The sequence below is a fragment of the Dendrobates tinctorius genome, unplaced genomic scaffold (assembly GCF_039654945.1).
Source record: "Dendrobates tinctorius isolate UK_male_01 unplaced genomic scaffold, ASM3965494v1 ptg000129l, whole genome shotgun sequence".
NCBI classification, from domain to species: domain Eukaryota; kingdom Metazoa; phylum Chordata; class Amphibia; order Anura; family Dendrobatidae; genus Dendrobates; species Dendrobates tinctorius.
Window position 1 is genome coordinate 14,937,489 of NW_027361797.1, and position 144,179 is coordinate 15,081,667.

Sequence of the window (144,179 nt, forward strand, 5' to 3'; positions counted from 1 at the left end):
ACATAAGAAAGACATTGTGATATCCAGTCCGATTTACAGTCACATGGTTCAGCAGAAAACTATGTTTTCTCTGAACGCTGGAGCATTTCTCTGGAGATTGGGTCCCTTGGGTCCCTTTCAGTCTAATGTTCTATTTAGAAGTTATAATAACCTGTAAATGTTAACAATAATCTTAATCACATAGAATCTTGCATTTTATTAAATCTAATTTCAATATTTTGTGTTACAGGAGAATTTGACATTTCCTGTCCTTCTGGCGACATTACAATGCCACACAAGGCCGGTATATTGGAGGTGAAAGAGTCGAAGATTGATCCAGACTTAAATGATTATACATATGATTCTAAGTCCTCACAACCTGGACATCAAACGAGATATTTACGATTCAAACAAGGCCTTAAAAGAAGTGAGTGATTTTCATATGTCAGCTCAAAGTTTATCAAAAGACCATCTTTAATTTCTTACAAAAGTGCTTAGGGCCCCGATTATCAAAACTTTTACATCAGTATTGTTACGGATCAAGCTTTGAAACGTCACAACATTTTGGCGAATTTCCAGGCTGATGCCAAGCGGGGAGTATTCTGCCCATTCATGTGCAGCAAGCTAAAATTCATAGTGTATTACCAGTTACAGCCTTTAGAAGTTATTTTAAACTCATTTATCTTGTTTCTGTGTACAAGAGAGAATTCTCCTTTAAGGAATAGTGTGTTATGCATAGAATGCCTCCTTAGTTTTCCCAGGTAGAAAGAGAAATGTACACATCTTTCCTGGGCTTTTCTTAGTGATACACTAGTATCCTGGCTGTCTCGCTTCACTTTAAACTCCCTACAAAGCATTGTTTCTGACCAGCGGATTCCGGTGAGACTAGAATTCATTTATGTGTTTGTGTTAAACAGCCTCTGTGTAGTCTGTATCTCTTAGTTTAGTTAATGCTTTACACTGATTACAGATAGGTTGCATTTCTGAATAGAGCAAGATAGTGTTAGAGCATGAACGTTGCCATAGCTGTGTTGTAATGTTACTGTGCAGCCTCTTTTATGTTAGTTACTGATGTAATTGCACTCTGTATCATGCTGTTGTCTCTGTTATCTGCCACTACTGATACGCTGTTTATTCCCTTGTAGTTTTCACCCGTTCTCCACTATATCGTCCGTCACAAGATCAGCCACAAAATCGACCACATCGTCGATTATGGTCTGTGATTGCCCACCGTCATCATTCACATGATCACCTTCCTAAATACAGTCGTAAGCATAGATACAGTCTGTTTACGGGGGAAGTGGATAAGGATTAGCTGTATGTTGAAATCCACACAGTACCATACGTGGCAGAAGTCAGAATAGCAAACAGACTGAGAAAAGAACTCAAGGTATCTAGCAGGAGACGATGACTCCACTACAAATCCCTTACATGGTGGCTACCATGTGAGGATCAGGCAACCCGAGATTAAGCAAAAAGAGACAGATTCCGGGCTCGGTCTCTGCTCTCACCCATGGATATGAAACTTAAAGGACTTTCCGCAGTCAGACGTGTTCACAGACAAGTGACTTACCTGCTGCATAAAGAGGCAGATTCCAGGCTTGGACTGCTCTCACCTATGGATATGACACTTACCGGACTTTCCGCAGTCAGACGTGTTCACAGACAAGTGACTTACCTGCTGCATGAAGAGGCAGATTCCAGGCTTGGACTGCTCTCACCTATGGATATGACATTTACTAGACTTTCAGCAGCCAAGTGTACTCACGACACAGGTGAGGTACAGGCTGTAAGAAGAGGCAGATTCCGGGCTCGGTCTCTGCTCTCACCTATTCGCAGCCCAAGGGAAGGGCACTCCTTTAACCATGGTTCCCTAGAGGTTTCCTCCACTGGGGGTTTTTCCTCTCCTGTTAAAGGATGACTCTTCATGAGTCAAGGGCCCATCATCATCAGGGCCACATTTAAGACTATTGTCCTGACTTTTAATGGAAACTTTCACATTATCCAACTTGAATAAAGTTATTAATGAAGTCAGGGTATATCATGTGTATCTGCGCTTTATTTTATGGATCTTTATAATACAGAAGAATATACATAGCACTTGACTACTTTGTATAATCATTACCTTGGTCAAAATTGAAGGACAGATGAATGAAGCACATTATCAGCAAATTTGTAATAATCTGTCCGGAAGCTGCGCATGGGACGTACTTGGACATTCTAACATGACAAGGATCTAAAACACAAGGCCAAGTTGACCTGTCATAGGCTACAGCAGACCACAGTGAAGGTGTCACAATATGTGACTGGCCCTGCGTGACACGACCTGACGATCGGTCCATCACCATAACAACTGGACAAACAAGGGGACACCAGGGAGACAATTACAATGGTGGGCCTGTCATAGGGAATGGGGAAAAGGACACCTCCTGCACTCTCCTGAGCATGTGCCCTGCTCTTACTAGCGTCCCTATACAGGGTCTTTCAACCTGTCGCCGAGCAGGATACCTTGTCCCTCACTTACCCTGCACCTGTCCCTCACTAGGGAATTGGTAAGTGCAGACACTGGTCCCACCACTGCACTAATAAACACCAAGGGGAGATACAAAAGGCAGGGTTAAACAAAACAACACTTATCTTTCTCTACTACCAATGCTTCAAGCAACAAAGTAAGGCTCCTGAACTCAGCTTTCAGCAGTATCACCACTGCTCCAGATAAGCTGAACCACCACTGCACTAGGTAGTTCCAGTCTTCACCACAGTTGGTATCCCTAAAGGACCTGTCATAACCAAGTCAGCCAATGTACCAGGTAACCTTATATAGGAAGGTGGAAGTGGTCACCACCAGCAAACGCAGACTAACTAAACATGTAGTAACACCAGCGGCCACCGGGGAGAAAAACTAACATTAACCCCCGATGGCATGAAAGGAAAAAAAGTTTATATGGGAGCAGCCCAAACTAGCACACCTCATCGGAAAACCACTTACAGAGAGGACTCCTAAATCCAGCAGAGTTCACCTCAGCAACCACCTGACTCTCAGGTTCATGACAAACGTGAGCTGATGGAGGTGACAACGTATGCTCTGGAGGCACCGCAAATCTCCCGAGCACCAACCTGGGGAATGAGTTGAGTATGGGCATTACTGGGGGTAACTCCAGTTGCTAAGTCCCCTGGCCAAGGATGGCTGACACCTGATATGGCCTGATCACCCGAGAACTCCAGACTCCAGCAGCACACTTCCACTGGATGTTTTTGGTGGACACCCATACATACTCATTTACACACAAGTCCGGACCGGAACGTTTATTACCATGCACACGTTTTCCACAAGAAGGTAAACTCTTTAAGGAACTGACAACAGAGGTGTCCTCCTGTGTCACAACACTCACACCCCCACAATTCTGAGAGGGAACCACCACCCTCCTCCGACCCCTCCTCCTTGAGGACTCTGCCTCTCAGGGTTGGCTAATGGTGAGAGTTGAGACATTCCCCTACTCCCTGGCAGCACTGCTGCTGCCCCCACTGGAGAAGAAAGGGACGGTTATAGAAAGGCGGCAGAGATAGTAGCCCCCGGGCAACAGCCCTCACATGACTGATCCCAGCTGACTACTTCCCTAGACCGCCAATCTATTACCAGGTTGTGTCTTTCCAGCCAAGGGAGGCCTAAAATGATAGGTGGTGGCATAGCCCCCAAGACGTAGCATGACAGGGACTCTTCATGATGAGTCCCTATATGCAGATGTATATTTTCTACGACTTGGGTCAGCCTCCCCTGGCTCAGTGGGACAGAGTCAATGGCCTGGACACTTAGGGGTTTGGCCAGCATCCTATACCTCAGGCCATGGGTCTGGACAAAGTGAGCGTCCACCAGATTGACTCCCACTCCACTGTCCACAAACACCAGTATGCCCTCAGGTACCCTGCCAACAACCACTTCTGCTGATATAGTACATTGAGAGAATAAAATGGAGGAAATATACACTCCCTGGTCGCCTCCCTCCACACCATCAGGGGAATGTGGCTTCTTTGGTGATACAGAAGTTTTGGCGCGAGCCGGGCAGACCATAAAAAAATGACCAGTCTGCCCACAGCAAAAACATGCCCCCAAACCACGACGAACCGCAGGCAACACCGCTGGTGAACCAACTCCTCCCAACTGCCTGGGCTTGTCCGCCTACAACAGTGTGTCCTCCTCCCTAGCAAGAACTACATGGGTCATATTAGCCAAAGCCGCAAAAAACTCGTCCACCGACCGTAGAGTTGGTGAATCGGATGGCAGGGAGAAGGCCCAGGATTGGGGATCACCCTTAAGAATGGATATGATGAATCCCACCCGCTGTTCCACACTCCCTGAAGAACGAGGGGGAGCCTGAAGTTTAGCTTGCAGGCCTCCTGAAAAACCAGAAAATTATCTCTCCCCCCCAGAAAATCTGTCTGGGAGAGATAACTTGGGTTCTGGTTGAGCCTGAACCTGAGCTGAGGCCCCGAACCCCACCAACTGCTGCAGCTGCTACTCCACCACACCACGCAGCACCCCGCTCTCCTCAGTGAGGGTCTGAAGCAATTGGACAAAGGTCTGCATTTGGGCCATGGCTCACCAGAAAAAATGGGCGTTTGGATATAATGTCACGATATGTGACTGGCCCTGCGTGACGCGACCCAAAGATCGGTCAGTCACCAAAACAACTGGACAAACAAGGGGACACTGGGGAAACAATTACAATGGTGGGCCCTGCGATACGAAATGGGGAAATTGACACCTCCTGCAATCTCCTGAGCATGTGCCCTGCTCTTACTAGCATCCCTATACAGGTTCTTTTAACCTGTCGCCAAGCAGGATACCTTGTCCCTCACTTAACCTGCACCTATCCCTCACTAAGGAATTGGTAAGTGCAGACACTGGTCCCACCACTGCACTAATAAACACCAAGGGGAGATACAGACAGGGCTAAAAAAAAACACTTAGCTTTCTCTGCTGCCAATGCTCCAAGCAGCAGAGTAAGGCTCCTGAACTCAGCTTTCAGCAGTATCACCAATGCTCCAGATAAGCTGAACCACCACTGCACCAGGTAGTTCCAGTCTTCACCACGGTTGGTATCCCTAAAGGACCTGTCATAACCAACAGTCAGCTGATGCACCAGGTGACCTTATATAGGAAGATATAGGAAGGTGGGATTGGTCACCACCAGCACACACAGACTAACTAAACATGTAGTAACACCAGTGGCCACCGGGGGAAAAAATAATATTAACCCCCAATGGCCTGAAAGGAAAAAAGTTTTTATGTGGGCAGCCCAAACCGACACAGATCCAAAAATGGATCGTGATAGAAGGTTCTAGAGTGGCCTTCTCAGTTTCCTGACCTAAGTATCAATTGAGCCACTCTGGGAAGATCTCAAGCACGCAGTTCATGCTAGACAGCCCAGGAATTTACAGGAACTGGAGGCTTTTTGCTAAGAGTGGACAGCTTTACCATCTGAGAAAATAAAGAACCTTGTCCACAACTACCACAAAAGACTTCAAGCTGTCATTGATGTTAGAGGGGGCAATACACGGTATTAAGGAATGGGGTATGTAAACTTTTGAACAGGGTCATTTGTATGTCTTGGGTTGTCATTATGATTTTAAAAGAGAAAACACAGAAGTTTGACAATAAATGGCATCACCTATCCACTAACCATGGGTGGAGAAAAAGTTTTGGTCTTAACATTCATATTCTCTGAAAAAAGGACAAGAAAGCAAAAATTCTGCTGGGGTATGTAAACTTTTGAGTACAATTGTAGGTGTATCTGCAGAAATATAAAAAAATGGAGTCCAGCAAATTACACCACAAAGCAAACTTTTTCTAAGTTCTTTTAAAAGCATAAATTCAAAAATAAAATCATTAAAAACAAGTCCATACAGTTGTCATCACAAAACAATCAAATCAAATCAAATTCAATCAAATTTATTTATTATCGCCAAGTACATATTACATATATACAAGGAATTCTTTGTGGCAAAGAGGCAACATAATATATAGCAACAGATAAACAAGTAACATCTAACAAGACAGATACAGTATATAGTCTACACATGACGATTTAATTGTTGAACAGAGAGTGGATAGAAGCTGTTCATATGGCGGTTGGTGCTGCATTTGGGGACTCTGAAGCGACGTCCTGAAGGGAGTAGTTGGAATGAGGAGTGTCCCGGGTGAGAGGGATCGGATGACATTTTCAATGCGTGGGATCGAATACTCTTATCATAAAGATCCTGGATTTTAGGCAGGGGGGAACCTATAATTCTCTCTGCTGTTCTGAAAGTCCTTTGTAAGCGGAGTTTGTCATGCGCAGTGGCTCCCCCATACCAGACTATCAGAGAGGAACAAATCACAGATCTGATGACAGCATTAAAGAATAAGATCAGCAAATTCTTAGACAAACCATATCTTTTCAGCTGACACAGGAAGAACATCCTCTGTTGTGCTTTTCTTAAAACAGCATCCACGTTTTTCCCCCATTTAAGATCATGAGACATGATAACACCAAGGAATTTGGTCTCTGTGACCCTAAGAACCACTTCGTCATGGATGTAGATTGGAAGTATCTCATGTTGATCTTTCCTAAAATTCACAACCATCTCAGCAGTTTTTTTAGTGTTGAGTACAAGATTATTGGCTTTACACCAGTCACATATTCTTTCCACCTCTCTCCGATACAAGTCTTCAGCATTTCCCCTGATGAAACCAATCAGTGTCATATCATTGGCAAATTTCAAGATTTTTACTGAGTCTGCTGAAGAGATGCAATCATTCGTATAGAGAGAAAACAGTAACGGTGACAAAACACACCCCTGAGGTGCCCCGATGTTTGTGACCAAGGTGTCCGAAGTGAATGGTCCAACTTTTACACTCTGTATCCTGGCTGTCAGGAAGTTATAAATCCACAAGCATAAGTTGAGAGGGACTCCAAGAGCTACCATTTTCTTATGAAGTAAATTCGGATCAATGGTATTGAACGCTGAGCTAAAGTCCATGAAAAACAGCTGTGCAACAACTCTTTAAACCAATGAAGGCTAAAAAAAGCTAATAAATACCAGTGGATCCCATGGATTATTAAGTTAGGATCCTGTGACACACAGTTTATTCATCGCTTTTTCAGTGCTTTTAGGATACAACTTTTCCTCCTCATTGATCACTTTAGTCGTAACAGTGCCGGCTCTAGGTTTTCGTGGGCCCAGCACGACAGAGTCTCAGTGGGCCCCTTAAACCTATACTATAATGCATGATGTACAGATACGTCAAAGAAATATAGGTATAGTACAATGCCAAAGATTTCACTTCTTTTATTACATGACTGATATATATTGTAAATTCTACAATAGCTCTGAAATCGGACAGTATAGTCATCCATACAATATTATGGCCACGACGTAGTGCTCCATACAGTATAATGAGCTCCATATATTTCTCCATACAGTATTAAGGACACCACACAGTACTTCAGACAGAATAATGAGCCCCATATATTCCTCCTTACAGTACCATGGGCACCACATAGTGCTCAATATAGAATAATGAGCCCCTCATATTGCTCCATACAGCAAACTTTTTCTAAGTTATTTTAAAAGCATAAATTAAAAAATAAAATAATTAAAAACAAGTCCATACAATTGTCATCACAAAACAGCTGTACAACAACTCTTTAAACCAATAAAGGCTAAAAAAGCAAATAAATACCAGTGGATCCCATGGATTATTAAGTTAGGATCCTGTCACACACAGTTTATTCATTGCTTTTTCAGCCTTCTTAGGATAACAACATTTCCTCCTCATTGATCACTGATAGTCGTAACAGTTCCGGCTCTAGGTTTTCCTGGGCCCAGGGCGACAGAATCTCAGTGTGCCTCTTAACTAGTGTTGAGCGATACCACCTGATACTGAAAAATATCGGATCGGAATGGATCGGCCGATCTAAAAAAAGTATAGCGTATCGCCGATTCCGATCCCGGAAGTCCCATTCAAGTCAATGGAACAGAAATATCGGAATAAAAAAACCCTTTTTTTCCCTGTAGGTTAATTCTACATGAAGAAAAACAACTAATAATAATGTAGAATGTATTGTGGGAGGTGTAGGAGATATTAAAGCCATAGAGGTTTAGCCCAATCAAATGGAATAGCAGTAATTTTTTTTTTTTTTAAAGACGTTCGTAGTTACAAAGATATTGACTATGTTAAAGTCTTTAATATTTTGTCAGATATGTATGTTTCACTACTTCCATGCTCTTCACCTTCTTTTTTACTTCTCCCACACTTTCTCCTTCATCATCCTCAGCAGCATCTTTTTCATCAACTTCTTCTTCACCTTATTCATCTTCTTCTTCTTCTTCTTCACCTTCTTCCTATTTTTTTTTTTTTACATTCTTCATATTCTTCTTATTCAACTATTATTCTTCTTCATATTCTACTTCTTCATCTTCTTCCTATTCTTCTTCATCATATTCTTATTTGTGTCAGGCATTCCTGTAGTTATAATCTATAAAAGTTTGAAGATTACACCTTCCGTTCAACCTGTCACAAAAGATTTACAACAGGATTTGTCCGCGTTCAGTTTGGCCTGCAGCAGCAGGCCTTTTCCAGGGGCAAAACGAGGAGGAACGGACTCACCCCCATACACTGCTTAGTCTTCTTCTGCTTATAAATTAGATATCATTTGCTCAGATTTTTAATCTTATGCTTAATGTTCTTCTGCTTTTGGTTTTTATGCTTCTTGTTCTTCTCTCTCTTGTTGTTCTGCATCTTGGTGGTTGTCTTCAAGTTCTTTGTCCTCTTGGTCATCTTCTTCAGGGTCATCTTTTCGGTATTCTTCTGTGTGGTCTTCAGAGTCATCGTCTTCAGGGTCATTGTCAGGGAGAACCAGAGTGAGAATCAAAAACCATTTCCAAAAGCTTGAACTTGGAAAAGTAGCAGAAGGTACAAGAAGGCTGAGGAACTGCCGAGAACCAGCTGACGGTACTGGAACCCGGATGGGTAGCAGAAGGAACAATAGCAAATGAAACTAGCGAGGACCAGTTGACAGTGCTGGAACCCGGAGGGGCAGAAGAAGGAACAAGAGCCAATGGCACAACTGTGGACCAGCTGACGGTGCTGGAACACGGTTACTAAGCAGGAGTTACCTGTGCTACAAAGCACTACCAAGGACCAGCAGACGTTGCTGGAACTCGGATACCAAGAAGGAGGCACCTAGGCCAAAGGCTCTGCCGAGAACCAGCTGACGGTGCTGGAACCCGGATGGGTAGCAGAAGGTACCCATAATCAACAAAGTTGCAAGGCCGCGAGCAGGATGCAGTTACCGAATCCCACAGTCCAACAGGGGGTGCTTGTCCTATTGGCACTACGGAACCAGCCTTTAGTACCAGAACTCGCAGCCCACAAAGGAAGCACCGAAACTGCAGGCACCATAGACTCGGCTAACCCAACTGCAACACGACAGGACAACGTATTGGTGGCAAAGTGACATTGACACTACCCAGAAACAGCAGGCGTGCTGGAACCAGGCTGGGCAGGAGGGAGTACCCGTGCCAAAGACACTGCCGAGAACCAGCTGGCGGTGCTGGAACCCGGATGGGTAGCAGAAGGAACAAGAGCCAATGGCACAACTGTGGACCAGCTGACGGTGCTGGAACACGGTTTCTAAGCAGGAGGTACCAGTGCGTTAAAGCACTACCAAGAACCAGCAGACGTTGCTGGAACTCGGACACCGAGAAGGAGGCACCTCGGCCAAAGGCTCTGCCGAGAAACAGCTGACGGTGCTGGAACCCGGCTGGGCAGGAGGGAGTACCCATGCCAAAGACATTGCCGAGAACCAGCTGATGGTGCTGGAACCCGGATGGGTAGCAGAAGGTACCCATAATCAACAAAGTTGCTGTGACGGACTCAGCTCCAGCTGAGCCCATTTTTTGAGTGGACCCTCTGGGTCGTGGCACCCACCCACCGAGAGCGAGCTGACCTTGTGAGAATCCACCCCCTATACAGGGAGTGTCAGGGGCAAGACCAAGGGGGTGAGCCACCACGACTGCTGGGACCAGACGGCCAGCTCAGGGGACACTAGACTAGTGTCTGACGACAAGGACGAGCAGGAAGCAAGACGAGACTAGACGTAGGTGCAAGGTATCTTCATTAGAATAACACAGGATCACATACAGAGTAAACAAGCAAAACGTGCAAGGTGCGTGCGTGGGCTCGCCAAGGTCCATAACATGGTACGTGCCAGGTGGCACGCCTAGGCACAGGTAATGGCATGATGGCATCGGACTCCGGACTGCTGGCAAACCGACAGGGTCCAGGAATCAGGCTGCGGACGTCAGCTCCGGACATCAGGCCGTAGTCATCTGGTTCCGGACCTCTGGCAACGGTCGGCAGGTTCCGGGCATCCGGCAGGCAAACCAGTGTTCAGGCAAGGAGGCACGACAGATATCCAAGCAGGGTGCGTGTTTAGGGAACACGCCAAGGTCCAAGGCTAGGTGCGTGTATAGGGGACACGCCAGGGTTCAAGGCTAAGTGCGTGTGTAGGGGACACGCCAGGGTTCAAGGCTAGGTGCAAGGCAAGGTGCGTGTGTAGGGGACACGCCAGGGTTCAAAGCGAGGTGCGTGTGTAGGGGACACGCCAAGGTTCAAAAACGAGACAGGGTGCGTGTGTAGAGCCACACCAAAGCATAGGATAAGAAAGAGTGCGTGTAGAGACACGCCAAGGCACAAGGTACAAGACAGAGTGCGTGTAGAGACACGCCAAGGCACAAGACAGGGTGCGTGTGTAGAGCCACGCCAGGGTCCAAGGTACAAGACAGAGTGCGTGTAGAGACATGCCAAGGTTCAAGGCAGGGTGCGTGCTAAGAGCCACGCCAGGGTTCAAGGCAGGGCTGCGTGCTAGGAGCCACGCAGAGACGCACACCTCACTGGCCAATGCACACGGCTGTAACGCCAGCACGAGGCATGACTAAGGCACAGGAGGCGGGCAAAGGAACCTTCGTGCTAGGAACCACGCCAGGTTCAGGGCAGGGTGCGTGCTAGGAGCCACGCCAGGGTTCAAGGCAGGGTGCGTGCTAGGAGCCACGCCAGGGCACAAGGAAGGGCTGTGTGCTAGGAGCCACGCAGGGGGCAAGCCACACTGGCCAGTGCACACGGCTGTACACAAACACGTGGCACTTACCACGGCACAGGAGACGGCCAAGGGGAACCCATACCGGGGTTCAATGCAAGGACAAGGCAGGGAGCAAGGCAAGGAACACAAGCAGAAACAGAGCCAGGTCAGAGCGAGGACAGAGTCTAGCAGCGGAGCGTAGGCAGAAGCCCAAAGCCGGGCCAAGGGAAGACCTTGGGACTAGACATAGAAACGAGCACTAAGGAGAGGAGAAATGGTGCGTGTGCCAGGGAGCACTACAGAGCACCATAGGAGAGAGCGAAGCAGAGCAAGCAAAGACTGAGACCATAGGGAGGAACACAAAGCAAGGAATAGCAAGGAAGAGAACACAGGGAGGACTACAAGTCAAAGCATAGCAAAAGCAAGACATGGCAAAACAGGCGAGGCAGAGAACACAGGAAGGACTACAAGTCAAAGCATAGCTAAGGCGAGACATAGCAAAACAGACTAAGACAAAGAACAGCAGAAGGACTACAAGGCAAAGCAAGGCAAAGCCAAACATGGCACGAGAGACAACACAAGACAAGAGGCGGAATACGAGCACGGAGCGTGTGCAGAGACGCACTACAGAGCAAAGTGCAAGGGCACAGAATAGAGGGAGCAACCCCACAGACCCAGAGCCTTGCAGGGAAGCAACACAATAATCAGGCCCTGAGCATAGGAAGAGGCGGCCTGATATAGGGCATAGCACCTCCTCCTCCAGGTCAGGACCAGGGGAGCACTTCCGGGATTCTAGACAAGACGAGACGATAGCAGAACCAGACAGTGCAGGATCTTAGGAAACATCACATGATCAGGGTTTCAGACATGACGAGATGATCACCGAACCAACCAGTGCAGGATCCTAGGAAGAACACATGATCCGGGATTCTAGACATGACGAGATGATTGCAGAACCAGACAGTGCAGGATCTTAAGAAACGTCACATGATCAAGGACTCCAGACATGACGAGAAGATCACAGAAGGCAGAGCAGAAACGCAGGCATCCTGCAGCTCAGACATGAGGTGAGTCTGCACACTGCTCTAGGGAACATGCAGGACAGCAGACAAAACATGCGCATGCACATTGCTCCGGGAGTTCTTGAGACAAACATACATGGCGGACGTGACAGTTGCAAGGCCGCGAGCAGGACGCAGTTACCGAATCCCATAGTCCAACAGGGGGTGCTAGTCCTATTACCAGAACCCGCAGCCCACATAGGAAGCACCGAATCTACAGGCACCATAGACTCGGCTAACCCGACCGCAACACGACAGGACAACGTATCGGTGGCAAAGTGACGTTGACACTACCCGGAAACAGCAGGCGTGCTGGAAACAGGCTGGGCAGGAGGGAGTACCCGTGCCAAAGACACTTCAGAGCAGCAACTGGCGATGTTGGAGCCCAGGGGTCAATCATGCAGCAGGGTGAGGCATACTTGGAGCGAGTTTTATATTGGTTGTACACAACTACTGATTGTAACCGTGCTCCACTTCGGCCTTTGGCTCTACTGTCTCTAGTATTTCCCCTGGCCTCCAACCCCGGCAGTTGCTGCTCTGAAGTGTCATCTGCACAATCCACACTTGTTCCTGGGTTACAGGGGTTCAGTCACGTCAGTTGATTCCATGATGTGTGTCCGGCAAGGTCTCCTGCTCTGTCCACATTCCCACTACTAGTAATGGGAATGGGGACAGAGCAGGAGACATTGCTGGACACAAATCAGGGGATCAACTGACGTGACTGAGCCCCAGTAACACAGGAACAACTGTGGATTGTGCAGACGACACTTCAGAGCAGCGACTGGCGGGGTTGAAGGCCAGGGGAAATACTAGAGACAGTAGAGCAAGAGGCCGAAGTGGACCACGGTTAAAAATCAGCAGTAGTGTGACGGTGTAGGCAGCAGGAGACTTTGCCATTCACACAGCGGGGGAGCAGCTGGCGTTACTGAACCCCACAGACACTGGAGCGAGTGTTTCTATCTGTGCGGACGGCACTTCCAAGCTACAACTGGCTGTGTTGGAGCCCAGGATCAATGCTCCGAGCAGGCTGAGGCCTACTTGGAGCAAGTAGAAAATAAGATGTTGCGTGATTTTGGAGGCAGCAGGAGACTTTGCCATCCGCACAGCAGGGGAACAGCTGGCGTTACTGAACCCCACAGACACAGGAGTGAGTGTTTCTATCTGTGCAGACGACACTTCCAAGCTACAACTGGCTGTGTTGGAGCCCAGGATGAAGCATGCAGCAGGCAGAGGCCAACTTGCAGCTGGTTTTATAGAGGTTGTAGACTACTACTGATTGTAACCTTGCTCCACTATGGCCTCTGGCTCCACTGTCTCTAGTATTTCCCCTGGCCTCAAACCCCGCCAGTTACAGCTCTGAAGTGGCGTCTGCACAATCCACACTTGCTTTTGTGTTACTGTGGCTCAGTCACGTCAGTTGATCCCCTGATGTGTGTCTGGCAAGGTTTCCTGCTCAGTCCTCATTCACACTACTAGTAATGGGAATATGGACAGAGCAGGAGACCTTGCCAGAAACACATCAGGGGATCAACTGACGTGACTGAGCTCCAGTAACTCAGGAACAAGTGTGGATTGTGCAGGCGCCACTTCAGAGCAGCAACTGGCGGGGTTGGAGGCCGGGGGAAAAACTAGAGACAGTGGAGCCAGAGGCCTAAGTGGAGCATGGTTAAAAATCAATAGTAGTTTGAATGTGGATGGAGCAGGAGACTTTGCCGTCTACACACCAGGGGACCAGCTGGCGTTACTGAACCCCACTAACACAGGAGCTAGTGTGTTTTTCTCTGGGAAGACGGCACTTCTCCAAAGACATACTGATAGGGAATTTAGATTGTGAGCCCCATCGGGGACAGTGATGAAATGTGTGCAAACTGTAAAGCGCTGCGGAATATGTTAGCGCTATATAAAAATAAAGATTATTATAATTATTATTACTTCTGAACACCAACTGGCGTTGTTGGAGCCCAGGATGAGGCATGGAGCAGGTTGAGGCCTGATGTTGTTGGCATGTGGAGGCAGCAAGAGACTTTGCCGTCTACACAGCAGGGGAACAGCTGGCATTACTGAACCCCACTAACACAGGAGCTAGTGTGTTTTTCTCTGTGAAGACGGCACTTCTGAACACCAACTGGCGTTGTTGGAGCCCAGGTTGAGGCAGGGAGCAGGCTGAGGCCTGATGTTTTGGGCATGTGGAGTCAGCAGGAGACATTGCCGTCTACACAGCAGGGGAGCAGCTGGCGTTACTGAACCCCACTAACACAGGAGCTAGTGTGTTTTTCTCTGGGAAGACGGCACTTCTGAACACCAACTGGCGTTGTTGGAGCCCAGGATGAGGCATCGAGCAGGCTGAGGCCTGATGTTGTTGGCATGTGGAGGCAGCAAGAGACATTGCCGTCTACACAGCAGGGGAACAGCTGGCATTACTGAACCCCACTTACACAGGAGCTAATGTGTTTTTCTCTGTGAAGATGGCACTTCTGAACACCAACTGGCGTTGTTGGAGCCCAGTATGAGGCATGGAGCAGGCTGAGGCCTGATGTTGTTGGCATGTGGAGGCAGCAGGAGACTTTGCCGTCTACACAGCAGGGGAACAGCTGGCATTACTGAACCCCACTAACACAGGAACTAATGTGTTTTTCTCTGTGAAGACGGCACTTCTGAACACCAACTGGCGTTGTTGGAGCCCAGGATGAATCATGGAGCAGGCTGAGGCCTGATGTTGTTGGCATGTGGAGGCAGCAGGAGACTTTGCCGTCTACACAGCAGGGGAACAGCTGGCATTACTGAACCCCACTAACACAGGAGCTAGTGTGTTTTTCTCTGGGAAGACGACACTTCTGAATGCCAACTGGCGTTGTTGGAGCCCAGGATGAATCATGGAGCAGGCTGAGGCCTGATGTTGTTGGCATGTGGAGGCAGCAGGAGACTTTGCCGTCTACACAGCAGGGGAACAGCTGGCATTACTGAACCCCACTAACACAGGAGCTAGTGTGTTTTTCTCTGTGAAGACTGCACTTCTGAACACCAACTGGCGTTGTTGGAGCCCAGGATGAGGCATGGAGCAGGCTGAGGCCTGATGTTGTTGGCATGTGGAGGCAGCAGGAGACTTTGCCGTCTACACAGCAGGGGAACAGCTGGCATTACTGAACCCCACTAACACAGGAGCTAGTGTGTTTTTCTCTGTGAAGACGGCACTTCTGAACACCAACTGGCGTTGTTGGAGCCCAGGATGAATCATGGAGCAGGCTGAGGCCTGATGTTGTTGGCATGTGAAGGCAGCAGGAGACTTTGCCGTCTACACAGCAGGGGAACAGCTGGCATTACTGAACCCCACTAACACAGGAGCTAGTGTGTTTTTCTCTGGGAAGATGACACTTCTGAACACCAACTGGCGTTGTTGGGGCCCAGGATGAATCATGGAGCAGGCTGAGGCCTGATGTTGGCATGTGGAGTCAGCAGGAGACTTTGCCATCTACACAGCAGGGGAACAGCTGGCATTACTGAACCCCACTTACACAGGAGCTAGTGTGTTGTTCTCTGTGAAGATGGCACTTCTGAACACCAACTGGCGTTGTTGGAGCCCTGTATGAGACATGGAGCAGGCTGAGGCCTGATGTTGTTGGCATGTGGAGGCAGCAGGAGACTTTTCCGTCTACACAGCAGGGGAACAGCTGGTGTTACTGAACCCCACTAACACAGGAGCTAGTGTGTTTTTCTCTGGGAAGATGACACTTCTGAACACCAACTGGCGTTGTTGGGGCCCAGGTTGAGGCAGGGAGCAGGCTGAGGCCTGATGTTTTGGGCATGTGGAGTCAGCATGAGTCATTGCCATCTACACAGCAGGGGAGCAGCTGGCGTTACTGAAGCCCACTAACACAGGAGCTAGTGTGTTTTTCTCTGGGAAGACGGCACTTCTGAACACCAACTGGCGTTATTGGAGCCCAGGATGAGGCATGGAGCAGGCTGAGGCCTGATGTTGTTGGCATGTGGAGGCAACAGGAGACATTGCCGTCTACACAGCAGGGGAACAGCTGGCATTACTGAACCCCACTTACACAGGAGCTAGTGTGTTGTTCTCTGTGAAGATGGCACTTCTGAACACCAACAGGCGTTGTTGGAGCCCAGTATGAGACATGGAGCAGGCTGAGGCCTGATGTTGTTGGCATGTGGAGGCAGCAGGAGACTTTGCCGTCTACACAGCAGGGGAACAGCTGGCATTACTGAACCCCACTAACACAGGAGCTAGTGTGTTTTTCTCTGGGAAGACGACACTTCTGAACACCAACTGGCGTTGCTGAAGCCCAGTTTGAGGCATGGAGCAGGCTGAGGCCTGATGTTTTGGGCATGTGGAGTCAGCAGGAGACATTGCCGTCTACACAGCAGGGGAACAGCTGGTGTTACTGAACCCCACTAACACAGGAGCTAGTGTGTTTTTCTCTGGGAAGATGACACTTCTGAACACCAACTGGCGTTGTTGGGGCCCAGGTTGAGGCAGGGAGCAGGCTGAGGCCTGATTTTTTGGGCATGTGGAGTCAGCATGAGACATTTCCGTCTACACAGCAAGGGAGCAGCTGGCGTTACTAAACCCCACTAACACAGGAGCTAGTGTGTTTTTCTCTGGGAAGACGGCACTTCTGAACACCAACTGGCGTTGTTGGAGCCCAGGATGAATCATGGAGCAGGCTGAGGCCTGATGTTGTTGGCATGTGGAGGCAGCAGGAGACTTTGCCGTCTACACAGCAGGGGAACAGCTGACATTACTGAACCCCACTAAGACAGGAGCTAGTGTGTTTTTCTCTGTGAAGACGACACTTCTGAACACCAACTGGCGTTGCTGAAGCCCAGGTTGAGGCATGGAGCAGGCTGAGGTCTGATGTTTTAGGCATGTGGAGTCAGCAGGAGACATTGCCGTCTACACAGCAGGGGAACAGCTGGCGTTACTGAACCCCACTATCACAGGAGCTAGTGTGTTTTTCTCTGTGAAGACTGCACTTCTGAACACCAACTGGCGTTGTTGGAGCCCAGGATGAGGCATGGAGCAGGCTGAGGCCTGATGTTGTTGGCATGTGGAGGCAGCAGGAGACTTTGCCGTCTACACAGCAGGGGAGCATCTGGCGTTACTGAACCCCACTAACACAGGAGCTAGTGTGTTTTTCTCTGGGAAGACGGCACTTCTGAACACCAACTGACGTTGTTGGAGCCCAGGATGAGGCATGGAGCAGGCTGAGGCCTGATGTTGTTGGCATGTGGAGGCAACAGGAGACATTGCCGTCTACACAGCAGGGGAACAGCTGGCATTACTGAACCCCACTAACACAGGAGCTAGTGTGTTGTTCTCTGTGAAGATGGCACTTCTGAACACCAACTGGCGTTGTTGGAGCCCAGTATGAGACATGGAGCAGGCTGAGGCCTGATGTTGTTGGCATGTGGAGGCAGCAGGAGACTTTGCCGTCTACACAGCAGGGGAACAGCTGGCATTACTGAACCCCACTAACACAGGAGCTAGTGTGTTTTTCTCTGTGAAGACGGCACTTCTGAACACCAACTGGCGTTATTGGAGCCCAGGATGAATCATGGAGCAGGCTGAGGCCTGATGTTGTTGGCATGTGGAGGCAGCAGGAGACTTTGCCGTCTACACAGCAGGGGAACAGCTGGCATTACTGAACCCCACTAAGACAGGAGCTAGTGTGTTTTTCTCTGGGAAGACGACACTTCTGAACACCAACTGGCGTTGCTGAAGCCCAAGTTGAAGCATGGAGCAGCCTGAGGCCTGATGTTTTGGGCATGTGGAGTCAGCAGGAGACATTGCCGTCTACACAGCAGGGGAACAGCTGGTGTTACTGAACCCCACTAACACAGGAGCTAGTGTGTTTTTCTCTGGGAAGATGACACTTCTGAACACCAACTGGCGTTGTTGGGGCCCAGGTTGAGGCAGGGAGCAGGCTGAGGCCTGATGTTTTGGGCATGTGGAGTCAGCATGAGACATTTCCGTCTACACAGCAGGGGAGCAGCTGGCGTTACTGAACCCCACTAACACATGAGCTACTGTGTTTTTCTCTGTGAAGACGGTACTTCTGAACACGAACTGGCGTTGTTGGAGCCCAGGATGAGGCATGGAGCAGGCTGAGGCCTGATGTTGTTGGCATGTGGAGGCAGCAGGAGACATTGCCGTCTACACAGCAGGGGAACAGCTGGCATTACTGAACCCCACTAACACAGGAGCTAGTGTGTTTTTCTCTGTGAAGATGGCACTTCTGAACACCAACAGGCGTTGTTGGAGCTCAGCATGAGGCATCCAGCAGGCGGAGGCCAACTTGCAGCTGGTTTTCTAGAGGTTGTAGGCTACAACTGATTGTAACCGTGCTCCACTTAGACCTCTGGCTCCACTGTCTCTAGTATGTCCCCTGGCCTCCAACCCCGCCAGTTACAGCTCTGAAGTGGCGTCAGCACAATCCACACTTGTTCCTGTGTTACTGGGGCTCAGTCCCGTCAGATGATTCCCTGATGTGTGTCTGGCAAGGTCTCCTGCTCTGTCCTCATTTACACTACTAGTGGGAATGTGGACAGAGCAGAAGACCTTGCCGGACACACATCAGGGGATCAACTGACGTGACTGAGCCCAAGTAACACAGGAACAAGTGTGGATTGTGCAGACGCCACTTCAGAGCTGTAACAGGTGGGGTTGGAGGCCAGGGGAAATACTAGAGACAGTGGAGCCAGAGGCCTAAGTGGAGCACGGTTAAAAATCAGTAGGAGTTTTAATGTGGATGGAGCAGAAGACTTTGCTGTCCACACAGCAGGGGAGCAGCTGTCGTTACTGAACCCCACTAACACAGGAGCTAGTGTGTTTTTTCTCTGTGCAGACGATACATCTGAGCGACAACTGGCTGTGTTGAAGCCCAGGGATTATAGTTCAGGTGGTAGAAACATGAACAAACCAGGAGACCTGGATAAAGTTGCCAACCAATTATTTAGTCGGGAAGAGGACTGGCAAATTCTGGAGAGATCCAGGCCTTGTTCATTTTCAGAAAAGTAAGCCGGTCGACGTTATCAGAAGATAGTCGCGTGCGACGGTGTTATGAATGAGTCACTGGAGGAGGAAAAACAAAAATACAAGCTAATTCCAGAAAACCGGAGAGGTTGGTAGCTAGCGGATTGCAGACCCCTGATCCTATTCACAACAACTAACAGTAGCCATGGGGTGTTCCTACGGTGGACCTAGACACCTCGTTCACAGCCGGAGAACTAAATAAACCTAAAGAAAGAAAGAGGAAATCTAAACTGCCCCAGAGCAGACCCCAAAGCAATAGACAGCCCCCAACATGTATTGACGGTGAAAACAGATGAAAACACAAACACAGACAGAAAGACAGGCTGAGCAAACGATGGGGCCTTCACTAACTAGATAGGACAGGAAAGAATAGCAACTGTCTGCAATCACGCAAAAACCCTGCCAAAAATAATGTCCAACACGTCTGATAGAAAAGGCCCTGAAGTCACTAGACTTCAAAATCACTATATCAGCACTCAGGTATATTCTGAAAACAGAGCAAAGAGATCAACTGATCAGAAATAAAAAATGGAGTTCAGCCAGTCCCAACCAGGGCTGGCTGAACACAAACACTAAGTAAACCAGACAAAATCTCATGGAACAATAGCAGAGCAAAAACTTAGCTTTAGTAGACAGGACTAAACTGGAGGCCAGAGCTCAGAGCAGAGAGGATCACCAGCAACCCAGCAGGGCGTCGGCGGCCTTATATCCACTCAGAGATTCCGGATGTCCAATCACACTCCACCTGTTCAGATGACAGGTTTTTCCTATCCAAATCAATTTCACTACCTCTTTTCACCAGCAGAGGGAGTTCATCGAACATTAAAGGTGAAGGAGAAATTGAGCTCATAACAGTACCTCCCCCTTGAGGAGGGGTCACCGAACCCTCATCCACGCCACCAGGGCGATCTGGATGGGCCCGATGAAAAGCACGAACCAATCTTTCGGCATGAATATCGGATGCAGAGACCCAAGAATTATCCTCCTGGCCATAACCCTTCCACTTAACCAAATACTGGAGTCTCCGTCTAGCCAGACGAGAATCCAGTATCTTCTCAACCTCATATTCCACATTACCTTCAACCAATACAGGGTCAGGAGGTGCCACCACAGGAACTACTGGCTCAACAAACCTCTTCAACAGAGACTTATGAAACACATTATGGATTTTGAAAGTAACAGGAAGAGCCAATCGAAAAGAGACCGGATTAAGAATCTCCAAAATCTTGTAAGGTCCAATAAATCTAGGTTTAAACTTTGGAGAAGCCACCTTCATAGAGATATTCTTTGATGACAACCAAACCATATCACCCACCTTAAACCGGGGACCAATGGTCCTATGCCGGTTGGAAAACTGCTGGGCCATTTCCTGAGAGAGAGACAACTTATCCACCACTTGGTCCCAAATCTGGTGCATTCTTTCCACCACAGTCTCAACACCTGGGCAGGCAGAAGACTCCACCTGCCCTGAAGAGAATCGAGGATGAAACCCAAAGTTACAAAAAAAAGGTGACATCAAAGTGGCAGAACTAGCTCTATTATTTAAAGCAAATTTGGCCAATGGCAAAAATGAAACCCAATCATCCTGATCAGCAGAAATAAAACATCTCAAATAAGACTCCAAAGTCTGGTTTGTTCTCTCCGTCTGCCCATTGGTCTGAGGGTGAAACGCAGAGGAGAAGGACAACTGAATTCCCAGCTTGGAACAAAAAGTCCTCCAAAATCTAGAAACAAACTGAACTTCTCTGTCAGACACAATGTTCTCAGGAATCCCATGAAAGCGAACCACCTGTTGCAAAAACAAGGGCACCAACTCTGAGGAAGATAGCAACTTAGTGAGTGGTACAAGATGGACCATCTTAGAGAATCTATCACAAATCACCCAAATAACAGTCATTCTCTGAGAGACAGGCATATCAGAAATAAAATCCATTGAAATATGGGTCCATGGCCTCCTGCGCACCGGCAAAGGCATCATAACCCAATAGAGCGAGAACAAGGTTTAGACCGGGAGCAAGTCCCACAGGACTACACAAAATTCCAGACATCACGAGACAAGGCGGGCCACCAAAAAGACCGACTCCCCAAATCTCTAGTACCAAAAATACCTGGATGACCAGCCAATGCGGAGCAATGAACTTCAGACATTACTCTCTTCCTCCACTGGTCAGGAACATACAAATTTTCCAATGGGACAACGCTCAGGTTTGTCCTCCTGTAACTCTTCCAGAGCACGTCTCAAATCGGGCGAGATGGCAGAAAGAACTACCCCCTCACCTAAGATGGTAGCAGGCTTGGTCACAATAGGAGAATCAGCAAAGAAACTCCTAGAGAGGGCGTCTGCCTTGACATTCTTAGTGCCCGGAAGAAAAGAGACCACAAAATCAAAACGTGTGAAAAACAAGGCCCACCTAGCCTGTCTAGGATTCAAGCGTTTGGCCGACTCAAGTTAAATCAAATTCTTGTGGTCAGTAAGGACCACGACTTGATGTTTAGCTCCCTCCAACCAATGTCTCCACTCCTCAAATGCCCATTTCATGGCTAACAGTTCCCGATTCCCCACATCATAGTTGCCTTCGGATGGGGAGAACAATCGGGAAAAGAAAGCACAGGAATTCATTTTAGATGTTACCGGATCTTTTTGGGACAAAACAGCTCCAGCACCAATCTGAGAAGCGTCCACCTCTACCTGAAACGGGAGTGAGACATCAGGTTGCCGCAAAACCGGAGCAGAAGTGAACCTCCGCTTAAGCTCCTGAAAGGAAGAAACAGCCTCTGGAGACCAATTCAGCACATCAGCACCCTTCTTAGTCAAATCAGTCAATGGTTTGGCAATCCCAGAAAAATTAGCTATAAATTTACGATAAAAATTAGCAAAACCCAAAAACTTCTGGAGGGCCTTCAAAGAAGTGGGCTGAACCCAATCATAAATGGCCTGTACCTTGGCCGGGTCCATTTCAATAGTTGACGGAGACAAAATAAATCATAAAAATGAAATACTCTGTACACCAAAAAGGCATTTCGATCCCTTAACATACAGGGAATTCTCCCTCAAAATCCGGAACACAGTCCAAACATGTTCCACATGAGAGTCCCAATCCCTGGAAAAGATCAAAATATCATCCAGATAGATGATCAAAAATTTATCCACAAAGTCTCGGAAAATATCATTCATGAAGCACTGGAAGACAGAAGGGGCATTAGTGAACCCAAAAGGCATCATCAGGTACTCAAAATATCCCTCCGGAGTATTAAACGCCGTCTTCCATTCATCCCCATGCTTAATGCGAATAAGATTATACGCCCCCCTGAGGTCAAGCTTGGTAAACCAGCAAGCACCTTTAACTCTGGAGAATAGATCAGAAATCAGGGGTAACGGATACTGATATTTAACAGTAATTTTGTTGAGTGAACGATAGTCAATACAAGGCCTTAATGAACCATCTTTCTTGGCCACGAAAAAAAAAACAGCACCCAAGGGTGAAGAGGATGGTCTAATATGACCCTTCTCCAATGACTCCTTAATATAAGATTGCATAGCCTCATGCTCGGGTACAGATAAATTGAAAAGTCGACCCTTGGGAAATTTACACCCAGGGCTCAGCTCAATTGCACAGTTATAACTCCTATGAGGAGGCAAAGACGCAGACTTATTCCCACTAAATACATCATAAAAATCAGCCAAATAGTCAGGAACATCATGCGACTGGGGAGAGGTGGAGAAAACAGGAGCATCACCAAGAGCACACCGATAACCCCAACTCACCACAGACACAGATTTCCAATCCAAAACTGGATTATGAATTTGCAACCAGGGAAATCCCAGAACAATGGTATCATGCAAATTATGCAACACCAAAAATCTGCAATTTTCTTCATGGTCTGGGGCGACCCGCATTACCACCTGGGTCCAAAACTGAGGTTTATTCTTCTCCAAAGGAGTATCATCAATACCCCTCAAAGGGATAGGCGTCCGCAGAGGTGTCATAGGAAACCCACAATGTTTAGCAAAATCCAAGTCCATCAGGTTCAGAGCCGCTCCTGAATCCACAAAAGCCTTAGCGGAAAATGTGGACAGGGAGCAGATCAGAGTAATTGCCAGAAGAAACTTAGGTTGTACACCACCCACAGCAAATGTGTGTGCAAAACGTTTCTCTCGTTTAGGGCAGACAGAAACAATATGAGAGGCATCTCCACAGAAAAAACACAGCTTATTACTCCATCTGAACTCCTGACGTTGCGCCCTAGACAAAACTCTATCACATTGCATAGGTTCAGACATTTGTTCAACAGGTGGCAACATGTCTCGTGTACTTTTACGTTCACATAAACGCCGATCGACCTGAATGGCTAATGACATAGAATCGTCAAGACCAGAGGGAACAGGAAATCCCACCATAGTATCTTTTACGGTTTCTGACAAACCATTCCGAAAGAGAGCTGTCAAGGCACCATCATTCCAGGTGGTAAGGACCGCCCACTTTCGGAATTTTTGACAGTATAACTCTGCAGAATCCTGACCCTGGCTCAATGCCAACAGGGCTTTCTCAGCTTGATCAATACCATTAGGTTCATCATACAACAACCCCAAGGCTTGAAAAAATGCATCCACATTAGTTAGAATAGGATCATCAGGTGTCAAAGAAAACGCCCAATCCAGGGGATCGCCGCGCAGCAAAGAGATGACAATTTTAACCTGCTGCGCAGAGCTCCCCGATGAGTTAGGCTTCAAGGCAAGAAATAATTTACAATTATTCTTAAAATTCAAAAATTTAGACCGATCCTCAAAAAACACATCAGGAGTAGGAATCTTTGGTTCAGCAGCATGTGAATGAGCAAGATACGTGGAAATTCCCCGCACTTCAGCAGCCAGCTGCTCCACACGATCAGACAATTGCTTAATCTCCATTAAGAAAAAATTCTTCCTACGGCCCCAGAGAAAAAGAGGAAAAAATATACATTGAAAAAAAAAATTCTGACACTTTTTTTTTTTTTAAATTCTTTCCTGCTATTGAGTACCCTAGAATCTGCGGTATGGCTGGTGATTCTGTTATGAATGAGTCACCGGAGGAGGAAAAAACAAAAATACAAGCTAAGTCCAGAAAACCGGAGAGGTTGGTAGCTAGCGGATTGCAGACCCCTGATCCTATTCACAACAACTAACAGTAGCCGTGGGGTGTTCCTATTGTGGTCCTAGACACCTCGTTCACAGCCGGAGAACTAAATAAACCTAAAGAAAGAAAGGGGAATCTAAACTGCCCCAGAGCAGACCCCAAAGCAATAGACAGCCCCCAACATGTATTGACGGTGAAAACAGATGAAAACACAAACACAGACAGAAAGACAGGCTGAGCAAATGATGGGGCCCTCACTAACTAGATAGGACAGGAAAGAAAGGCAACTGTCTGCAATCACGCAAAAACCCTGCCAAAAATAATGTCCAACACATCTGATAGAAAAGGCCCTGAAGTCACTAGACTTCAAAATCACTATATCAACATTCAGGTATATTCTGAAAACAGAGCAAAGAGATCAACTGATCAGAAACAAAAAATGGAGATCAGCCAGTCCCAACCAGGGCTGGCTGAACACAAAAACTAAGTAAACCAGACAAAATCTCATGGAACGATAGCAGAGCACAAATTTAGCTTTAGTAAACAGGACTAAACTGGAGGCCAGAGCTCAGAGCAGAGAGGATCACCAGCAACCCAGCAGGGCGTCGGCGGCCTTATATCCACTCAGAGATTCCGGATGTCCAATCACACTCCACCTGTTCAGATGACAGGTTTTTCCCATCCAAATCAATTTCACTACCTCCTTTCACCAGCAGAGGGAGTTCATCGGACATCAAAGGTGAAGGAGAAATTGAGCTCATAACACAACAGTCTGTTAGTACACCACCTACGGCACTAAAGACGCGTTCCGATAATACACTGGCAGCAGGGCAAGCCAGCACCTCCAATGCATACTGGCTAAGCTCTGGCCATGTATCCAGCTTAGAGACCCAAAACTTGAAGGGGGAAGAGCCATCTGGGAGTACACTGACAGGGCAAGACATGTAATCTGTCACCATCTGACAGAAACGTTGCCTCCTGCTGACTGGAGCCGTCTGTGATGGTGTAGACAATTGTGGCGGACACACAAAACTTTGCCACATTTGGGCCATGGTGGTGTTGCCTTGTGCTGAGGCGCTGCCTCTGCTCCCTCTTTGTGCCGTGTTTCCTCCACTGCCTCGACACACAGAGCTGCTTTGTAAAGCACTAGCACCACTGCTGTCGGGTGGAATGTAAAACATGATGGACTGCATCAGTGTGTCTTGGTACTCCCGCAGTTTACGCTCCCGGTTCAACGTTGGTATGAGGCTTTGTAAGTTGTCCCGGTAGCGAGGATCTAGGAGGGTGTACACCCAATAATCAGCCATGTAGAGAATGTGGACGATGCGTCGGTCGTTTCTCAGGCACTGCAGCATGAAATTAACCATGTGCTGCAGACTCCCAACTGCCAAAGAACCGCTGTCCCCTGCTTGAGGCGTGATCTCTGCCTGCTCTGCATCACCCCACCCTCGCTGTACATACTGACTAGAGCTTTGTGTACCTCCCTCCTCTGGAGAGATGTCTTCCTCCTCCATCGACTCCTCCTCATCCTCCTCACAAAGTGTCCCCTGCCTAGGCCTTTGTGAGGAACCACGTTGCGCAGACTGTCCAGAAGCAGATGGCATTTGGGACTCCTCATCCTCCACCTCTTCCAAAACCTCCTCCCTTAGTGCTTGCAGTGTTTTTTGAAGCAGGCAGATAAGGGGGACAGTCATGCTGACTAGTGCATCATCTGCACTCGCCATCTGCGTGGAATCATCGAAGGCACGTAAATCGAGGCAGATGTCCTTCATAGAGGCCCACTCAGTGGTGCTGAAGTGTGACCGGCGCAGTGCGACTTGTTTGCGCCTGATGCAGCTGGTACTCCATGACTGCTGCCTGCTGCTCACACAACCGCTCCAACCTATGTAACGTTGAATTCCACCTGGTGGGTAGGTCACATATGATGCGATGTTCCGGAAGGCGGAATCGGCGCTGCAGAGCAGCAAGGCGCGATCTTGCCGTGCTGGAACGCCGCAAGTGAGCGCACTCTATGCGGACCTTGTGCAGCAGTGCATCAAGATCCGGATAGTCCCTCAGAAAGCTCTGCACGACCAAGTTCAGCACATGTGCCAGACATGGGATGTGAGTGAGGTTGCCTAGGCCAAGAGCTGCCACCAGATTTCGGCCATTGTCACACACTACCAAGCCCGGCTGGAGATTCGCTGGCACAAACCACACGTCGCTCTCCTGCTTGATGGCATTCCAGAGCTCCTGCGCTGTGTGGCTTCTATTCCCCAAAGAAATTAATTTGAGTATGGCCTGTTGACGTTTGGCCACGGCTGTGCTCATATCGGTCATAACAGGCTCCTGCTGCGCTGTTTCTGAGGAACTTGAGTAGGAGGAGGAGTCTATGTGTACAGACTGGATTCCTGCAATCCGTGGAGTTGGCAGAACACGTTCAGCGCCACTCTCCAGATCTGTACCCGGCTCCACAACATTGACCCAATGGACAGTGAGGGAAAGGTATCGTCCCTGTCCATGGTTACTGGTCCACGCATCAGTGGTCAGGTGGACATTGCTACTAACGGCGTTTAGTAGCGCATGTTTTATTTTTCCCTCCACATGTTTCTGCAGGGCAGGGACGGCTCGCCTGCTGAAATAAAAGTGGCTGAGCATGGTGTATTGTGGGACTGCCAATGCCATGAAGTCCCGGAAGGTGTCAGTCTCCACCAGCCTGAATGAGAGCATTTCAAGTGCCAGTAGTTTGGCAATGCCAGCATTCAGAAGCTGCGCTCGGGGATGGTTTGCCGAGTATGGCCGCCTTTTATACCATGCCTGTGCTACCGATGGCTGTCGAGTGGCCTGGGAGTGTGAGGATGACTGGAAACGTGGTGCTGTGGGTGGAATGTCACAGGGTCTCCGGACAACAGTGCCAGAGGTTCTTCCTTGGCGATCCTGTGAGGAAGCCGAACCAGCTGTGTGTAAGCTGGAGGAAGAGGCCCCAACACGAGCTGAAGAGGTGGTAGGTGGTGCTGTACGTTGGCCTACGTCTTCAGTGTGTCTGTGTAACTCCACCTCATGCTTGGTCCGCACATGTTTCCACATATTAGTGGTATTGAGGTTGCTGACATTTTTCCCTCTTTTGACTCTCTGATGACACAGCTTGCATTTGACAAAGCAAATGTCATCTGCAACTGTGTCAAAAAAGGACCACTGTTGTGAGTTCACTTTCCCCTTCACCATTGAGGTCTGATGAACTCCCTCTTCTGGTGAAGGAAGGTAGTGAGGCTGATTACAAAGCATCTGAGCAGAATGATGATGACTGGGTGACTGGAATTGCTGACTGGATATAAGGCAGCCCACGCCCTTCTGCCTTGCGGGTGATTTCTCTGAGGGATTCTTGGAGACCAGTCTGATTCCTGCTCCTCAAAAGCTAAGTTTTCTTCTCTGCTTTTTGCATTTGTGCTTAGGTTTTGTTTTGCCTTGTTTTTCTGGATTTCTTCCTTTCCCTGCTGGGTGAGCTGAATTCCTTTTTGCTCTGTCTTCAGAAAATACCTGAGTACTGATATAGTCTTTTGAAGCCTAGCGTCTTCAGGGCTTTTTTCCCTATCAGTCTGTTGGCTCTTGCTTTGAGAGGGTTTTGGCGGATTGCAGACAGCAGCTTTTCTATCCTGTCCTATTTAGTTAGCTTGGGCCCCATCATTTGCTCAGCCTATCTTTCTATCTGTATGAGTGTTTTTTCATCTTGCTTCACCGTCATTATATGATGGGGGCTGCCTATTGCTTTGGGGTCTGCTCTGGGACAGTTTAGATTTCACTTTCTGTCTTTAGGCTATGTAGTTCTCCGGCTGTGATCGAGGGGTCTAGGGCACCGTAGGAACCCCCCACGGCTACTGCTAGTTGTTGTTGTTAGGTTCAGTGGTCTGCAATCCGATAGCTGCCAACTTCTCTGGTTTTCTGGACTTAGCTAGCAATTCTGTTTTTGCCTCCTACGGTGACTCATTCATAACAGACCACGCACTGCAAGTCTTGGGAGCGCCCGTTTTGGCTTTTGAAAGAGGAATGCTCCTAACGGGTGCTGAAGTGGAGGCTACAGTCAACCAAGTCTGCCCCCTCCCTCTCCCTCCTGTTTTGGCCGTTCGGGGAATCTCTTCCTCAGAGCCGCTCCCACCACCTTCCTGTTCCTCACGCCATGATGGGTCAAGGACCTCATCATCTACGCTCCCCTCTTCAAACACCTGCTTCTCCTGGGTTGTCTCGCCAGCACCGTACGCACCAGAAAGTGGCACCTGTGTCTCGTCATCATCTGATGCGTACTGTGGTGTGCTGACCATAGGCACTGGCCCACCCGCCTCTTCAGATTCAGAGGGACAAAGAAGTTGCGCATCACTGCATACTCCCTCTTCTTCACATTCTGGAATGCTGCTTGGCTGGCCCCCTCTTTCCAAGCCAACAGATTCAGAGAACAGAAGTAGAGACTGTGATGGCTCCTGTCCAGGGCTCTCTGACTGCCTGGGCACTTTGGCAGGTGGTGAAGAGACAGATGGTTGCTCTTCGGTGCTCTGGCCCTGAGAGGATGTGGAAGTCATTGAAGTCGATGCGTTAGCTGCCATCCATCCGACAACGGCCTCAATTTGTTCCTCCCGCAGCAGTGGGGTATGGCGAGGTCCTACAAAGCTGCGCATAAAGGACTGTTGCCTGCTAAAACTGGGGGATGCTGACTCACTGGTGCCTGCAGCAGGCACAGAATCCCCACTTCCTCTCCCTGCAGAATCCCCACGTCCTCTCCCTGCAGAATCCCCACGTCCTCTCCCTGCTGAAACTCCACGCCCACGCCCACGTGCCTTACTCCCTGCCTTCTTCATCTTGCTAGACTGATAAAGATAGGCAGAAAAGTACAAAGGGGGGGGCTTAGTGTGCTTATTCCTGAACAGCTGGTTACAGGTAGAAGAAACACTAATTTTATGAAGTGTGTGTGTGGACTACACTTTAATAGGAGCTAATGTGGCCTACACAACTTTCAAATGTAGTGTTTGGTGAACTTTATTGGGTTTTTTTTTTAAAAAAAACTAAAAGGATGTGACCAAAGATTTGAAAGTGATAGTATCACCAACTTTTTGGAGCTATTACAATGCAGGCAGGAAACCTACAATGCAAAAGATGAGGCTCCAAAAAAATTGGGTAATACTAATCTGGCTGCAGATGAAGGGCACAAGCCAGAAAAAAGGCTCCTCTATCTACTCCTATATAGTATTTGCAACCAACCAATGTAGATGGATACGGATGGATGCACACTAATAGGAGAAGAAAAAATGAGCTGCAATTAAAGAAAAATATGTGTGAGGCAGTGAAGCACGCTGAGCAGCCTACAACCAGACGTAGCTGCAGGACACACTACTCAGCGTGAGCTGCACTCACACACAGTCAGAGACCTCTCAGACAGCCGTGAACAGTGCAGCTAAGTGGGCACTAGCACTGAAAGGCTGCAGAAAGGCTCCGCTGTCTACTACTAGTGTTTGCAACCAACGTATATGGATACGGATGGAAGCACACTAGATAGAATTTTTGAAAAATAAGCAGCTCAAGAAGAAAAATATGTATGAGGCAGCAGTGAGGCACGCTGGGCGGCCTAAACCAGATGTAGCTACAGGACCCACTCCACAGCGTGAGCTGCACTCACACAGCCCTTGCAGACAGCTGTGAACACTGCTGCTAGGGAAAAGAAAGCTACAGTGGTGGTTTATGTAGCCTGGTTAAAGCACAATATGTTTTGTAGAATCACTATTTCTAACTGTCCCTCACAGTCTTCAACAGCAGCTTGTCCCTAACTGAATTCACAGCAGAGTGACCAGAAATGGCGGCAGCAGTGGCTTTTATAGTGCATCATCACATCATTTCAGCAGCCAATCACAGCCATGCCAATAGTTAACATGCCTACATGCCTAACAGGATGTGCCCACACTTCTGAGGATTCCCATTGGCTGAATCAAAGCGAGCAGGCTCATAGCATTATGGGAACTTCCGATTCCGTTATCCGATATGAAAAAAGTATCGCAAGTCAGTATCAGAATTCCGATACAGCTAATATTGGCCGATACCCGATACTTGCGGTATCGGAATGCTCAACACTACTCTTAACCCTTTTACCCCCAAAGGTGGTTTGCACGTTCATGATCGGGCCAATTTATACAATTCTGCCACTGTCCCTTTATGAGGTAATAACTCTGGTACGCTTCCAGGGATCCCAGTGATTCTGACACTGTTTTCTCGTGACATATTGTACTTCATGTTAGTGGTAAAATTTCATTGATACAACTTGCGTTTATTTGTGAACAAAATGGAAATTTGGCAAAAATTTTGAAAATTTGGCAATTTTCCAACTTTGAATTTTTATGGCCTAAAATCACAGAGATATGGCACACAAAAAACTTTATAAATAACATTTCCCATATGTTTCCTTTATATCAGCACAATTTTGGAACCAAAATTTTTTTTTGTTAGGAAGTTATAAGGGTTAAAAATTGACCAGCGATTTCTCATTTCTGCAACACCATTTTATTTTTAAGGACGGCATCACATTTGAAGTCACTTTGAGGGGTCTATATGATAGAAAATACCCCAAAGTGATACCATTCTAAAAACTGCACCCCTCAAGGTGCTCAAAACCACATTCAAGAAGTTTATTAACCCTTCAGGTGCTTCACAGGAATTTTTTGAATGCTTAAAAAAATGAACATTTAACTTTTTTTCACAAAAAAATTACTTCAGGTCCAATTTTTTTTATTTTACCAAGGGTAACAGGAGAAATTGGACTGCAAAAGGTATTGTGCAATTGGTACTGAGTACGGTGATACCTGATATGTGGGAGAGAACCACTGTTTCGGCGCATAGCAGAGCTCAGAAGGGAAGGAGCACCATTTGACTTTTTCAGTGCAAAATTGGCTGGAATTCAGATCGGACGCCATGTCACGTTTGGAGAGACCCAAGATGTACCTAAACAGTGGAAACACCCCACAAATGACCCCATTTTGGAAACTAGACCCCCCAAGGAACCTTTCTAGATATGTAGTGAGAACTTTTAACCCCTAAGGGCTAATCAGAAGTTTATAACACCGGGAATATAAAAAAAACACAAAATCACAAACATGATCTTTTAGTCCCCATTTTTTATTTTGCCAAGGGTAACAGAAGAAATTGGACCCAAAAGTTGTTGTCCAATTGGTCCTGAGTACACTGATACCCCATATGTGGGAGAAAACTACTGTATGGGCACACGTTGGGGCTTGGAATGGAAGTAGTGACGTTTTGGAATGCAGGTTTTGATGGAATGGTCTGCGGGTGTCATGCTGCATTTGGAGAGCCTCTGATGTGCCTAAACTGTTGAAACCCCACACAAGTGACCCCATTTTGGAAACTAGACCCCCAAAGGAACTTATCTAGATGTGTGGTGAGCACTTTGAACCCCCAAGGGCTTCACAGAAGTTTATAACGCCAGGGTGTGAAAATAAAAAATCATATTTTTTCCACAAAAATGATATTTTTGCCCCCATTTTTTGTTTTCCTAAGGTTAACAGGAGAAATTGGACTCCAAAAGTTGTTTTGCAATTTGTCCTGAGTAGGCTGATACCCCATATGTGAGGGTAAAACACTGTTTGGGCGCATGGCAGAGCTTGGAAGGGAAGGAGCACCGTTTGACTTTTTCAACTCAGAATTGGCTGGAATTGAGATCAGACGCCATGTTGCATTTGGAGAGCACCTTATGTGCCTAAACAGTGGAAACCCCCCAATTCTAACTCCAACCCTAACCCCAACACACCCCTAACCCTAATCTCATCCCTAACTCTAGCCCTAACCCTAGCCCTAATTGGAAAATGGAAATCTTTTAGTCCCCAATTTTTTTATTTTCCCAAGGGTAAAAGGAGAAATTGGACAACAAAAGTTGTTGTCCAATTTTTACTGAGCACGCTGATACCCCATATGTGGGAGAAAACTACTGTATGGGCACATGTCGTGGCTCTGAAGGGAAGTAGTGACATTTTGGAATGCAGACTTTGATGGAATTGTCTGCGGGTGTCATGTCGCGTTTGGAGAACCTCTGATGTGCCTAAACTGTTGAAACTCCCCAATTCTAACTCCAACCCTAACCCCAACACACCCCTAACCCTAATCTCAGCCCTAACCCTAGCCCTAAAGCTAGCCCTAATGGGAAAATGGAAATAAATACATTTTTTTAATTTTATTATTTTTCCCTAACTAAGGGGGTAATAAAGGGGAGTTTGATTTACTATTTATGGTGGGTTTTTATGTTTGGCAGCTGTCACAAGCTAATAGATGCTTTATATTGTAAAAATAGTTTTTGCATCACCACATTTTGAGAGCTATACTTTTTCCATATTTTGACCCACCGACTCATGTGAGGTCTTATTTTTTGCAGGATGAGTTGATGTTTTCATTGGTACCAATTTCGGTCACGTGACATTTTTTGATCGCTTTTTATTTCGATTTTTGGGACGCAGAATGAACAAAAACCATCAATTCATGAATTTCTTTTGGGGGGTGAGTTTACAACATTCCGCATCCAGTAAAAGTGGTTTTATTCTTCGGGTCAGTATGATTACACCGATACCTCATTTATGTCTTTTTCTATGTTTTGGCGCTTTTATGCGATGAAACAATTTTATATACAAAATAATTATTTTTGCATCGCTTTATTCTTCGAGCTATAACTTTTTATTTTTTCACTGATGATGCTGTATGGCGGCTCATTTTTGCGGGACAAGATGACGTTTTCAGCGGTACCATGGTTATTTATATCCGTCTTTTTGATCGTGCGTTATTGCACTTTTTGTTCGGCGGTATGATAATAAAGCATTGTTTTTGCTTTGTTTCTTATTTTTATTTTTTAAGGGGTTCGCTAAAGGGGTTAACTAATCGTACAGTTTTATAGGGCGGGTCATTACGGACGCGGCAATACTAAATATGTGTACTTTTATTGTTTGTTTTTTTTATTTCCAAAAAATGAATTTATTAGGGAATATTTTTTTTATATTTAAAGATTTTTTATAAATTATTTTTACACTATTTTTTTCTTTTTTTACTTTATTACATTGTGCCGGGGCGGACATCACTGTTATATGTCAGATTGCTGATCTGACACATCACACAGCGCTGTGACAAATCAGCCATGTGACAGGCAGCGCAGGAGGATTCCTCATGCCTGCTCTCTGCAGGCAATGAGGAAGCCGCCTCCCTGCTGGCCCTTGAAGGTCCCCGCCACCATATTGTATCCGGGGACCTGCAGGGAAGGAGGCCCTCAGCGCAGCGCAGCACATCGTGCTGTGCTGGGGGTCTCAGAGAAGCACGGAGGGAGCCCCCTCCCTGACGATGCTTCTCTAAACCCCTGGTACACTGCCATCATGTTTGATGGCAATGTGCCAGGGGTTAACATGTCGGGGATGGTCCATGACTACCCCTGACACATAGTGCCGGGTGTCAGCTGTGATAATCAGCTGACACCCGACCGCGATCAGCGGCGCCCCCCCGGAGATGAAATTGAGATGAAATTTTGTTTCTGACCTAATACTTATTTTCCACCATAATATGCAAATAAAATGAAACAAAAACAGACAATGTGATTTTCTGGATTTTTTTTTCTCAGTTTGTCTCCCATAGTTGAGGTCTACCTATGATGTAAATTACAGACGCCTCTCATCTTTTTAAGTGGTGGAACTTGCACTATTGCTGACTGACTAAATACTTTTTTGCCCCACTGTAGTGTTCCATACAGAATAATGGAAACCATATAATGCTCCATATAGAATAATGGGCCCAATATAATGCTCCATACAGGATAATGGCCCCATATAATGCTCCATACAGGATAATGGGCCCCATATAATGCTTCATACAGGATAATGGGCCCCATATAATGCTCCATACAGGATAATGGGCCCCATATAATGCTTCATACAGGATAATGGGCCCCATATAATGCTTCATACAGGATAATGGGCCCCATATAATGCTTCATACAGGATAATGGGCCCCATATAATGCTTCATACAGGATAATGGGCCCCATATAATGCTTCATACAGGATAATGGGCCCCATATAATGCTCCATACAGGATAATGGGCCCCATATAATGCTTCATACAGGATAATGGGCCCCATATAATGCTTCATACAGGATAATGGGCCCCATATAATGCTTCATACAGGATAATGGGCCCCATATAATGCTCCATACAGGATAATGGCCCCATTAGGAGTGGCATCCAAATTCAAGACCTTAATGAGCGGTAACATGTTGGTCGCATGCTCTCACACACAGTAAAAAAAGATAGTGGTCAGTATGAGCGGATATATAAATAAAAAAAAAAAAAAAAAAAAACTTGTTCAGATGCCGAGTGGGCCCCCCCCGTCTCGCCAGTGCCCAGGCACTTGCCCGGGTACGCCGGGTGCTGACGCCGGCCCTAGCTGTATGGGATCAGTCTGCAGACATAATATAGACTATGTCCGCATGCTGCTCTGTCATACAGTGATCTTTCCTGCCTCACTAGAAAGGCTTGTGCCCTGTGCTGTGGTAATGATAATTAAATGTATTGGGAGCATGTATGGGGGTCCTGGTTAGGGGCTGCATGAGTGGGGCTGCGTTCACACTAGTGCAGGGGCGGACATAGACTGTAGTGGGCCCCTGTGCAAGAAATTTTTCGGGCCCGCCCTTCATAGGGCAACAAAGTTATTTGTTATCTAATATTGAGTCTATGAATAATCAGCTGCACACAAGCTGGGAGCAGGAGCACGGCGCTGACAGAATAAGGCAGATCCCTCCGCACCCTCTGTCACTCCTATGACTCACCGCTCAGTACAAGCGTAGAATGGGGCTAAATGAAAGCACTCTTGCCCTTTCAGAGGGCCCGGCGGGCGGGGGACTTCCCAGAGAAGCTTACAATTCTTCCTTTTTATGTGTAAGGAGAAACCGCCGTAAACTAGTAATTAGTGTCCTTCCGCCCAGCGAAAATAGTGCAGCTAATGAGATGCAGATTCCTCCACCTCTGTTGTTAGCTGCAGCACCGCTCAGTAATGGAGAGGAGTGAGGCTAAATGCAGGAACACGGCAACTAATGATAGCCCCGGTACAGGTGGGGGGTCCCTCCAGAATTAATTAAAGACCTTTAATTAAGCAACAAGTAAGTCCGTCACTAGGATGAGCTCAACTTTGGCACTATTTTGTGTCCTTCCGCCGTGCGGCTATGACAGGCTGACGGCCAATATTCCACACAGCTTGGGGGAGTAGAGTCTTCCGCCCCGTTCTATTTCCCACAGCGCCGCACAATTCACAGCAGTAGGGCTGAATGCTAGCGCCCAGCGACCCACAAGGGGCCCGGTACAGGTGGGGACCAACCAGGAAAAATGACAATTCTTTTTTAGGCGGTAGGCGGGCCCAACGCAAGTAAGAGTGTACAACTTTAGGATTATTTTGTGTCCTTCCGCCTCACGTCTCCTAGATGCAGGGAAGGTAGCGCTCAAGAGAGAGTACGCTGAGGAGCTTTAGATCCCTCCGCCTTCGTTCTAACCCCCGCGGCACCACACAGAACCGGGGATTGTGCCTAAATGCAGGCACACTGGCACTTTTGGAGGGCACAATCGTAGATTTGGAGGATGCCTCCTCAGAGCTCCTGAGCTGTGCTTGCTACTCCATAGCCAGCTCAAGCCACGCCCCCTTGCGGTTTCCATTTTCCATTCATTATAAGGCCATGTCCACACGCTGCGGATTCACCCGCGGGTTTGTATCTGCGGATCCACAGATAAATCCACAGCTCAAATGACCTGCGGATTGGCCTGTGCTTTTCCCCTGCGGTTTGCCACCTGGACGATGGAATAGATGGCAAACCGCAGCGGAATCCGCAGAAAGATTTGACGTCAATTCTGCGGATTCAAAACCGCAGCTTTTCTACAGTTAAAAATCCGCTGCGTGGGCACCGCGGAGTGTAAGTCACATAGACTTACCTTGTACTGTACACTGCAGAACTGCTGCGGATCCGCAGAGGCCAAATCTGCAGCGTGTGTACATAGCCTAATGGTGCTGTACAACGCAGCAGATTCTGCTGTGGAGCCGCAGGGCCAAATCTGCAGCGTGTGTACATAGCCTAATGGTGCTGTACAACGCAGCGGATTCTGCTGGGGAGCCGCAGGGCCAAATCCGCAGAGTGTGTACATAGCCTAATGGTGCTGTACAACGCAGCGGATTCTGCTGGGGAGCCGCACGGCCAAATCTGCAGCGTGTGTACATAGCCTAATGGTGCTGTACAATGCAGCGGATTCTGCTGGGGAGCCGCAGGGCCAAATCTGCAGCGTGTGTACATAGCCTAATGGTGCTGTACAATGCAGCGGATTCTGCTGGGGAGCCGCAGGGCCAAATCCGCAGCAGAATCCGCAGCTTGTGCACGCACCCTTAGGATCCACACATGTTTGGGTATGATAAAAAAAAAAGCCACCTATCCAAAAAGAGCCAATAACACAATTACAATATTGAAATCAATATAAATACTTTTATTAAGGACACCATAGGACACATTAAAATCCCAACACAAAAAGACAATAAAAAAGCAAAAAGAGGGGGAAGTGAAGCAGCACATATATTCCATATAGTAGCAATCCAATTTAATAAATTATAATCAAAAGTATTGACCAAAAAATACATCTAAATAAAGTGCAGTGCATATATAAAGTGATTTCTAGCCAAAAAAGTACATATCAGTAAAAAATAAATCCCATAATAAATTTAAATATTAAAGAACAATTCCCTGAGGAAGCAACGTGTGAAACGCGCGTTGGGGTGTGGGGTGTGGGATTTATTTTTTACTGATATGTACTTTTTTGACTAGAAATCGCTTTATATATGCACTGCACTTTATTTAGATGTATTTTTTGGTCAATACTTTTGATTATAATATAATCGCCTGCAGTGCTCCACGGTCACAGCCTGCCGCGCTCCACAGCCACCGCCTGCCGCGCTCCACAGCCACCGCCTGCCACGCTCCACAGCCACCGCCTGCCGCGCTCCACAGCCACCGCCTGCCGCGCTCCACGGCCACTGCCTGCCGCGCTCCACAGCCACTGCCTGCCGCGCTCCACAGACACCGCCTGCCGCGCTACACGGCCACCGCCTGCCGCGCTCCACGGTTATCGCCTGCCATGCTCCACAGCCACTGCCTGCCGCGCTTCACGGCCACCGCCTGCCGCACTCCACATCCACCTCCTGCCGCTCTCCACAGATACCGCCTGCCGCTCTCCACAGATACCGCCTGCCGCGCTCCACAGACACCGCCTGCCGCGCTCCACGGCCACCGCCTGCCGCGCTCCATGGCCACCGCCTGCCGCGCTCCACAGCCACCGCCTGCCGCACTCCACAGCCACCGCTTGCCGCGCTCCACGGTTATCGCCTGCCACGCTCCACAGCCACTGCCTGCCGCGCTTCACTGCCTGCCGCGCTCCACATCCACTGCCTGCCGCACTCCACGGCCACCGCCTGCCGCGCAGACAGCAATCTCTCTCTTCATGAATATAATATAGTATATTCTGTCAAGATGTTAAAACTGTGACTGGAAAGGGACGATACACTTCACAGTTTAGTCACAGCTTGGTGCCCTCCGTTTGGCTGGCGATGCCCCATTCTCTGAGGCCAGTGTTGCTTTCCTCCCATATGCAAAATGGTTGCAAAATTGGCTTGAGAAGTGCATCAATAAGTCTAAGCCACCTCCCTTACCATCCTTGTTACATGGAATAGGAATAGCAGGGGTGACTTAGAGCGATTACTTCACTCCTTATGCCACTGAGGCGGCCATCTTGGAAGGAAAGGAATGCTGGCCTCAGAGAAAGAGGCATCGGGAAGCAAACAGAGGGCACTAGGATGGTGACTATACATGTGAAGTGAATATTTCTCAGTCCCAGAGTGGAAAGTTGCTTTAAAGGGTTATTTTCAACATTTCAAATGGTATCAGCTATCCAGCCGCTGGGATCCCAACAGATCCGGCGATCAGGCTTGTGAAATGTCACAAGGGGCGTCTGCTCTATTCATTCTCTATGGCACTGCCAGAGACAGCGGTGTATAGTGGGTAGAGCTCAGAGCTGCACGAATCCACAAGTTATCACCTTGCCTGTGGTAACCTGAAATGTTGGAATGACTTTATGAGACCTGATTTAGAGAAGCATCCATGCTGCTGGCAAGCAACTGGGCAGAAGTCAATCACTGTCACTGTGGAAGGCAGAGCCCGGATGGGACTTGTAGTCCCATCGGACGATGCCTGCACGCACACACACATACACGCATACCCCCCGTCACACAGGCACACACACACAGCCCGCACACACCATACAGGCACAGTGTCAGCACATGCACAGTTAAAAAAAAATGGAATCCGTTGCCGGATTCCATCATTTGTCGGACAAATGCGTCGCCCATAGGCTTCCATTCTAGCAAATACCGGACAGCTGTCCCATTTTTCGACGGTGACAAAAAATCTTCCTATGTTCGTTGTCTCCGGCCGACGGACAAAGAATTTTCGACAGATCCGTTGAACGACGGATGAAACGTGTGGCCATCTGTCGCTAATACAAATCTATGAGAAAAAACAGATCCAGCGGCATCAGTCACCAGATCCGTTTTTTTCAAAATTCGACGGATTGTGACTGATGACAAAAAACTCATATGTGGAAGAGGCCTAAGTGCGCACGACAGCATCTACTGGTCACTACTGAGCAAGTGTCCGTCAAGGATTAGCGGCCTAGAGTCACTACTGCTGGCTGACCAAGGATTTATTGTTCTTTCAGCCAGACTCAATAAAATTCATTCCATAACCACAACATATGGCAGCGAGAGCCCTAAAGAGCGTACCACAGACAGCGTCCGGACCACGATGCACGGACTGACCGCATGGACCGGCCGCGGGTCTCCTGACCTGAACACATCATATACTCCTAGGAGGATGTCAGGTTCTGGTCAGTCCTTATATTGCGCATCACATAGGTCTGAACTCACCAGTGAAGGTCAGATTCAGTGGGGGGCAATATACAGCAACACTGAGGGGACAGATTACAGACGGCAGGACATGGCGGCTGTATTTTGCTTCCTCATCGTTGCCCAGATTTACTCCTGAATCCTTCTTGTGACAGGTAAAGATCCTCCTACAATAGTCAGATGGACACATTCTAGAAGCCAAGTTCATTTTTGGATTTATTTCTACAGTAAGTGACATAAAAAAAACAGTATTTTGATTCTCCTGGTAATAAAGGGGTTTTTTGGTACTCAGATATAACAATTGTCCTGTGGGTAGGTCATCAATATGAGATCGGTGGTGATCTGAAAGCCGACACTCCCCACCAATCAGCTGTAAACAGCGTGCAGAGGCAGAACAGCACAGCGCCTCACACTGTGTAGTGGCCGTTCTCAGGTACTGCAGATCAGCTCCTATTCACTTCAGTAAAGCGGAGCTGCTCTATACAGTGCGCGGCATTGTGCGGTTTCCGATCTGTACACTTTTTACATCCGATACTCTAGGTGAAAAGTCTGCTGGGTGTAACAGTAACAAAGTGGATGTGATTGTACCAAATCTCTCCCACTCGCTGCAAAAAAATTCCACACAGAATCTAAACACAAATTGCCCTCCAGAACAGAGTCTCACGCAGATTTTGCAGCAGATTAGTCGCAGATTTTCTACATTTGTTTTACTCCCTGTGCTGATCAACCATAAAGTGGCTTCTACTGATGAGCGAGCGTGCTCAGGTAAGGTGGTATCCGAGTGTCCTCGGCGTGCCCGATTAGTATGTTCAGTCCCCGCGGCTGCAGGTCTCTCGGCTGTTAGACAGCAGCAACACATGTGGGGATTCCTGTTTGTTAGGCAATATCCCAGATGTGTTGTGACTGTCTAACATGCAGCCGCAGGGACTGAACATACTATTGGAGCACACAGGACATAGGCTGCTTTTACACTTGCCGCTTTTTTGCAGCCCGTTATTGCTGCCCTTTTCGCCGCATTTTTTGTGGTCTGCCGCAATAATGGACTGCAAAAAAGTTTGTGATCGCTGTTTTTCAATTTTCCAATACTATGGAAATAGTATTGGGGGAAAAAAAACGTGTTCTGCAAAACCCGAAGTCACAGAGCGCCATACAAAAAACCTTCCGTTTGTTTTTGTGGCCCCATTGGTTACAATGGGGGCCGTGTCCGTACGCCATATAAAAGAATTGAGCAAGCTCGATCTTTTATCACAGCCGCTAAAAAGGCCATCACAGCCTTACGGCACACAGTGGACTTTTTTTCCGGCCCGATTTTGCGGCCCCATAGAAATCTACTGAGGCCGCAAAATCGGCCCACAAGAACAAGGTAAATGTAAAACCAGCCATACTCTGATAATGGGTCGCCCTCCCAGGGCTGTGGGGTACTCGGTACCGGGCCGGTCACTCAGGGGGAAGGTGTCACAGCAGCGGTGACCCGGTCCGTGGCCCTGGGCGCCCAAGTAAAAGGGAGATTGAATGGTGGAATGTAGTTGATTAAATGAATAGTTTGTGACGCCACCTGTGGTGTTCGGCAAGGAAGGTGTTAAGCCGACGCTGCATGCAGATCCTCTGGGACTGATGGTATGGTGCAGCAAAGATGTAAAAGCTCCGCACAGGTGAAGCTGTAGTCCCAGGGCAGTGTAGATGTGTTGGCACAGGAATAAGTGGAGGACACCAGGGCATGTTGTTCCAAAGCTTTACTCACAGTCTGTTGTGCAAACAGGTGCCTGCCTCTGTGCCGTGTCCTCCGGGTCAGGGACTCAGTCAACCTCCAGGCCAGGTGGAACACTCCTTTCCAACACTCCGCCAACATGTGCCTTTCTGAACGTCTCCTCTTATAGCGCCTATAAATGAAGTACTCCCAGTAATGAGTTACACTGGAGTTCCTCCTGTCCAATGTTCTTATGAACTTTCCTTGTATGGCAGACAGCTGTAGCCTGCTTCGGGGACTCCTTGCTTCCTAGTCCCGGCTCACTATCAATGTTGCTGTTGTGCCCCCAAGTCTGATGTGGGAATAAAGTATGGTTAACTTCTATTCCCTCTGGTGTCTGCTGCAGGACCATTAGTATCCATACAACCTCGGGGACCGGGCCCCGGCCTTGTGCTTAGAACTCCTAGGCAGGGTTGTCCTCTAACCCACGTCCTCTGTTCTCTCTTTTACTCCTCACGTTCCGTACTAATCCTTTCTCTCTATGGAAAAATCAGGTTTCCTTTCTATGTCTCTTTCCTGTGCCAGCAGACCCAGGTCACTGTGGCCTGCTGCAGCACTTCCTTCATCCATCCCTCTCACGGGGATCTTCTCTGTCTCACTCTCTGTCCTTCTGCATCCTCACTCACTCTCAGTGGCTGACTGAAAGACTGAATGACTGAATCACTCCTAAACTCTTCCCGCTCTTTTAATGTAAACTCAACTCCACCCACCTCCCAGAACGTTTCGTGTTCCAAGCAGGGAGCCACCAATGGGTGCTTTGCTATACTCCAAGCATGGAGCCGCCGAAGGTGCTTTGCTACACTACTTTGTCGTGTGGGGTGCAGGTGTTGGAGCGTGGTCAGGAGCTTCCCACCTTACCTGGATGGTGGGGCACCACACCTCAGGAGGAGGTGCAGTACCTCTCTGGCGACTGAGCCTAAGGGACGCCACAATAACACCTGAGAACGCTCATTCGTCACTAGTGGCTTCAAACCTGTGCTCATTCCAAGCAAGGTTCACCAATTTTCAATAAATTGACCACTCCTCTGTGCACGCACCGAAAATACCATCCAGCAAACCATAGGGAAGCATGACCAGGCTCCGGATATGCCCCCCTGCCAAACACAACATGGTGCCAAGTTTCCAATTCCTAATTCACTGCCAAGAACTAAGTACAGATGGGTGGGGTGCTTACAGGGTCCGGCCTGGTGCTGTCATGCTCCAGAGAAGGGGGTCTCACTGGCACAGAAGACAGAGAACCTGTAAAATGGCAAATGCAAGTGGGCGCCATGTACACATCATACCAGGCACCACAGACACATGGCGTTATCTAGATTTCCCAGGTGCCAGAGAAAACGTATAAGGCTGGTTTCACATTAGCGCTTTTTAAGCGCACGCACGGCCGGGGGTAGCTCCGCCCCCGAGCCGGCTCTCTGCCCGGCGTGCCCGCCCCTTGCTTGTAGCGCCGCCTCCTAGCGCACAGCGGCGCCTGCGATCGGCGCACCCTATCTTTAGCATAGGGTGCGCAGATCGTGCGCAGGCCGTGCGCTAGTTGCGCTTTGACCTGCGCTGCGCACTTTTGACGGTGCGCCGTGCGCGCCAAAATCCGAAAAGTTTGATTTTGGCGTGCACGGCGCACCGTCAAAAGTGCGCAGCGCAGGTCAAAGTGCAACTAGCGCACGGCCGGCGCACGATCTGCGCACCCTATGCTAAAGATAGGGTGCGCCGATCGCAGGCGCCGCTGTGCGCTAGAAGGCGGCGCTACAAGCAAGGGGCGGGCACGCCGGGCAGAGAGCCGGCTCGGGGGCGGAGCTACCCCCGGCCGTGCGTGCGCTTAAAAAGCGCTAATGTGAAACCAGCCTCATGGTGCTAAGCGCCTGTCTTCTCACACGGTCATGGAATAAAAGATCCACAACAGTCATCACCACACTGTACTGGGCTCTGTACACCAGTCATCATCATCACCACCACACTGTATTGGGCTCTATGCACCAGTCATCATCATCACCACCACCAACACCACGCTGGGGACTGGGCTCTGTGCACCAGTCATCATCATCACCACCACCACCATCACCACACTGTACTGGGCTCTGTGCACCAGTCAATATCTCCACCACCATCACCACACTGTACTGGGCTCTGTGCACCAGTCATTATCATCACCACCACCATCACCACACTGTACTGGACTCTGTGCACCAGTCATTATCATTACCACCACCATCACTACACTGGACTGGGCTCTGTGCACCAGTCATCATCATCATCACCACCACCACCATCATCACCACACTGGACTGGGCTCTGTGCACCAGTCATCATCATCACCACCACCATCACCATACTGTACTGGGCTCTGTGCACCAATAATTATCATCAGCACAATCACCACACTGGACTGGACTCTGTGCACCAGTCATCATCATCACCACCATCACCACACTGTACTGGGCTCTGTGCACCAGTCATTATCATCACCACCCCCATCACCACACTGTACTGGACTCTGTGCACCAATCATTATCATCACCACCATCATCACCATACTGTACTGGGCTCTGTGCACCAGTCATTATCATCACCACCACCATCACCATACTGTACTGGACTCTGTGCACCAGTCATTATCATCACCACCATCATCACACACTGTACTGGGCTCTGTGCACCAGTCATCATCATCACCACACTGTACTGGGATCTGTGCACCAGTCATCATCATCACCATCACCACACTGTACTGGACTCTGTGCACCAATCATTATCATCACCACCATCACCACACTGGACTGGGCTCTGTGCACCAGTCATCATCATCACCGTCACCACACTGTACTGGGCTCTGTGCACCAGTCATCATCTCCACCACCACACTGTACTTGGCTCTATGCACCAGTCATTATCATCACCACCACCATCACCACACTGTATGGGGCTCTGTGCACCAGTCATTATCATCATCACCATCACCACACTGTACGGGGCTCTGTGCACCAATCATTATCATCACCACCATCACCACACTGGACTGGGCTCTGTGCACCAGTCATCATCATCACCATCACCACACTGTACTGGGCTCTGTGCACCAGTCATTATCATCACCACCACCATCACCACACTGTACTGGACTCTGTGCACCAGTCATTATCATCACCACACTGTACTGGGCTCTGTGCACCAATCATTATCATCACCACCATCACCACACTGGACTGGGCTCTGTGCACCAGTCATCATCATCACCATCACCACACTATACTGGGCTCTGTGCACCATTCATTATCATCATCACCACCATCACCACACTGGACTGGGCTCTGTGCACCAGTCATCATCATCGCCACCACCATCATCACCATACTGTACTGGGCTCTGTGCGCCAATCATTATCATCACCACCATCACCACACTGGACTGGGTTCTGTGCACCAGTCATCAACCATCACCACACTGTACTGGGCTCTGTGCACCAGTCATCTCCATCATCACCACCACCACACTGACTGGGTTCTGTGCCCCAGTCATCATCATCATCATCACCACACTGGACTGGGCTCTGTACACCTGTCTTCGTCACCATCCTGGAATGGGTTATTTGCACTAGTCAGATTCATTATTATCATTACACTGTACTGGGTTCTGTACACCAGAGATCAGCAAATTGGATGGGACCTAGGTACTGTGACTATCTTCCAGTAAGACTGGGTTCCGCGCAGTCGTCATCATTAGAGTTGAGCGACTTTTGGTTTTTTATGGTCGAGTTTCGTTTCGTGAAACCCGACTTTTCCAAAAGTCGGGTCGAGCAAGATCGGCCGATTATAGGGAAAAGTCGGGGTCGTCCCGAAACACGAAACCCAATGTAAGTCAATGGGGAATAAAAGTCGACAGTGAGAGGAGGACAGGAAACACACCTACAGTGCTCATTTGAATGCCAAAAGCATCAATTCTTCTTACTTAAGCTGGTCAACCTTAATTAACTTCATAATACAAGTTACGCACTGAAAAATGGGGGTTATTTGGCTAAAGTTGTGGGGGGGTAGGGCTGGCTCCAGGTTTTCATGTGCCCTGGGCGAAAGAGCACCCCTTTAACACATAATACCACAACTCATCATGCTCCGATACGACAGAGAAATAGCGGTATAGTACAATGAAAAGTACTTCACTTTTTACATCTCATGACGAGGCCCATCTATTTCTCCATACAGAATCATTGGTCCCATATAATGTTTGAAACAGTATATGATGAGCTCCACATAATGCTACAGTATATGTTGGTCCCCATGGATGAAGCTCCACTGTCTTATGGGCCCAAATAATGCTCCAAACATAATGGGCCCCATTTCTAATGCTCTAGTGTATAATGGGCCCTGTAAATGCTGCTCCAGTGTCTGATGTCCACCTTTGGAATGTTCCAGTGTATGGAGGGCCCCGTCTATCATTCTCCAGAGTATAGTGCTCCCCAAAAATTGCTGTCCCAACATTGAAAACAATCAAATAAGTCTCCTCGCTAGGGAATCCCTGTACTAGTCTGGACTCCTCGTCGTCCCCATCTTCCATCTCACTGCACAGTAGTTCAGCCTTGCAAGTGCTGTGATCCTGAGCAAGGAGGGGGGGCCCACTCGTTGGCGACGGCACTGGCACAGGGCCCCTGATAGTACGGTGGTGTGTCTGATGGCGGGTGGGCCGAACCTGCACTTTCATCTGCAGCTTCCTCTTTGTCACCGTGTAAGATGGAACTGTATATGGGAAGGGTAACCTGAGTTTCATCAGGGTCAGATTCAGGCCGGGTAGCGTGCGAGGGGAATGTAGTGGTCTGGGTCAATGTACCAGCAGATTCATCGAGCAGTGGCTGGGCATCAGTGCACTTGTGTCGCCCCCAGGAGTACGGTCCCCACAGTGGCATTACCTTCCTCCTAGGGAGTGTGATGTCATGCTTGGGAGCAACGAAGGATCTCTCTAGCAGGTTAACTGATTGGGCGGCGTTATTCCCACGAGTCATGACCCTCCAAACAGCGTTCATGAAGGCAAAGTGTTTGTTTTACGTGGGCAGTATGGTTGCAAAGCTGAACCTTAAAGGAATGTCCAGAAGGGCACCACCACCAGGAGTGGAGCCTACGGCGTAATTTGAATCAACACGGGCAACTTCAACCATGTCAGCTACAGAACAGATGCACACATTGCAAGCTTAATTCCGTTAACGAACGAGACTCCGTCATGCCCCACGGTCTGAGTCTGGCTTACTAGAGGGAAACGTGAGGCTCTGGCACATGAGATTGGCCAATAACTGGTGTGTCATGCCCTTACATGTCCGTGGCTGCATGTGCGCTACACTGAAAAGGCCAGCGTTTGTCGCTTACAGGTGTAGATAACCCGCTGAACAACGATAGTGATGGGGATCATTGATTACAATTATTACTCGCGAACGATGATTTCCCAGTAAGTGCAGGTCAACCGCAGTTCCGGAATTAGGCCTAACCGTCATTCCTGAAAAAAATGAAAAACTTACGTGTGCAAACCACAGGTGCTGTAGCTTGCTTAACAGCTCGCCAGTCGTTCTCACGACCAGAATGGGTTACACGTGATTGCACAAAGGTGAGAAAGGGTACCGTATCCCCGGATAACATGTATGGATAGCGTACACATTCAAAAGATATGTCTATATATCAGGAGGCAGGCTCAGACGGTGTCAGGCACAGTATGGCTTGCAAGTGATTGCACAAAGGTGAGAAAGGGTACCGTATCCCCGGATAACATGTATGGATAGCATACACATTCAAAATATATGTCTATACATCAGGAGGCAGGCTCAGATGGTGTAAGGCCCAGTATGGCTTGCAAGTGATTGCACAAAGGTGAGAAAGGGTACCGTATCCCCGGATAACATGTATGGATAGCGTACACATTCAAAATATATGTCTATACATCAGGAGGCAGGCTCAGACGGTGTTAGGCCCAGTATGGCTTGCACGTGATTGCACAAAGGTGAGAAAGGGTACCGTATCCCCGGATAACATGTATGGATAGCGTACACATTCAAAAGATATGTCTATACATCAGGAGGCAGGATCAGACGGTGTCAGACACAGTATGGCTTGCAAGTGATTGCACAAAGGTGAGAAAGGGTACCGTATCCCCGGATAACATGTATGGATAGCGTACACATTCAAAAGATATGTCTATACATCAGGAGGCAGGCTCAGACGGTGTTAGGCCCAGTATGGATTGCACGTGATTGCACAAAGGTGAGAAAGGGTACCGTATCCCCGGATAACATGTATGGATAGCGTACACATTCAAAATATATGTCTATACATCAGGAGGCAGGCTCAGACGGTGTAAGGCCCAGTATGGCTTGCAAGTGATTGCACAAAGGTGAGAAAGGGTACCGTATCCCCGGATAACATGTATGGATAGCGTACACATTCAAAATATATGTCTATACATCAGGAGGCAGGCTCAGACGGTGTTAGGCCCAGTATGGCTTGCACGTGATTGCACAAAGGTGAGAAAGGGTACCGTATCCCCGGATAACATGTATGGATAGCGTACACATTCAAAAGATATGTCTATACATCAGGAGGCAGGATCAGACGGTGTCAGACACAGTATGGCTTGCAAGTGATTGCACAAAGGTGAGAAAGGGTACCGTATCCCCGGATAACATGTATGGATAGCGTACACATTCAAAAGATATGTCTATACATCAGGAGGCAGGCTCAGACGGTGTTAGGCCCAGTATGGATTGCACGTGATTGCACAAAGGTGAGAAAGGGTACCGTATCCCCGGATAACATGTATGGATAGCGTACACATTCAAAATATATGTCAATACACCAGGAGGCAGGCTCAGACGGTGTCAGGCACAGTATCGATTTGACGGCCCAGACTACACAGCGGAGGAGCAGGGAGAGGTAAAGATTGCAATTGCTGGGGCCCTGCCCAAGCAAGGGGGGCCCACTCATGGGCGTCGGTACTGGCACTGGGCCCCTCATAGTACGGCGGTGTGTCTGACGGCGGGTGTGCACCACCACCGTCAGAGACACTTGATTGCACTATGAGGGACCCTGTGCCAGTGCCCGCGCCCAAGAGTCGGCCTACCCACCTGTCCAGGGCAACGGCACTCGCACGGTGTCGTGCGCTAGGTGGTGACCCCGGCCATGGGGGGGGAGGCAGCACAGTTAGGGAGTTTTAGAAAGTGGCATATGCTGATGTTGGACATTTAGCTGATGCAAAAGGCGAAATAGGTCAAGTCCCAGGAAGAGGTGGACCAAAGCAAGCCATTTTTCTGTCACCCTATGTGTCATCAGGGGAAGGTGGGACAAAATCTTTGGAAACCCATGCATGGTTCATTTTAATGAAGGTTAGATCATCCACATTTTGGGTTGACAGACGGGTCCTTTTTTCTGTCAGGATTGATGCAGCTGCACTGAAGACTCATTCCGATAGCACACTTGCAGCTGGGCAAGCGAGCTCCTGTAAGGCATATTGTGCCAATTCAGGCCAGGTGTCCAGTTTAGCAGCCCAATAGTCAAAGGGGAATGACCTGTGTGGGAGAACATCGATATGGGAGGAAAAGTAGTTTGTAACCATAGTTGACAACTGCTGTCTCCTGTCACTTTCCATCGATGCTGTATTACCAGTTGTGTGAGCGGTACTTGAAAAATCAGTCCACAACATTGTCATGAAACCCCTGTCTCCAACGCCACTTCTGCTGTGTGCACCATGAACACCTCTGCCAAGCTGCGCCCGGCCCGAACGGCTCGTGTGAGAACCATCACCGCTGCTGTGTGCTGGGAATGCCTCAAGCAACCGATTTACCAGAGTTGCTTGTTTATTAGCCAATATTAGGTCAAGGTTCTCCTGTGGCATGATGTTTTGTAATTTGCCTTTATAGCGTGGATCCAGGATGCTGGCCAACCAGTAGTCGTCATCGTTCATCATTTTGGCAATGCGGGGGTCCCTTTTTAGGATCCGCAAGGCATAATCTGACATGTGGGCCAATGTTCCCGGTGTCAATGATGCACTGCGAGTGCTGGTTGGAGGAGCACTTTCTGGCAAATCCACATCCCTCCAGTCACGCACAAACCCTGTACCAGACCTTGCCACGCCAACATTTTCACTTTCCCCACGAGATGCATCCTCCTCCCCTAAGTAATCATCCCCATCATCATCCTCCTCTTCTTCCTCCAACTCGTCCAGGAGAGGTCCCTGAGCAGACAATGGCTGAATGTCATCAAGGATTCCCTCCACCTCTTCCTCCTCGTCAACATTGGCTGCAGACGCCTGCTCCTTACGGTGCGTCAATGTTTGCATGAGCAGACGCATAAGTGGGATGCTCATGCTTAGGATGGCGTCGTCTGCGCTTACCAGCCGTGTGCATTCCTCGGTACAAAATCCGCAGCATGCTACTTCTTTTGCGCGGTTTTCCATCTCCCCTGTCACCAAATCCGCAGGGGGAAAACCGCGATGGAAAACCGCACAAAAAACGCATGAAAACCGCATGAAAAATGGAAGAAATCCGCAAGAAAAATGCAGGTCATTTGACCTGCGGATTTCTTCCATTCTGCGCGGAAAAATCCGCAGGGCCAAAAAGTCCGTCTGCACACAGCCTAAATCTTAGTGGCTATGCAGTAATGACACAAACCATAAAGAGACCAACACATGAATGGAAAACCCCAGAACTCTGACGTACGTTTCGCTAGGTAGCTTTCTCAGAGAGATCATATGATAAGAGGTCCGAGCACGCAGCTCATTACCCATGGGGATAGAAAAATTCCTAAAACTGATTGTGGTGTAATATTGCAGTGCTGAGGCACATAGAAAATGGGAGTAGTAGTCACAGTCAGTGAATAATCCAAAGATTCCAGTGATGGGAAGGTGCTGAAGTCATATTTCTCATTATTTATTCTTCTACCCGTTAAACCAAGGCTTGTGTGTCAGAGAAAGTAGTATTAAACACGTCACCAATTTTCTAAGCTAATATATTTTTAAAAGTGCTATTGACATGAAATTCTCAATAAATATCAGCAACAATCCATCCAATCCACAAAGGAAGGGATAATGTGTATATCACTTTAAGGTATACACATTGAATGTGATGTGTAATTTCTCACCGAAATATATGTACACCCCAAAGAAATGTATTCAAAAGACGGCAAATTATCAACTTTATTAGTAAGGACAACATGAAACAAGAGACATTATTAAAATATATATATAAAAACGGGAGGGGAAAGGGACGTGTCCTACTGGAATCAGATCTGGGTATTGCATGATAAGCTTTGAGAAATAAATATGTATAAATGCAGGCAATATATAAACATAAATGTGTGATAACAAATTAATAAAAAAAAAATCAGAATATCTGTTGACAAAAAATAGACAATAAATATATAAATTTTAAGGGAACAAAAAGATAAATTCCAAGTGACAACAAGGATATATATAAATATATAAGATGACATATGTGTGTTATATCCTACAGCCTAGAAAAAATACAAAAAGAAAATTATTTTATTATAATTGATAACACGCCATCCAGACAAATAAAAATGGCAAAAAGTAAGTATTCACTGCCAGAAAAAGTATTTACATTATATGTAAAATTGGGAAAGAAAAGACATAAGAGCCAAGGATAAATATCTGACCTGTATATAGTAACAGACACGAGATCAATATTTTATAGGAAACTCCCAAAGCCCCATTGTTCATTGAACCCCTTGGCTTCATGCATTTAATGGTGTGATCCATTTGCTTTCTAATTGGGCCAATTTCTGGGTCATGTCACCTCGTCTATTACCTGGATAAAGACAATCAATTCCCCACAAGCAGAGTAAGTGCCACTGATGGAAGTCTCAAAAATATTAGGCTAAAGGGTTAAATTTTACATTCGCACCCAAGTCTTCCTGTGGCATCTTTTCTGCCGCCTTAATATCCTTCATGTGTTCAAGGATCCGGATTCTCAATTCCTACGTTTTTATGTGAGCATAAATCAGACCACAAGGGCAAGTTGCAAGATAAATGACTAAGGTCGTCCTGCAGCTCATACAATGTAATATCTTGATATCGTGCTCTCTTGCTGAATCTGAGAAGGTTTCTGTATTGTCAGTTTATTTGCTCACCTGTGGATGAGCGCCAATTGTGACATCACTCATGTGTAGCCCCGCCCCCATGATGTCACTCATGTGTAGCCCCGCCTCCCGTGATGTCACAATTAGGTTCCAATTGTGATGTCACGGAATCCTTGGCTATAACCAGCGATTTTGCAGTGAGATCCTTTGTCTGGAGAAGCTGATTGTGCCGTACACAGTAAGCGATGTTCCTCCAGGCTCCAATACTGTTTAGACTACTTCTAGTTCTCAGCGTGCTATTAGCACCTGCAGAGGGTGCTCCTATCTTTATGCTCAACCATCTATCAAGACGAGCGCAGGACAGGATCTATGCAGGTAAGGGCATTATCACATATACACTGACTATGGAGTTAACCCCTTCCCGCCTCAGCGAATTTTAATTTTTGGGCTTTTTCCTCCTCTACTTCTTCCAAAAGCTATAACTTTTTCCCTTCATATGGCCGTATGAGGATTGTTTATCTTTTTGCGGGACGAGTTGTAGTTTTGAATGACACCATTCATTTTACCATTCAATGTGAAATTGGGGAAAGATGCAGTTTGGGTTCCAGTGTCCAATCTAATAACCCATAGAGGAGACACCGAGCATTAATACTGCTCTCTCCTTGCTGGATGCACTGACTCCTACATGTAGCAGAAGGCGCCCACAAGAGACAGGCGATAAGCAGCTCAGAAATCAGATATGTCCTTCACATGTAACATTTCACCTCCGGCCCCAGAAACTATTAGGATCCATTATTAGGGCCCAGTTTATGAGCGTCTTCTCCGTGTCATTAGGGGTTCTGTAACTTCTCTTCTGTGACTGGGGATTTATATGACGTCACATAATACGAGTGGAATGGAGGATTTTTCATGTGTTACTTGTAATTTCAGGTGACATCTCCCATCATGTGGATATAAAAGAACAGATCTCTGTATTGTCCATTATATATTGACATGACGGAAAAATAATCCATCATTTTTCCAAACTAAATTCCCCTCTTTTAATAGTCATACTTGGTTCCTCAGTCCGCCCAGTCCATGTATTTGGTTTCCACTTCTGAACACATTCCAGCTCTGGTCACCTGATCACTTATGTTCTTTCGCTTTTTAGAGAATGTCACCGTGCCTCCAAAAACATCTGAGGATCCAGTCTGTAGGATTGTTATACCTGCTGCCGTCACTGTCTTCGTCCTCGCAGTAATCATTGGCGCCATTGCTATCTTCTATTGGTAAGTATAGTAAGTCATGATTTATGGGCTACACAGGAGTCTGTAGAGGAAATGTCACATCTTCAGGTTACTCCAGTAATGGGAATATTTTATGTAGGCCTCTTGTGGTTCACACACTCGTCACCCCTAGGGCTGTGCCCTGTGGGTAACTGATGGGTACATATTAGACTTTGTAGGGATTCACGCTCTCAGGCAGGGATTACGCAGCGTTCACACAGTCAATGAGGTTTGGTCCAGACCGGTGCAGCTTTATTCCTTTCATAAAACTCCAGCTCACAAGCTCCATCCAGCAGACTGAAACATCTGGTGAACACAGGCCCTGGTTTCAGCAAAAAGTTATAGGGGCTTCTTATCAAATCCTGCAAAGCTCGGACTTAACCCTTTCCTACCTGGCTCTGCTACAACTTGTATATACTTTACTAAACTAAATTGCTGATTGTCAAAGACATCAAAATGACTGCCTGGTGATCTCTCTACAGATAGGACTAGATAAAATGTTTCATTCTCGCATTCTGCAGAATACAGATGTTTTACTTTGTGATTTACAATGTGACTTTTATTTTTGCAATTCTTATAGTTGTCTGAAAAAGAAAAAGCCAATGCAAGATGCTGAAAGCCAATATTGTGCCGACGACTTTACAGAGAGCAACACCAAACTAAATGGTAACTACAGCCGGATAAATCTGACATCACAGAAGCTCTCCAGCTCCATATGTATTGTCTAACCCCTCCTAGATATATCAGTAGTGTAGTGTACATGCGGTAAAATACTTACCATTTGCCATCTTCTCTGGTTTCCAGAGCCATTCTGGTCGTCTTCTGAACCATGTGACCACGATTCAGCTTTGTCGGCTCACACGGCGTCTTATGTGTGGTAACTGATAATAACCTAGGTGCACCGTTCTTAATTTTAACTTTACTTTGTTTCCCAACGTCATTAATAAAATAAATTTATTTTAAATGTATCTGTACTGTAATGTAGCCACTGCCTTTATCTAAGGTGAAATTGGCCCCTAGATTATTATCAATTACTTCATTAATTTTCGGGAGTGCGCACCTATTATTATAGGAGAGTTACACCAACAAGGACTTTACATTAATATGTCTTATGTGTGGTGCGGTAGCGCTTTCCCCAATGTCAGCCTATGAGAATCAGGGCGAGGTTCCATATACTTATAATGAGAAAGCAACTTCCAGTCTTCACATAAGAAAGACATTGTGATATCCAGTCCGATTTACAGTCACATGGTTCAGCAGAAAACTATGTTTTCTCTGAACGCTGGAGCATTTCTCTGGAGATTGGGTCCCTTGGGTCCCTTTCAGTCTAATGTTCTATTTAGAAGTTATAATAACCTGTAAATGTTAACAATAATCTTAATCACATAGAATCTTGCATTTTATTAAATCTAATTTCAATATTTTGTGTTACAGGAGAATTTGACATTTCCTGTCCTTCTGGCGACATTACAATGCCACACAAGGCCGGTATATTGGAGGTGAAAGAGTCGAAGATTGATCCAGACTTAAATGATTATACATATGATTCTAAGTCCTCACAACCTGGACATCAAACGAGATATTTACGATTCAAACAAGGCCTTAAAAGAAGTGAGTGATTTTCATATGTCAGCTCAAAGTTTATCAAAAGACCATCTTTAATTTCTTACAAAAGTGCTTAGGGCCCCGATTATCAAAACTTTTACATCAGTATTGTTACGGATCAAGCTTTGAAACGTCACAACACTTTGGCGAATTTCCAGGCTGATGCCAAGCGGGGAGTATTCTGCCCATTCATGTGCAGCAAGCTAAAATTCATAGTGTATTACCAGTTACAGCCTTTAGAAGTTATTTTAAACTCATTTATCTTGTTTCTGTGTACAAGAGAGAATTCTCCTTTAAGGAATAGTGTGTTATGCATAGAATGCCTCCTTAGTTTTCCCAGGTAGAAAGAGAAATGTACACATCTTTCCTGGGCTTTTCTTAGTGATACACTAGTATCCTGGCTGTCTCGCTTCACTTTAAACTCCCTACAAAGCATTGTTTCTGACCAGCGGATTCCGGTGAGACTAGAATTCATTTATGTGTTTGTGTTAAACAGCCTCTGTGTAGTCTGTATCTCTTAGTTTAGTTAATGCTTTACACTGATTACAGATAGGTTGCATTTCTGAATAGAGCAAGATAGTGTTAGAGCATGAACGTTGCCATAGCTGTGTTGTAATGTTACTGTGCAGCCTCTTTTATGTTAGTTACTGATGTAATTGCACTCTGTATCATGCTGTTGTCTCTGTTATCTGCCACTACTGATACGCTGTTTATTCCCTTGTAGTTTTCACCCGTTCTCCACTATATCGTCCGTCACAAGATCAGCCACAAAATCGACCACATCGTCGATTATGGTCTGTGATTGCCCACCGTCATCATTCACATGATCACCTTCCTAAATACAGTCGTAAGCATAGATACAGTCTGTTTACGGGGGAAGTGGATAAGGATTAGCTGTATGCTGAAATCCACACAGTACCATACGTGGCAGAAGTCAGAATAGCAAACAGACTGAGAAAAGAACTCAAGGTATCTAGCAGGAGACGATGACTCCACTACAAATCCCTTACATGGTGGCTACCATGTGAGGATCAGGCAACCCGAGATTAAGCAAAAAGAGACAGATTCCGGGCTCGGTCTCTGCTCTCACCCATGGATATGAAACTTAACGGACTTTCCGCAGTCAGACGTGTTCACAGACAAGTGACTTACCTGCTGCATAAAGAGGCAGATTCCAGGCTTGGACTGCTCTCACCTATGGATATGACACTTACCGGACTTTCCGCAGTCAGACGTGTTCACAGACAAGTGACTTACCTGCTGCATGAAGAGGCAGATTCCAGGCTTGGACTGCTCTCACCTATGGATATGACACTTACCGGACTTTCCGCAGTCAGATGTGTTCACAGACAAGTGACTTACCTGCTGCATAAAGAGGCAGATTCCAGGCTTGGACTGCTCTCACCTATGGATATGACACTTACCGGACTTTCCGCAGTCAGACGTGTTCACAGACAAGTGACTTACCTGCTGCATGAAGAGGCAGATTCCAGGCTTGGACTGCTCTCACCTATGGATATGACATTTACTAGACTTTCAGCAGCCAAGTGTACTCACGACACAGGTGAGGTACAGGCTGTAAGAAGAGGCAGATTCCGGGCTCGGTCTCTGCTCTCACCTATTCGCAGCCCAAGGGAAGGGCACTCCTTTAACCATGGTTCCCTAGAGGTTTCCTCCACTGGGGGTTTTTCCTCTCCTGTTAAAGGATGACTCTTCATGAGTCAAGGGCCCATCATCATCAGGGCCACATTTAAGACTATTGTCCTGACTTTTAATGGAAACTTTCACATTATCCAACTTGAATAAAGTTATTAATGAAGTCAGGGTATATCATGTGTATCTGCGCTTTATTTTATGGATCTTTATAATACAGAAGAATATACATAGCACTTGACTACTTTGTATAATCATTACCTTGGTCAAAATTGAAGGACAGATGAATGAAGCACATTATCAGCAAATTTGTAATAATCTGTCCGGAAGCTGCGCATGGGACGTACTTGGACATTCTAACATGACAAGGATCTAAAACACAAGGCCAAGTTGACCTGTCATAGGCTACAGCAGACCACAGTGAAGGTGTCACAATATGTGACTGGCCCTGCGTGACACGACCTGACGATCGGTCCATCACCATAACAACTGGACAAACAAGGGGACACCAGGGAGACAATTACAATGGTGGGCCTGTCATAGGGAATGGGGAAAAGGACACCTCCTGCACTCTCCTGAGCATGTGCCCTGCTCTTACTAGCGTCCCTATACAGGGTCTTTCAACCTGTCGCCGAGCAGGATACCTTGTCCCTCACTTACCCTGCACCTGTCCCTCACTAGGGAATTGGTAAGTGCAGACACTGGTCCCACCACTGCACTAATAAACACCAAGGGGAGATACAAAAGGCAGGGTTAAACAAAACAACACTTATCTTTCTCTACTACCAATGCTTCAAGCAACAAAGTAAGGCTCCTGAACTCAGCTTTCAGCAGTATCACCACTGCTCCAGATAAGCTGAACCACCACTGCACTAGGTAGTTCCAGTCTTCACCACAGTTGGTATCCCTAAAGGACCTGTCATAACCAAGTCAGCCAATGTACCAGGTAACCTTATATAGGAAGGTGGAAGTGGTCACCACCAGCAAACGCAGACTAACTAAACATGTAGTAACACCAGCGGCCACCGGGGAGAAAAACTAACATTAACCCCCGATGGCATGAAAGGAAAAAAAGTTTATATGGGAGCAGCCCAAACTAGCACACCTCATCGGAAAACCACTTACAGAGAGGACTCCTAAATCCAGCAGAGTTCACCTCAGCAACCACCTGACTCTCAGGTTCATGACAAACGTGAGCTGATGGAGGTGACAACGTATGCTCTGGAGGCACCGCAAATCTCCCGAGCACCAACCTGGGGAATGAGTTGAGTATGGGCATTACTGGGGGTAACTCCAGTTGCTAAGTCCCCTGGCCAAGGATGGCTGACACCTGATATGGCCTGATCACCCGAGAACTCCAGACTCCAGCAGCACACTTCCACTGGATGTTTTTGGTGGACACCCATACATACTCATTTACACACAAGTCCGGACCGGAACGTTTATTACCATGCACACGTTTTCCACAAGAAGGTAAACTCTTTAAGGAACTGACAACAGAGGTGTCCTCCTGTGTCACAACACTCACACCCCCACAATTCTGAGAGGGAACCACCACCCTCCTCCGACCCCTCCTCCTTGAGGACTCTGCCTCTCAGGGTTGGCTAATGGTGAGAGTTGAGACATTCCCCTACTCCCTGGCAGCACTGCTGCTGCCCCCACTGGAGAAGAAAGGGACGGTTATAGAAAGGCGGCAGAGATAGTAGCCCCCGGGCAACAGCCCTCACATGACTGATCCCAGCTGACTACTTCCCTAGACCGCCAATCTATTACCAGGTTGTGTCTTTCCAGCCAAGGGAGGCCTAAAATGATAGGTGGTGGCATAGCCCCCAAGACGTAGCATGACAGGGACTCTTCATGATGAGTCCCTATATGCAGATGTATATTTTCTACGACTTGGGTCAGCCTCCCCTGGCTCAGTGGGACAGAGTCAATGGCCTGGACACTTAGGGGTTTGGCCAGCATCCTATACCTCAGGCCATGGGTCTGGACAAAGTGAGCGTCCACCAGATTGACTCCCACTCCACTGTCCACAAACACCAGTATGCCCTCAGGTACCCTGCCAACAACCACTTCTGCTGATATAGTACATTGAGAGAATAAAATGGAGGAAATATACACTCCCTGGTCGCCTCCCTCCACACCATCAGGGGAACGTGGCTTCTTTGGTGATACAGAAGTTTTGGCGCGAGCCGGGCAGACCATAAAAAAATGACCAGTCTGCCCACAGCAAAAACATGCCCCCAAACCACGACGAACCGCAGGCAACACCGCTGGTGAACCAACTCCTCCCAACTGCCTGGGCTTGTCCGCCTACAACAGTGTGTCCTCCTCCCTAGCAAGAACTACATGGGTCATATTAGCCAAAGCCGCAAAAAACTCGTCCACCGACCGTAGAGTTGGTGAATCGGATGGCAGGGAGAAGGCCCAGGATTGGGGATCACCCTTAAGAATGGATATGATGAATCCCACCCGCTGTTCCACACTCCCTGAAGAACGAGGGGGAGCCTGAAGTTTAGCTTGCAGGCCTCCTGAAAAACCAGAAAATTATCTCTCCCCCCCAGAAAATCTGTCTGGGAGAGATAACTTGGGTTCTGGTTGAGCCTGAACCTGAGCTGAGGCCCCGAACCCCACCAACTGCTGCAGCTGCTACTCCACCACACCACGCAGCACCCCGCTCTCCTCAGTGAGGGTCTGAAGCAATTGGACAAAGGTCTGCATTTGGGCCATGGCTCACCAGAAAAAATGGGCGTTTGGATATAATGTCACGATATGTGACTGGCCCTGCGTGACGCGACCCAAAGATCGGTCAGTCACCAAAGCAACTGGACAAACAAGGGGACACTGGGGAAACAATTACAATGGTGGGCCCTGCGATACGAAATGGGGAAATTGACACCTCCTGCAATCTCCTGAGCATGTGCCCTGCTCTTACTAGCATCCCTATACAGGTTCTTTTAACCTGTCGCCAAGCAGGATACCTTGTCCCTCACTTAACCTGCACCTATCCCTCACTAAGGAATTGGTAAGTGCAGACACTGGTCCCACCACTGCACTAATAAACACCAAGGGGAGATACAGACAGGGCTAAAAAAAAACACTTAGCTTTCTCTGCTGCCAATGCTCCAAGCAGCAGAGTAAGGCTCCTGAACTCAGCTTTCAGCAGTATCACCAATGCTCCAGATAAGCTGAACCACCACTGCACCAGGTAGTTCCAGTCTTCACCACGGTTGGTATCCCTAAAGGACCTGTCATAACCAACAGTCAGCTGATGCACCAGGTGACCTTATATAGGAAGATATAGGAAGGTGGGATTGGTCACCACCAGCACACACAGACTAACTAAACATGTAGTAACACCAGTGGCCACCGGGGGAAAAAATAATATTAACCCCCAATGGCCTGAAAGGAAAAAAGTTTTTATGTGGGCAGCCCAAACCGACACAGATCCAAAAATGGATCGTGATAGAAGGTTCTGGAGTGGCCTTCTCAGTTTCCTGACCTAAGTATCAATTGAGCCACTCTGGGAAGATCTCAAGCACGCAGTTCATGCTAGACAGCCCAGGAATTTACAGGAACTGGAGGCTTTTTGCTAAGAAGAGTGGACAGCTTTACCATCTGAGAAAATAAAGAACCTTGTCCACAACTACCACAAAAGACTTCAAGCTGTCATTGATGTTAGAGGGGGCAATACACGGTATTAAGGAATGGGGTATGTAAACTTTTGAACAGGGTCATTTGTATGTCTTGGGTTGTCATTATGATTTTAAAAGAGAAAACACAGAAGTTTGACAATAAATGGCATCACCTATCCACTAACCATGGGTGGAGAAAAAGTTTTGGTCTTAACATTCATATTCTCTGAAAAAAGGACAAGAAAGCAAAAATTCTGCTGGGGTATGTAAACTTTTGAGTACAATTGTAGGTGTATCTGCAGAAATATAAAAAAATGGAGTCCAGCAAATTACACCACAAAGCAAACTTTTTCTAAGTTCTTTTAAAAGCATAAAATCAAAAATAAAATCATTAAAAACAAGTCCATACAGTTGTCATCACAAAACAATCAAATCAAATCAAATTCAATCAAATTTATTTATTATCGCCAAGTACATATTACATATATACAAGGAATTCTTTGTGGCAAAGAGGCAACATAATATATAGCAACAGATAAACAAGTAACATCTAACAAGACAGATACAGTATATAGTCTACACATGACGATTTAATTGTTGAACAGAGAGTGGATAGAAGCTGTTCATATGGCGGTTGGTGCTGCATTTGGGGACTCTGAAGCGACGTCCTGAAGGGAGTAGTTGGAATGAGGAGTGTCCCGGGTGAGAGGGATCGGATGACATTTTCAATGCGTGGGATCGAATACTCTTATCATAAAGATCCTGGATTTTAGGCAGGGGGGAACCTATAATTCTCTCTGCTGTTCTGAAAGTCCTTTGTAAGCGGAGTTTGTCATGCGCAGTGGCTCCCCCATACCAGACTATCAGAGAGGAACAAATCACAGATCTGATGACAGCATTAAAGAATAAGATCAGCAAATTCTTAGACAAACCATATCTTTTCAGCTGACACAGGAAGAACATCCTCTGTTGTGCTTTTCTTAAAACAGCATCCACGTTTTTCCCCCATTTAAGATCATGAGACATGATAACACCAAGGAATTTGGTCTCTGTGACCCTAAGAACCACTTCGTCATGGATGTAGATTGGAAGTATCTCATGTTGATCTTTCCTAAAATTCACAACCATCTCAGCAGTTTTTTTAGTGTTGAGTACAAGATTATTGGCTTTACACCAGTCACATATTCTTTCCACCTCTCTCCGATACAAGTCTTTAGCATTTCCCCTGATGAAACCAATCAGTGTCATATCATTGGCAAATTTCAAGATTTTTACTGAGTCTGCTGAAGAGATGCAATCATTCGTATAGAGAGAAAACAGTAACGGTGACAAAACACACCCCTGAGGTGCCCCGATGTTTGTGACCAAAGTGTCCGAAGTGAATGGTCCAACTTTTACACTGTATCCTGGCTGTCAGGAAGTTATAAATCCACAAGCATAAGTTGAGAGGGACTCCAAGAGCTACCATTTTCTTATGAAGTAAATTCGGATCAATGGTATTGAACGCTGAGCTAAAGTCCATGAAAAACAGCTGTGCAACAACTCTTTAAACCAATGAAGGCTAAAAAAAGCTAATAAATACCAGTGGATCCCATGGATTATTAAGTTAGGATCCTGTGACACACAGTTTATTCATCGCTTTTTCAGTGCTTTTAGGATACAACTTTTCCTCCTCATTGATCACTTTAGTCGTAACAGTGCCGGCTCTAGGTTTTCGTGGGCCCAGCACGACAGAGTCTCAGTGGGCCCCTTAAACCTATACTATAATGCATGATGTACAGATACGTCAAAGAAATATAGGTATAGTACAATGCCAAAGATTTCACTTCTTTTATTACATGACTGATATATATTGTAAATTCTACAATAGCTCTGAAATCGGACAGTATAGTCATCCATACAATATTATGGCCACGACGTAGTGCTCCATACAGTATAATGAGCTCCATATATTTCTCCATACAGTATTAAGGACACCACACAGTACTTCAGACAGAATAATGAGCCCCATATATTCCTCCTTACAGTACCATGGGCACCACATAGTGCTCAATATAGAATAATGAGCCCCTCATATTGCTCCATACAGCAAACTTTTTCTAAGTTATTTTAAAAGCATAAATTAAAAAATAAAATAATTAAAAACAAGTCCATACAATTGTCATCACAAAACAGCTGTACAACAACTCTTTAAACCAATAAAGGCTAAAAAAGCAAATAAATACCAGTGGATCCCATGGATTATTAAGTTAGGATCCTGTCACACACAGTTTATTCATTGCTTTTTCAGCCTTCTTAGGATAACAACATTTCCTCCTCATTGATCACTGATAGTCGTAACAGTGCCGGCTCTAGGTTTTCCTGGGCCCAGGGCGACAGAATCTCAGTGTGCCTCTTAACTAGTGTTGAGCGATACCACCTGATACTGAAAAATATCGGATCGGAATGGATCGGCCGATCTAAAAAAAGTATAGCGTATCGCCGATTCCGATCCCGGAAGTCCCATTCAAGTCAATGGAACAGAAATATCGGAATAAAAAAACCCTTTTTTTCCCTGTAGGTTAATTCTACATGAAGAAAAACAACTAATAATAATGTAGAATGTATTGTGGGAGGTGTAGGAGATATTAAAGCCATAGAGGTTTAGCCCAATCAAATGGAATAGCAGTAATTTTTTTTTTTTTTAAAGACGTTCGTAGTTACAAAGATATTGACTATGTTAAAGTCTTTAATATTTTGTCAGATATGCATGTTTCACTACTTCCATGCTCTTCACCTTCTTTTTTACTTCTCCCACACTTTCTCCTTCATCATCCTCAGCAGCATCTTTTTCATCAACTTCTTCTTCACCTTATTCATCTTCTTCTTCTTCTTCTTCACCTTCTTCCTATTTTTTTTTTTTTACATTCTTCATATTCTTCTTATTCAACTATTATTCTTCTTCATATTCTACTTCTTCATCTTCTTCCTATTCTTCTTCATCATATTCTTATTTGTGTCAGGCATTCCTGTAGTTATAATCTATAAAAGTTTGAAGATTACACCTTCCGTTCAACCTGTCACAAAAGATTTACAACAGGATTTGTCCGCGTTCAGTTTGGCCTGCAGCAGCAGGCCTTTTCCAGGGGCAAAACGAGGAGGAACGGACTCACCCCCTACACTGCTTAGTCTTCTTCTGCTTATAAATTAGATATCATTTGCTCAGATTTTTAATCTTATGCTTAATGTTCTTCTGCTTTTGGTTTTTATGCTTCTTGTTCTTCTGTCTCTTGTTGTTCTGCATCTTGGTGGTTGTCTTCAAGTTCTTTGTCCTCTTGGTCATCTTCTTCAGGGTCATCTTTTCGGTATTCTTCTGTGTGGTCTTCAGGGTCATCGTCTTCAGGGTCATTGTCAGGGAGAACCAGAGTGAGAATCAAAAACCATTTCCAAAAGCTTGAACTTGGAAAAGTAGCAGAAGGTACAAGAAGGCTGAGGAACTGCCGAGAACCAGCTGATGGTACTGGAACCCGGATGGGTAGCAGAAGGAACAATAGCAAATGAAACTAGCGAGGACCAGTTGACAGTGCTGGAACCCGGAGGGGCAGAAGAAGGAACAAGAGCCAATGGCACAACTGTGGACCAGCTGACGGTGCTGGAACACGGTTACTAAGCAGGAGTTACCTGTGCTACAAAGCACTACCAAGGACCAGCAGACGTTGCTGGAACTCGGATACCAAGAAGGAGGCACCTAGGCCAAAGGCTCTGCCGAGAACCAGCTGACAGTGCTGGAAAACGGATGGGTAGCAGAAGGTACCCATAATCAACAAAGTTGCAAGGCCGCGAGCAGGATGCAGTTACCGAATCCCACAGTCCAACAGGGGGTGCTTGTCCTATTGGCACTACGGAACCAGCCTTTAGTACCAGAACTCGCAGCCCACAAAGGAAGCACCGAAACTGCAGGCACCATAGACTCGGCTAACCCAACTGCAACACGACAGGACAACGTATTGGTGGCAAAGTGACATTGACACTACCCAGAAACAGCAGGCGTGCTGGAACCAGGCTGGGCAGGAGGGAGTACCCGTGCCAAAGACACTGCCGAGAACCAGCTGGCGGTGCTGGAACCCGGATGGGTAGCAGAAGGAACAAGAGCCAATGGCACAACTGTGGACCAGCTGACGGTGCTGGAACACGGTTTCTAAGCAGGAGGTACCAGTGCGTTAAAGCACTACCAAGAACCAGCAGACGTTGCTGGAACTCGGACACCGAGAAGGAGGCACCTCGGCCAAAGGCTCTGCCGAGAAACAGCTGACGGTGCTGGAACCCGGCTGGGCAGGAGGGAGTACCCATGCCAAAGACATTGCCGAGAACCAGCTGATGGTGCTGGAACCCGGATGGGTAGCAGAAGGTACCCATAATCAACAAAGTTGCTGTGACGGACTCAGCTCCAGCTGAGCCCATTTTTTGAGTGGACCCTCTGGGTCGTGGCACCCACCCACCGAGAGCGAGCTGACCTTGTGAGAATCCACCCCCTATACAGGGAGTGTCAGGGGCAAGACCAAGGGGGTGAGCCACCACGACTGCTGGGACCAGACGGCCAGCTCAGGGGACACTAGACTAGTGTCTGACGACAAGGACGAGCAGGAAGCAAGACGAGACTAGACGTAGGTGCAAGGTATCTTCATTAGAATAACACAGGATCACATACAGAGTAAACAAGCAAAACGTGCAAGGTGCGCGCGTGGGCTCGCCAAGGTCCATAACATGGTACGTGCCAGGTGGCACGCCTAGGCACAGGTAATGGCATGATGGCATCGGACTCCGGACTGCTGGCAAACCGACAGGGTCCAGGAATCAGGCTGCGGACGTCAGCTCCGGACATCAGGCCGCAGTCATCTGGTTCCGGACCTCTGGCAACGGTCGGCAGGTTCCGGGCATCCGGCAGGCAAACCAGTGTTCAGGCAAGGAGGCACGACAGATATCCAAGCAGGGTGCGTGTTTAGGGAACACGCCAAGGTCCAAGGCTAGGTGCGTGTGTAGGGGACACGCCAGGGTTCAAGGCTAAGTGCGTGTGTAGGGGACACGCCAGGGTTCAAGGCTAGGTGCAAGGCAAGGTGCGTGTGTAGGGGACACGCCAGGGTTCAAAGCGAGGTGCGTGTGTAGGGGACACGCCAAGGTTCAAAAACGAGACAGGGTGCGTGTGTAGAGCCACACCAAAGCATAGGATAAGAAAGAGTGCGTGTAGAGACACGCCAAGGCACAAGGTACAAGACAGAGTGCGTGTAGAGACACGCCAAGGCACAAGACAGGGTGCGTGTGTAGAGCCACGCCAGGGTCCAAGGTACAAGACAGAGTGCGTGTAGAGACATGCCAAGGTTCAAGGCAGGGTGCGTGCTAAGAGCCACGCCAGGGTTCAAGGCAGGGCTGCGTGCTAGGAGCCACGCAGAGACGCACACCTCACTGGCCAATGCACATGGCTGTAACGCCAGCACGAGGCATGACTAAGGCACAGGAGGCGGGCAAAGGAACCTTCGTGCTAGGAACCACGCCAGGTTCAGGGCAGGGTGCGTGCTAGGAGCCACGCCAGGGTTCAAGGCAGGGTGCGTGCTAGGAGCCACGCCAGGGCACAAGGAAGGGCTGCGTGCTAGGAGCCACGCAGGGGGCAAGCCACACTGGCCATTGCACACGGCTGTACACAAACACGTAGCACTTACCACGGCACAGGATACGGCCAAGGGGAACCCATACCGGGGTTCAATGCAAGGACAAGGCAGGGAGCAAGGCAAGGAACACAAGCAGAAACAGAGCCAGGTCAGAGCGAGGACAGAGTCTAGCAGCGGAGCGTAGGCAGAAGCCCAAAGCCGGGCCAAGGGAAGACCTTGGGACTAGACATAGAAACGAGCACTAAGGAGAGGAGAAATGGTGCGTGTGCCAGGGAGCACTACAGAGCACCATAGGAGAGAGCGAAGCAGAGCAAGCAAAGACTGAGACCATAGGGAGGAACACAAAGCAAGGAATAGCAAGGAAGAGAACACAGGGAGGACTACAAGTCAAAGCATAGCAAAAGCAAGACATGGCAAAACAGGCGAGGCAGAGAACACAGGAAGGACTACAAGTCAAAGCATAGCTAAGGCGAGACATAGCAAAACAGACTAAGACAAAGAACAGCAGAAGGACTACAAGGCAAAGCAAGGCAAAGACAAACATGGCACGAGAGACAACACAAGACAAGAGGCGGAATACGAGCACGGAGCGTGTGCAGAGACGCACTACAGAGCAAAGTGCAAGGGCACAGAATAGAGGGAGCAACCCCACAGACCCAGAGCCTTGCAGGGAAGCAACACAATAATCAGGCCCTGAGCATAGGAAGAGGCGGCCTGATATAGGGCATAGCACCTCCTCCTCCAGGTCAGGACCAGGGGAGCACTTCCAGGATTCTAGACATGACGAGACGATAGCAGAACCAGACAGTGCAGGATCTTAGGAAACATCACATGATCAGGGTTTCAGACATGACGAGATGATCACCGAACCAACCAGTGCAGGATCCTAGGAAGAACACATGATCCGGGATTCTAGACATGACGAGATGATTGCAGAACCAGACAGTGCAGGATCTTAAGAAACGTCACATGATCAAGGACTCCAGACATGACGAGAAGATCACAGAAGGCAGAGCAGAAACGCAGGCATCCTGCAGCTCAGACATGAGGTGAGTCTGCACACTGCTCTAGGGAACATGCAGGACAGCAGACAAAACATGCGCATGCACATCGCTCCAGGAGTTCTTGAGACAAACAGACATGGCGGACGTGACAGTTGCAAGGCCGCGAGCAGGACGCAGTTACCGAATCCCATAGTCCAACAGGGGGTGCTTGTCCTATTACCAGAACCCGCAGCCCACATAGGAAGCACCGAATCTACAGGCACCATAGACTCGGCTAACCCGACCGCAACACGACAGGACAACGTATCGGTGGCAAAGTGACGTTGACACTACCCGGAAACAGCAGGCGTGCTGGAAACAGGCTGGGCAGGAGGGAGTACCCGTGCCAAAGACACTTCAGAGCAGCAACTGGCGATGTTGGAGCCCAGGGGTCAATCATGCAGCAGGGTGAGGCATACTTGGAGCGAGTTTTATATTGGTTGTACACAACTACTGATTGTAACCGTGCTCCACTTCGGCCTTTGGCTCTACTGTCTCTAGTATTTCCCCTGGCCTCCAAACCCGGCAGTTGCTGCTCTGAAGTGTCATCTGCACAATCCACACTTGTTCCTGGGTTACAGGGGTTCAGTCACGTCAGTTGATTCCATGATGTGTGTCCGGCAAGGTCTCCTGCTCTGTCCACATTCCCACTACTAGTAATGGGAATGGGGACAGAGCAGGAGACATTGCTGGACACAAATCAGGGGATCAACTGACGTGACTGAGCCCCAGTAACACAGGAACAACTGTGGATTGTGCAGACGACACTTCAGAGCAGCGACTGGCGGGGTTGAAGGCCAGGGGAAATACTAGAGACAGTAGAGCAAGAGGCCGAAGTGGACCACGGTTAAAAATCAGCAGTAGTGTGACGGTGTAGGCAGCAGGAGACTTTGCCATTCACACAGCAGGGGAGCAGCTGGCGTTACTGAACCCCACAGACACTGGAGCGAGTGTTTCTATCTGTGCGGACGGCACTTCCAAGCTACAACTGGCTGTGTTGGAGCCCAGGATCAATGCTCCGAGCAGGCTGAGGCCTACTTGGAGCAAGTAGAAAATAAGATGTTGCGTGATTTTGGAGGCAGCAGGAGACTTTGCCATCCGCACAGCAGGGGAACAGCTGGCGTTACTGAACCCCACAGACACAGGAGTGAGTGTTTCTATCTGTGCAGACGACACTTCCAAGCTACAACTGGCTGTGTTGGAGCCCAGGATGAAGCATGCAGCAGGCAGAGGCCAACTTGCAGCTGGTTTTATAGAGGTTGTAGACTACTACTGATTGTAACCTTGCTCCACTATGGCCTCTGGCTCCACTGTCTCTAGTATTTCCCCTGGCCTCAAACCCCGCCAGTTACAGCTCTGAAGTGGCGTCTGCACAATCCACACTTGCTTTTGTGTTACTGTGGCTCAGTCACGTCAGTTGATCCCCTGATGTGTGTCTGGCAAGGTTTCCTGCTCAGTCCTCATTCACACTACTAGTAATGGGAATATGGACAGAGCAGGAGACCTTGCCAGAAACACATCAGGGGATCAACTGACGTGACTGAGCTCCAGTAACTCAGGAACAAGTGTGGATTGTGCAGGCGCCACTTCAGAGCAGCAACTGGCGGGGTTGGAGGCCGGGGGAAAAACTAGAGACAGTGGAGCCAGAGGCCTAAGTGGAGCATGGTTAAAAATCAATAGTAGTTTGAATGTGGATGGAGCAGGAGACTTTGCCGTCTACACACCAGGGGACCAGCTGGCGTTACTGAACCCCACTAACACAGGAGCTAGTGTGTTTTTCTCTGGGAAGACGGCACTTCTCCAAAGACATACTGATAGGGAATTTAGATTGTGAGCCCCATCGGGGACAGTGATGAAATGTGTGCAAACTGTAAAGCGCTGCGGAGTATGTTAGCGCTATATAAAAATAAAGATTATTATAATTATTATTACTTCTGAACACCAACTGGCGTTGTTGGAGCCCAGGATGAGGCATGGAGCAGGTTGAGGCCTGATGTTGTTGGCATGTGGAGGCAGCAAGAGACTTTGCCGTCTACACAGCAGGGGAACAGCTGGCATTACTGAACCCCACTAACACAGGAGCTAGTGTGTTTTTCTCTGTGAAGACGGCACTTCTGAACACCAACTGGCGTTGTTGGAGCCCAGGTTGAGGCAGGGAGCAGGCTGAGGCCTGATGTTTTGGGCATGTGGAGTCAGCAGGAGACATTGCCGTCTACACAGCAGGGGAGCAGCTGGCGTTACTGAACCCCACTAACACAGGAGCTAGTGTGTTTTTCTCTGGGAAGACGGCACTTCTGAACACCAACTGGCGTTGTTGGAGCCCAGGATGAGGCATCGAGCAGGCTGAGGCCTGATGTTGTTGGCATGTGGAGGCAGCAAGAGACATTGCCGTCTACACAGCAGGGGAACAGCTGGCATTACTGAACCCCACTTACACAGGAGCTAATGTGTTTTTCTCTGTGAAGATGGCACTTCTGAACACCAACTGGCGTTGTTGGAGCCCAGTATGAGGCATGGAGCAGGCTGAGGCCTGATGTTGTTGGCATGTGGAGGCAGCAGGAGACTTTGCCGTCTACACAGCAGGGGAACAGCTGGCATTACTGAACCCCACTAACACAGGAACTAATGTGTTTTTCTCTGTGAAGACGGCACTTCTGAACACCAACTGGCGTTGTTGGAGCCCAGGATGAATCATGGAGCAGGCTGAGGCCTGATGTTGTTGGCATGTGGAGGCAGCAGGAGACTTTGCCGTCTACACAGCAGGGGAACAGCTGGCATTACTGAACCCCACTAACACAGGAGCTAGTGTGTTTTTCTCTGGGAAGACGACACTTCTGAATGCCAACTGGCGTTGTTGGAGCCCAGGATGAATCATGGAGCAGGCTGAGGCCTGATGTTGTTGGCATGTGGAGGCAGCAGGAGACTTTGCCTTCTACACAGCAGGGGAACAGCTGGCATTACTGAACCCCACTAACACAGGAGCTAGTGTGTTTTTCTCTGTGAAGACTGCACTTCTGAACACCAACTGGCGTTGTTGGAGCCCAGGATGAGGCATGGAGCAGGCTGAGGCCTGATGTTGTTGGCCTGTGGAGGCAGCAGGAGACTTTGCCGTCTACACAGCAGGGGAACAGCTGGCATTACTGAACCCCACTAACACAGGAGCTAGTGTGTTTTTCTCTGTGAAGACGGCACTTCTGAACACCAACTGGCGTTGTTGGAGCCCAGGATGAATCATGGAGCAGGCTGAGGCCTGATGTTGGCATGTGAAGGCAGCAGGAGACTTTGCCGTCTACACAGCAGGTGAACAGCTGGCATTACTGAACCCCACTAACACAGGAGCTAGTGTGTTTTTCTCTGGGAAGATGACACTTCTGAACACCAACTGGCGTTGATGGGGCCCAGGATGAATCATGGAGCAGGCTGAGGCCTGATGTTGGCATGTGGAGTCAGCAGGAGACTTTGCCGTCTACACAGCAGGGGAACAGCTGGCATTACTGAACCCCACTTACACAGGAGCTAGTGTGTTGTTCTCTGTGAAGATGGCACTTCTGAACACCAACTGGCGTTGTTGGAGCCCAGTATGAGACATGGAGCAGGCTGAGGCCTGATGTTGTTGGCATGTGGAGGCAGCAGGAGACTTTTCCGTCTACACAGCAGGGGAACAGCTGGTGTTACTGAACCCCACTAACACAGGAGCTAGTGTGTTTTTCTCTGGGAAGATGACACTTCTGAACACCAACTGGCGTTGTTGGGGCCCAGGTTGAGGCAGGGAGCAGGCTGAGGCCTGATGTTTTGGGCATGTGGAGTCAGCATGAGACATTGCCATCTACACAGCAGGGGAGCAGCTGGCGTTACTGAACCCCACTAACACAGGAGCTAGTGTGTTTTTCTCTGGGAAGACGGCACTTCTGAACACCAACTGGCGTTATTGGAGCCCAGGATGAGGCATGGAGCAGGCTGAGGCCTGATGTTGTTGGCATGTGGAGGCAACAGGAGACATTGCCGTCTACACAGCAGGGGAACAGCTGGCATTACTGAACCCCACTTACACAGGAGCTAGTGTGTTGTTCTCTGTGAAGATGGCACTTCTGAACACCAACAGGCGTTGTTGGAGCCCAGTATGAGACATGGAGCAGGCTGAGGCCTGATGTTGTTGGCATGTGGAGGCAGCAGGAGACTTTGCCGTCTACACAGCAGGGGAACAGCTGGCATTACTGAACCCCACTAACACAGGAGCTAGTGTGTTTTTCTCTGGGAAGACGACACTTCTGAACACCAACTGGCGTTGCTGAAGCCCAGGTTGAGGCATGGAGCAGGCTGAGGCCTGATGTTTTGGGCATGTGGAGTCAGCAGGAGACATTGCTGTCTACACAGCAGGGGAACAGCTGGTGTTACTGAACCCCACTAACACAGGAGCTAGTGTGTTTTTCTCTGGGAAGATGACACTTCTGAACACCAACTGGCGTTGTTGGGGCCCAGGTTGAGGCAGGGAGCAGGCTGAGGCCTGATTTTTTGGGCATGTGGAGTCAGCATGAGACATTTCCGTCTACACAGCAGGGGAGCAGCTGGCGTTACTAAACCCCACTAACACAGGAGCTAGTGTGTTTTTCTCTGGGAAGACGGCACTTCTGAACACCAACTGGCGTTGTTGGAGCCCAGGATGAATCATGGAGCAGGCTGAGGCCTGATGTTGTTGGCATGTGGAGGCAGCAGGAGACTTTGCCGTCTACACAGCAGGGGAACAGCTGACAATACTGAACCCCACTAAGACAGGAGCTAGTGTGTTTTTCTCTGTGAAGACGACACTTCTGAACACCTACTGGCGTTGCTGAAGCCCAGGTTGAGGCATGGAGCAGGCTGAGGTCTGATGTTTTAGGCATGTGGAGTCAGCAGGAGACATTGCCGTCTACACAGCAGGGGAACAGCTGGCGTTACTGAACCCCACTAACACAGGAGCTAGTGTGTTTTTCTCTGTGAAGACTGCACTTCTGAACACCAACTGGCGTTGTTGGAACCCAGGATGAGGCATGGAGCAGGCTGAGGCCTGATGTTGTTGGCATGTGGAGGCAGCAGGAGACTTTGCCGTCTACACAGCAGGGGAGCATCTGGCGTTACTGAACCCCACTAACACAGGAGCTAGTGTGTTTTTCTCTGGGAAGACGGCACTTCTGAACACCAACTGACGTTGTTGGAGCCCAGGATGAGGCATGGAGCAGGCTGAGGCCTGATGTTGTTGGCATGTGGAGGCAACAGGAGACATTGCCGTCTACACAGCAGGGGAACAGCTGGCATTACTGAACCCCACTAACACAGGAGCTAGTGTGTTGTTCTCTGTGAAGATGGCACTTCTGAACACCAACTGGCGTTGTTGGAGCCCAGTATGAGACATGGAGCAGGCTGAGGCCTGATGTTGTTGGCATGTGGAGGCAGCAGGAGACTTTGCCGTCTACACAGCAGGGGAACAGCTGGCATTACTGAACCCCACTAACACAGGAGCTAGTGTGTTTTTCTCTGTGAAGACGGCACTTCTGAACACCAACTGGCGTTGTTGGAGCCCAGGATGAATCATGGAGCAGGCTGAGGCCTGATGTTGTTGGCATGTGGAGGCAGCAGGAGACTTTGCCGTCTACACAGCAGGGGAACAGCTGGCATTACTGAACCCCACTAAGACAGGAGCTAGTGTGTTTTTCTCTGGGAAGACGACACTTCTGAACACCAACTGGCGTTGCTGAAGCCCAAGTTGAAGCATGGAGCAGCCTGAGGCCTGATGTTTTGGGCATGTGGAGTCAGCAGGAGACATTGCCGTCTACACAGCAGGGGAACAGCTGGTGTTACTGAACCCCACTAACACAGGAGCTAGTGTGTTTTTCTCTGGGAAGATGACACTTCTGAACACCAACTGGCGTTGTTGGGGCCCAGGTTGAGGCAGGGAGCAGGCTGAGGCCTGATGTTTTGGGCATGTGGAGTCAGCATGAGACATTGCCATCTACACAGCAGGGGAGCAGCTGGCGTTACTGAACCCCACTAACACATGAGCTACTGTGTTTTTCTCTGTGAAGACGGCACTTCTGAACACGAACTGGCGTTGTTGGAGCCCAGGATGAGGCATGGAGCAGGCTGAGGCCTGATGTTGTTGGCATGTGGAGGCAGCAGGAGACATTGCCGTCTACACAGCAGGGGAACAGCTGGCATTACTGAACCCCACTAACACAGGAGCTAGTGTGTTTTTCTCTGTGAAGATGGCACTTCTGAACACCAACAGGCGTTGTTGGAGTTCAGCATGAGGCATCCAGCATGCGGAGGCCAACTTGCAGCTGGTTTTCTAGAGGTTGTAGGCTACAACTGATTGTAACCGTGCTCCACTTAGACCTCTGGCTCCACTGTCTCTAGTATTTCCCCTGGCCTCCAACCCCGCCAGTTACAGCTCTGAAGTGGCGTCAGCACAATCCACACTTGTTCCTGTGTTACTGGGGCTCAGTCCCGTCAGATGATTCCCTGATGTGTGTCTGGCAAGGTCTCCTGCTCTGTCCTCATTTACACTACTAGTGGGAATGTGGACAGAGCAGAAGACCTTGCCGGACACACATCAGGGGATCAACTGACGTGACTGAGCCCAAGTAACACAGGAACAAGTGTGGATTGTGCAGACGCCACTTCAGAGCTGTAACAGGTGGGGTTGGAGGCCAGGGGAAATACTAGAGTCAGTGGAGCCAGAGGCCTAAGTGGAGCACGGTTAAAAATCAGTAGGAGTTTTAATGTGGATGGAGCAGAAGACTTTGCTGTCCACACAGCAGGGGAGCAGCTGTCGTTACTGAACCCCACTAACACAGGAGCTAGTGCGACAACTGAGCGACAACTGGCTGTGTTGAAGCCCAGGGATTATAGTTCAGGTGGTAGAAACATGAACAAACCAGGAGACCTGGATAAAGTTGCCAACCAATTATTTAGTCGGGAAGAGGACTGGCAAATTCTGGAGAGATCCAGGCCTTGTTCATTTTCAGAAAAGTAAGCCGGTCGAAGTTATCAGAAGATAGTCGCGTGCGACGGTGTTATGAATGAGTCACTGGAGGAGGAAAAACAAAAATACAAGCTAAGTCCAGAAAACCGGAGAGGTTGGTAGCTAGCGGATTGCAGACCCCTGATCCTATTCACAACAACTAACAGTAGCCATGGGGTGTTCCTACGGTGGACCTAGACACCTCGTTCACAGCCGGAGAACTAAATAAACCTAAAGAAAGAAAGAGGAAATCTAAACTGCCCCAGAGCAGACCCCAAAGCAATAGACAGCCCCCAACATGTATTGACGGTGAAAACAGATGAAAACACAAACACAGACAGAAAGACAGGCTGAGCAAACGATTGGGCCCTCACTAACTAGATAGGACAGGAAAGAATAGAAACTGTCTGCAATCACGCAAAAACCCTGCCAAAAATAATGTCCAACACGTCTGATAGAAAAGGTCCTGAAGTCACTAGACTTCAAAATCACTATATCAGCACTCAGGTATATTCTGAAAACAGAGCAAAGAGATCAACTGATCAGAAATAAAAAATGGAGTTCAGCCAGTCCCAACCAGGGCTGGCTGAACACAAACACTAAGTAAACCAGACAAAATCTCATGGAACAATAGCAGAGCAAAAACTTAGCTTTAGTAGACAGGACTAAACTGGAGGCCAGAGCTCAGAGCAGAGAGGATCACCAGCAACCCAGCAGGGCGTCGGCGGCCTTATATCCACTCAGAGATTCCGGATGTCCAATCACACTCCACCTGTTCAGATGACAGGTTTTTCCTATCCAAATCAATTTCACTACCTCTTTTCACCAGCAGAGGGAGTTCATCGAACATTAAAGGTGAAGGAGAAATTGAGCTCATAACAGTACCTCCCCCTTGAGGAGGGGTCACCGAACCCTCATCCACGCCACCAGGGCGATCTGGATGGGCCCGATGAAAAGCACGAACCAATCTTTCGGCATGAATATCGGATGCAGAGACCCAAGAATTATCCTCCTGGCCATAACCCTTCCACTTAACCAAATACTGGAGTCTCCGTCTAGCCAGACGAGAATCCAGTATCTTCTCAACCTCATATTCCACATTACCTTCAACCAATACAGGGTCAGGAGGTGCCACCACAGGAACTACTGGCTCAACAAACCTCTTCAACAGAGACTTATGAAACACATTATGGATTTTGAAAGTAACAGGAAGAGCCAATTCAAAAGAGACAGGATTAAGAATCTCCAAAATCTTGTAAGGTCCAATAAATCTAGGTTTAAACTTTGGAGAAGCCACCTTCATAGAGATATTCTTTGATGACAACCAAACCATATCACCCACCTTAAACCGGGGACCAATGGTCCTATGCCGGTTGGAAAACTGCTGGGCCATTTCCTGGAAGAGAGACAACTTATCCACCACTTGGTCCCAAATCTGGTGCATTCTTTCCACCACAGTCTCAACACCTGGGCAGGCAGAAGACTCCACCTGCCCTGAAGAGAATCGAGGATGAAACCCAAAGTTACAAAAAAAAGGTGACATCAAAGTGGCAGAACTAGCTCTATTATTTAAAGCAAATTTGGCCAATGGCAAAAATGAAACCCAATCATCCTGATCAGCAGAAATAAAACATCTCAAATAAGACTCCAAAGTCTGGTTTGTTCTCTCCGTCTGCCCATTGGTCTGAGGGTGAAACGCAGAGGAGAAGGACAACTGAATTCCCAGCTTGGAACAAAAAGTCCTCCAAAATCTAGAAACAAACTGAACTTCTCTGTCAGACACAATGTTCTCAGGAATCCCATGAAAGTGAACCACCTGTTGCAAAAACAAGGGCACCAACTCTGAGGAAGATAGCAACTTAGTGAGTGGTACAAGATGGACCATCTTAGAGAATCTATCACAAATCACCCAAATAACAGTCATTCTCTGAGAGACAGGCATATCAGAAATAAAATCCATTGAAATATGGGTCCATGGCCTCCTGCGCACTGGCAAAGGCATCATAACCCAATAGAGCGAGAACAAGGTTTAGACCGGGAGCAAGTCCCACAGGACTACACAAAATTCCAGACATCACGAGACAAGGCGGGCCACCAAAAAGACCGACTCCCCAAATCTCTAGTACCAAAAATACCTGGATGACCAGCCAATGCGGAGCAATGAACTTCAGACATTACTCTCTTCCTCCACTGGTCAGGAACATACAAATTTTCCAATGGGACAACGCTCAGGTTTGTCCTCCTGTAACTCTTCCAGAGCACGTCTCAAATCGGGCGAGATGGCAGAAAGAACTACCCCCTCACCTAAGATGGTAGCAGGCTTGGTCACAATAGGAGAATCAGCAAAGAAACTCCTAGAGAGGGCGTCTGCCTTGACATTCTTAGTGCCCGGAAGAAAAGAGACCACAAAATCAAAACGTGTGAAAAACAAGGCCCACCTAGCCTGTCTAGGATTCAAGCGTTTGGCCGACTCAAGTTAAATCAAATTCTTGTGGTCAGTAAGGACCACGACTTGATGTTTAGCTCCCTCCAACCAATGTCTCCACTCCTCAAATGCCCATTTCATGGCTAACAGTTCCCCACATCATAGTTGCCTTCGGATGGGGAGAACAATCGGGAAAAGAAAGCACAGGAATTCATTTTAGATGTTACCGGATCTTTTTGGGACAAAACAGCTCCAGCACCAATCTGAGAAGCGTCCACCTCTACCTGAAACGGGAGTGAGACATCAGGTTGCCGCAAAACCGGAGCAGAAGTGAACCTCCGCTTAAGCTCCTGAAAGGAAGAAACAGCCTCTGGAGACCAATTCAGCACATCAGCACCCTTCTTAGTCAAATCAGTCAATGGTTTGGCAATCCCAGAAAAATTAGCTATAAATTTACGATAAAAATTAGCAAAACCCAAAAACTTCTGGAGGGCCTTCAAAGAAGTGGGCTGAACCCAATCATAAATGGCCTGTACCTTGGCCGGGTCCATTTCAATAGTTGACGGAGACAAAATAAATCATAAAAATGAAATACTCTGTACACCAAAAAGGCATTTCGATCCCTTAACATACAGGGAATTCTCCCTCAAAATCCGGAACACAGTCCGAACATGTTCCACATGAGAGTCCCAATCCCTGGAAAAGATCAAAATATCATCCAGATAGATGATCAAAAATTTATCCACAAAGTCTCGGAAAATATCATTCATGAAGCACTGGAAGACAGAAGGGGCATTAGTGAACCCAAAAGGCATCATCAGGTACTCAAAATATCCCTCCGGAGTATTAAACGCCGTCTTCCATTCATCCCCATGCTTAATGCGAATAAGATTATACGCCCCCCTGAGGTCAAGCTTGGTAAACCAGCAAGCACCTTTAACTCTGGAGAATAGATCAGAAATCAGGGGTAACGGATACTGATATTTAACAGTAATTTTGTTGAGTGAACGATAGTCAATACAAGGCCTTAATGAACCATCTTTCTTGGCCACGAAAAAAAAACAGCACCCAAGGGTGAAGAGGATGGTCTAATATGACCCTTCTCCAATGACTCCTTAATATAAGATTGCATAGCCTCATGCTCGGGTACAGATAAATTGAAAAGTCGACCCTTGGGAAATTTACACCCAGGGCTCAGCTCAATTGCACAGTCATAACTCCTATGAGGAGGCAAAGACGCAGACTTATTCCCACTAAATACATCATAAAAATCAGCCAAATAGTCAGGAACATCATGCGACTGGGGAGAGGTGGAGAAAACAGGAGCATCACCAAGAGCACACCGATAACCCCAACTCACCACAGACACAGATTTCCAATCCAAAACTGGATTATGAATTTGCAACCAGGGAAATCCCAGAACAATGGTATCATGCAAATTATGCAACACCAAAAATCTGCAATTTTCTTCATGGTCTGGGGCGACCCGCATTACCACCTGGGTCCAAAACTGAGGTTTATTCTTCTCCAAAGGAGTATCATCAATACCCCTCAAAGGGATAGGCGTCCGCAGAGGTGTCATAGGAAACCCACAATGTTTAGCAAAATCCAAGTCCATCAGGTTCAGAGCCGCTCCTGAATCCACAAAAGCCTTAGCGGAAAATGTGGACAGGGAGCAGATCAGAGTAATTGCCAGAAGAAACTTAGGTTGTACACCACCCACAGCAAATGTGTGTGCAAAACGTTTCTCTCGTTTAGGGCAGACAGAAACAATATGAGAGGCATCTCGACAGAAAAAACACAGCTTATTACTCCATCTGAACTCCTGACGTTGCGCCCTAGACAAAACTCTATCACATTGCATAGGTTCAGACATTTGTTCAACAGGTGGCAACACGTCTCGTGTACTTTTACGTTCACGTAAACGCCGATCGACCTGAATGGCTAATGACTAGAGTTGAGCGACTTTTGGTTTTTTAGGGTCGCGTTTCGTTTCGTGAAACCCGACTTTTCCAAAAGTCGGGTCGAGCAAGATCGTCCGATTATAGGGAAAAGTCGGGGTCGTCCCGAAACACGAAACCCAATGTAAGTCAATGGGGAATAAAAGTCGGCAGTGAGAGGAGGACAGGAAACACACCAACAGTGCCCATTTGAATGCCAAAAGCATCAATTCTTCTTACTTAAGCTTGTCAACCTTAATTAACTTCATAATATAAGTTACGCACTGAAAAATGGGTGTTATTTGGCTAAAGTTGTGGGGGGGGGGAGGGCTGGCTGCAGGTTTTCAGGTGCCCTGGGCGAAAGAACGCCCCTTTAACACATACCACAACTCATCATGCTCCGATACGGCAGATAAATAGCGGTATAGTACAATGAAAAATACCTCACTTTTTACATCTCATGACGAGGCCCATCTATTTCTCCATACAGAATCATTGGTCCCATATAATGTTTGAAACAGTATATGATGAGCTCCACATAATGCTACAGTATATGTTGGTCCCCATGGATGAAGCTCCACTGTCTTATGGGCCCAAATAATGCTCCAAACATAATGGGCCCCATTTCTAATGCTCTAGTGTATAATGGGCCCTGTAAATGCTGCTCCAGTGTCTGATGTCCACCTTTGGAATGTTCCAGTGTATGGTGGGCCCCATCTATCATTCTCCAGAGTATAGTGCTCCCCAAAAATTGCTGTCCCAACATTGAAAACAATCAAATAAGTCTCCTCGCTAGGGAATCCCTGTACTTGTCTGGACAGGTGCTGTAGCTTGTTTAACAGCTCGCCAGCCGTTCTCACGCCCAGTATGGATTGCACGTGATTGCACAAAGGTTAGAAAGGGTACCGTATCCCTGGATAACATGTATGGATAGCGTACACATTCAAAATATATGTCTATACAGCATGAGGCAGGCTCAGACGGTGTTAGGCCCAGTATGGATTGCACGTCATTGCACAAAGGTTAGAAAGGGTACCGTATCCCCGGATAACATGTATGGATAGCGTACACATTCAAAATATATGTCTATACAGCATGAGGCTGGCTCAGACGGTGTTAGGCCCAGTATGGATTGCACGTCATTGCACAAAGGTTAGAAAGGGTACCGTATCCCCGGATAACATGTATGGATAGCGTACACATTCAAAATATATGTCTATACAGCATGAGGCAGGCTCAGACGGTGTTAGGCCCAGTATGGATTGCACGTCATTGCACAAAGGTTAGAAAGGGTACCGTATCCCCGGATAACATGTATGGATAGCGTACACATTCAAAATATATGTCTATACAGCATGAGGCAGGCTCAGACGGTGTTAGGCCCAGTATGGATTGCACGTCATTGCACAAAGGTTAGAAAGGGTACCGTATCCCCGGATAACATGTATGGATAGCGTACACATTCAAAATATATGTCTATACAGCATGAGGCAGGCTCAGACGGTGTTAGGCCCAGTATGGATTGCACGTCATTGCACAAAGGTTAGAAAGGGTACCGTATCCCCGGATAACATGTATGGATAGCGTACACATTCAAAATATATGTCTATACAGCATGAGGCTGGCTCAGACGGTGTTAGGCCCAGTATGGATTGCACGTCATTGCACAAAGGTTAGAAAGGGTACCGTATCCCCGGATAACATGTATGGATAGCGTACACATTCAAAATATATGTCTATACAGCATGAGGCAGGCTCAGACGGTGTTAGGCCCAGTATGGATTGCACGTCATTGCACAAAGGTTAGAAAGGGTACCGTATCCCCGGATAACATGTATGGATAGCGTACACATTCAAAATATATGTCTATACAGCATGAGGCAGGCTCAGACGGTGTTAGGCCCAGTATGGATTGCACGTCATTGCACAAAGGTTAGAAAGAGTACCGTATCCCCGGATAACATGTATGGATAGCGTACACATTCAAAATATATGTCTATACAGCATCAGGCAGGCTCAGATGGTGTTAGGCCCAGTATGGATTGCACGTCATTGCACAAAGGTTAGAAAGGGTACCGTATCCCCGGATAACATGTATGGATAGCGTACACATTCAAAATATATGTCTATACAGCATGAGGCAGGCTCAGACGGTGTTAGGCCCAGTATGGATTGCACGTCATTGCACAAAGGTTAGAAAGGGTACCATATCCCCGGATAACATGTATGGATAGCGTACACATTCAAAATATATGTCTATACAGCATGAGGCAGGCTCAGACGGTGTTAGGCCCAGTATGGATTGCACGTCATTGCACAAAGGTTAGAAAGGGTACCGTATCCCCGGATAACATGTATGGATAGCGTACACATTCAAAATATATGTCTATACAGCATGAAGCAGGCTCAGACGGTGTTAGGCCCAGTATGGATTGCACGTGATTGCACAAAGGTTAGAAAGGGTACCGTATCCCCGGATAACATGTATGGATAGCGTACACATTCAAAATATATGTCTATACAGCATGAGGCAGGCTCAGACGGTGTTAGGCCCAGTATGGATTGCACGTCATTGCACAAAGGTTAGAAAGGGTACCGTATCCCCGGATAACATGTATGGATAGCGTACACATTCAAAATATATGTCTATACAGCATGAGGCAGGCTCAGACGGTGTTAGGCCCAGTATGGATTGCACGTCATTGCACAAAGGTTAGAAAGGGTACCGTATCCCCGGATAACATGTATGGATAGCGTACACATTCAAAATATATGTCTATACAGCATGAGGCAGGCTCAGACGGTGTTAGGCCCAGTATGGATTGCACGTCATTGCACAAAGGTTAGAAAGGGTATCGTATCCCCGGATGACATGTATGGATAGCGTACACATTCAAAATATATGTCTATACAGCATGAGGCAGGCTCAGACGGTGTTAGGCCCAGTATGGATTGCACGTCATTGCACAAAGGTTAGAAAGGGTACCGTATCCCCGGATAACATGTATGGATAGCATACACATTCAAAATATATGTCTATACAGCATGAGGCAGGCTCAGACGGTGTTAGGCCCAGTATGGATTGCACGTCATTGCACAAAGGTTAGAAAGGGTACCGTATCCCCGGATAACATGTATGGATAGCGTACACATTCAAAATATATGTCTATACAGCATGAGGCAGGCTCAGACGGTGTTAGGCCCAGTATGGATTGCACGTCATTGCACAAAGGTTAGAAAGGGTACCGTATCCCCGGATAACATGTATGGATAGCGTACACATTCAAAATATATGTCTATACAGCATGAGGCAGGCTCAGACGGTGTTAGGCCCAGTATGGATTGCACGTGATTGCACAAAGGTTAGAAAGGGTACCGTATCCCCGGATAACATGTATGGATAGCGTACACATTCAAAATGGCTCAGACGGTGTCAGGCACAGTATGGATTTGACGGCCCAGATTACACAGCGGAGGAGCAGGGAGAGGTAAAGATTGCAAATGCTGGGGCCTTGCCCAAGCAAGGGGGGCCCACTCGTGTGCGTCGGTACTGGCACTGGGCCCCTCATAGTACAGCGGTGTGTCTGACGGCGGGTGTGCACCACCGCCGTCAGAGACACTTGATTGCACTATGAGGGACCCTGTGCCAGTGCCCGCGCCCAAGAGTCGGCCTACCCACCTGTCCAGGGCAACGGCACTCGCACGGTGTCGTGCGGTATGTGGTGACCCCGGCCATGGGGGGGGGGGGGGGCAGCACAGTTAGGGAGTTTTAGAAAGTGGCATATGTTGATGTTGGACATTCAGCTGATGCAAAAGGCGAAATAGGTGAAGTACCAGGAAGAGGTGGACCAAATCAAGCCATTTTTCTGTCACCCTATGTGTCATCAGGGGAAGGTGGGACAAAATCCTTGGAAACCCATGCGTGGTTCATTTTAATGAAGGTTAGATCATCCACATTTTGGGTTGACAGACGGGTCCTTTTTTCTGTAAGGATTGATCCAGCTGCACTGAAGACTCTTTCCGATAGCACACTTGCAGCTGGGCAAGCGAGCTCCTGTAAGGCATATTGGGCCAATTCAGGCCAGGTGTCCAGTTTAGCGGCCCAATAGTCAAAGGGGAATGACCTGTGTGGGAGAACATCAATATGGGAGGAAAAGTAGTTTGTAACCATAGTTGACAACTGCTGTCTCCTGTCACTTTCCATCGATGCAGTATTACCAGTTGTGTGAGCGGTATTTGAAAAATCAGTCCACAACATTGTCATGAAACCCCTGTCTCCAACGCCACTTCTGCTGTGTGCACCACGAACACCTCTGCCAAGCTGCCCCCGGCCCGTACGGCTCGTGTGAGAACCATCACCGCTGCTGTGTGCTGGGAATGCCTCAAGCAACCGATTTACCAGAGTTGCTTGTTTATTAGCCAATATTAGGTCAAGGTTCTCCTGTGGCATGATGTTTTGTAATTTGCCTTTATAGCGTGGATCCAGGATGCTGGCCAACCAGTAGTCGTCATCGTTCATCATTTTGGCAATGCGGGGGTCCCTTTTTAGGATCCGCAAGGCATAATCTGACATGTGGGCCAATGTTCCCGGTGTCAATGATGCACTGCGAGTGCTGGGTGGAGGAGCACTTTCTGGCAAATCCACATCCCTCCAGTCACGCACAAACCCTGTACCAGACCTTGCCATGCCAACATTTTCACTTGCCCCACGAGATGCATCCTCCTCCCCTAAGTAATCATCCCCATCATCCTCCTCCTCCTCCTCCTCTTCTTCCTCCACTTCGTCCAGGAGAGGTCCCTGAGCAGACAATGGCTGAATGTCATCAAGGATTCCCTCCTCCTCTTCAACATTGGCTGCAGACGCCTGCTCCTTAAGGTGCGTCAAAGTTTGCATGAGCAGACGCATAAGTGGGATGCTCATGCTTAGGATGGCGTCGTCTGCGCTTACCAGCCGTGTGCATTCCTCAAAACACTGAAGGACTTTACAAAGGTCTTTCAGCTTCGACCACTGCACGCCTGTCAACTCCATGTCTGCTCTCAAAGTGCCTGGCCGTGTATCCTCCCACAAATGCATTATGGCCTGCCTCTGCTCGCACAGCCGCTCCACCATGTGCAGGGTGGAGTTCCACCTTGTTGCAATGTCGATAATGAGGCGGTGGTTGGGAAGGTGGAGCAATCGCTGCAGCTTCTGCATACGAACGGAGTGTACAGGCGACCGGCGGATGTGCGCGCACAGTCTTCGCACCTTCTGGAGCAGGGCTGTTAACTCCGGATAATTTTTGAGGAAGCACTGCACCACCAGGTTCAATGTGTGAGCCAAGCAAGGTATGTGGCTGAGTTTTGAAAGGGCTATGGCTGCCACAAAATTTCGGCCGTTATCACTAACTACCTTGCCTGCCTCAAGATGTACACTGCCCAGCCATGACTCAGTTTGTCACTTCAAGTACTCGGCCAGCACCTCGGCGGTGTCTCTGTCGCCCAAACACATCATCTGCAACACAGCCTGCTGACGCTTTCCACTAGCTGCTCGATAGGGGGACACATCGTGTGCAACAGTGGCAGCTGCAGATGGAGTGCTCGTACGACTGCGCTCTGTGGACGAGCTTTCGCTTCTGGAGGAGGAGGAGGAGGGTCGAACGCCTACAGCCAACTGTTTCCTATACCGTGGGCTAGGCAGCACTGTCCCACCACCGCTGTCCCCTGTGGACCCTGCATCCACCACATTAACCCAGTGCGCAGTGATGGACACGTAACGGCCCTGGCCATGCCGACTGGACCATGCATCAGTTGTGAGGTGCACCTTTCCGCTCACTGACTGCTTGAGTGCATGGACAATGCGGTCTTTCACATGATGGTGGAGGGCTGGGATGGCTTTGCGAGAGAAGAAGTGGCGACTGGGTGGGTCATAGCGTGGTACTGCATAGGCCATGAGTTCGCGGAAAGCTGTGCTTTCCACCAACCGAAAGGGCATCATCTCAAATGAGATTAGTTTGGCAATGTGGGCGTTCAAACCCAGTGTACGCGGATGAGAGACTGAGTACTTTCTTGACCTACTCATAGTGTCTGGGAGGGTGAGCTGGACTTGAGAGCTGCATATGGTGGAAGTAGCGGTGGACAGGGCGGACTGAGAGAGGGTTGATGATGGTGATGGAGTTGGTGTTCTTTCTGATGGCCTAGAATCAGTCTTTCGTTGATATAACAGTGGGATTCCCTGACTGCTGTGGCCTTGCAACGACACCTCAACATTTGCTGCTGTGCTAACCGGTGGGCTTACAGTGGGGGAAACAATGTAGCGTTGCTGACTACCTTCGTTGTGATCAGTTGCACATGTGGCACTTGAGGTTTGGTGTTGTGTCCACGCTTGCAAGTGCATGCTGGTTAAATGTCTAAGCATGCAACTGGTATTCAAATTTTTCAGATTTTTCCCTCGGCTAAAGGTCTTTGCGCACTTCTTACAGATAACCTTGGCCTGATCATGAGGATTTTGTTCAAAAAAGTGCCACACTGCACTCTTCCTACTTTGGCAGACATTTTGCGGCCTAGCACGCTGTGATCTTTTGACCCTCTGGACAAGCTGTCCAGCAACTCTTTTGATGTTTGGAACCTGTCTTTGGAGTGCTCCGGGCCTGCCAGATAACAGCTGTTGCGATGTCGATGTCTGCTGTGGATGCTCCTCATCTGAGCTATTGGAAGCAGCACCCTCTTCCCCCAATGGATGCCAATCTGGGTCAACAACTGGGTCATCCATCACCTCCTCTTCTATGTCATGTGCACCTTTCTCTGTGTCACCGTGTATGGTGGTATAGTGTGCGGGAAGGGGCACCTGAGTCTCATCAGGGTCAAAATCTGGCTCTGTACACTGCGAGGACAATGTAGTGCTCTGAGTGAATGTACCAGCAGAATCATCCATCAGCGGCTGTGCATCAGTGCACTCCATGTCAGATTCATCTTGGCCTGGGTAATTCACCATTTCACTTGATAATCCAGGCATGGTATGTGAAAACAGCTCCATGGAGTAATCAGTAGTATGGCCTGCGTCATCCTTCAATCTTGGTTGGGGTGAAGGACACAAGGAAAGGTGTGGTTCATGAACATGAGCCTCCAATGACGACTCAGTGCTTTTACTTTTTACAACTGAAGAAGAGGAGGTGATAGAGCTGGAGGCTGAGTCAGCAATGTAAGACAAAACTTTTTCCTGATGCTCTGCCTTTAAAAGCGGTTTGCCAACTCCTAGAAAACTAAGCGTTCGAGGCCTTATGTAGCCAGACGATGACGCAGGGTCAGTACCTCCTGCATTCGGTCATATTTTGCTCTTGCCACTACCATCAGATCCACCACCAACACCATCATTACCAGCTGCCAACCCCCGCCCAATTCCACGGCCTCTTCCACCAGCCTTCCTCATTTTTGGTAGAAATGTAGACAAAATCCAACAAACTATATAGTAATGTAAAACAAGGTACAAGGTGTCTATAGGACAGGGGAGATTTAGAATTTCTGCACACACTTGTGGACACTTTTGGATTGTGTGAGGCCCACTGATATCTGAGCGCTATGTGACACGCTCGATGGCACAGCTGCCTGTGACCAAAGTGACGAGAGGATAATGGAGATTTTGAATCTCTGCGTACACTTTTGGACACTGGACACTTGTGGATTGTGTGAGGCCCACTGATATCTGAGCGCTATGTGACACGCTCGATGGCACAGCTGCCTGTGACCAAAGTGACGAGAGGATAATGGAGATTTTGATTCTCTGCGTACACTTTTGGACACTGGACACTTGTAGATTGTGTGAGGCCCACTGATATCTGAGCGCTATGTGACACGCTCGATGGCACAGCTGCCTGTCACCAAAGTGACGAGAGGATAATGGAGATTTTTAATCTCTGCGTACACTTTTGGACACTGGACACTTGTGGATTGTGTGAGGCCCACTGATATCTGAGCGCTATGTGACACGCTCGATGGCACAGCTGCCTGTGACCAAAGTGACGAGAGGATAATGGAGATTTTGAATCTCTGCGTACACTTTTGGACACTGGACACTTGTAGATTGTGTGAGGCCTACTGATATCTGAGCGCTATGTGACACGCTCGATGGCACAGCTGCCTGTGACCAAAGTGACGAGAGGATAATGGAGATTTTGAATCTCTGCGTACACTTTTGGACACTGGACACTTGTAGATTGTGTGAGGCCCACTGATATCTGAGCGCTATGTGACACGCTCGATGGCACAGCTGCCTGTGACCAAAGTGACGAGAGGATAATGGAGATTTTGAATCTCTGCGTACACTTTTGGACACTGGACACTTGTAGATTGTGTGAGGCCCACTGATATCTGAGCGCTATGTGACACGCTCGATGGCACAGCTGCCTGTGACCAAAGTGACGAGAAGATAATGGAGATTTTGATTCTCTGCGTACACTTTTGGACACTGGACACTTGTAGATTGTGTGAGGCCCACTGATATCTGAGCGCTATGTGACACGCTCGATGGCACAGCTGCCTGTGACCAAAGTGACGAGAGGATAATGGAGATTTTGAATCTCTGCGTATACTTTTGGACACTGGACACTTGTGGATTGTGTGAGGCCCACTGATATCTGAGCGCTATGTGACACGCTCGATGGCACAGCTGCCTGTGACCAAAGTGACGAGAGGATAATGGAGATTTTGAATCTCTGCGTACACTTTTGGACACTGGACACTTGTGGATTGTGTGAGGCCCACTGATATCTGAGCGCTATGTGACACGCTCGATGGCACAGCTGCCTGTGACCAAAGTGACGAGAGGATAATGGAGATTTTGAATCTCTGCGTACACTTTTGGACACTGGACACTTGTAGATTGTGTGAGGCCCACTGATATCTGAGCGCTATGTGACACGCTCGATGGCACAGCTGCCTGTGACCAAAGTGACGAGAGGATAATGGAGATTTTGAATCTCTGCGTACACTTTTGGACACTGGACACTTGTGGATTGTGTGAGGCCCACTGATATCTGAGCGCTATGTGACACGCTCGATGGCACAGCTGCCTGTGACCAAAGTGACGAGAGGATAATGGAGATTTTGAATCTCTGCGTACACTTTTGGACACTGGACACTTGTGGATTGTGTGAGGCCCACTGATATCTGAGCGCTATGTGACACGCTCGATGGCACAGCTGCCTGTGACCAAAGTGACGAGAGGATAATGGAGATTTTGATTCTCTGCGTACACTTTTGGACACTGGACACTTGTAGATTGTGTGAGGCCCACTGATATCTGAGCGCTATGTGACACGCTCGATGGCACAGCTGCCTGTGACCAAAGTGACGAGAGGATAATGGAGATTTTGAATCTCTGCGTACACTTTTGGACACTGGACACTTGTAGATTGTGTGAGGCCCACTGATATCTGAGCGCTATGTGACACGCTCGATGGCACAGCTGCCTGTGACCAAAGTGACGAGAGGATAATGGAGATTTTGAATCTCTGCGTACACTTTTGGACACTGGACACTTGTAGATTGTGTGAGGCCCACTGATATCTGAGCACTATGTGACACGCTCGATGGCACAGCTGCCTGTGACCAAAGTGACGAGAGGATAATGGAGATTTTGAATCTCTGCGTACACTTTTGGACACTGGACACTTGTGGATTGTGTGAGGCCCACTGATATCTGAGCGCTATGTGACACGCTCGATGGCACAGCTGCCTGTGACCAAAGTGACGAGAGGATAATGGAGATTTTAAATCTCTGCGTACACTTTTGGACACTGGACACTTGTGGATTGTGTGAGGCCCACTGATATCTGAGCGCTATGTGACACGCTCGATGGCACAGCTGCCTGTGACCAAAGTGACGAGAGGATAATGGAGATTTTGAATCTCTGCGTACACTTTTGGACACTGGACACTTGTAGATTGTGTGAGGCCCACTGATATCTGAGCGCTATGTGACACGCTCGATGGCACAGCTGCCTGTGACCAAAGTGACGAGAGGATAATGGAGATTTTGAATCTCTGCGTACACTTTTGGACACTGGACACTTGTGGATTGTGTGAGGCCCACTGATATCTGAGCGCTATGTGACACGCTCGATGGCACAGCTGTGACAAAAGTGACTAGAGGATAAGGGAGATTGGATTGCTTTTAAAAAAGCAGTTTGCGGAGCAGTGGGTAAACAGCAATGCCAGCGTGTCAGGAAGCCTTAGAAGGCAGCCCAACAACCAACACCACTGATACACCACAATATAGCCTCCCCTTGCACTGCACACACAGTGACTTGTGTGTTGTGCAGGCCAAATCGCTAGCAGTAGAAGCAGTTCTTTTGTCTTCTTCCCTGCCTAACGCTCTCCCTACAGAATCAGCAGCAACCTCTCCCTATACTAAGATCGGCAGAAGTAAGATGGCGGTCGGCGTGCACGCCCTTTTATACCCCCTGTGACGCCCACCAAAGCAAGCCAATCACTTGCATGCCCTTCTGAAAGATGGTGGTGACCCGTGCCTAGGTCATCACGTTGCCCACAGTGTCCGTGGATCCTGATTGGCTGAAAAAGAGCGCAAAACAAACTTTTGAAACGCGACTTTGGCGCGTAAGTCGTCGACCTCGTGGCCGACCTCATCCTAGGGTCGGGTTTCGTTTCATGAAACCCGACTTTGCCAAAAGTCGGCGACTTTTGAATTTTTTCGACCCGTTTCGCTCAACTCTACTAATGACATAGAATCGTCAAGACCAGAGGGAACAGGAAATCCCACCATAGTATCTTTTACAGTTTCTGACAAACCCTTCCGAAAGAGAGCTGTCAAGGCACCATCATTCCAGGTGGTAAGGACCGCCCACTTTCGGAATTTTTGACAGTATAACTCTGCAGAATCCTGACCCTGGCTCAATGCCAACAGGGCTTTCTCAGCTTGATCAATACCATTAGGTTCATCATACAACAACCCCAAGGCTTGAAAAAATGCATCCACATTAGTTAGAATAGGATCATCAGGTGTCAAAGAAAACGCCCAATCCAGGGGATCGCCGCGCAGCAAAGAGATGACAATTTTAACCTGCTGCGCAGAGCTCCCCGATGAGTTAGGCTTCAAGGCAAGAAATAATTTACAATTATTCTTAAAATTCAAAAATTTAGACCGATCCTCAAAAAACACATCAGGAGTAGGAATCTTTGGTTCAGCAGCATGTGAATGAGCAAGATACGTGGAAATTCCCCGCACTTCAGCAGCCAGCTGCTCCACACGATCAGACAATTGCTTAATCTCCATTAAGAAAAAATTCCTCCTACGGCCCCAGAGAGAAAGAGGAAAAAATATACATTGAAAAAAAAAATTCTGACACTTTTTTTTTTTTTTCAATTCTTTCCTGCTATTGAGTACCCTAGAATCTGCGGTATGGCTGGTGATTCTGTTATGAATGAGTCACCGGAGGAGGAAAAAACAAAAATACAAGCTAAGTCCAGAAAACCGGAGAGGTTGGTAGCTAGCGGATTGCAGACCCCTGATCCTATTCACAACAACTAACAGTAGCCGTGGGGTGTTCCTATTGTGGTCCTAGACACCTCGTTCACAGCCAGAGAACTAAATAAACCTAAAGAAAGAAAGGGGAATCTAAACTGCCCCAGAGCAGACCCCAAAGCAATAGACAGCCCCCAACATGTATTGACGGTGAAAACAGATGAAAACACAAACACAGACAGAAAGACAGGCTGAGCAAATGATGGGGCCCTCACTAACTAGATAGGACAGGAAAGAAAGGCAACTGTCTGCAATCACGCAAAAACCCTGCCAAAAATAATGTCCAACACATCTGATAGAAAAGGCCCTGAAGTCACTAGACTTCAAAATCACTATATCAACATTCAGGTATATTCTGAAAACAGAGCAAAGAGATCAACTGATCAGAAACAAAAAATGGAGATCAGCCAGTCCCAACCAGGGCTGGCTGAACACAAAAACTAAGTAAACCAGACAAAATCTCATGGAACGATAGCAGAGCACAAATTTAGCTTTAGTAAACAGGACTAAACTGGAGGCCAGAGCTCAGAGCAGAGAGGATCACCAGCAACCCAGCAGGGCGTCGGCGGCCTTATATCCACTCAGAGATTCCGGATGTCCAATCACACTCCACCTGTTCAGATGACAGGTTTTTCCCATCCAAATCAATTTCACTACCTCCTTTCACCAGCAGAGGGAGTTCATCGGACATCAAAGGTGAAGGAGAAATTGAGCTCATAACACGACAGTCTGTTAGTACACCACCTACGGCACTAAAGACACGTTCCGATAATACACTGGCAGCAGGGCAAGCCAGCACCTCCAATGCATACTGGCTAAGCTCTGGCCATGTATCCAGCTTAGAGACCCAAAACTTGAAGGGGGAAGAGCCATCTGGGAGTACACTGACAGGGCAAGACATGTAATCTGTCACCATCTGACAGAAACGTTGCCTCCTGCTGACTGGAGCCGTCTGTGATTGTGTAGACAATTGTGGCGGACACACAAAACTTTGCCACATTTGGGCCATGGTGGTCTTGCCTTGTGCTGAGGCGCTGCCTCTGCTCCCTCTTTGTGCCGTGTTTCCTCCACTGCCTCGACACACAGAGCTGCTTTGTAAAGCACTAGCACCACTGCTGTCGGGTGGAATGTAAAACATGATGGACTGCATCAGTGTGTCTTGGTACTCCCGCAGTTTACGCTCCCGGTTCAACGTTGGTATGAGGCTTTGTAAGTTGTCCCGGTAGCGAGGATCTAGGAGGGTGTACACCGAATAATCAGCCATGTAGAGAATGTGGGCGATGCGTCGGTCGTTTCTCAGGCACTGCAGCATGAAATTAACCATGTGCTGCAGACTCCCAACTGCCAAAGAACCGCTGTCCCCTGCTTGAGGCGTGATCTCTGCCTGCTCTGCATCACCCCACCCTCGCTGTACATACTGACTAGAGCTTTGTGTACCTCCCTCCTCTGGAGAGATGTCTTCCTCCTCCATCGACTCCTCCTCACAAAGTGTCCCCTGCCTAGGCCTTTGTGAGGAACCACGTTGCGCAGACTGTCCAGAAGCAGATGGCATTTGGGACTCCTCATCCTCCACCTCTTCCCAAACCTCATCCCTTAGTGCTTGCAGTGTTTTTTGAAGCAGGCAGATAAGGGGGACAGTCATGCTGACTAGTGCATCATCTGCACTCGCCATCCGCGTGGAATCATCGAAGGCACGTAAATCGAGGCAGATGTCCTTCATAGAGGCCCACTCAGTGGTGCTGAAGTGTGACCGGCGCAGTGCGACTTGTTTGCGCCTGATGCAGCTGGTACTCCATGACTGCTGCCTGCTGCTCACACAACCGCTCCAACCTATGTAACGTTGAATTCCACCTGGTGGGTAGGTCACATATGATGCGATGTTCCGGAAGGCGGAATCGGCGCTGCAGAGCAGCAAGGCGCGATCTTGCCGTGCTGGAACGCCGCAAGTGAGCGCACTCTATGCGGACCTTGTGCAGCAGTGCATCAAGATCCGGATAGTCCCTCAGAAAGCTCTGCACGACCAAGTTCAGCACATGTGCCAGACATGGGATGTGAGTGAGGTTGCCTAGGCCAAGAGCTGCCACCAGATTTCGGCCATTGTCACACACTACCAAGCCCGGCTGGAGATTCGCTGGCACAAACCACACGTCGCTCTCCTGCTTGATGGCATTCCAGAGCTCCTGCGCTGTGTGGCTTCTATTCCCCAAAGAAATTAATTTGAGTATGGCCTGTTGACGTTTGGCCACGGCTGTGCTCATATCGGTCATAACAGGCTCCTGCTGCGCTGTTTCTGAGGAACTTGAGTAGGAGGAGGAGTCTATGTGTACAGACTGGATTCCTGCAATCCGTGGAGTTGGCAGAACACGTTCAGCGCCACTCTCCAGATCTGTACCCGGCTCCACAACATTGACCCAATGGACAGTGAGGGAAAGGTATCGTCCCTGTCCATGGTTACTGGTCCACGCATCAGTGGTCAGGTGGACATTGCTACTAACGGCGTTTAGTAGCGCATGTTTTATTTTTCCCTCCACATGTTTCTGCAGGGCAGGGACGGCTCGCCTGCTGAAATAAAAGTGGCTGAGCATGGTGTATTGTGGGACTGCCAATGCCATGAAGTCCCGGAAGGTGTCAGTCTCCACCAGCCTGAATGAGAGCATTTCAAGTGCCAGTAGTTTGGCAATGCCAGCATTCAGAGCCTGCGCTCGGGGATGGTTTGCCGAGTATGGCCGCCTTTTATACCATGCCTGTGCTACCGATGGCTGTCGAGTGGCCTGGGAGTGTGAGGATGACTGGAAACGTGGTGATGTGGGTGGAATGTCACAGGGTCTCCGGACAACAGTGCCAGAGGTTCTTCCTTGGCGATCCTGTGAGGAAGCCGAACCAGCTGTGTGTGAGCTGGAGGAAGAGGCCCCAACACGAGCTGAAGAGGTGGTAGGTGGTGCTGTACGTTGGCCTACGTCTTCAGTGTGTCTGTGTAACTCCACCTCATGCTTGGTCCGCACATGTTTCCACATATTAGTGGTATTGAGGTTGCTGACATTTTTCCCTCTTTTGACTCTCTGATGACACAGCTTGCATTTGACAAAGCAAATGTCATCTGCAACTGTGTCAAAAAAGGACCACTGTTGTGAGTTCATTTTCCCCTTCACCATTGAGGTCTGATGAACTCCCTCTTCTGGTGAAGGAAGGTAGTGAGGCTGATTACAAAGCATCTAAGCAGAATGATGATGACTGGGTGACTGGAATTGCTGACTGGATATAAGGCAGCCCACGCCCTTCTGCCTTGCGGGTGATTTCTCTGAGGGATTCTTGGAGACCAGTCTGATTCCTGCTCCTCAAAAGCTAAGTTTTCTTCTCTGCTTTTTGCATTTGTGCTTAGGTTTTGTTTTGCCTTGTTTTTCTGGATTTCTTCCTTTCCCTGCTGGGTGAGCTGAATTCCTTTTTGCTCTGTCTTCAGAAAATACCTGAGTACTGATATAGTCTTTTGAAGCCTAGCGTCTTCAGGGCTTTTTTCTCTATCAGTCTGTTGGCTCTTGCTTTGAGAGGGTTTTGGCGGATTGCAGACAGCAGCTTTTCTATCCTGTCCTATTTAGTTAGCATGGGCCCCATCATTTGCTCAGCCTATCTTTCTATCTGTATGAGTGTTTTTTCATCTTGCTTCACCGTCATTATATGATGGGGGCTGCCTATTGCTTTGGGGTCTGCTCTGGGACAGTTTAGATTTCACTTTCTGTCTTTAGGCTATGTAGTTCTCCGGCTGTGATCGAGGGGTCTAGGGCACCGTAGGAACCCCCCACGGCTACTGCTAGTTGTTGTTGTTAGGTTCAGTGGTCTGCAATCCGATAGCTGCCAACTTCTCTGGTTTTCTGGACTTAGCTAGCAATTCTGTTTTTGCCTCCTACAGTGACTCATTCATAACAGACCACGCACTGCAAGTCTTGGGAGCGCCCGTTTTGGCTTTTGAAAGAGGAATGCTCCTAACGGGTGCTGAAGTGGAGGCTACAGTCAACCAAGTCTGCCCCCTCCCTCTCCCTCCTGTTTTGGCCGTTCGGGGAATCTCTTCCTCAGAGCCGCTCCCACCACCTTCCTGTTCCTCACGCCATGATGGGTCAAGGACCTCATCATCTACGCTCCCCTCTTCAAACACCTGCTTCTCCTGGGTTGTCTCGCCAGCACCGTACGCACCAGAAAGTGGCACCTGTGTCTCGTCATCATCTGATGCGTACTGTGGTGTGCTGACCATAGGCACTGGCCCACCCGCCTCTTCAGATTCAGAGGGACAAAGAAGTTGCGCATCACTGCATACTCCCTCTTCTTCATATTCTGGAATGCTGCTTGGCTGGCCCCCTCTTTCCAAGCCAACAGATTCAGAGAACAGAAGTAGAGACTGTGATGGCTCCTGTCCAGGGCTCTCTGACTGCCTGGGCACTTTGGCAGGTGGTGAAGAGACAGATGGTTGCTCTTCGGTGCTCTGGCCCTGAGAGGATGTGGAAGTCATTGAAGTCGATGCGTTAGCTGCCATCCATCCGACAACGGCCTCAATTTGTTCCTCCCGCAGCAGTGGGGTATGGCGAGGTCCTACAAAGCTGCGCATAAAGGACTGTTGCCTGCTAAAACTGGGGGATGCTGACTCACTGGTGCCTGCAGCAGGCACAGAATCCCCACTTCCTCTCCCTGCAGAATCCCCACGTCCTCTCCCTGCAGAATCCCCACGTCCTCTCCCTGCTGAAACTCCACGCCCACGTGCCTTACTCCCTGCCTTCTTCATCTTGCTAGACTGATAAAGATAGGCAGAAAAGTACAAAGGGGGGGGGCTTAGTGTGCTTATTCCTGAACAGCTGGTTACAGGTAGAAGAAACACTAATTTTATGAAGTGTGTGTGTGGACTACACTTTAATAGGAGCTAATGTGGCCTACACAACTTTCAAATGTAGTGTTTGGTGAACTTTATTGGTTTTTTTTTTAAAAAAAACTAAAAGGATGTGACCAAAGATTTGAAAGTGATAGTATCACCAACTTTTTGGAGCTATTACAATGCAGGCAGGAAACCTACAATGCAAAAGATGAGGCTCCAAAAAAATTGGGTAATACTAATCTGGCTGCAGATGAAGGGCACAAGCCAGAAAAAAGGCTCCTCTATCCACTCCTATATAGTATTTGCAACCAACCAATGTAGATGGATACGGATGGATGCACACTAATAGGAGAAGAAAAAATGAGCTGCAATTAAAGAAAAATATGTGTGAGGCAGTGAAGCACGCTGAGCAGCCTACAACCAGACGTAGCTGCAGGACACACTACTCAGCGTGAGCTGCACTCACACACAGTCAGAGACCTCTCAGACAGCCGTGAACAGTGCAGCTAAGTGGGCACTAGCACTGAAAGGCTGCAGAAAGGCTCCGCTGTCTACTACTAGTGTTTGCAACCAACGTATATGGATACGGATGGAAGCACACTAGATAGAATTTTTGAAAAATAAGCAGCTCAAGAAGAAAAATATGTATGAGGCGGCAGTGAGGCACGCTGGGCGGCCTAAACCAGATGTGGCTACAGGACCCACTCCACAGCGTGAGCTGCACTCACACAGCCCTTGCAGACAGCTGTGAACACTGCTGCTAGGGAAAAGAAAGCTACAGTGGTGGTTTATGTAGCCTGGTTAAAGCACAATATGTTTTGTAGAATCACTATTTCTAACTGTCCCTCACAGTCTTCAACAGCAGCCTGTCCCTAACTGAATTCACAGCAGAGTGACCAGAAATGGCGGCAGCAGTGGCTTTTATAGTGCATCATCACATCATTTCAGCAGCCAATCACAGCCATGCCAATAGTTAACATGCCTACATGCCTAACAGGATGTGCCCACACTTCTGAGGATTCCCATTGGCTGAATCAAAGCGAGCAGGCTCATAGCATTATGGGAACTTCCGATTCCGTTATCCGATATGAAAAAAGTATCGCAAGTCAGTATCAGAATTCCGATACAGCTAATATTGGCCGATACCCGATACTTGCGGTATCGGAATGCTCAACACTACTCTTAACCCTTTTACCCCCAAAGGTGGTTTGCACGTTCATGATCGGGCCAATTTATACAATTCTGCCACTGTCCCTTTATGAGGTAATAACTCTGGTACGCTTCCAGGGATCCCAGTGATTCTGACATTGTTTTCTCGTGACATATTGTACTTCATGTTAGTGGTAAAATTTAATTGATATAACTTGCGTTTATTTGTGAACAAAACGGAAATTTGGCAAAAATTTTGAAAATTTGGCAATTTTCCAACTTTGAATTTTTATGGCCTAAAATCAAAGAGATATGGCACACAAAAAACTTTATAAATAACATTTCCCATATGTTTCCTTTATATCAGCACAATTTTGGAACCAAAATTTTTTTTTGTTAGGAAGTTATAAGGGTTAAAAATTGACCAGCGATTTCTCATTTCTGCAACACCATTTTATTTTTAAGGACGGCATCACATTTGAAGTCACTTTGAGGGGTCTATATGATAGAAAATACCCCAAAGTGATACCATTCTAAAAACTGCACCCCTCAAGGTGCTCAAAACCACATTCAAGAAGTTTATTAACCCTTCAGGTGCTTCACAGGAATTTTTTGAATGCTTAAAAAAATGAACATTTAACTTTTTTTCACAAAAAAATTACTTCAGGTCCAATTTTTTTTTTTATTTTACCAAGGGTAACAGGAGAAATTGGACTGCAAAAGGTATTGTGCAATTGGTACTGAGTACGGTGATACCTGATATGTGGGAGAGAACCACTGTTTCGGCGCATAGCAGAGCTCAGAAGGGAAGGAGCACCATTTGACTTTTTCTGTGCAAAATTGGCTGGAATTCAGATCGGACGCCATGTCACGTTTGGAGAGACCCAAGATGTACCTAAACAGTGGAAACACCCCACAAATGACCCCATTTTGGAAACTAGACCCCCCAAGGAACCTTTCTAGATATGTAGTGAGAACTTTTAACCCCTAAAGGCTAATCAGAAGTTTATAACACCGGGAAAATAAAAAAAACACAAAATCACAAACATGATCTTTTAGTCCCCATTTTTTATTTTGCCAAGGGTAACAGAAGAAATTGGACCCAAAAGTTGTTGTCCAATTGGTCCTGAGTACACTGATACCCCATATGTGGGAGAAAACTACTGTATGGGCACACGTTGGGGCTTGGAATGGAAGTAGTGACGTTTTGGAATGCAGATTTTGATGGAATGGTCTGCGGGTGTCATGCTGCATTTGGAGAGCCTCTGATGTGCCTAAACTGTTGAAACCCCCCACAAGTGACCCCATTTTGGAAACTAGACCCCCAAAGGAACTTATCTAGATGTGTGGTGAGCACTTTGAACCCCCAAGGGCTTCACAGAAGTTTATAACGCCAGGGTGTGAAAATAAAAAATCATATTTTTTCCACAAAAATGATATTTTTGCCCCCATTTTTTGTTTTCCTAAGGTTAACAGGAGAAATTGGACCCCAAAAGTTGTTTTGCAATTTGTCCTGAGTAGGCTGATACCCCATATGTGAGGGTAAAACACTGTTTGGGCGCATAGCAGAGCTTGGAAGGGAAGGAGCACCGTTTGACTTTTTCAACGCAGAATTGGCTGGAATTGAGATCAGACGCCATGTTGCATTTGGAGAGCACCTTATGTGCCTAAACAGTGGAAACCCCCCAATTCTAACTCCAACCCTAACCCCAACACACCCCTAACCCTAATCTCATCCCTAACTCTAGCCCTAACCCTAGCCCTAATTGGAAAATGGAAATCTTTTAGTCCCCAATTTTTTTATTTTCCCAAGGGTAAAAGGAGAAATTGGACAACAAAAGTTGTTGTCCAATTTTTACTGAGCACGCTGATACCCCATATGTGGGAGAAAACTACTGTATGGGCACATGTCGTGGCTCTGAAGGGAAGTAGTGACATTTTGGAATGCAGACTTTGATGGAATTGTCTGCGGGTGTCATGTCGCGTTTGGAGAACCTCTGATGTGCCTAAACTGTTGAAACTCCCCAATTCTAACTCCAACCCTAACCCCAACACACCCCTAACCCTAATCTCAGCCCTAACCCTAGCCCTAAAGCTAGCCCTAATGGGAAAATGGAAATAAACACATTTTTTTAATTTTATTATTTTTCCCTAACTAAGGGGGTAATAAAGGGGAGTTTGATTTACTATTTATGGTGGGTTTTTATGTTTGGCAGCTGTCACAAGCTAATAGATGCTTTTTATTGTAAAAATAGTTTTTGCATCACCACATTTTGAGAGCTATACTTTTTCCATATTTTGACCCACCGACTCATGTGAGGTCTTATTTTTTGCAGGATGAGTTGATGTTTTCATTGGTACCAATTTCGGTCACGTGACATTTTTTGATCGCTTTTTATTTCGATTTTTGGGACGCAGAATGAACAAAAACCATCAATTCATGAATTTCTTTTGGGGGGTGAGTTTACAACATTCCGCATCCGGTAAAAGTGGTTTTATTCTTCGGGTCAGTATGATTACACCGATACCTCATTTATGTCTTTTTCTATGTTTTGGCGCTTTTATGCGATGAAAACAATTTTATATACAAAATAATTATTTTTGCATCGCTTTATTCTTCGAGCTATAACTTTTTATTTTTTCACTGATGATGCTGTATGGCGGCTCATTTTTGCGGGACAAGATGACGTTTTCAGCGGTACCATGGTTATTTATATCCGTCTTTTTGATCGTGCGTTATTGCACTTTTTGTTCGGCGGTATGATAATAAAGCATTGTTTTTGCTTTGTTTCTTATTTTTATTTTTTAAGGGGTTCGCTAAAGGGGTTAACTAATCATACAGTTTTATAGGGCGGGTCATTACGGACGCGGCAATACTAAATATGTGTACTTTTATTGTTTGTTTTTTTATTTCCAAAAAATGAATTTATTAGGGAATATTTTTTTTATATTTAAAGATTTTTTATAAATTATTTTTACACTTTTTTTCTTTTTTTACTTTATTACATTGTGCCGGGGCGGACATCACTGTTATATGTCAGATTGCTGATCTGACACATCACACAGCGCTGTGACAAATCAGCCATGTGACAGGCAGCGCAGGAGGATTCCTCATGCCTGCTCTCTGCAGGCAATGAGGAAGCCGCCTCCCTGCAGGCCCTTGAAGGTCCCCGCCACCATATTGGATCCGGGGACCTGAAGGGAAGGAGGCCCTCAGCGCAGTGCAGCACATCGTGCTGTGCTGGGGGTCTCAGAGAAGCACGGAGGGAGCCCCCTCCCTGCCGATGCTTCTCTAAACCCCTGGTACACTGCCATCATGTTTGATGGCAATGTGCCAGGGGTTAACATGTCGGGGATGGTCCATGACTACCCCTGACACATAGTGCCGGGTGTCAGCTGTGATAATCAGCTGACACCCGACCGCGATCAGCGGCGCCCCCCCCGGAGATGAAATTGAGATGAAATTTTGTTTCTGACCAAATACTTATTTTCCACCATAATATGCAAATAAAATGAAACAAAAACAGACAATGTGATTTTCTGGATTTTTTTTTCTCAGTTTGTCTCCCATAGTTGAGGTCTACCTATGATGTAAATTACAGACGCCTCTCATCTTTTTAAGTGGTGGAACTTGCACTATTGCTGACTGACTAAATACTTTTTTGCCCCACTGTAGTGTTCCATACAGAATAATGGAAACCATATAATGCTCCATACAGAATAATGGGCCCAATATAATGCTCCATACAGGATAATGGCCCCATATAATGCTCCATACAGGATAATGGGCCCCATATAATGCTTCATACAGGATAATGGGCCCCATATAATGCTTCATACAGGATAATGGGCCCCATATAATGCTTCATACAGGATAATGGGCCCCATATAATGCTTCATACAGGATAATGGGCCCCATATAATGCTTCATACAGGATAATGGGCCCCATATAATGCTTCATACAGGATAATGGGCCCCATATAATGCTTCATACAGGATAATGGGCCCCATATAATGCTTCATACAGGATAATGGGCCCCATATAATGCTTCATACAGGATAATGGGCCCCATATAATGCTTCATACAGGATAATGGGCCCCATATAATGCTTCATACAGGATAATGGGCCCCATATAATGCTCCATACAGGATAATGGGCCCCATATAATGCTTCATACAGGATAATGGGCCCCATATAATGCTTCATACAGGATAATGGGCCCCATATAATGCTTCATACAGGATAATGGGCCCCATATAATGCTTCATACAGGATAATGGGCCCCATATAATGCTTCATACAGGATAATGGGCCCCATATAATGCTCCATACAGGATAATGGGCCCCATATAATGCTCCATACAGGATAATGGGCCCCATATAATGCTTCATACAGGATAATGGGCCCCATATAATGCTTCATACAGGATAATGGGCCCCATATAATGCTTCATACAGGATAATGGGCCCCATATAATGCTTCATACATCTCCTGCCCCTCATTCTCATCTCCCCCCGGCTCGCTCATTTTCCCTGGGGGCTGGGCCCCCCCTGCTCATTCTCCCCCTGGCCCCGCCGCCGCTCATTCTCAACACGGCAACGCCGCTCACCTGAGTCCAGGCGCCGGTAACCTTTTCCTGTGAGAGGCTAGCGCGCGGTCACGTGGTACCGCTCATTAAGGTCATGAATATGGGCGCCACGCCTGTGGGAGAGGAGTGGCATCCAAATTCAAGACCTTAATGAGCGGTAACATGTTGGTCGCATGCTCTCACACACAGGAAAAAAGATAGTGGTCAGTATGAGCGGACATATAAATAAAAAAAAAAAAAAAACTTGTTCAGATGCCGAGTGGGCCCCCCCATCTCGCCAGTGCCCAGGCACTTGCCCGGGTGCTGACGCCGGCCCTAGCTGTATGGGATCAGTCTGCAGACATAATATAGACTATGTCCGCATGCTGCTCTGTCATACAGTGATCTTTCCTGCCTCACTAGAAAGGCTTGTGCCCTGTGCTGTGGTAATGATAATTAAATGTATTGGGAGCATGTATGGGGGTCCTGGTTAGGGGCTGCATGAGTGGGGCTGCGTTCACACTAGTGCAGGGGCGGACATAGACTGTAGTGGGCCCCTGTGCAAGAAATTTTTCGGGCCCGCCCTTCATAGGGCAACAAAGTTATTTGTTATCTAATATTGAGTCTATGCAGGGCTGCATATAATATCTGTATAGAATATAATGTAACCCCCCCATAGAATATAATGCAGTCCCCCCATATAGTATAATGCAGCCCCTCCATAGAATATATGGCAACCCCCTCATAGGATATAATGCAGCCCCTTATATAGTGTAATGTAGCCCCTCCATAGAATATAATGCAACCCCCATAGAATATAATAAATATAATACAGCCCCCTATAGAATATAATGTAGCCCCACCCCCATATTATATAACACAGACTCCCCTTATAGTATATAATGTACCACCATGGTATATAACACACCCGCATAGTGTATAGCCCAGCAACACATGGTATACAACCCACCATGGTATAATACAGCCCAGCATGGTATATGGCCCCCCCAGAATGGTATAATACAACCCAGCATGGTATATGGCCCACCCAGAATGGTATAATACAGCACAGCATGGTATATAGCCCCCCCAGCATGGCATAATACAGCCCAGCATGGTATATAGCACCCCAAGCATGGTATAATACAGCCCAGCATGGTATATAGCACCCCAAGCATGGTATAATACAGCCCAGCATGGTATAATACAGCCCAGCATGGTATATAGCCCCCCCAGCATGGTATAATACAGCCCAGCATGGTATAATATATAGCCCCCCCCAGCATGGTATATAGCCCCCCCAGCATGGTAGGATACAGCCCAGCATGGTATATAGCCCCCCCAGCATGGTATATAGCCCCCCCAGCATGGTATAATACAGCCCCCCCAGCATGGTATAATACAGCCCCCCCGCATGGTATAATACAGCCCCCCCAGCATGGTATAATACAGCCCCCCCAGCATGGTATATAGCCCCCCCCAGCATGGTATATAGCCCCCCCCAGCATGGTATATAGCCCCCCAGCATGGTATAATATAGCCCCCCAGCATGGTATAATATAGCCCCCCAGCATGGTATAATATAGCACCCCCCAGCATGGTAGGATACAGCCCAGCATGGTATATAGCCCCCCAGCATGGTATATAGCCCCCCCAGCATGGTAAATAGCCCCCCCCAGCATGGTATATAGCCCCCCCCAGCATGGTATATAGCCCCCCCCAGCATGGTATATAGCCCCCCAGCATGTTATATAGCCCCCCCCAGCATGGTATATAGCCCCCCCCAGCATGGTATATAGCCCCCCCCAGCATGGTATAAAGCCCCCCCCAGCATGGTATAATATAGCCCCCCAGCATGGTAGGATACAGCCCACTAGTGTTTTGGTGCGGTGTGTTGGGATGTGCAGCAATCCTGATGCCTCCTGATCCAGATTAGATCCCTATACTGAACATAGGGACGCACGGAGCTGCGGTTGCCTCACGATCCATCAGGTGCACCGACACATATCACAGCACTTACTAATTCACAAAGGACATGAACAAAAAATGCCACAATACAGGGTAAGACTACAACCGAGGAGGAGCCGGGGCCTGATCACAAGAGCTGACAATCTGAGGAAGCAGCAATGCTGAGTAACAGTCTGCACCGCGTCACACGGGGAAGAATGAGGCCCTCACTGCACAGGCAAAGACCTAGAACCAGGACTGGGGAAAACGGATTTCTATTAAAAAAAAAAGAGCCGTTTAAGGAGCCAAAAGAGCCGGCTCTTTATGGTGAGCGGAGCCGAATCACCAAAAAGAGCCGAACTTCCCACCACTACTGTATAACAGCTGCGGCCGCAGCGGTCAGTGAGGAATCAGCTGCACACAAGCTGGGAGCAGGAGCACGGCGCTGACAGAATGAGGCAGATCCCTCCGCCCCCTCTGTCACTCCTATGACTCACCGCTCAGTACAAGCGTAGAATGGGGCTAAATGAAAGCACTCTTGCCCTTTCAGAGGGCCCGGCGGGCGGGGGACTTCCCAGAGAAGCTTACAATTCTTCCTTTTTATGTGTAAGGAGAAACCGCCGTAAACTAGTAATTAGTGTCCTTCCGCCCAGCGAAAATAGTGCAGCTAATGAGATGCAGATTCCTCCACCTCTGTTGTTAGCTGCAGCACCGCTCAGTAATGGAGAGGAGTGAGGCTAAATGCAGGAACACCGCAACTAATGATAGCCCCGGTACAGGTGGGGGGTCCCTCCAGAATTAAAGACCTTTAATTAAGCAACAAGTAAGTCCGTCACTAGGATGAGCTCAACTTTGGCACTATTTTGTGTCCTTCCGCCGTGCGGCTATGACAGGCCGACGGCCAATATTCCACACAGCTTGGGGGAGTAGAGTCTTCCGCCCCGTTCTATTTCCCACAGCGCCGCACAATTCACAGCAGTAGGGCTGAATGCTAGCGCCCAGCGACCCACAAGGGGCCCGGTAAAGGTGGGGACCAACCAGGAAAAATGACAATTCTTTTTTAGGCGGTAGGCGGGCCCAACGCAAGTAAGAGTGTACAACTTTAGGATTATTTTGTGTCCTTCCGCCTCACGTCTCCTAGATGCAGGGAAGGTAGCGCACAAGAGAGAGGACGCTGAGGAGCTTTAGATCCCTCCGCCTTCGTTCTAACCCCCGCGGCACCACACAGAACCGGGGATTGTGCCTAAATGCAGGCACACTGGCACTTTTGGAGGGCACAATCGTAGATTTGGAGGATGCCTCCTCAGAGCTCCTGAGCTGTGCTTGCTACTCCATAGCCAGCTCAAGCCACGCCCCCTTGCGGTTTCCATTTTCCATTCATTATAAGGCCATGTCCACACGCTGCGGATTCACCCGCGGGTTTGTATCTGCGGATCCACAGATAAATCCACAGCTCAAATGACCTGCGGATTGGCCTGTGCTTTTCCCCTGCGGTTTGCCACCTGGACGATGGAATAGATGGCAAACCGCAGCGGAATCCGCAGAAAGAATTGACGTCAATTCTGCGGATTCAAAACCGCAGCTTTTCCACTGTTAAAAATCCGCTGCGTGGGCACCGCGGAGTGTAAGTCACATAGACTTACCTTGTACTGTACACTGCAGAACTACTGCGGATCCGCAAAGGCCAAATCTGCAGCGTGTGTACATAGCCTAATGGTGCTGTACAACGCAGCGGATTCTGCTGTGGAGCCGCAGGGCCAAATCTGCAGCGTGTGTACATAGCCTAATGGTGCTGTACAACGCAGCGGATTCTGCTGGGGAGCCGCAGGGCCAAATCCGCAGCGTGTGTACATAGCCTAATGGTGCTGTACAACGCAGCGGATTCTGCTGTGGAGCCGCAGGGCCAAATCTGCAGCGTGTGTACATAGCCTAATGGTGCTGTACAACGCAGCGGATTCTGCTGGGGAGCCGCAGGGCCAAATCCGCAGCGTGTGTACATAGCCTAATGGTGCTGTACAACGCAGCGGATTCTGCTGGGGAGCCGCAGGGCCAAATCCGCAGCGTGTGTACATAGCCTAATGGTGCTGTACAACGCAGTGGATTCTGCAGGGGAGCCGCAGGGCCAAATCTGCAGCGTGTGTATATAGCCTAATGGTGCTGTTCAACGCAGCGGATTCTGCTGGGGAGCCGCAGGGCCAAATCCGCAGCGTGTGTACATAGCCTAATGGTGCTGTACAACGCAGCGGATTCTGCTGTGGAGCCGCATGGCCAAATCTGCAGCTTGTGTACATAGCCTAATGGTGCTGTACAACGCAGCGGATTCTGCAGGGGAGCCGCAGGGCCAAATCTGCAGCGTGTGTACATAGCCTAATGGTGCTGTACAACGCAGCGGATTCTGCTGGGGAGCCGCAGGGCCAAATCTGCAGCGTGTGTACATAGCCTAATGGTGCTGTACAACGCAGCGGATTCTGCTGTGGAGCCGCATGGCCAAATCTGCAGCTTGTGTACATAGCCTAATGGTGCTGTACAATGCAGCGGATTCTGCTGGGGAGCCGCAGGGCCAAATCTGCATCGTGTGTACATAGCCTAATGGTGCTGTACAACGCAGCGGATTCTGCAGGGGAGCCGCAGGGCAAAATCTGCAGCGTGTGTACATAGCCTAATGGTGCTGTACAATGCAGCGGATTCTGCTGGGGAGCCGCAGGGCCAAAACTGCAGCGTGTGTACATAGCCCAATGGTGCTGTACAACACAGCGGATTCTGCAGGGCCAAATCCGCAGCGTGTGTACATAGCTTAATGGTGCTGTACAACGCAGCGGATTCTGCTGGGGAGCCGCAGGGCCAAATCTGCAGCGTGTGTACATAGCCTAATGGTGCTGTACAACGCAGCGGATTCTGCTGGGGAGCCGCAGGGCCAAATCTGCAGCATGTGTACATAGCCTAATGGTGCTGTACAATGCAGCGTATTCTGCTGGGGAGCCGCAGGGCCAAATCTGCAGCGTGTGTACATAGCCTAATGGTGCTGTACAACGCAGCGGATACTGCTGGGGAGCCGCAGGGCCAAATCTGCAGCGTGTGTACATAGCCTAATGGAGCTGTACAATGCAGCGGATTCTGCTGGGGAGCCGCAGGGCCAAATCTGCAGAGTGTGTACATAGCCTAATGGTGCTGTACAATGCAGCGGATTCTGCTGGGGAGCCGCAGGGCCAAAACTGCAGCGTGTGTACATAGCCTAATGGTGCTGTACAACACAGCGGATTCTGCAGGGCCAAATCCGCAGCGTGTGTACATAGCTTAATGGTGCTGTACAACGCAGCGGATTCTGCTGGGGAGCCGCAGGGCCAAATCTGCAGCGTGTGTACATAGCCTAATGGTGCTGTACAACGCAGCGGATTCTGCTGGGGAGCCGCAGGGCCAAATCTGCAGCGTGTGTACATAGCCTAATGGTGCTGTACAACGCAGCGGATTCTGCTGGGGAGCCGCAGGGCCAAATCTGCAGCGTGTGTACATAGCCTAATGGTGCTGTACAACGCAGCGGATTCTGCTGGGGAGCCGCAGGGCCAAATCTGCAGCGTGTGTACATAGCCTAATGGTGCTGTACAACGCAGCGAATTCTGCTGGGGAGCCGCAGGGCCAAATCTGCAGCATGTGTACATAGCCTAATGGTGCTGTACAACGCAGCGGATTCTGCAGGGGAGCCGCAGGGCCAAATCTGCAGCGTGTGTACATAGCCTAATGGTGCTGTACAATGCAGCGGATTCTGCTGGGGAACCGCAGGGCCAAATCTGCAGCGTGTGTACATAGCCTAATGGTGCTGTACAACGCAGCGAATTCTGCTGGGGAGCCGCAGGGCCAAATCTGCAGCGTGTGTACATAGCCTAATGGTGCTGTACAATGCAGCGGATTCTGCTGGGGAGCCGCAGGGCCAAAACTGCAGCGTGTGTACATAGCCCAATGGTGCTGTACAACACAGCGGATTCTGCAGGGCCAAATCCGCAGCGTGTGTACATAGCTTAATGGTGCTGTACAACGCAGCGGATTCTGCTGGGGAGCCGCATGGCCAAATCTGCAGCGTGTGTACATAGCCTAATGGTGCTGTACAACGCAGCGGATTCTGCTGGGGAGCCGCAGGGCCAAATCTGCAGCATGTGTACATAGCCTAATGGTGCTGTACAATGCAGCGTATTCTGCTGGGGAGCCGCAGGGCCAAATCTGCAGCGTGTGTACATAGCCTAATGGTGCTGTACAACGCAGCGGATACTGCTGGGGAGCCGCAGGGCCAAATCTGCAGCGTGTGTACATAGCCTAATGGAGCTGTACAATGCAGCGGATTCTGCTGGGGAGCCGCAGGGCCAAATCTGCAGCGTGTGTACATAGCCTAATGGTGCTGTACAACGCAGCGGATTCTGCTGGGGAGCCGCAGGGCCAAATCCGCAGCGTGTGTACATAGCCTAATGGTGCTGTACAACGCAGCGGATTCTGCTGTGGAGCCGCATGGCCAAATCTGCAGCTTGTGTACATAGCCTAATGGTGCTGTACAACGCAGCGGATTCTGCAGGGGAGCCGCAGGGCCAAATCTGCAGCGTGTGTACATAGCCTAATGGTGCTGTACAACGCAGCGGATTCTGCAGGGGAGCCGCAGGGCCAAATCTGCAGCGTGTGTACATAGCCTAATGGTGCTGTACAACGCAGCGGATTCTGCAGGGGAGCCGCAGGGCAAAATCTGCAGCGTGTGTACATAGCCTAATGGTGCTGTACAATGCAGCGGATTCTGCTGGGGAGCCGCAGGGCCAAAACTGCAGCGTGTGTACATAGCCTAATGGTGCTGTACAACACAGCGGATTCTGCAGGGCCAAATCCGCAGCGTGTGTACATAGCTTAATGGTGCTGTACAACGCAGCGGATTCTGCTGGGGAGCCGCAGGGCCAAATCTGCAGCGTGTGTACATAGCCTAATGGTGCTGTACAACGCAGCGGATTCTGCTGGGGAGCCGCAGGGCCAAATCTGCAGCGTGTGTACATAGCCTAATGGTGCTGTACAACGCAGCGGATTCTGCTGGGGAGCCGCAGGGCCAAATCTGCAGCGTGTGTACATAGCCTAATGGTGCTGTACAACGCAGCGGATTCTGCTGGGGAGCCGCAGGGCCAAATCTGCAGCGTGTGTACATAGCCTAATGGTGCTGTACAACGCAGCGAATTCTGCTGGGGAGCCGCAGGGCCAAATCTGCAGCATGTGTACATAGCCTAATGGTGCTGTACAACGCAGCGGATTCTGCAGGGGAGCCGCAGGGCCAAATCTGCAGCGTGTGTACATAGCCTAATGGTGCTGTACAATGCAGCGGATTCTGCTGGGGAACCGCAGGGCCAAATCTGCAGCGTGTGTACATAGCCTAATGGTGCTGTACAACGCAGCGAATTCTGCTGGGGAGCCGCAGGGCCAAATCTGCAGCATGTGTACATAGCCTAATGGTGCTGTACAACGCAGCGGATTCTGCAGGGGAGCCGCAGGGCCAAATCTGCAGCGTGTGTACATAGCCTAATGGTGCTGTACAACGCAGCGGAGCCGCAGGGCCAAATCTGCAGCGTGTGTACATAGCCTAATGGTGCTGTACAACGCAGCGGATTCTGCAGGGGAGCCGCAGGGCCAAATCTGCAGCGTGTGTACATAGCCTAATGGAGCTGTACAATGCAGCGGATTCTGCTGGGGAACCGCAGGGCCAAATCTGCAGCGTGTGTACATAGCCTAATGGTGCTGTACAACGCAGCGAATTCTGCTGGGGAGCCGCAGGGCCAAATCTGCAGCGTGTGTACATAGCCTAATGGTGCTGTACAATGCAGCGGATTCTGCTGGGGAACCGCAGGGCCAAATCTGCAGCGTGTGTACATAGCCTAATAGTCCTGTACAACGCAGCGGATTCTGCAGGGCCAAATCTGCAGCGTGTGTACATAGCCTAATGGTGCTGTACAATGCAGCGGATTCTGCTGGGGAGCCGCAGGGCCAAATCTGCAGCGTGTGTACATAGCCTAATGGTGCTGTACAACGCAGCGGATTCTGCAGGGCAAAATCTGCAGCGTGTGTACATAGCCTAATGGTGCTGTACAACGCAGCGGATTCTGCAGGGGAGCCGCAGGGCCAAATCTGCAGCGTGTGTACATAGCCTAATGGTGCTGTACAATGCAGCGGATTCTGCTGGGGAGCCGCAGGGCCAAAACTGCAGCGTGTGTACATAGCCTAATGGTGCTGTACAACACAGCGGATTCTGCTGGGGAGCCGCAGGGCCAAATCTGCAGCGTGTGTACATAGCCTAATGGTGCTGTACAACGCAGCGGATTCTGCTGGGGAGCCGCAGGGCCAAATCTGCAGCGTGTGTACATAGCCTAATGGTGCTATACAATGCAGCGGATACTGCTGGGGAGCCGCAGGGCCAAATCTGCAGCGTGTGTACATAGCCTAATGGAGCTGTACAATGCAGCGGATTCTGCTGGGGAACCGCAGGGCCAAATCTGCAGCGTGTGTGCATAGCCTAATGGTGCTGTACAACGCAGCGAATTCTGCTGGGGAGCCGCAGGGCCAAATCTGCAGCATGTGTACATAGCCTAATGGTGCTGTACAACGCAGCGGATTCTGCAGGGGAGCCGCAGGGCCAAATCTGCAGCGTGTGTACATAGCCTAATGGTGCTGTACAATGCAGCGGATTCTGCTGGGGAACCGCAGGGCCAAATCTGCAGCGTGTGTACATAGCCTAATGGTGCTGTACAACGCAGCGAATTCTGCTGGGGAGCCGCAGGGCCAAATCTGCAGCATGTGTACATAGCCTAATGGTGCTGTACAACGCAGCGGATTCTGCAGGGGAGCCGCAGGGCCAAATCTGCAGCGTGTGTACATAGCCTAATGGTGCTGTACAATGCAGAGGAGCCGCAGGGCCAAATCTGCAGCGTGTGTACATAGCCTAATGGTGCTGTACAACACAGCGGATTCTGCAGGGCCAAATCCGCAGCGTGTGTACATAGCTTAATGGTGCTGTACAACGCAGCGGATTCTGCTGGGGAGCCGCAGGGCCAAATCTGCAGCGTGTGTACATAGCCTAATGGTGCTGTACAACGCAGCGGATTCTGCTGGGGAGCCGCAGGGCCAAATCTGCAGCGTGTGTACATAGCCTAATGGTGCTGTACAACGCAGCGGATTCTGCTGGGGAGCCGCAGGGCCAAATCTGCAGCGTGTGTACATAGCCTAATGGTGCTGTACAACGCAGCGGATACTGCTGGGGAGCCGCAGGGCCAAATCTGCAGCGTGTGTACATAGCCTAATGGAGCTGTACAATGCAGCGGATTCTGCTGGGGAACCGCAGGGCCAAATCTGCAGCGTGTGTACATAGCCTAATGGTGCTGTACAACGCAGCGAATTCTGCTGGGGAGCCGCAGGGCCAAATCTGCAGCATGTGTACATAGCCTAATGGTGCTGTACAACGCAGCGGAATCTGCAGGGGAGCCGCAGGGCCAAATCTGCAGCGTGTGTACATAGCCTAATGGTGCTGTACAATGCAGCGGATTCTGCTGGGGAACCGCAGGGCCAAATCTGCAGCGTGTGTACATAGCCTAATGGTGCTGTACAACGCAGCGGATTCTGCAGGGGAGCCGCAGGGCCAAATCTGCAGCGTGTGTACATAGCCTAATGGTGCTGTACAACGCAGAGGAGCCGCAGGGCCAAATCTGCAGCGTGTGTACATAGCCTAATGGTGCTGTACAACGCAGCGGATTCTGCTGGGGAGCCGCACGGCCAAATCTGCAGCGTGTGTACATAGCCTAATGGTGCTGTACAATGCAGCGGATTCTGCTGGGGAGCCACAGGGCCAAATCTGCAGCGTGTGTACATAGCCTAATGGTGCTGTACAATGCAGCGGATTCTACTGGGGAGCCGCAGGGCCAAATCCACAGCAGAATCCGCAGCTTGTGCACGCACCCTTAGGATCCACACATGTTTGGGTATGATAAAACAAAAAAAAGCCACCTATCCAAAAAGAGCCAATAACACAATTACAATATTGAAATCAATATAAATACTTTTATTAAGGACACCATAGGACACATTAAAATCCCAACACAAAAAGACAATAAAAAAGCAAAAAGAGGGGGAAGTGAAGCAGCACATATATTCCATATAGTAGCAATCCAATTTAATAAATTATAATCAAAAGTATTGACCAAAAAATACATCTAAATAAAGTGCAGTGCATATATAAAGTGATTTCTAGCCAAAAAAGTACATATCAGTAAAAAATAAATCCCATAATAAATTTAAATATTAAAGAACAATTCCCTGAGGAAGCAACGTGTGAAACGCGCGTTGGGGTGTGGGGTGTGGGATTTATTTTTTACTGATATGTACTTTTTTGACTAGAAATCGCTTTATATATGCACTGCACTTTATTTAGATGTATTTTTTGGTCAATACTTTTGATTATAATATAATCGCCTGCAGTGCTCCACGGTCACTGCCTGCCGCGCTCCACAGCCACCGCCTGCCGCGCTCCACAGCCACCGCCTGCCGCGCTCCACGGCCACTGCCTGCCGCGCTCCACGGCCACTGCCTGCCGCGCTCCACGGCCACTGCCTGCCGCGCTCCACAGCCACTGCCTGCCGCGCTCCACAGACACCGCCTGCCGCGCTACACGGCCACCGCCTGCCGCGCTCCACGGTTATCGCCTGCCACGCTCCACAGCCACTGCCTGCCGCGCTTTACGGCCACCGCCTGCCGCACTCCACATCCACCTCCTGCCGCTCTCCACGGCCACCGCCTGCCGCGCTCCACGGCCACCGCCTGCCGCGCTCCACGGCCACCGCCTGCCGCGCTCCACGGCCACCGCCTGCCTCGCTCCACGGTTATCGCCTGCCACGCTCCACGCCACTGCCTGCCGCGCTTCACTGCCTGCCGCGCTCCACATCCACTGCCTGCCGCGCTCCACGGCCACCGCCTGCCGCGCAGACAGCAATCTCTCTCTTCATGAATATAATATAGTATATTCTGTCAAGATGTTAAAACTGTGACTGGAAAGGGACGATACACTTCACAGTTTAGTCACAGCTTGGTGCCCTCCGTTTGGCTGGCGATGCCCCATTCTCTGAGGCCAGTGTTGCTTTCCTCCCATATGCAAAATGGTTGCAAAATTGGCTTGAGAAGTGCATCAATAAGTCTAAGCCACCTCCCTTACCATCCTTGTTACATGGAATAGGAATAGCAGGGGTGACTTAGAGCGATTACTTCACTCCTTATGCCACTGAGGCGGCCATCTTGGAAGGAAAGGAATGCTGGCCTCAGAGAAAGAGGCATCGGGAAGCAAACAGAGGGCACTAGGATGGTGACTATACATGTGAAGTGAATATTTCTCAGTCCCAGAGTGGAAAGTTGCTTTAAAGGGTTATTTTCAACATTTCAAATGGTATCAGCTATCCAGCCGCTGGGATCCCAACAGATCCGGCGATCAGGCTTGTGAAATGTCACAAGGGGCGTCTGCTCTATTCATTCTCTATGGCACTGCCAGAGACAGCGGTGTATAGTGGGTAGAGCTCAGAGCTGCACGAATCCACAAGTTATCACCTTGCCTATGGTAACCTGAAATGTTGGAATGACTTTATGAGACCTGATTTAGAGAAGCATCCATGCTGCTGGCAAGCAACTGGGCAGAAGTCAATCACTGTCACTGTGGAAGGCAGAGCCCGGATGGGACTTGTAGTCCCATCGGACGATGCCTGCACGCACACACACATACACGCATACCCCCCGTCACACAGGCACACACACACAGCCCGCACACACCATACAGGCACAGTGTCAGCACATGCACAGTTAAAGAAAAAATGGAATCCGTTGCCGGATTCCATCATTTGTCGGACAGCGACGGATGCGTCGCCCATAGGCTTCCATTCTAGCAAATACCGGACAGCTGTCCCATTTTTCGACGGTGACAAAAAATCTTCCTATGTGCGTTGTCTCCGGCCGACGGACAAAGAATTTTCGACAGATCCGTTGAACGACGGATGAAACGTGCGGCCATCTGTCGCTAATACAAGTCTATGAGAAAAAACAGATCCAGCGGCATCAGTCACCAGATCCGTTTTTTTTCAAAATTCGACGGATTGTGACTGATGACAAAAAACTGATATGTGGAAGAGGCCTAAGTGCGCACGACAGCATCTACTGGTCACTACTGAGCAAGTGTCCGTCAAGGATTAGCGGCCTAGAGTCACTACTGCTGGCTGACCAAGGATTTATTGTTCTTTCAGCCAGACTCAATAAAATTCATTCCATAACCACAACATATGGCAGCGAGAGCCCTAAAGAGCGTACCACAGACAGCGTCCGGACCACGATGCACGGACTGACCGCATGGACCGGCCGCGGGTCTCCTGACCTGAACACATCATATACTCCTAGGAGGATGTCAGGTTCTGGTCAGTCCTTATATTGCGCATCACATAGGTCTGAACTCACCAGTGAAGGTCAGATTCAGTGGGGGGCAATATACAGCAACACTGAGGGGACAGATTACAGACGGCAGGACATGGCGGCTGTATTTTGCTTCCTCATCGTTGCCCAGATTTACTCCTGAATCCTTCTTGTGACAGGTAAAGATCCTCCTACAATAGTCAGATGGACACATTCTAGACGCCAAGTTCATTTTTGGATTTATTTCTACAGTAAGTGACATAAAAAAAACAGTATTTTGATTCTCCTGGTAATAAAGGGGTTTTTTGGTACTCAGATATAACAATTGTCCTGTGGGTAGGTCATCAATATGAGATCGGTGGTGATCTGAAAGCCGACACTCCCCACCAATCAGCTGTAAACAGCGTGCAGAGGCAGAACAGCACAGCGCCTCACACTGTGTAGTGGCCGTTCTCAGGTACTGCAGATCAGCTCCTATTCACTTCAGTAAAGCGGAGCTGCTCTATACAGTGCGCGGCATTGTGCGGTTTCCGATCTGTACACTTTTTACATCCGATACTCTAGGTGAAAAGTCTGCTGGGTGTAACAGTAACAAAGTGGATGTGATTGTACCAAATCTCTCCCACGCACTGCAAAAAAATTCCACACAGAATCTAAACACAAATTGCCCTCCAGAACAGAGTCTCACGCAGATTTTGCAGCAGATTAGTCGCAGATTTTCTACATTTGTTTTACTCCCTGTGCTGATCAACCATAAAGTGGCTTCTACTGATGAGCGAGCGTGCTCAGGTAAGGTGGTATCCGAGTGTCCTCGGCGTGCCCGATTAGTATGTTCAGTCCCCGCGGCTGCAGGTCTCTCGGCTGTTAGACAGCAGCAACACATGTGGGGATTCCTGTTTGTTAGGCAATATCCCAGATGTGTTGTGACTGTCTAACATGCAGCCGCAGGGACTGAACATACTATTGGAGCACACAGGACATAGGCTGCTTTTACACTTGCCGCTTTTTTGCAGCCCGTTATTGCTGCCCTTTTCGCCGCATTTTTTGTGGTCTGCCGCAATAATGGACTGCAAAAAAGTTTGTGATCGCTGTTTTTCAATTTTCCAATACTATGGAAATAGTATTGGGGAAAAAAAAACGTGTTCTGCAAAACCCGAAGTCACAGAGCGCCATACAAAAAACCTTCCGTTTGTTTTTGTGGCCCCATTGGTTACAATGGGGGCCGTGTCCGTACGCCATATAAAAGAATTGAGCAAGCTCGATCTTTTATCACAGCCGCTAAAAAGGCCTTCACAGCCTTACGGCACACAGTGGACTTTTTTTCCGGCCCGATTTTGCGGCCCCATAGAAATCTACTGAGGCCGCAAAATCGGCCCACAAGAACAAGGTAAATGTAAAACCAGCCATACTCTGATAATGGGTCGCCCTCCCAGGGCTGTGGGGTACTCGGTACCGGGCCGGTCACTCAGGGGGAAGGTGTCACAGCAGCGGTGACCCGGTCCGTGGCCCTTGGCGCCCAAGTAAAAGGGAGATTGAATGGTGGAATGTAGTTGATTAAATGAATAGTTTGTGACGCCACCTGTGGTGTTCGGCAAGGAAGGTGTTAAGCCGACGCTGCATGCAGATCCTCTGGGACTGATGGTATGGTGCAGCAAAGATGTAAAAGCTCCGCACAGGTGAAGCTGTAGTCCCAGGGCAGTGTAGATGTGTTGGCACAGGAATAAGTGGAGGACACCAGGGCATGTTGTTCCAAAGCTTTACTCACAGTCTGTTGTGCAAACAGGTGCCTGCCTCTGTGCCGTGTCCTCCGGGTCAGGGACTCAGTCAACCTCCAGGCCAGGTGGAACACTCCTTTCCAACACTCCGCCAACATGTGCCTTTCTGAACGTCTCCTCTTATAGCGCCTATAAATGAAGTACTCCCAGTAATGAGTTACACTGGAGTTCCTCCTGTCCAATGTTCTTATGAACTTTCCTTGTACGGCAGACAGCTGTAGCCTGCTTCGGGGACTCCTTGCTTCCTAGTCCCGGCTCACTATCAATGTTGCTGTTGTGCCCCCAAGTCTGATGTGGGAATAAAGTATGGTTAACTTCTATTCCCTCTGGTGTCTGCTGCAGGACCATTAGTATCCATACAACCTCGGGGACCGGGCCCCGGCCTTGTGCTTAGAACTCCTAGGCAGGGTTGTCCTCTAACCCACGTCCTCTGTTCTCTCTTTTACTCCTCACGTTCCGTACTAATCCTTTCTCTCTATGGAAAAATCAGGTTTCCTTTCTATGTCTCTTTCCTGTGCCAGCAGACCCAGGTCACTGTGGCCTGCTGCAGCACTTCCTTCATCCATCCCTCTCATGGGGATCTTCTCTGTCTCACTCTCTGTCCTTCTGCATCCTCACTCACTCTCAGTGGCTGACTGAAAGACTGAATGACTGAATCACTCCTAAACTCTTCCCGCTCTTTTAATGTAAACTCAACTCCACCCACCTCCCAGCACGTTTCGTGTTCCAAGCAGGGAGCCACCAATGGGTGCTTTGCTATACTCCAAGCATGGAGCCGCCGAAGGTGCTTTGCTACACTACTTTGTCGTGTGGGGTGCAGGTGTTGAAGCATGGTCAGGAGCTTCCCACCTTACCTGGATGGTGGGGCACCACACGTCAGGAGGAGGTGCAGTACCTCTCTGGCGACTGAGCCTAAGGGACGCCACAATAACACCTGAGAACGCTCATTCGTCACTAGTGGCTTCAAACCTGTGCTCATTCCAAGCAAGGTTCACCAATTTTCAATAAATTGACCACTCCTCTGTGCACGCACCGAAAATACCATCCAGCAAACCATAGGGAAGCATGACCAGGCTCCGGATATGCCCCCCTGCCAAACACAACATGGTGCCAAGTTTCCAATTCCTAATTCACTGCCAAGAACTAAGTACAGATGGGTGGGGTGCTTACAGGGTCCAGCCTGGTGCTGTCATGCTCCAGAGAAGGGGGTCTCACTGGCACAGAAGACAGAGAACCTGTAAAATGGCAAATGCAAGTGGGCGCCATGTACACATCATACCAGGCACCACAGACACATGGCGTTATCTAGATTTCCCAGGTGCCAGAGAAAACGTATAAGGCTGGTTTCACATTAGCGCTTTTTAAGCGCACGCACGGCCGGGGGTAGCTCCGCCCCCGAGCCGGCTCTCTGCCCGGCGTGCCCGCCCCTTGCTTGTAGCGCCGCCTCCTAGCGCACAGCGGCGCCTGCGATCGGTGCACCCTATCTTTAGCATAGGGTGCGCAGATCGTGCGCAGGCCGTGCGCTAGTTGCGCTTTGACCTGCGCTGCGCACTTTGGACGGTGCGCCGTGCGCGCCAAAATCCGAAAAGTTTGATTTTGGCGCGCACGGCGCACCGTCAAAAGTGCGCAGCGCAGGTCAAAGCGCAACTAGCGCACGGCCGGCGCACGATCTGCGCACCCTATGCTAAAGATAGGGTGCGCCGATCGCAGGCGCCGCTGTGCGCTAGAAGGCGGCGCTACAAGCAAGGGGCGGGCACGCCGGGCACAGAGCCGGCTCGGGGGCGGAGCTACCCCCGGCCGTGCGTGCGCTTAAAAAGCGCTAATGTGAAACCAGCCTTATGGTGCTAAACGCCTGTCTTCTCACACGGTCATGGAATAAAAGATCCACAACAGTCATCACCACACTGTACTGGGCTCTGTACACCAGTCATCATCATCACCACCACACTGTATTGGGCTCTATGCACCAGTCATCATCATCACCACCACCAACACCACGCTGGAGACTGGGCTCTGTGCCCCAGTCATCATCATCACCATCACCACACTGTACTGGGCTCTGTGCACCAGTCATCATCATCACCACCACCACCATCACCACACTGTACTGGGCTCTGTGCACCAGTCAATATCACCACCACCACCATCATCACCACACTGTACTGGGCTCTGTGCACCAGTCATTATCATCACCACCACCATCACCACACTGTACTGGACTCTGTGCACCAGTCATTATCATTACCACCACCATCACTACACTGGCCTGGGCTCTGTGCACCAGTCATCATCATCATCATCACCACCACCATCATCACCACACTGGACTGGGCTCTGTGCACCAGTCATCATCATCACCACCACCATCACCATACTGTACTGGGCTCTGTGCACCAATCATTATCATCACCACCATCACCACACTGTACTGGGCTCTGTGCACCAATCATTATCATCACCACCATCACCACACTGTACTGGGCTCTGTGCACCAATCATTATCATCACCACCATCACCACACTGGACTGGGCTCTGTGCACCAGTCATTATCATCACCATCACCACACTGTACTGGGCTCTGTGCACCAGTTATCATCATCACCACCACCACCATCACCATACTGTACTGGGCTCTGTGCACCAATAATTATCATCAGCACAATCACCACACTGGACTGGACTCTGTGCACCAGTCATCATCATCACCACCATCACCACACTGTACTGGGCTCTGTGCACCAGTCATTATCATCACCACCCCCATCACCACACTGTACTGGACTCTGTGCACCAATCATTATCATCACCACCATCATCACCATACTGTACTGGGCTCTGTGCACCAGTCATTATCATCACCACCACCATCACCATACTGTACTGGGTCTGTGCACCAGTCATTATCATTACCACCACCATCACCATACTGTACTGGGCTCTGTGCACCAGTCATTATCATCACCACCATCATCACACACTGTACTGGGCTCTGTGCACCAGTCATCATCATCACCACACTGTACTGGGATCTGTGCACCAGTCATCATCATCACCATCACCACACTGTACTGGACTCTGTGCACCAGTCATTATCATCACCACCATCACCATACTGTACTGGGCTCTGCACCAATCATTATCATCACCACCATCACCACACTGGACTGGGCTCTGTGCACCAGTCATCATCATCACCATCACCACACTGTACTGGGCTCTGTGCACCAGTCATCATCTCCACCACCACACTGTACTTGGCTCTATGCACCAGTCATTATCATCACCACCACCATCACCACACTGTACGGGGCTCTGTGCACCAGTCATTATCATCATCACCATCACCACACTGTACGGGGCTCTGTGCACCAATCATTATCATCACCACCATCATCACACTGGACTGGGCTCTGTGCACCAGTCATCATCATCACCATCACCACACTGTACTGGGCTCTGTGCACCAGTCATTATCATCACCACCACCATCACCACACTGTACTGGACTCTGTGCACCAGTCATTATCATCACCACACTGTACTGGGCTCTGTGCACCAATCATTATCATCACCACCATCACCACACTGGACTGGGCTCTGTGCACCAGTCATCATCATCACCATCACCACACTATACTGGGCTCTGTGCACCATTCATTATCATCATCACCACCATCACCACACTGGACTGGGCTCTGTGCACCAGTCATCATCATCGCCACCACCATCATCACCATACTGTACTGGGCTCTGTGTGCCAATCATTATCATCACCACCATCACCACACTGGACTGGGTTCTGTGCACCAGTCATCAACCATCACCACACTGTACTGGGCTCTGTGCACCAGTCATCTCCATCATCACCACCACCACACTGACTGGGTTCTGTGCCCCAGTCATCATCATCATCATCACCACACTGGACTGGGCTCTGTACACCTGTCTTCGTCACCATCCTGGAATGGGTTATTTGCACTAGTCAGATTCATTATTATCATTACACTGTACTGGGTTCTGTACACCAGAGATCAGCAAATTGGATGGGACCTAGGTACTGTGACTATTTTCCAGTAAGACTGGGTTCCGCGCAGTCGTCATCATTAGAGTTGAGCGACTTTTGTTTTTTTATGGTCGAGTTTCGTTTCGTGAAACCCGACTTTTCCAAAAGTTGGGTCGAGCAAGATCGGCCGATTATAGGGAAAAGTCGGGGTCGTCCCGAAACACGAAACCCAATGTAAGTCAATGGGGAACAAAAGTCGACTGTGAGAGGAGGACAGGAAACACACCTACAGTGCTCATTTGAATGCCAAAAGCATCAATTCTTCTTACTTAAGCTGGTCAACCTTAATTAACTTCATAATACAAGTTACGCACTGAAAAATGGGGGTTATTTGGCTAAAGTTGTGGGGGGGTAGGGCTGGCTCCAGGTTTTCATGTGCCCTGGGCGAAAGAGCGCCCCTTTAACACATAATACCACAACTCATCATGCTCCGATACGGCAGAGAAATAGCGGTATAGTACAATGAAAAGTACTTCACTTTTTACATCTCATGACGAGGCCCATCTATTTCTCCATACAGAATCATTGGTCCCATATAATGTTTGAAACAGTATATGATGAGCTCCACATAATGCTACAGTATATGTTGGTCCCCATGGATGAAGCTCCACTGTCTTATGGGCCCAAATAATGCTCCAAACATAATGGGCCCCATTTCTAATGCTCTAGTGTATAATGGGCGCTGTAAATGCTGCTCCAGTGTCTGATGTCCACCTTTGGAATGTTCCAGTGTATGGAGGGCCCCATCTATCATTCTCCAGAGTATAGTGCTCCCCAAAAATTGCTGTCCCAACATTGAAAACAATCAAATAAGTCTCCTCGCTAGGGAATCCCTGTACTAGTCTGGACTCCTCGTCGTCCCCATCTTCCATCTCACTGCACAGTAGTTCAGCCTTGCAAGTGCTGTGATCCTGAGCAAGCAGGGGGGGCCCACTCGTTGGCGACGGCACTGGCACAGGGCCCCTGATAGTACGGTGGTGTGTCTGATGGCGGGTGGGCCGAACCTGCACTTTCATCTGCAGCTTCCTCTTTGTCACCGTGTAAGATGGAACTGTATATGGGAAGGGTAACCTGAGTTTCATCAGGGTCAGATTCAGGCCGGGTAGCGTGCGAGGGGAATGTAGTGGTCTGGGTCAATGTACCAGAAGATTCATCGAGCAGTGGCTGGGCATCAGTGCACTTGTGTCGCCCCCAGGAGTACGGTCCCCACAGTGGCATTACCTTCCTCCTAGGGAGTGTGATGTCATGCTTGGGAGCAACGAAGGATCTCTCTAGCAGGTAAACTGAATGGGCGGCGTTATTCCCACGAGTCATGACCCTCCAAACAGCGTTCATGAAGGCAAAGTGTTTGTTTTACGTGGGCAGTATGGTTGCAAAGCTGAACCTTAAAGGAATGTCCAGAAGGGCACCACCAGGAGTGGAGCCTACGGCGTAATTTGACTCAACACGGGCAACTTCAACCATGCCAGCTACAGAACAGATGCACACATTGCAAGCTTAATTCCGTTAACGAACGAGACTCCGTCATGCCCCGCGGTCTGAGTCTGGCTTACTAGAGGGACACGTGAGGCTCTGGCACATGAGATTGGCCAATAACTGGTGTGTCATGCCCTTACATGTCCGTGGCTGCATGTGCGCTACACTGAAAAGGCCAGCGTTTGTCGCTTACAGGTGCAGATAACCCGCTGAACAACGATAGTGATGGGGATCATTGATTACAATTATTACTCGCGAACGATGATTTCCCAGTAAGTGCAGGTCAACCGCAGTTCCGGAATTAGGCCTAACCGTCATTCCTGAAAAAAATGAAAAACTTACGTGTGCAAACCACAGGTGCTGTAGCTTGCTTAACAGCTCGCCAGTCGTTCTCACGACCAGAATGGGTTACACGTGATTGCACAAAGGTGAGAAAGGGTACCGTATCCCCGGATAACATGTATGGATAGCGTACACATTCAAAAGATATGTCTATACATCAGGAGGCAGGCTCAGACGGTGTCAGGCACAGTATGGCTTGCAAGTGATTGCACAAAGGTGAGAAAGGGTACCGTATCCCCGGATAACATGTATGGATAGCGTACACATTCCAAAGATATGTCTATACATCAGGAGGCAGGCTCAGACGGTGTTAGGCCCAGTATGGATTGCACGTGATTGCACAAAGGTGAGAAAGGGTACCGTATCCCCGGATAACATGTATGGATAGCGTACACATTCAAAAGATATGTCTATACATCAGGAGGCAGGCTCAGACGGTGTTAGGCCCAGTATGGATTGCACGTGATTGCACAAAGGTGAGAAAGGGTACCGTATCCCAGGATAACATGTATGGATAGCGTACACATTCAAAATATATGTCAATACACCAGGAGGCAGACTCAGACGGTGTCAGGCACAGTATGGATTTGACGGCCCAGACTACACAGCGGAGGAGCAGGGAGAGGTAAAGATTGCAAATGCTGGGGCCCTGCCCAAGCAAGGGGGGCCCACTCGTGGGTGTCAGTACTGGCACTGGGCCCCTCATAGTACGGCGGTGTGTCTGACGGCGGGTGTGCACCACCACCGTCAGAGACACTTGATTGCACTATGAGGGACCCTGTGCCAGTGCCCGCGCCCAAGAGTCGGCCTACCCACCTGTCCAGTGCAACGGCACTCGCACGGTGTCGTGCGCTAGGTGGTGACCCCGGCCATGGGGGGGGAGGCAGCACAGTTAGGTAGTTTTAGAAAGTGGCATATGCTGATGTTGGACATTCAGCTGATGCAAAAGGCGAAATAGGTCAAGTCCCAGGAAGAGGTGGACCAAAGCAAGCCATTTTTCTGTCACCCTATGTGTCATCAGGGGAAGGTGGGACAAAATCCTTGGAAACCCATGCATGGTTCATTTTAATGAAGGTTAGATCATCCACATTTTGGGTTGACAGACGGGTCCTTTTTTCTGTCAGGATTGATGCAGCTGCACTGAAGACTCATTCCGATAGCACACTTGCAGCTGGGCAAGCGAGCTCCTGTAAGGCATATTGTGCCAATTCAGGCCAGGTGTCCAGTTTAGCAGCCCAATAGTCAAAGGGGAATGACCTGTGTGGGAGAACATCGATATGGGAGGAAAAGTAGTTTGTAACCATAGTTGACAACTGCTGTCTCCTGTCACTTTCCATCGATGCTGTATTACCAGTTGTGTGAGCGGTACTTGAAAAATCAGTCCACAACATTGTCATGAAACCCCTGTCTCCAACGCCACTTCTGCTGTGTGCACCATGAACACCTCTGCCAAGCTGCGCCCGGCCCGTACGGCTCGTGTGAGAACCATCACCGCTGCTGTGTGCTGGGAATGCCTCAAGCAACCGATTTACCAGAGTTGCTTGTTTATTAGCCAATATTAGGTCAAGGTTCTCCTGTGGCATGATGTTTTGTAATTTGCCTTTATAGCGTGGATCCAGGATGCTGGCCAACCAGTAGTCGTCATCGTTCATCATTTTGGCAATGCGGGGGTACCTTTTTAGGATCCGCAAGGCATAATCTGATATGTGGGCCAATGTTCCCGGTGTCAATGATGCACTGCGAGTGCTGGTTGGAGGAGCACTTTCTGGCAAATCCACATCCCTCCAGTCACGCACAAACCCTGTACCAGACCTTGCCACGCCAACATTTTCACTTGCCCCACGAGATGCATCCTCCTCCCCTAAGTAATCATCCCCATCATCATCCTCCTCTTCTTCCTCCAACTCGTCCAGGAGAGGTCCCTGAGCAGACAATGGCTGAATGTCATCAAGGATTCCCTCCACCTCTTCCTCCTCGTCAACATTGGCTGCAGACGCCTGCTCCTTAAGGTGCGTCAAAGTTTGCATGAGCAGACGCATAAGTGGGATGCTCATGCCTAGGATGGCGTCGTCTGCGCTTACCAGCCGTGTGCATTCCTCGGTACAAAATCCGCAGCATGTTACTTCTTTTGCGCGGTTTTCCATCTCCCCTGTCACCAAATCCGCAGGGGGAAAACCGCAATGGAAAACCGCACAAAAAACGCATGAAAACCGCATGAAAAATGGAAGAAATCCGCAAGAAAAATGCAGGTCATTTGACCTGCGGATTTCTTCCATTCTGCGCGGAAAAATCCGCAGGGCCAAAAAGTCCGTCTGCACACAGCCTAAATCTTAGTGGCTATGCAGTAATGACACAAACCATAAAGAGACCAACACATGAATGGAAAACCCCAGAACTCTGACGTACGTTTCGCTAGGTAGCTTTCTCAGAGAGATCATATGATAAGAGGTCCGAGCACGCAGCTCATTACCCATGGGGATAGAAAAATTCCTAAAACTGATTGTGGTGTAATATTGCAGTGCTGAGGCACATAAAAAATGGGAGTAGTAGTCACAGTCAGTGAATAATCCAAAGATTCCAGTGATGGGAAGGTGCTGAAGTCATATTTCTCATTATTTATTCTTCTACCCGTTAAACCAAGGCTTGTGTGTCAGAGAAAGTAGTATTAAACACGTCACCAATTTTCTAAGCTAATATATTTTTAAAAGTGCTATTGACATGAAATTCTCAATAAATATCAGCAACAATCCATCCAATCCACAAAGGAAGGGATAATGTGTATATCACTTTAAGGTATACACATTGAATGTGATGTGTAATTTCTCACCGAAATATATGTACACCCCAAAGAAATGTATTCAAAAGACGGCAAATTATCAACTTTATTAGTAAGGACAACATGAAACAAGAGACATTATTAAAATATATATATAAAAACGGGAGGGGAAAGGGACGTGTCCTACTGGAATCAGATCTGGGTATTGCATGATAAGCTTTGAGAAATAAATATGTATAAATGCAGGCAATATTTAAACATAAATGTGTGATAACAAATTAATAAAAAAAAATCAGAATATCTGTTGACAAAAAATAGACAATAAATATATAAATTTTAAGGGAACAAAAAGATAAATTCCAAGTGACAACAAGGATATATATAAATATATAAGATGACATATGTGTGTTATATCCTACAGCCTAGAAAAATTACAAAAAGAAAATTATTTTATTATAATTGATAACACGCCATCCAGACAACTAAAAATGGCAAAAAGTAAGTATTCACTGCCAGAAAAAGTATTTACAGTATATGTAAAATTGGGAAAGAAAAGACATAAGAGCCAAGGATAAATATCTGACCTGTATATAGTAACAGACACGAGATCAATATTTTATAGGAAACTCCCAAAGCCCCATTGTTCATTGAACCCCTTGGCTTCATGCATTTAATGGTGTGATCCATTTGCTTTCTAATTGGGCCAATTTCTGGGTCATGTCACCTCGTCTATTACCTGGATAAAGACAATCAATTCCCCACAAGCAGAGTAAGTGCCACTGATGGAAGTCTCAAAAATATTAGGCTAAAGGGTTAAATTTTACATTCGCACCCAAGTCTTCCTGTGGCATCTTTTCTGCCGCCTTAATATCCTTCATGTGTTCAAGGATCCGGATTCTCAATTCCTACGTTTTTATGTGAGCATAAATCAGACCACAAGGGCAAGTTGTAAGATAAATGACTAAGGTCGTCCTGCAGCTCATACAATGTAATATCTTGATATCGTGCTCTCTTGCTGAATCTGAGAAGGTTTCTGTATTGTCAGTTTATTTGCTCACCTGTGGATGAGCGCCAATTGTGACATCACTCATGTGTAGCCCCGCCCCCATGATGTCACTCATGTGTAGCCCCGCCTCCCGTGATGTCACAATTAGGTTCCAATTGTGATGTCACGGAATCCTTGGCTATAACCAGCGATTTTGCAGTGAGATCCTTTGTCTGGAGAAGCTGATTGTGCCGTACACAGTAAGCGATGTTCCTCCAGGCTCCAATGCTGTTTAGACTACTTCTAGTTCTCAGCGTGCTATTAGCACCTGCAGAGGGTGCGCCAATCTTTATGCTCAACCATCTATCAAGACGAGCGCAGGACAGGATCTATGCAGGTAAGGGCATTATCACATATACACTGACTATGGAGTTAACCCCTTCCCGCCTCAGCGAATTTTAATTTTTGGGCTTTTTCCTCCTCTACTTCTTCCAAAAGCTATAACTTTTTCCCTTCATATGGCCGTATGAGGATTGTTTATCTTTTTGCGGGACGAGTTGTAGTTTTGAATGACACCATTCATTTTACCATTCAATGTGAAATTGGGGAAAGATGCAGTTTGGGTTCCAGTGTCCAATCTAATAACCCATAGAGGAGACACCGAGCATTAATACTGCTCTCTCCTTGCTGGATGCACTGACTCCTACATGTAGCAGAAGGCGCCCACAAGAGACAGGCAATAAGCAGCTCAGAAATCAGATATGTCCTTCACATGTAACATTTCACCTCCGGCCCCAGAAACTATTAGGATCCATTATTAGGGCCCAGTTTATGAGCGTCTTCTCCGTGTCATTAGGGGTTCTGTAACTTCTCTTCTGTGACTGGGGATTTATATGACGTCACATAATACGAGTGGAATGGAGGATTTTTCATGTGTTACTTGTAATTTCAGGTGACATCTCCCATCATGTGGATATAAAAGAACAGATCTTTGTATTGTCCATTATATATTGACATGACGGAAAAATAATCCATCATTTTTCCAAACTAAATTCCCCTCTTTTAATAGTCATACTTGGTTCCTCAGTCCGCCCAGTCCATGTATTTGGTTTCCACTTCTGAACACATTCCAGCTCTGGTCACCTGATCACTTATGTTCTTTCGCTTTTTAGAGAATGTCACCGTGCCTCCAAAAACATCTGAGGATCCAGTCTGTAGGATTGTTATACCTGCTGCCGTCACTGTCTTCGTCCTCGCAGTAATCATTGGCGCCATTGCTATCTTCTATTGGTAAGTATAGTAAGTCATGATTTATGGGCTACACAGGAGTCTGTAGAGGAAATGTCACATCTTCAGGTTACTCCAGTAATGGGAATATTTTATGTAGGCCTCTTGTGGTTCACACACTCGTCACCCCTAGGGCTGTGCCCTGTGGGTAACTGATGGGTACATATTAGACTTTGTAGGGATTCACGCTCTCAGGCAGGGATTACGCAGCGTTCACACAGTCAATGAGGTTTGGTCCAGACCGGTGCAGCTTTATTCCTTTCATAAAACTCCAGCTCACAAGCTCCATCCAGCAGACTGAAACATCTGGTGAACACAGGCCCTGGTTTCAGCAAAAAGTTATAGGGGCTTCTTATCAAATCCTGCAAAGCTCGGACTTAACCCTTTCCTACCTGGCTCTGCTACAACTTGTATATACTTTACTAAACTAAATTGCTGATTGTCAAAGACATCAAAATGACTGACTGGTGATCTCTCTACAGATAGGACTAGATAAAATGTTTCATTCTCGCATTCTGCAGAATACAGATGTTTTACTTTGTGATTTACAATGTGACTTTTATTTTTGCAATTCTTATAGTTGTCTGAAAACGAAAAAGCCAATGCAAGATGCTGAAAGCCAATATTGTGCCGACGACTTTACAGAGAGCAACACCAAACTAAATGGTAACTACAGCCGGATAAATCTGACATCACAGAAGCTCTCCAGCTCCATATGTATTGTCTAACCCCTTCTAGATATATCAGTAGTGTAGTGTACATGTGGTAAAATACTTACCATTTGCCGTCTCCTCTGGTTTCCAGAGCCATTCTGGTCGTCTTCTGAACCATGTGACCACGATTCAGCTTTGTCGGCTCACACGGCGTCTTATGTGTGGTAACTGATAATAACCTAGGTGCACCGTTCTTAATTTTAACTTTACTTTGTTTCCCAACGTCATTAATAAAATAAATTTATTTTAAATGTATCTGTACTGTAATGTAGCCACTGCCTTTATCTAAGGTGAAATTGGCCCCTAGATTATTATCAATTACTTCATTAATTTTCGGGAGTGCGCACCTATTATTATAGGAGAGTTACTCCAACAAGGACTTTACATTAATATGTCTTATGTGTGGTGCGGTAGCGCTTTCCCCAATGTCAGCCTATGAGAATCAGGGCGAGGTTCCATATACTTATAATGAGAAAGCAACTTCCAGTCTTCACATAAGAAAGACATTGTGATATCCAGTCCGATTTACAGTCACATGGTTCAGCAGAAAACTATGTTTTCTCTGAACGCTGGAGCATTTCTCTGGAGATTGGGTCCCTTGGGTCCCTTTCAGTCTAATGTTCTATTTAGAAGTTATAATAACCTGTAAATGTTAACAATAATCTTAATCACATAGAATCTTGCATTTTATTAAATCTAATTTCAATATTTTGTGTTACAGGAGAATTTGACATTTCCTGTCCTTCTGGCAACATTACAATGCCACACAAGGCCGGTATATTGGAGGTGAAAGAGTCAAAGATTGATCCAGACTTAAATGATTATACATATGATTCTAAGTCCTCACAACCTGGACATCAAACGAGATATTTACAATTCAAACAAGGCCTTAAAAGAAGTGAGTGATTTTCATATGTCAGCTCAAAGTTTATCAAAAGACCATCTTTAATTTCTTACAAAAGTGCTTAGGGCCCCGATTATCAAAACTTTTACATCAGTATTGTTACGCATCAAGCTTTGAAACGTTACAACATTTTGGCGAATTTCCAGGCTGATGCCAAGCGGGGAGTATTCTGCCCATTCATGTGCAGCAAGCTAAAATTCATAGTGTATTACCAGTTACAGCCTTTAGAAGTTATTTTAAACTCATTTATCTTGTTTCTGTGTACAAGAGAGAATTCTCCTTTAAGGAATAGTGTGTTATGCATAGAATGCCTCCTTAGTTTTCCCAGGTAGAAAGAGAAATGTACACATCTTTCCTGGGCTTTTCTTAGTGATACACTAGTATCCTGGCTGTCTCGCTTCACTTTAAACTCCCTACAAAGCATTGTTTCTGACCAGCGGATTCCGGTGAGACTAGAATTCATTTATGTGTTTGTGTTAAACAGCCTCTGTGTAGTCTGTATCTCTTAGTTTAGTTAATGCTTTACACTGATTACAGATAGGTTGCATTTCTGAATAGAGCAAGATAGTGTTAGAGCATGAACGTTGCCATAGCTGTGTTGTAATGTTACTGTGCAGCCTCTTTTATGTTAGTTACTGATGTAATTGCACTCTGTATCATGCTGTTGTCTCTGTTATCTGCCACTACTGATACGCTGTTTATTCCCTTGTAGTTTTCACCCGTTCTCCACTATATCGTCCGTCACAAGATCAGCCACAAAATCGACCACATCGTCGATTATGGTCTGTGATTGCCCACCGTCATCGTTCACATGATCACCTTTCTAAATACAGTCGTAAGCATAGATACAGTCTGTTTACGGGGGAAGTGGATAAGGATTAGCTGTATGCTGAAATCCACACAGTACCATACATGGCAGAAGTCAGAATAGCAAACAGACTGAGAAAAGAACTCAAGGTATCTAGCAGGAGACGATGACTCCACTACAAATCCCTTACATGGTGGCTACCATGTGAGGATCAGGCAACCCGAGATTAAGCAAAAAGAGACAGATTCCGGGCTCGGTCTCTGCTCTCACCCATGGATATGAAACTTAACGGACTTTCCGCAGTCAGACGTGTTCACAGACAAGTGACTTACCTGCTGCATAAAGAGGCAGATTCCAGGCTTGGACTGCTCTCACCTATGGATATGACACTTACCGGACTTTCCGCAGTCAGACGTGTTCACAGACAAGTGACTTACCTGCTGCATGAAGAGGCAGATTCCAGGCTTGGACTGCTCTCACCTATGGATATGACACTTACCGGACTTTCCGCAGTCAGACGTGTTCACAGACAAGTGACTTACCTGCTGCATGAAGAGGCAGATTCCAGGCTTGGACTGCTCTCACCTATGGATATGACATTTACTAGACTTTCAGCAGCCAAGTGTACTCACGACACCGGTGAGGTACAGGCTGTAAGAAGAGGCAGATTCCGGGCTCGGTCTCTGCTCTCACCTATTCGCAGCCCAAGGGAAGGGCACTCCTTTAACCATGGTTCCCTAGAGGTTTCCTCCACTGGGGGTTTTTCCTCTCCTGTTAAAGGATGACTCTTCATGAGTCAAGGGCCCATCATCATCAGGGCCACATTTAAGACTATTGTCCTGACTTTTAATGGAAACTTTCACATTATCCAACTTGAATAAAGTTATTAATGAAGTCAGGGTATATCACGTGTATCTGCGCTTTATTTTATGGATCTTTATAATACAGAAGAATATACATAGCATTTGACTACTTTGTATAGTCATTACCTTGGTCAAAATTGAAGGACAGATGAATGAAGCACATTATCAGCAAATTTGTAATCATCTGTCCGGAAGCTGCGCATGGGACGTACTTGGACATTCTAACATGACAAGGATCTAAAACACAAGGCCAAGTTGACCTGTCATAGGCTACAGCAGACCACAGTGAAGGTGTCACAATATGTGACTGGCCCTGCGTGACACGACCTGACGATCGGTCCATCACCATAACAACTGGACAAACAAGGGGACACCAGGGAGACAATTACAATGGTGGGCCTGTCATAGGGAATGGGGAAAAGGACACCTCCTGCACTCTCATGAGCATGTGCCCTGCTCTTACTAGCGTCCCTATACAGGGTCTTTCAACCTGTCACCGAGCAGGATACCTTGTCCCTCACTTACCCTGCACCTGTACCTCACTAGGGAATTGGTAAGTGCAGACACTGGTCCCACCACTGCACTAATAAACACCAAGGGGAGATATAAAAGGCAGGGTTAAACAAAACAACACTTATCTTTCTCTACTACCAATGCTTCAAGCAACAAAGTAAGGCTCCTGAACTCAGCTTTCAGCAGTATCACCACTGCTCCAGATAAGCTGAACCACCACTGCACTAGTTAGTTCCAGTCTTCACCACAGTTGGTATCCCTAAAGGACCTGTCATAACCAAGTCAGCCAATGTACCAGGTAACCTTATATAGGAAGGTGGAAGTGGTCACCACCAGCAAACGCAGACTAACTAAACATGTAGTAACACCAGCGGCCACCGGGGAGAAAAACTAACATTAACCCCCGATGGCATGAAAGGAAAAAAAGTTTATATGGGAGCAGCCCAAACTAGCACACCTCATCGGAAAACCACCTACAGAGAGGACTCCTAAATCCAGCAGAGTTCACCTCAGCAACCACCTGACTCTCAGGTTCATGGCAAACGTGAGCTGATGGAGGTGACAACGTATGCTCTGGAGGCACCGCAAATCTCCCGAGCACCGACCTGGGGAATGAGTTGAGTATGGTCATTACTGGGGGTAACTCCAGTTGCTAAGTCCCCTGGCCAAGGATGGCTGACACCTGATACGGCCTGATCACCCGAGAACTCCAGACCCCAGCAGCACACTTCCACTGGATGTTTTTGGTGGACACCCATACATACTCATTTACACACAAGTCCGGACCGGAACGTTTATTGCCATGCACACGTTTTCCACAAGAAGGTAAACTCTTTAAGGAACTGACAACAGAGGTGTCCTCCTGTGTCACAACACTCACACCCCCACAATTCTGAGAGGGAACCACCACCCTCCTCCGACCCCTCCTCCTTGAGGACTCTGCCTCTCAGGGTTGGCTAATGGTGAGAGTTGAGACATTCCCCTACTCCCTGGCAGCACTGCTGCCCCCACTGGAGAAGAAAGGGACGGTTATAGAAAGGCGGCAGAGATAGTAGCCCCCCGGGCAACAGCCCTCACATGACTGATCCCAGCTGACTACTTCCCTAGACCGCCAATCTATTACCAGGTTGTGTCTTTCCAGCCAAGGGAGGCCTAAAATGATAGGTGGTGGCATAGCCCCCAAGACGTAGCATGACAGGGACTCTTCATGATGAGTCCCTATATGCAGATGTATATTTTCTACGACTTGGGTCAGCCTCCCCTGGCTCAGTGGGACAGAGTCAATGGCCTGGACACTTAGGGGTTTGGCCAGCATCCTATACCTCAGGCCATGGGTCTGGACAAAGTGAGCGTCCACCAGATTGACTCCCACTCCACTGTCCACAAACACCAGTATGCCCTCAGGTACCCTGCCAACAACCACTTCTGCTGATATAGTACATTGAGAGAATAAAATGGAGGAAATATACACTCCCTGGTCGCCTCCCTCCACACCATCAGGGGAACGTGGCTTCTTTGGTGATACAGAAGTTTTGGCGCGAGCCGGGCAGACCATAAAAAAGTGACCAGTCTGCCCACAGCAAAAACATGCCCCCAATGCCCCCAAACCACGACGAACCGCAGGCAACACCGCTGGTGAACCAACTCCTCCCAACTGCATGGGCTTGTCCGCCTACAACAGTGTGTCCTCCTCCCTAGCAAGAACTACATGGGTCATATTAGCCAAAGCCGCAAAAAACTCGTCCACCGACCGTAGAGTTGGTGAATCGGATGGCAGGGAGAAGGCCCAGGATTGGGGATCACCCTTAAGAAGGGATATGATGAATCCCACCCGCTGTTCCACACTCCCTGAAGAACGAGGGGGAGCCTGAAGTTTAGCTTGCAGGCCTCCTGAAAACTGAAAAACCAGAAAATTATCTCTCCCCCCCAGAAAATCTGTCTGGGAGAGATAACTTGGGTTCTGGTTGAGCCTGAACCTGAGCTGAGGCCCCGAACCCCACCAACTGCTGCAGCTGCTACTCCACCACACCACGCAGCACCCCGCTCTCCTCAGTGAGGGTCTGAAGCAATTGGACAAAGGTCTGCATTTGGGCCATGGCTCACCAGAAAAAATGGGCGTTTGGATATAATGTCACGATATGTGACTGGCCCTGCATGACGCGACCCAAAGATCGGTCAGTCACCAAAACAGCTGGACAAACAAGGGGACACTGGGGAAACAATTACAATGGTGGGCCCTGCGATACGAAATGGGGAAATTGACACCTCCTGCAATCTCCTGAGCATGTGCCCTGCTCTTACTAGCATCCCTATACAGGTTCTTTTAACCTGTCGCCAAGCAGGATACCTTGTCCCTCACTTAACATGCACCTATCCCTCACTAAGGAATTGGTAAGTGCAGACACTGGTCCCACCACTGCACTAATAAACACCAAGGGGAGATACAGACAGGGCTAAAAAAAACACTTAGCTTTCTCTGCTGCCAATGCTCCAAGCAGCAGAGTAAGGCTCCTGAACTCAGCTTTCAGCAGTATCACCACTGCTCCAGATAAGCTGAACCACCACTGCACCAGGTAGTTCCAGTCTTCACCACGGTTGGTATCCCTAAAGGACCTGTCATAACCAACAGTCAGCTGATGCACCAGGTGACCTTATATAGGAAGATATAGGAAGGTGGGATTGGTCACCACCAGCACACACAGACTAACTAAACATGTAGTAACACCAGTGGCCACCGGGGGAAAAAATAATATTAACCCCCAATGGCCTGAAAGGAAAAAAGTTTTTATGTGGGCAGCCCAAACCGACACAGATCCAAAAATGGATCGTGATAGAAGGTTCTGGAGTGGCCTTCTCAGTTTCCTGACCTAAGTATCAATTGAGCCACTCTGGGAAGATCTCAAGCACGCAGTTCATGCTAGACAGCCCAGGAATTTACAGGAACTGGAGGCTTTTTGCTAAGAAGAGTGGACAGCTTTACCATCTGAGAAAATAAAGAACCTTGTCCACAACTACCACAAAAGACTTCAAGCTGTCATTGATGTTAGAGGGGGCAATGCACGGTATTAAGGAATGGGGTATGTAAACTTTTGAACAGGGTCATTTGTATGTCTTGGGTTGTCATTATGATTTTAAAAGAGAAAACACAGAAGTTTGACAATAAATGGCATCACCTATCCACTAACCATGGGTGGAGAAAAAGTTTTGGTCTTAACATTCATATTCTCTGAAAAAAGGACAAGAAAGCAAAAATTCTGCTGGGGTATGTAAACTTTTGCGTACAATTGTAGGTGTATCTGCAGAAATATAAAAAAAATGGAGTCCAGCAAATTACACCACAAAGCAAACTTTTTCTAAGTTCTTTTAAAAGCATAAATTCAAAAATAAAATCATTAAAAACAAGTCCATACAGTTGTCATCACAAAACAATCAAATCAAATCAAATTCAATCAAATTTATTTATTATCGCCAAGTACATATTACATATATACAAGGAATTCTTTGTGGCAAAGAGGCAACATAATATATAACAACAGATACAACAAGTAACATCTAACAAGACAGATACAGTATATAGTCTACACATGACGATTTAATTGTTGAACAGATAGTGGATAGAAGCTGTTCATATGGCGGTTGGTGCTGCATTTGGGGACTCTGAAGCGACGTCCTGAAGGGAGTAGTTGGAATGAGGAGTGTCCCGGGTGAGAGGGATCGGATGACATTTTCAATGCGTGGGATCGAATACTCTTATCATAAAGATCCTGGATTTTAGGCAGGGGGGAACCTATAATTCTCTCTGCTGTTCTGAAAGTCCTTTGTAAGCGGAGTTTGTCATGCGCAGTGGCTCCCCCATACCAGACTATCAGAGAGGAACAAATCACAGATCTGATGACAGCATTAAAGAATAAGATCAGCAAATTCTTAGACAAACCATATCTTTTCAGCTGACACAGGAAGAACATCCTCTGTTGTGCTTTTCTTAAAACAGCATCCACGTTTTTCCCCCATTTAAGATCATGAGACATGAAAACACCAAGGAATTTGGTCTCTGTGACCCTAAGAACCACTTCGTCATGGATGTAGATTGGAAGTATCTCATGTTGATCTTTCCTAAAATTCACAACCATCTCAGCAGTTTTTTTAGTGTTGAGTACAAGATTATTGGCTTTACACCAGTCACATATTCTTTCCACCTCTCTCCGATACAAGTCTTCAGCATTTCCCCTGATGAAACCAATCAGTGTCATATCATCGGCAATCATTCGTATAGAGAGAAAACAGTAATGGTGACAAAACACACCCCTGAGGTGCCCCGATGTTTGTGACCAAGGTGTCCGAAGTGAATGGTCCAACTTTTACACTCTGTATCCGGGCTGTCAGGAAGTTATAAATCCACAAGCATAAGTTGAGAGGGACTCCAAGAGCTACCATTTTCTTATGAAGTAAATTCGGATCAATGGTATTGAACGCTGAGCTAAAGTCCATGAAAAACAGCTGTACAACAACTCTTTAAACCAATGAAGGCTAAAAAAAGCTAATAAATACCAGTGGATCCCATGGATTATTAAGTTAGGATCCTGTGACACACAGTTTATTCATCGCTTTTTCAGTGCTTTTAGGATACAACTTTTCCTCCTCATTGATCACTTTAGTCGTAACAGTGCCGGCTCTAGGTTTTCGTGGGCCCAGCACGACAGAGTCTCAGTGGGCCCCTTAAACCTATACTATAATGCATGATGTACAGATACGTCAAAGAAATATAGGTATAGTACAATGCCAAAGATTTCACTTCTTTTATTACATGAGTGATATCTATTGTAAATTCTACAATAGCTCTGAAATCATAGAATCATAGAATCATAGAATCATAGAATCGTAGAGTTGGAAGGGACCTCCTGGGCCATCTGGTCCAACCCCCTGCTCAAAGCAGGATTCGCTAAATCATCCCAGTCAGATGTCTGTCCAGCCTCTGTTTGAAGACTTCCATTGAAGGAGAACTCACCACTTCTCGTGGCAGCCTGTTCCACTCATTGATCACTCTAACTGTCAAAAAGTTTTTTCTAATATCTAATCTGTGTCTCCTCCCATTCAGTTTCATCCCATTGCTTCTAGTCTTTCCTTGTGCAAATGAGAATAAAGTTGATCCTTCTACAATGTGACAGCCCTTTAGATATTTGTAGACAGCTATTAAGTCTCCTTTCAGTCTTCTCTTTTGCAAACTAAACATTCCCAAATCCTGCAACCTTTCCTCATAAGACAGGGTTTGCAGACCGGTCACCATTCTGGTCGCTGTTTTCTGAACTTGCTCCAGTTTGTTGATGTCTTTTTTAAAATGTGGTGCCCAAAACTGGACACAATATTCCAGATGAGGTCTGACCAAAGAGGAGTAGAGGGAAATAATGACTTCACGTGATCTAGACTGTATGCTTCTGTTAATACATCCTAGAATTGCATTTGCCTTTTTTGCTGCTGCATCACACTGTTGACTCATATTCAGTCTGTGATCTATTAGTATACCCAAGTCTTTTTCACATGTGCTGTCACTTAGCCCTATTCCTCCCATTCTATATATGCTTTTTCCATTTTTATTGCCCAGATGTAGTACTTTGCATTTCTCCCTGTTAAAAACCATTCTGTTTGTTGCTGCCCACTTCTCCAGTTTATTTAAATCTTTTTGAATCCTCTCTCTCTCTTCTCTAGTATTAGCTATCCCTCCTAGCTTTGTGTCATCAGCAAATTTAATCAGTTTACCCTCAATGCCTTCATCTAAATCGTTGATAAAGATGTTGAACAATACAGGGCCCAGGACAGAGCCCTGTGGTACCCCACTTGAGACATTCTTCCAACTGGATGTGCAGCCATTTACGACCACTCTTTGGGTCCGATCACTAAGCCAGTTATGAATCCACCTAACAGTTGCCTTGTCCATTCCATACTTAATCATTTTTTCAATAAGGATTGTATGAGAGACTTTGTCAAATGCTTTGCTGAAGTCAAGATATACTATATCTACAGCATTTCCTTGATCCACCCAATCAGTGATACCGTCATAGAAGGAAATTAAGTTAGTCTGACATGACTTATTAGTTACAAACCCATGCTGACTCTGTTTAATCACTTCATTCTTATCCAGGTATTGACATACATGTTGTTTAATAATTTGTTCAAAGATCTTTCCTGGTATAGAAGTCAGACTCACCGGCCTATAGTTACCTGGGTCCACCTTCTTCCCCTTTTTGAAGATAGGAACAACATTTGCTCTTCTCCAGTCTTCTGGCACTTCTCCTGTTCTCCAAGAATTTTCAAAGATTATAGAGAGGGGTTCAAAAATTTCTTCTGCTATCTCCTTCAGTACTCTGGGGTGTAATTCATCTGGACCTGGAGACTTGAATTCATTTAGGCTAGCTAAGTGTTTCCTCACTATCTTTCTGTTTATAGATATCCTGGATTCTTCTATTCCCTTAATAGGACAGTGAATAACAGTTGATGTTACATTTCCTTTCTGAGAGAAAACAGATGCAAAATAGGAATTTAAAAGTTCAGCCTTCTCAACATCCTGTCTTACCATTTCATCATTTTCATCCTGTAAAAATCCTATAGCATCTTTGACTTTTCTTTTACTTTTGACATATCCCCAAAATCCTTTATTATTGCTTTTGACATCTCTTGCAAGCCTCAATTCATTTTCAGCTTTAGCTAATCTGATTTGTGCCCTGCAGGTTCTGCAGACAGCATTATATTCTTCTTTAGATATGCCTCCCTCTTTCCATTTTATAAACATTTTTTTCTTCCTTTTTAGCATGTGCTTAAGTTCTGTGTTCATCCATCCTGGTTTCCTTAACTGCTTCCTATTCTTCCCTCTTTTCGGAATTGTTAACAACTGTGCTTTGAGAATTTCATTTTTCAAGATTTCCCATCCTTCCTGGACATTTTTGTCTTTAAGGATATCCAGCCATTGGATCCCTCCAATTCTCGGACAGTAGTCATCCATACAATATTATGGCCACGACGTAGTGCTCCATACAGTATAATGAGCTCCATATATTTCTCCATACAGTATTAAGGACACCACACAGTTCTTCAGACAGAATAATGAGCCCCATATATTCCTCCTTACAGTACCATGGGCACCACATAGTGCTCAATATAGAATAATGAGCCCCTCATATTGCTCCATACAGCAAACTTTTTCTAAGTTATTTTAAAAGCATAAATTCAAAAATAAAATAATTAAAAACAAGTCCATACAATTGTCATCACAAAACAGCTGTACAACAACTCTTTAAACCAATAAAGGCTAAAAAAGCAAATAAATACCAGTGGATCCCATGGATTATTAAGTTAGGATCCTGTCACACACAGTTTATTCATTGCTTTTTCAGCCTTCTTAGGATAACAACTTTTCCTCCTCATTGATCACTGATAGTCGTAACAGTGCCGGCTCTAGGTTTTCCTGGGCCCAGGGCGACAGAATCTCAGTGTGCCTCTTAACTAGTGTTGAGCGATACCACCCGATACTGAAAAATATCGGATCGGAATGGATCTGCCGATCTAAAAAAAGTATAGAGTATCGCCGATTCCGATCCCGGAAGTCCCATTCAAGTCAATGGAACAGAAATATCGGAATAAAAAAAACCCTTTTTTTCCCTGTAGGTTAATTCTACATGAAGAAAAACAACTAATAATAATGTAGAATGTATTGTGGGAGGTGTAGGAGATATTAAAGCCATAGAGGTTTAGCCCAATCAAATGGAATAGCAGTAATTTTTTTTTTTTTAAAGACGTTCGTAGTTACAAAGATATTGACTATGTTAAAGTCTTTAATATTTTGTCAGATATGTATGTTTCACTACTTCCATGCTCTTCACCTTCTTTTTTACTTCTCCCACACTTTCTCCTTCATCATCCTCAGCAGCATCTTTTTCATCAACTTCTTCTTCACCTTATTCATCTTCTTCTTCTTCTTCTTCACCTTCTTCCTATTTTTTTTTTTTTTACATTCTTCATATTCTTCTTATTCAACTATTATTCTTCTTCATATTCTACTTCTTCATCTTCTTCCTATTCTTCTTCATCATATTCTTATTTGTGTCAAGCATTCCTGTAGTTATAATCTATAAAAGTTTGAAGATTACACCTTCCGTTCAGCCTGTCACAAAAGATTTACAACAGGATTTGTCCGCGTTCAGTTTGGCCTGCAGCAGCAGGCCTTTTCCAGGGGCAAAACGAGGAGGAACGGACTCACCCCCATACACTGCTTAGTCTTCTTCTGCTTATAAATTAGATATCATTTGCTCAGATTTTTAATCTTATGCTTAATGTTCTTCTGCTTTTGGTTTTTATGCTTCTTGTTCTTCTGTCTCTTGTTGTTCTGCATCTTGGTGGTTGTCTTCAAGTTCTTTGTCCTCTTGGTCATCTTCTTCAGGGTCATCTTTTCGGTATTCTTCTGTGTGGTCTTCAGGGTCATCGTCTTCAGGGTCATTGTCAGGGAGAACCAGAGTGAGAATCAAAAACCATTTCCAAAAGCTTGAACTTGGAAAAGTAGCAGAAGGTACAAGAAGGCTGAGGAACTGCCGAGAACCAGCTGATGGTACTGGAACCCAGATGGGTAGCAGAAGGAACAATAGCAAATGAAACTAGCGAGGACCAGTTGACAGTGCTGGAACCCGGAGGGGCAGAAGAAGGAACAAGAGCCAATGGCACAACTGTGGACCAGCTGACGGTGCTGGAACACGGTTACTAAGCAGGAGGTACCTGTGCTACAAAGCACTACCAAGGACCAGCAGACGTTGCTGGAACTCGGATACCAAGAAGGAGGCACCTAGGCCAAAGGCTCTGCCGAGACCAAGCTGACGGTGCTGGAACCCGGATGGGTAGCAGAAGGTACCCATAATCAACAAAGTTGCAAGGCCGCGAGCAGGATGCAGTTACCGAATCCCACAGTCCAACAGGGGGTGCTTGTCCTATTGGCACTACGGAACCAGCCTTTAGTACCAGAACTCGCAGCCCACAAAGGAAGCACCGAAACTGCAGGCACCATAGACTCGGCTAACCCAACTGCAACACGACAGGACAACGTATTGGTGGCAAAGTGACATTGATACTACCCAGAAACAGCAGGCATGCTGGAACCAGGCTGGGCAGGAGGGAGTACCCGTGCCAAAGACACTGCCGAGAACCAGCTGGCGGTGCTGGAACCCGGATGGGTAGCAGAAGGAACAAGAGCCAATGGCACAACTGTGGACCAGCTGACGGTGCTGGAACACGGTTTCTAAGCAGGAGGTACCAGTGCGTTAAAGCACTACCAAGAACCAGCAGACGTTGCTGGAACTCGGACACCGAGAAGGAGGCACCTCGGTCAAAGGCTCTGCCGAGAAACAGCTGACGGTGCTGGAACCCGGCTGGGCAGGAGGGAGTACCCATGCCAAAGAAATTGCCGAGAACCAGCTGATGGTGCTGGAACCCGGATGGGTAGCAGAAGGTACCCATAATCAACAAAGTTGCTGTGACGGACTCAGCTCCAGCTGAGCCCATTTTTTGAGTGGACCCTCTGGGTCGTGGCACCCACCCACCGAGAGCGAGCTGACCTTGTGAGAATCCACCCCCTATACAGGGAGTGTCAGGGGCAAGACCAAGGGGGTGAGCCACCACGACTGCTGGGACCAGACGGCCATCTCAGGGGACACTAGACTAGTGTCTGACGACAAGGACGAGCAGGAAGCAAGACGAGACTAGACGTAGGTGCAAGGTATCTTCATTAGAATAACACAGGATCACATACAGAGTAAACAAGCAAAACGTGCAAGGTGCGCGCGTGGGCTCGCCAAGGTCCATAACATGGTACGTGCCAGGTGGCACGCCTAGGCACAGGTAATGGCATGATGGCATCGGACTCCGGACTGCTGGCAAACCGACAGGGTCCAGGAATCAGGCTGCGGACGTCAGCTCCGGACATCAGGCCGTAGTCATCTGGTTCCGGACCTCTGGCAACGGTCGGCAGGTTCCGGGCATCCGGCAGGCAAACCAGTGTTCAGGCAAGGAGGCACGACAGATATCCAAGCAGGGTGCGTGTTTAGGGAACACGCCAAGGTCCAAGGCTAGGTGCGTGTGTAGGGGACACGCCAGGGTTCAAGGCTAAGTGCGTGTGTAGGGGACACACCAGGGTTCAAGGCTAGGTGCAAGGCAAGGTGCGTGTGTAGGGGACACGCCAGGGTTCAAAGCGAGGTGCGTGTGTAGGGGACACGCCAAGGTTCAAAAACGAGACAGGGTGCGTGTGTAGAGCCACACCAAAGCATAGGATAAGAAAGAGTGCGTGTAGAGACACGCCAAGGCACAAGGTACAAGACAGAGTGCGTGTAGAGACACGCCAAGGCACAAGACAGGGTGCGTGTGTAGAGCCACGCCAGGGTCCAAGGTACAAGACAGAGTGCGTGTAGAGACATGCCAAGGTTCAAGGCAGGGTGCGTGCTAAGAGTCACGCCAGGGTTCAAGGCAGGGCTGCGTGCTAGGAGCCACGCAGAGACGCACACCTCACTGGCCAATGCATATGGCTGTAACGCCAGCACGAAGCATGACTAAGGCACAGGATGCGGGCAAAGGAACCTTCGTGCTAGGAACCACGCCAGGTTCAGGGCAGGGTGCGTGCTAGGAGCCACGCCAGGGTTCAAGGCAGGGCGCATGCTAGGAGCCACGCCAGGGCACAAGGAAGGGCTGCGTGCTAGGAGCCACGCAGGGGGCAAGCCACACTGGCCAGTGCACACGGCTGTACACAAACACGTGGCACTTACCACGGCACAGGAGACGGCCAAGGGGAACCCATACCGGGGTTCAATGCAAGGACAAGGCAGGGAGCAAGGCAAGGAACACAAGCAGAAACAGAGCCAGGTCAGAGCGAGGACAGAGTCTAGCAGCGGAGCGTAGGCAGAAGCCCAAAGCCGGGCCAAGGGAAGACCTTGGGACTAGACATAGAAACGAGCACTAAGGAGAGGAGAAATGGTGCGAGTGCCAGGGAGCACTACAGAGCACCATAGGAGAGAGCGAAGCAGAGCAAGCAAAGACTGAGACCATAGGGAGGAACACAAAGCAAGGAATAGCAAGGCAGAGAACACAGGGAGGACTACAAGTCAAAGCATAGCAAAAGCAAGACATGGCAAAACAGGCGAGGCAGAGAACACAGGAAGGACTACAAGTCAAAGCATAGCTAAGGCGAGACATAGCAAAACAGACTAAGACAAAGAACAGCAGAAGGACTACAAGGCAAAGCAAGGCAAAGACAAACATGGCACGAGAGACAACACAAGACAAGAGGCGGAATACGAGCACGGAGCGTGTGCAGAGACGCACTACAGAGCAAAGTGCAAGGGCACAGAATAGAGGGAGCAACCCCACAGACCCAGAGCCTTGCAGGGAAGCAACACAATAATCAGGCCCTGAGCATAGGAAGAGGCGGCCTGATATAGGGCATAGCACCTCCTCCTCCAGGTCAGGACCAGGGGAGCACTTCCGGGATTCTAGACATGACGAGATGATAGCAGAACCAGACAGTGCAGGATCTTAGGAAACATCACATGATCAGGGTTTCAGCCATGACGAGATGATCACCGAACCAACCAGTGCAGGATCCTAGGAAGAACACATGATCCGGGATTCTAGACATGACGAGATGATTGCAGAACCAGACAGTGCAGGATCTTAAGAAACGTCACATGATCAAGGACTCCAGACATGACGAGAAGATCACAGAAGGCAGAGCAGAAACGCAGGCATCCTGCAGCTCAGACATGAGGTGAGTCTGCACACTGCTCTAGGGAACATGCAGGACAGCAGACAAAACATGCGCATGCACATCGCTCCAGGAGTTCTTGAGACAAACAGACATGGCGGACGTGACAGTTGCAAGGCCGCGAGCAGGACGCAGTTATCGAATCCCATAGTCCAACAGGGGGTGCTTGTCCTATTGGCACTATGGAACCAGCCTATAGTACCAGAACCCGCAGCCCACATAGGAAGCACCGAATCTAAAGGCACCATAGACTCGGCTAACCCGACCGCAACACGACAGGACAACGTATCGGTGGCAAAGTGACGTTGACACTACCCGGAAACAGCAGGCGTGCTGGAAACAGGCTGGGCAGGAGGGAGTACCCATGCCAAAGACACTTCAGAGCAGCAACTGGCGATGTTGGAGCCCAGGGGTCAATCATGCAGCAGGGTGAGGCATACTTGGAGCGAGTTTTATATTGGTTGTACACAACTACTGATTGTAACCGTGCTCCACTTCGGTCTTTGGCTCTAGTGTCTCTAGTATTTCCCCTGGCCTCCAACCCCGCCAGTTGCTGCTCTGAAGTGTCATCTGCACAATCCACACTTGTTCCTGGGTTACAGGGGTTCAGTCACGTCAGTTGATTCCATGATGTGTGTCCGGCAAGGTCTCCTGCTCTGTCCACATTCCCACTACTAGTAATGGGAATGGGGACAGAGCAGGAGACATTGCTGGACACAAATCAGGGGATCAACTGACGTGACTGAGCCCCAGTAACACAGGAACAACTGTGGATTGTGCAGATGACACTTCAGAGCAGCGACTGGCGGGGTTGAAGGCCAGGGGAAATACTAGAGACAGTAGAGCAAGAGGCCGAAGTGGACCACGGTTAAAAATCAGTAGTAGTGTGACGGTGTAGGCAGCAGGAGACTTTGCCATTCACACAGCAGGGGAGCAGCTGGCGTTACTGAACCCCACAGACACTGGAGCGAGTGTTTCTATCTGTGCGGACGGCACTTCCAAGCTACAACTGGCTGTGTTGGAGCCCAGGATCAATGCTCCGAGCAGGCTGAGGCCTACTTGGAGCAAGTAGAAAATAAGATGTTGCGTGATTTTGGAGGCAACAGGAGACTTTGCCATCCGCACAGCAGGGGGACAGCTGACGTTACTGAACCCCACAGACACAGGAGCGAGTGTTTCTATCTGTGCAAACGGCACTTCCAAGCTACAACTGGCTGTGTTGGAGCCCAGGATCAATGCTCCGAGCAGGCTGAGGCCTACTTGGAGCAAGTAGAAAGTAAGATGTTGCGTGATTTTGGAGGCAGCAGGAGACTTTGCCATCCGCACAGCAGGGGAACAGCTGGCGTTACTGAACCCCACAGACACAGGAGCGAGTGTTTCTATCTGTGCGGACAGCACTTCCAAGCTACAACTGGCTGTGTTGGAGCCCAGGATCAATGCTCCGAGCAGGCTGAGGCATACTTGGAGCAAGTAGAAAATAAGATGTTGCGTGATTTTGGAGGCAGTAGGAGACTTTGCCATCCACACAGCAGGGGAACAGCTGGCGTTACTGAACCCCACAGACACAGGAGCGAGTGTTTCTATCTGTGCAGACGGCACTTCCAAGCTACAACTGGCTGTGTTGGAGCCCAGGATGAAGCATGCAGCAGGCAGAGGCCAACTTGCAGCTGGTTTTATAGAGGTTGTAGACTACTACTGATTGTAACCTTGCTCCACTATGGCCTCTGGCTCCACTGTCTCTAGTATTTCCCCTGGCCTCAAACCCCGCCAGTTACAGCTCTGAAGTGGCGTCTGCACAATCCACACTTGCTTTTGTGTTACTGTGGCTCAGTCACGTCAGTTGATCCCCTGATGTGTGTCTGGCAAGGTTTCCTGCTCAGTCCTCATTCACACTACTAGTAATGGGAATATGGACAGAGCAGGAGACCTTACCAGACAAACATCAGGGGATCAACTGACGTGACTGAGCTCCAGTAACTCAGGAACAAGTGTGAATTGTGCAGGCGCCACTTCAGAGCAGCAACTGGTGGGGTTGGAGGCCGGGGAAAAAACTAGAGACAGTGGAGCCAGAGGTCTAAGTGGAGCATGGTTAAAAATCAATAGTAGTTTGAATATGGATGGAGCAGGAGACTTTGCCGTCTACACACCAGGGGACCAGCTGGCGTTACTGAACCCCACTAACACAGGAGCTAGTGTGTTTTTCTCTGGGAAGACGGCACTTCTGAACACCAACTGGCGTTGTTGGAGCCCAGGATGAGGCATGGAGCAGGTTGAGGCCTGATGTTGTTGGCATGTGGAGGCAGCAAGAGACTTTGCCGTCTACACAGCAGGGGAACAGCTGGCATTACTGAACCCCACTAACACAGGAGCTAGTGTGTTTTTCTCTGTGAAGACGGCAATTCTGAACACCAACTGGCGTTGTTGGAGCCCAGGTTGAGGCAGGGAGCAGGCTGAGGCCTGATGTTTTGGGCATGTGGAGTCAGCAGGAGACATTGCCGTCTACACAGCAGGGGAGCAGCTGGCGTTACTGAACCCCACTAACACAGGAGCTAGTGTGTTTTTCTCTGTGAAGACGGCACTTCTGAACACCAACTGGCGTTGTTGGAGCCCAGGATGAATCATGGAGCAGGCTGAGCCCTGATGTTGTTGGCATGTGGAGGCAGCAGGAGACTTTGCCGTCTACACAGCAGGGGAACAGCTGGCATTACTGAACCCCACTAACACAGGAGCTAGTGTGTTTTTCTCTGGGAAGACGACACTTCTGAACACCAACTGGCATTGTTGGAGCCCAGGTTGAGGCAGGGAGCAGGCTGAGGCCTGATGTTTTGGGCATATGGAGTCAGCATGAGACATTGCCGTCTACACAGCAGGGGAACAGCTGGTGTTACTGAACCACACTAACACAGGAGCTAGTGTGTTTTTCTCTGGGAAGATGACAATTCTGAACACCAACTGGCGTTGTTGGGACCCAGGTTGAGGCAGGGAGCAGGCTGAGGCCTAATGTTTTGGGCATGTGGAGTCAGCATGAGACATTGCCGTCTACACAGCAGGGGAGCAGCTGGCGTTACTGAACCCCACTAACACAGGAGCTAGTGTGTTTTTCTCTGGAAAGACGGCACTTCTGAACACCAACTGGCGTTGTTGGAGCCCAGGATGAGGCATGGAGCAGGCTGAGGCCTGATGTTGTTGGCATGTGGAGGCAACAGGAGACATTGCCTTCTACACAGCAGGGTAACAGCTGGCATTACTGAACCCCACTTACACAGGAGCTAGTGTGTTGTTCTCTGTGAAGATGGCACTTCTGAATACCAACTGGCGTTGTTGGAGCCCAGTATGAGACATGGAGCAGGCTGAGGCCTGATTTTGTTGGCATGTGGAGGCAGCAGGAGACTTTGCCATCTACACAACAGGGGAACAGCTGGTGATACTGAACCCCACTAACACAGGAGCTAGTGTGTTTTTCTCTGGGAAGATGACACTTCTGAACACCAACTGGCGTTGTTGGGGCCCAGGTTGAGGCAGGGAGCAGGCTGAGGCCTGATGTTTTGGGCATGTGGAGTTAGCATGAGACATTGCCGTCTACACAGCAGGGGAGCAGCTGGCGTTACTGAACCCCACTAACACAGGAGCTAGTGTGTTTTTCTCTGGGAAGACGGCACTTCTGAACACCAACTGGCGTTGTTGGAGCCCAGGATGAGGCATGGAGCAGGCTGAGGCCTGATGTTGTTGGCATGTGGAGGCAACAGGAGACATTGCCGTCTACACAGCAGGGGAACAGCTGGCATTACTGAACCCCACTTACACAGGAGCTAGTGTGTTGTTCTCTGTGAAGATGGCACTTCTGAACACCAAAAGGCGTTGTTGGAGCCCAGTATGAGACATGGAGCAGGCTGAGGCCTGATGTTGTTGGCATGTGGAGGCAGCAGGAGACATTGCCGTCTACACAGCAGGGGAACAGCTGGCATTACTGAACCCCACTAAGACAGGAGCTAGTGTGTTTTTCTCTGGGAAGACGACACTTCTGAACACCAACTGGCGTTGCTGAAGCCCAGGTTGAGGCATGGAGCAGGCTGAGGCCTGATGTTTGGGGCAT